The sequence below is a fragment of the Folsomia candida genome, unplaced genomic scaffold, assembly GCF_002217175.1.
Source record: "Folsomia candida strain VU population unplaced genomic scaffold, ASM221717v1 Fcan01_Sc005, whole genome shotgun sequence".
In the NCBI taxonomy this organism is placed as follows: Eukaryota; Metazoa; Arthropoda; class Collembola; order Entomobryomorpha; family Isotomidae; genus Folsomia; species Folsomia candida.
In genome coordinates this window covers 5,974,499-6,103,675 of record NW_019091197.1, presented here as the reverse complement: position 1 = coordinate 6,103,675, position 129,177 = coordinate 5,974,499, and the positions used below count along the sequence as shown (strand labels likewise).

Sequence of the window (129,177 nt, the reverse complement as noted above, 5' to 3'; positions counted from 1 at the left end):
CGCGATATCTCAAATTCGAATTTTAATGTGTAATATAACATATATATTGTTAAAAAATAGTATTTTCCTCGGTTTTACCGCATAATTTCAAATATGTTTAGTTTCACGAACTTGTTGGCGAAACTGAGTATCGAAATAACGGTAGAATTTTGCAGTATTGTTGAAGTATTGGGGATCGACGGATTGAAGAAAAAAGTGAGAACATATTTGCACTATTGGCAACGTGCCACGGAAAAAACTTTAACCAAAGAAAGTTTTATTGATTTCTCGTAATTTCAGATCCATCTGTGAAATACTTATGAAGGTATTCCCAATAATCGAGAAGTAACTTAATCTTCCAGGTAATTCTCACCCACAAGACGAAAATAATAACGAGTGGTGAAATCTATGTAAATTTCGTCCATTTTAGAAATTGGGACGATTCAACGTTATGTAGAATGGCGCTGATCGTTTAGCTTATTTGTACGAATTATGATGTATTTTTCACGAAACTCTGCGAACACAATTCTATACTATGTAGACCCAATAGAAGTAATCGATATAAAATGTATACTTTGACCGTAGGAGAAACATTATTCAAACCGCTGGGAATTAGGCTTGCGGTAATTTAACAAAATTCTTTTGTGAAGACTAACTCTGTATTTATTGCAGAGAAACTTTCCGCCTTTTCTGCAGGGATTAATCACATATAAATTATATGATATAATTCTGTAGTTTGAAATTCTTTTGTCCTAATATGTTAAAGAGTTTTGGAATTGTGTAAAATTTGAGGTGGAAATTGTCGGTATTTTGTTAATTTCACCTAGAAGGAAGTTTTCCATAAAGAGTAGGATATTGGAAAACAATGATGGTTTAAGGTGTTAAAATTTTCTTTATAAAAAATATGTACATACTACGAAGTTAAGGAGAACTGGTAAGGCTTATTTTCTATTTAAACAGAAAATGATACGGAGAAATAAATGGGAGAAGTTTGTGGGGAATTATAATGACATACTTACATGTGGAGGCGTCATTTCTAGAAAATTATAGATGTATAAGTATGTCTTTTTTTGTGTTTAAGCACTCGATCCTTTGCGAATTTGGATTAAAGAAGAAAGTTGATAATTCAGATACTTAAGTTTGGATAGAATATTTATGAAAAATGATACGAAACAAAAGAAACAGGATTAATTTCCGTGAACTTGATACACAAAATGATTAGGTACGTATTCGCGAAAAACGTTCAAACATAAATTTGTAATGAAAAAATTTGGAAATTTTAATATTGAATATTACATTTTAAGTTGATTGAGGGCATAAATCTCCTGTGCGTTATTGTTCACATCATAGTAATGCGTATCATTAACTGATATATTAGCCCAGTTCTGTCTTTCTGTTTGTCTATACCAAACACATCCCTTCGATGTATCACAGCATGGAAGAGATAGGATGCGAGCCAGTTGCAACTACTATGTTCCTTGATTTGGTTTTGATGTGGGCTCGACTAAATCAAACCAAGCAAACTATGTGGTGGACCATACTGATGGAGGTATTGGGTTTTGTTTGTTTGCGACCAAACCAAATCAAATCAGTTATGTGGCCGGATATCAAAATATCAAAAACTCACAGAATATCACAAAATATCAGGACATCCTGAAATTTTGTAAACCGGTATTCAGCATTCAGTATTTTTGTACTAGGCGATTTTGATGCCCCTTGCTGCACAATAATTTCTACTATGAAATTTAATTATGAATACCGAATACTGAATTTCAGTAACTGAAATACTAAATATTGATTCACAATGCTATATTCCAGCATTTGAAGGGCGTGTTTTGGAAAAAAAACTCATAATCTGGCATTTGGTGAAGTAAAACAAAGAAAAACACACCGATTGATTTCGATCAATTCGATCACTAAATTTGACAATTTATTTATTTAAAATCATGCACACGTGACAACTCTAACTAAATTGTAATTTGAATAATCATTAACATTAGTATGGAAATACTTAAATTTTATGTATGGTAAGGTACTATTGTGAGCTTTTGTTAAGTTTAGGATTTTTTTTAAACCTACTCTATTTATGGGTAATAATGCCAAGGATGGTTTTAAAAAATCCATGCTCAAGTTTATGATTTCGTATGGAATTAATGACTCCTTTGCATGCCTTTTTGTAGGAGTTTCCTTCAATGCATGTTGAGTAAGCTTTACACACTAAAAAGTAATAACATGAGATAGGGTAAAAAATAACTTAGTTTGGGATAGTAAATGCTTTGCCCCTACATTTAGTAAACCATGGAAAAACGAGTACGGGGTAGCGTGGTTTGCTAGATATGATCCCACGCTTTCCCACATGTGGGGTGATCATCACTACTTCATATGAAGTGTCTATATCCTATATATGATGTATTTTAGTACCCCACCGTATGGCACTAGTAACTATATATGATGCTCGTTTATGAGTAATATGTAGTACACAAATTTAGTTCATATAAAGTATTTTGATGTTTTGTTTTATTTTTTGAAGCTAAACAAATTACAATTAACATTATATATATCACAACAATTACGAGATCGGAATTTAACAATTAGCATAATCATTACAAGGCTTCCCTAATTTACAATCTAGGCATAATTTGACCAATTAATGCCTTAACTACAGGAGAAAGATGCCCAGCCTCATATGGCATTCCACAAATTCCATTTATAATAAATTTCCAGTGATCAAACGATTCAACAGGAGGAGGAATGTTTAAAACAGTAAAACACTTAAAACATGTATCGAAAGCCTTCAAGAATTTAGTTCCGCAAGGAATGGCATAATCAGAAATTATGACGAAAAATTCTGAGAACTGAAGATTAACAGTCGATCCAAATGCTAGAATGAAGGGAGCTATTCGGCGATTTGTTTTCAACACCTCGCCGATATGTGTCTGCTTCTGAAATTAAATAAGGCGTAATTAAACATATGTAAAAACAACTATTTATGTATATATAACTCTGTACCGATCGAAATTGAATCATGCTCTTATGACAATCCAAATCCGACGCTTTAACTACAGTCATAGGTTTACGACCACCAGCCTTTGGTTTACCAGTTCCTCGAAGAGTAACATCGTCGTCAAAGTCATCTTTCGAATTCTTTTTGCGTCTTTTGTTTGACCTTTTGACTAAACTCGTTTCATCAAAATCCTCGTCAGTTTGCAGTTTTTTTCCACACGATGGCAAAATGTACGGCAAAAGGGCAAAAGCCAGCAGCTGAATATCATCTGGACAAGATTAATTACATGAGAGGATTTACGGCAGTTATGATTTTCAATATTGATTATAGTAGCTACCTTCGGAAAGTTGATATCTTGATTTTTCTACGCTCATCTTCTCACAATAATCAACGCCTGCTTCTTCAGAGTATTCCATTAAAAGTTTCGACACTTTTGGCCAACGATCGTACAGAATTAGTGCAAGACTTGGATGTCTTATATCAAAGTCTTGAATAATCTAAATGGAAATAAAAAAGTAATCAAGAATTATTCAATAATCAGTTTGATTATTAAATCTAATCTTGGATTTATACCATTTCCTCGGTATCAAATAATCTCGGAGAATGTTGAATAATATTATTCAGCCCATCCACCCCTTTCTGCTGACGGATGAAAGTTCTTCGCTGGAACACAGTTTCCAACATTTTGTCCTTTACAACCCCTCCAAAATTTTGGCGCAAAAACTCAAAGATCTTTTCATCAGGCTCAGGGTTATCTAGTTCAATAAAAAGGACAATATAAATAAGCAACAAAATAGGATATGGCTACGAACACAACCTACCATCTTCGTCTTCAGAAACCCAGTTGAGGAATGTACTGTCCTCGGGAGGATTGATTGCCCTCTGTTTAGCAACTCGAAGTTTTCTCTGGTTCTTGAGCCTGTCTTCGAGTAGACCGGAAGCGCCGAGCCCGTGAACAGAGTGAAAAAACCAGATGTCCCATCCATTTCCTTCTCGACGTGGATCACCGAGTGTAGGGTACTGCTTGACTAGATCCTTTGCCAATTCTTCCATCGCCTACTTACTCGGGCTATATTAAAAATAAAAATTATCATTAGCTCATTTTGTAATGTGACCATTTTTTTCAATGGAAAAAATAGTGACAGGCATACCATGTCCCCAACGCAACGATTAATGAGTCGATAAGTGCGGCAGCTACACACTGACGATCAGGCTTCAAGATGAACTTATTGCGGGCAACTTTATTAATAAGAACTTTGTTCGCAGCAGCACTCTTGAACAGACTGTCTTTCAGGCACTATAATATGAGACATAATTATTAGTTTCCATTAGCTAAATATAAATTGTGCAAAAAAAAATGTGGAGCCCTTACAAAACCATAAATGTTTTTCTTATTAACTGAATCCAGTCCACTAGATTGATTCACCTCCGGAGAGTAATTATTCTTATCAATATCAAATAGGTAAGTAATATTGAATTCTGTATTTGATGGTGCTTCCGGCGGAGTAAGATTTGACTCATCTTGATAACTTGGAAGAATTGCTGATGGTGATCTCGAGAATGACGACGAATTAACTTTTGGGGTGGTCACTCGTGTAGAATGTTCGGTGTTTTCGACACTTGTTATCTGCAAGATATTTGTAAAATTTAGCTAAATTTGAAATTGTTAAACGAGTGAATGCCAAGTTTGTACCGGTATACTGAAGGCACAGCTGGAGTTTGAGTGTGGATTTGGCAGGGTAGCATGCCGTGATAGTAATCTGACCGGAAGTTGAAGACCCCGATCGTGTGCTTCCCTGGAACTTATTACTGAACCATCAAAAAGCGATGCTGATTCAGACTGACTGTCAGACAATGACTGAGCAGAATTCTATATAACAAAATTATGGATTATAATACAATAAAATTGAGTTATTTAATTTGATGTTCTTAATGCTTAAAGTTATTACGACAAAATATAAACACCTATTGACTTCCTAAATTAATCGTTACATAAATTTTATAGGTAATATAATATACTTATTTAGGTCATTAAATTTAAATGATTCATAGCTATATAGTGGCTGGTAATAAACTAGTTGACTTAACTCCAGTATTTTTACCGTATTTAATGAACAAATTTTATAACAGTGAAAATTTTCTAAAAATTCAGACTCGAATTTTGTTATGACAAAATTGCACTCCTCATTTTCCAAAACAATATGCTCTATTAAGCCAAATTCTGGGTACAAGTTACAATATTTAAGAAGAATAAAACATCCCACTCTATATTCGCAACCATTTGAAATAATCTTACTAGAAATTTTTAGTTTTGATGATGGGTCCAGCAGAAATCTATGCCCAATCTCATCGGAATACTTTAATTTCGAGATCTTAACAAATTCATAATTTGGTACGTCAAAAGTCCATTCTGTGAAGACGTCCTTAGACAAAAGTTTGAAGCATTTTAAAACTTGATGTCGATAAGTGACAGTTTTTGGTAGGTTTTGATAATTGCAAGTAGTATGAGATGTAATCTTAAAAAACTTATGTCTTGATTCGAATGCCATACTCCAATACTGCTTCAGGGGGCCAATTTGCATAATTGAATCAGCATAGTGCAAAAGATGGTGATGTTTTGGTTTGAGTTTACGTTTAAAAATCTCTTGATATTTAGTGCAATATTCTGCTATGACCATTCTTAAAGAATTTAATCCCCCTCTAGAGATGCTGGGCGATAAAACTAGATCAATTATCTCCCTAAGCAGGCCAAGCATGGGCCACACGAGGTCACTTTCTAAAACTAAATCGTTAATAAGTAACGGTAGAAAAAAAATTAACGACATATTTTGTGACGCATTTTGACCGGATTTAGTGTCACCTTTTAGAAATGAAGGTTTAAATTGTGATGGTTTACTCGAAGCAAAGTGTTTTCCATAATTGAAAGATTCGACACGATAATTAAATGTATCCAAATTAAAATAACCCTTTCCTATACAATGATTTACAAGTAAAAATACGAAATCAGGAACCACTCCTTCAAACAGGTCATGCATAATGTCAAACACAAACATCTTCGTCACATGATGATAAGGTAATTTATTAATTACTGTTTCAAAATTAATACCAGTCGTAGAAAGATTTGAAACCCTAACATCAACATCATAATTTTCCAGTGACCTGTTATTTTCCTCCAACGAGAACACTTCAGTCTGACATTGCAATTTATGCATTTTGCATCGGCGACAAGGATAATTGGCTGTGAAGCCTTCAGAAAATCCTAGGATACTATGAAGTCCTAAATTGTCTCCAGATATTTGTGCTAGAGCAATTTTCACGTTCCTCTGAACGCCATTCTGACAAAAGTCGATACCATTTACCCACAAATCTTGAAGTTCGTTAACAACGACTTGTAGCACGGAATTCGCAGATGACAATTTCAAGTCTTGCTGCTTCAAACTGCAGAGCAGAATGATATTGTCTACAGAAGAAAGATAATGGGCAGGCATATCGAGCAAAGTGTAATAGAAATTTGCAAGCTTGTGCTTTCCACTTTTCGAGTGGATTTGCCATTTCTGCATCGTCGTAGTACATATTTATGAATAAAGTCTCCTCAGGAAAATTGGAATTATGATAAAACAAGCTGTCACGAAAACTACTAAAAACATCCCCATTGAACCCTTTCTTTTTCTGAAGAATTTCATAAAACCCTGGCTTTTCTAATAGCTGTTTAATTGACTCCTTAATTGATACATAGAACATTGTTATTGGTCGGTAAATTTGCTTTTGTGAACTATCTTGACGAGCACGAAAACAAATATCCGAGTCCAAGACAATCTCTTTGCCAGGGATCATTAAGTTATTTTTAATTAGAAAGTTGTCTATCTTATATTTTGAGTCGAATTTTTCAAAGGAAGAACTCAAATTCTTAATTTCAAGAAGTTTGTCAATTTTCATATCGTGTAAAAAATCTTCATTGAAAACTGATTTAGCAATTTCAAATGCCTGGGAAAGAAACTCACAACTTAGTTGCTTGACTTTACGAAAAATTTTATCACTTGTACTTAATGGTACCTTTCCTGATTCTAAAATAGTCCCTAATAATTCAACAATGAGTCGATCCAACGTAGAAATATGTATAGTATTGGAATTTTCTGAACTATTACTATGATTATTGAAAATGCCTGTTTCAAGTTCGTTCTCCTCCTCCTTTGCTATGCTTCTTAAATTTTTATGAAATTTGAACACGTTTCTAAAATGCTGTAAGTAAGCCTTCCTCTCAAAATATCTTCCACAATGAAAGCACTTGTATTGATCTGATCCCTTCAAACCGTGGAATTTCGATAAATGACTAGATAAGTAAGACAATCTAGAGTGACTAATTTTACATAAAAAACATACGTATACACTCCCTGTTTTTAATTTCTGAATAACGTTCCAAAACTTGAGCTGGTCTCCTAGGGCTGGGATTAATTCCTTGACGTGGTCCATTTCCAAAAGCAAAAGTGCATCATCGTTGATTTTACTTTCTGCAATAATTAATGGTCAATTTCAATTTCTGATGCCTATATAACGAATGTATTTGATCACTTACCCTCAAATTTATGAAACAATTGTTCCAATCCCAATTGTCCAAGAATATTTTTTACTTCCGAGTTATCCATGACGCAAATTTCCAAAGATTTTCTTCGGAGGAAATTGTTCTGTCTTGGTGGGAGAAAATCGACTGACTACAAAAAATAATGGGTAACAAAGAAGGTGAGCTCACTTGCCGCCCAAACTATATTTCACTCTATGTGAAGTGATTGTTGCCGTGCGAGGTAAAATTTTTACCCCACATTTGCACTATCACACTATGTAGCGTACAATGCTGCCAATATGAAATAAATCTTACCCCACATTACTGTAATATTATTTTTTTGCTATTTATGGAGTATAATATTTTAAATAATGATATGGAGTAGTCAAAAATAATCTATATGACCCATGTTTCACATCACATAAAGTTGTGTTGATTTTTACTCTTCGAAAAAGTAAGCACATTTCTCTGTGTGTAGGACCGAGTCCAATAAATTCGGTAACAATTTTACCGTTTGCCTCCTCAGTAAACGTGCCTAACTTTTTCTTATTTTCTAGGCTGAACAAAAAATGATCAGGAGGATAGTCTGCAAAGTCGAAATATTTTTTATGCTTCCTTAGATCCTTGTAAAGGGTGTTAATAAAGTCCGATCCCATGCATTTTTTGGAGCGTGGTTGTTACAAATTCAGCTGGAACTTTTGAACCAGTGAAGTTATTTATTTCAAATTTTTACCATGGGAGGAACAACTAAACGTGTAAGTCATGAGCATCTTAGAGTTGAGATACAAACATTGCATCAGCAGGGGCTTAAACCTACAGAAATTGTGCAAAAATTGGGCTGCAGCCGCAGAACGGTTTGGAAATGGAAGAATAAAAATTTTGTCCACGACAAAAAGCGACCAGGGCGACCCAGAAAGGTGTCACCTACCACAAAAAGAATGATTAAAAACAGACTTTGCAAGAAAACCGGTAGTTCATTACATAATTGAGCAAGGGAGTTAAATGACTCAAAACGCTATAAAGAGAAGAAGAAGCAAATTAACTGTGTGACCGTGCAAAAATTTGTGAAAACTACGAAGTGGGGTCACACAGCTTACAAACTAACCAAAAAAACCTCTCATGTCACAAAAATATATCGATGACCGTCTGAAATTTGAAGAACTCCTTCAGAAAAGTGCCCATTTGAGTGAAAAAAGACTTGGTGAAGAATTGCGCAGTCACATCCTTTGGACTGACGAATCTATTATTGAACTATATCCAAAATTGAACCAACAAAATGTTCGTTACAGGACAGAAAACAAATCGGATGTACCATCAAGAGCGATCCCAAAATTCGGGCTTAAAGTTATGGTAGCGGGTGGATTTTGTGCACGTTGCGTGACCCCTCTACATATCATACCAAAAGGCCAATCAGTCAATGCAAAGCATTATATGGAAAAAATATTACCTATTTCGATAGCATGGGGAACAAGGAAATATTTCCGAATGAAAGAAAAATAGTTTTCATGCAGGATGGTGCTATAGCCCATACAGCAAAAGCGAGTTTGAGTCTCATCAAGACGCAAGTTTCAACGGTCTGGAGCAAGGGGGTGTGGGCCGCTAACGGCCCTGATTTGAATCCCCTGAAGAACCAGTGGTCCATACTTAAGGAAAATGTATACAAAGAGCCACAACCCCGGATGAGGGAAGAGCTAGTAAAAAAAAGTTCAAGATGTATGGAATTCGATTTCCAGAGGCACATTGGAAAAATTAGCACAGAGCCTTAAACAAAGAGGTGAGGGCATGGTTAAAGTAAATGGTAACAAGACCAAATACTAAGGTAAATATGTCGAACATTTTTTGTAAGTATCACGGGTAGTTTTTTTTTATACTAGCCTTCACTTTTTTACAGGAAAAATGGGATCGGACTTTATTAACACCCTGTACATATCAATTGTTTTAATCTCATAATAGAGACTATCAGTATCCGTCATTAGCAATTCTGCATCGGGATACAACTTTTTAATAAAATCGTAATGGAATTTATACATGTGCAATTTGGATAAATCCAGGATTGCACCTCCTACATAAATAGGTTTATCTAATTTAACTACAGTTTTATTAGAATGAAAAATGTACAAATCCGGAGCACTAATATCCTCTATATTATCAGTCAGTAGTTTAAAGTAGTTCATATTTGGCTTTGCCAATAATTTTTGGACTTTCTTTAAATTTTCCTGACAGTCTTTCATAATATGCACATCAACCCTACCTCGTTTATTTTCGCACGTTTTTCCGAAAACTGAGTTTATCATCAATTTCCAGAATTGTTTTTCAAATTCAGTTTTAGCTAATTTCCGCTGTTCAGTGCAAAAATCAACGTAGACTTTTAACCAGTATGATTGGTTGAATTCCAATACTCTGTGAATTTCTAAAATTTCAAGTTTTTTACTCACATAATACTGCAGGTTTCTAATATGGCATACATATCGGTGATGTGTGAAAAAATGCGGAATCAGTTTTCTCTGATTCCTTAAGAAATTAATTCCTAATTGATTTAATAGTTCATTTTGGTAGAAGCCTAACCATTCCTTTTTAACTACCAAGTGGTCAACTGCAATAGGTAGATCGTTATGATCATTATGTAAAACCTCTGGATATCTAATTGTACATTCTACATAACACGATTTATTTCCCTCATCATTGTAATTATTTATATTAAATTTTTTCATTTCAGCACGAGATAAAAATCGGAAGTTATTAAGTGGGAGCTTACACTGTGACATAATCGTCCCGTATAAATTTACAGCATCAAACATCCCAATGTAAGATCCACTTTTATCTTAGATTTAGTTATAAATATAATGATTCTTGGCTGATGCAAATCTTTTTGAGATTAAACTTGTTCCACCTCTTAATAATTTTTCTAGGAATAAATATATTTCATGATCCCTAATTTTTTCTAGGGTAACCCTCGTTTTCAGTAGTGCTGCCTCAAATGCTAACCCTGGAGCACTATAAAAATATGCAGGATCTAGTTGGAAGAAGTTCATTGACATATCCCTGAAATTTTCAAATACACAAGCCAGAAGAAGACAGTCTGTTAAAAGATATAAATCATGGTAATCACCAAAATTTGTCATATTAAAATGATTATAGATTTCGAGTGCATAATTATAATCATCTTCACTAATATTTTCATTTCTTAGTTGGCTATAGAAAACTTCTCTTGGAGGAATTCCTTTAAATTCAAACTTCTTAAACGAGTCAACCCATTCGTATGGGTACACCCCCTTTCTTGTTACTTTCTTTGAATCTTCACCGAAAACTTCGGTCAGTATTTTAAAATTATTTTTACTGGAGCCTAGTAAGTTGCTAACTAAATTTGACAGACTAGCATTTAAAAACTGCAATGAATCTAAAAATTTTATAGCACCGAATTGAATACTTATGTACTGTTCACTATTAATAGGAATAATTTGGATTTCTTCTGGGATTTGGTTAAATCCTTGAATTATTATGTGATTATCATACTTTTTTAAATTATGGATGATGATTGGTAATACTTTTTTAACCTTTAGGTTCAAATTACAATTTCGGTGGCAGCTGCCTCTGTATTTACCTGTCACATGAGAATGATCCCGAACTCTGATATCAGATTTACTATATACCTGTCCACAAAGGTAACACTCTTTTGACTCAGCGAACTGCTTCTCTTGCTCAATGCTAATAGTCATTGGAATTTCAATTCCATATATTGTCATAATTTCAGTAGCAAGGTTCCTCATTGTTTTAAGGAACTTTCCCACACAATCTTTACCCCTGTACGGAATACCACGTCTAAATATTTTCCCTTCTTCATTAATGACTACATAGCAGAATCCGCACGGAATATGATTATGAGTTATCTCAGTTTTTGAAGCAACACTTTCACCTGACGTGAATGCCTCATTAGCATCAATTTGGACATTATTTTGTTTGCTAACGAGACATTCAAAGTCTGCGTACACAACGAATGAGCACCTCTGTTGGGCTTCAATTTTTGAAAATTGTATATCTGGATCTTTTTCACTGGGCATTCTAATTTTTTGGAATTTGTTTTGTAAACAATCAAGCAAGTGTGCTTTAATGTGACTTGATGAAAATTGCAGCATGCATTTATAACACAGTACTTTCTTATGGTGATTAGACTCTTTGAGGACAGAATTAATGTCTTTACAAGCTAGATAATGTGATTTCTTTCCTGATGAAATTACAATAAGATTACTCTCTTTCTTGTAATCCTCTTTATAATTATGAGAGGATGTATATGAGGGTATGAACCCCTCGTCCGGTACCCATTTAAAAATATTGACGGGAATTTTATTCAACCTCTCCCATTTTCCGATTTGCTTGTCAGCAACCGGAAATTTTAAGCAATTGAAATTGTATAGATGAAAATAATCTTTGTATGCGTATGGTTGACTTGTTGCACCTCTATGTACTGGTTTATGCCTACTAGCTAGAATAGCATATTGAAAGCATTAATCATCTAAATTAATAATTGATTTTTTCATTGATAGATATGTAGGACACGGAATGTAGCAGGCACCGACGAATGGCCGGTAGATACCCACCCTAATATCTATCCGTTCTATTCTGTCTAGGATCCACCCAGATCCTTCCACTTCAAATATTGTAACCTGATTCTCTAAAGATGCTACGCACTGATTAAAGAACTTATTAAAATAGTTTTTGTTTAATATAATTCGCTGCTTACTATTCATTACAGCGTCCCACTCCTCTCGAGTCTCATTTTTAATGCGTCGGAAAACAACGAACAGGTTTATTTGACATTTTATGAAGCTCAATTCATTAATTGAATGTATTATGATCTTTTTTATGATTGGTTTTAGGGTGGTAAAAAATGGTAGTAACGAGTGATATGGAGCACTCTTACAATTAAATTTAAAAGTTTTCACATACCCCTTGAATGCATCTACTTGGGTAAATGGGTGAAAAGATATTTCTGGGTCTGATTCATGGTTTGTCAATCCAGTTCCTTCTTGAAATGAACAGTGTTTCCTGTGATCAGCAACGAGTGAAACGGGGCCATAAAATGCACATAGCCTGGATCTATGAAATCCCACATCATGTTCTTCTAATTCAACGTTGGACTTGAAGTTAATTTTGCAAAATTCACAAGTATGCTGGCGACAATCTCTTAGCAATTTAAGGAGGAGTTCCTTGTTTGCACTACAATTACAAAGAAATAAAATTTTATTGTCATATTTAATACTTGCCAATCATTGTTTTATTCAATTTTTTTTTAAAGTAACAAGATTTGTCAAATTTTTATGTTCAAGTAAGATTTACAGCCAATTATTAATTTTAAATCAAAAAGTAATTTCATAAAATTTGTGCTTAAAATTTAGTCCCAACGTGAGACTTAACATGTTCCTCGGCGCTTTCAAGTCCAGCTGTTACTAATGGTAACATATCCAAATTTAAAGACGCACCTTTACCTGGTCGACCTTCTGCGTCGAAAACTCTAAGCACGAGCCACTTTTTATTGTTTTAGTGCTGGATCCTCACGTACCAGTTGTCACCTAAGTGACAACTGAACGGAGGAATCGGCTGTAAATCTTTTCCTGGACTAATATCGATCGAAACTGCGCCTTGAGAATTTGTTGGTGCTTTAACTTGCCTTTGTTTCCTTTTAGTGGGTGGACCATCATCACACATCTCCACATCTTGTTCGCTAGTCTCCTCCTTTGCCGGTTTTCCTGGCTGGCGTGCACAAGCTTTCTTTCGTGGTTTTGGGTTATCATCCTCCTCTTCTACATCCGATTCTGGATCGTCCACTTTAGTAGATGACTTTCCTTGCCTGGGCAGAGCTTTCTTATTTCGCTTTGATGAACTCGATCAGACTCATCCACTGTTGTGGACGACTTTCCTCTCTTCAGTGCAGCTTTCTTACATGGTTTCAATATCATTTTTAGGAAGTATAAATAGTGGAAGCTCAACATCTTCAGTTATGCAGTTTCAAAATGAACACGCTTAAATATTGCAAATTATCTCCAGATGCAGGCGATTTGACCAGAGGCACTCCAGGCTCTGCTGGCATTGATATAAGGAGGTAAAATAGTAATATTTATTTATTTCTAGAAGTAAAATAATATAATTCATTATTTTATTTTAGCAACAATGACTACCTAATTTTACCACATCAAACTAAAAAGATTGCTACTGGAATTCAAGTCCACTTTCCCAGAGGTACTTATGGTCGTCTTGCTGCAAGGAGCTCCGTTGTGATGATGGGGTTAGATATCAGGGGTACGTTAAATTCAAAAATAAAATTCAATATCCAGTTCATGTTTTTAGTGTATTTAAAAAAAAAACTTCCCTAGGAGGTATCATTGACCCAGATTATGAGGGGGAAATATTTATTTGCCTACACAACGCCACCCCCCAAATGCAAAGTGTGAGAAAAAATGACCGGATAGCTCAATTAATTTGCGAGCGGTTCACAAAACCAAGAATTGTTAAGGTATCTATCCTCCCCTCTCGAACAATGCGTGGAGATCAAAATTTCGGATCGACTGGGACAGATTAAAATTAGTGGTGCATTTTATAAAGAAAAATTAAATTGAACTAAATATATAAAATTTATGAAATATGTAAAATTTACGAAATGAAATGAAATGAAATATTGAACTGTATTGCAATTACGATAATAAATTTGATTGATTTCTTGATATACTTTATTGATAATTTTAACACCACAATAATAACAACAAACGGTATCATTCGCACCAGTAAAAAAAAATTTACCCTGAGCAAAAGCAGCTATATTCTTGTTTTTAGGAAATTTTGATTTCAAAAATGATTATTTCTGTCGCTCTAATGTATTAAAGTCAGGATAGACAATTTGAAAATTTCGTATATTTACAACAAGCATTTTATTCTTCTATGGTGTAGCACTTTCTGATAGCGTACCAAATTCTTCTGCGTCTTCATGATCACTGACAAACGACTGCCATCCAAACGTATTCATGTTGGCGTTTTTCATCATCTCAGCACTAAGACGACTCCCTCGTGGTTCTATGTTCCCTCGTATAAATTCATGCTTAAGCTTTGAATTAACAACGGACGAAGGAATATTCATATCTTTACATATTCGTAGAAATCTGTTTATACCTACAGGGACTCGATTCCACTTGGTTGATGTAATTGTATAATTTATAAGATCAATTATGTTAGAATCAGGTTCTTCTTTCCCATAAATTGTACATTTACCTAATGCATTCCAACTAATTAAATCAGACCGTCTTCTTAATGCAGATAATATATGTTCTGCTTTTTCACGGTAAGTATGTGGAATTGCTTTGAGTAATAATTTATCCGAAGCTGTAACTTTTTCAACCTTCTGTCTTGTAAACCTCGGTAATTCAATGTCATTTGTCTTTGACTTATCTTTTGTATTCTTTGGTAAATGTATGTCTAATTTATTTACCAAATTTCGCAATAATTGACTGTACATAACAGTTTTTATGTCATCAGGGATATCACCATCGCTTAGCAGATTTTCTGCGTTTATCTGTTTATCGGAAAATGATCGCTTTTCAACATCTACGGGTGGCTTATGCAACTGTTCCTTTAATCGATGATATTCTTCATCACTAATCAACCTCATTTTTTTAAACATTATTTAAAGAATTGAAAATTGCTTGTCCTACTATTGGAGCAAGTGTCGCTAAAAATGGAGATGCAAGTAACGGAAGAACACCACCGTTCTGAAGGAGAATTTGCTTCTTCTTATTCACTGAAAACTTTTTATTTGCAACTTTTAGCACTGAATTTCTAAACTTTTTTAATTTCTGGCGAAATTTAGGATGAACTGGTAAGTTTCCGTTCTTTAAATTTAGTGCAATTTCAGAAATTGCGTTTAAGTTGGACGTTTTCGCAGTTTTTATCAGTTTTTTACGTTGTCGTAAATTTGACTGTACTAGTTTTCTTAAAAATTCAATGTTTTGTGTTTTATAAGCACTCATTTTATTTGATTACTCGAAAATGAAGAGTAAGCGTTAGAGGACCATTGTAAAAATTAACTAACTCACCAAACTCGTTGCACACTCACATTAATGGTATCAAACTCTGTTCGGCACACTGTTTTATAGAATGGTCTGAAATTAACTAGCACAGTTTCATCTTTTTTTCCGGAAATATTTACAGTACGTAATAATGGAGCAAAACTATCACCAACAAATTGACTTTCCACGATATCTAAATAGACGTATAAATGATTCATGTTGTTGTCAATGTTGGCTGAGGCATGTTTCTTGCTAAAATGATCACCATTCTTGAATTCAGTAATTTCACTAAGTGGCACAGTTTTGTCATTAGTTGTGAATTTTAAAACTCGTGATATTGCTGTACTTAGCGTTACAAGTGTAGTATCAGTTGAATTTACTATTCAACTGACTCAATTTACTAAAACGAACAAAACTATTTGTAAACTCAAAAGTAGTACCATAAAACCAATTCATATTATTCATCTGGAAACGGCCCAACACTATTGACGTACGATATCTCCGCTAAAGCTACCTCATATCTACCGTGTTCTAAACTAATTTTCTTCGGAAGTTTCGTATGATAATCACTTATTTTATTCTCTGGGGAAAACGTTGAAGAGCTGTTTGATGGAAGATACATATAAAATGCCATTTTATATAACTGCTTCTGTTAATTCTTCTTTATAAAATGCACCACTAATTTGCGATCCGTCAGATTTAAGTAGTTTATACGTCAATGGCTTACTCGGTACTAACTCTGCAATTTTATAAACATCCGTAGAAAAAGTTGGGGTGTACCCCTTTTCAAATTTATCTTTACTTATCTTAATATGAACGAACTGTCCAACTTTAAATCTTGGAACTAAACTCCAACTCTTACTATATAAAGTTCTATAAAGATTCGCAAAGACTTCCATCTCGTTCTCTTTTGTTACTTCAGCTGGTTTAAATTTTGTACTACTATGCACAGTGTGATTATATGAATGTATAACATTTTGAATAACATCCACGTACCTTTTTTTATTATAAGCGTGCATGTATTTACTTAATTTTGTCATAATTGTACGATTGAAGCGTTCTACAATACAACTTTTAAATGGGCTTTGATTGTTGTATAATACAACATTATGCTTTTTTAGCACCGCTGCTACATCTTTGTTAAAAAATTCTTTTCCTTCATCACTTTCCAAGTACCGAGGAGGATTGCCTGAGTTTTTAAAAATATTTTCAAAACTTTGTGCCACTGTAGGACCTGATTTATCTTTTAGGGCAACAGCATATCCAACCTTGGAAAAAACGTCAATAACTGTGTGTATCACAGTAAATTTTGAATTATAATTCTTTAATTTGTTTAGTATTATAAGATCAGATTGCCATAAGAAATTAGCACCTGGAACTACCACCTTACGTCGAGTGAATTTATGCCTAACTCTTTTATGTCGAACATATGTTGGATCAGAATTTAAAGAATGCTTAACAGTTTTGAGGCTGGCATTTTTAGGAAGCTTCAATGTAAAAAATAATCTTTCTGGACTAGAGAAACTACCAGGATGTTTAGGATCCAGATAAGTCTGTTTTATTACACTACTGATACTAGGCTTTACCATCCTGCTTTTTTGACATTAGTCAGACGACTGGTTGGCATTTTTTTACATTCTCTTACTATATAGAATGTTGAGCTTGTCCCAAAAGCTTCAGTCATCATCGTCATGGTCTATGACTATCATCTATCTGAATTAATATTACCAGTTGAAGCAAAAGTTATTAAAAACCTGATATCTGTAGCAATGGCTGTTTTTGGTGCAATTTGTTTGTTACTTTTTTTGTACACTCCAGACTCAGTCTTGAGTAATCAAGAGATTGAAAAAAGCATAGAGGACATTTGCTACGAATGTCTGGAGAAAGACATGTTTTTCTATCGTGGATTGTTTCCAAATGAAAATTATACAACTACTTGCGTTCCATCGCACGAGCACCTTATGGATGGAGTATATCTTATGAAAAAAGCATGTGTCCCCCAAGACTGTAGAGATATTGGATCTATCATGGTGCAGAAAGAATGCTTACCTCCTCATCCATATTCTAATATTTTTTAACAGATTTAAATTGATTACTTTGAATAAAATTATGAATTTTTAAAGAATATACGTTTATTTTACTTTTTTATTTGCATATAAATTATACAATTCTCGGGAAATATTCCTTGTCTTATTCTACAACTATTTTGTAACTGTTCGTTACTTAAATCAATAAAAAGATATCCATACTGATCCGACAAACATTCGTTATACGCAGCTTCCAGTACTGTAAACTTTCTACCACTATTTAATTGCTTTCCTAAATTATTAATCCAAGATGAGTCTCTTAAATTTTTCATGCACACTAAATATTTTGACATTAGAGTAAGATCTCTGATTGATTTGTGGAAAAAATTTTGTGTTATAAATATAACGCTAGTATTAAAATGATGTGAACCTCTACAAAATAAATTGAATATTTCATCAGATTTAGAAGATTCATTTAACAAATCATCTAACACTACTAATTTATGATGAGTTCATTCTCTAACTCAGTAGGTAAACCTTTAACAAATTGTATTGTATTGTCAATATTCTTTATTTCATCATATTTTGGTTGCCAGACAGAGTAGTGATATCTGACCTCCAGCGGTGGTGGATTTATTATTTCATTTCGACGTTGAATTATTTGAGACACTAGCGTTGTTTTACCTGCCTATAAGAAAGAACCTAAATTAATATACATATGAGGTCTGGTAAATAATTATACATACCTGTGTTGCACCAGAAATGCATAAAATAAATGGTGCGTGTAACCTAAAATCAAACTTATTATCTTCTCTCGCACACATGATGATAGAATCTGGCATCATTTATTCAAGCGAGCTGCATATAAATGATGTAACACACCACAATCAAGCAGTTACGATCGCTTCGCCTTACAGATATCATCAGTCAACATGAAAACCGCTTACATATTTGATCATAAAGATTACTTCCATGCACTGCAACCGCAGATTGGGGGTGGATTTGCAGTTTATGCAGGAACTAGACAGCGGGGTGGGGGACTAGGTGGGGTCTTGGGTGCTTTAGTAAAATATGGTATACCAATTGCAAAGAAGTACATATTACCGCACGCCAAAGATGCTTTTCTCAGAACAGTCGCAGACATCACCTCTGACAGATCATCAGCAAAGGAATCAGTAAAAAATAATTCAAAGAGACTTATAAAAGATATTGGTAGTTCAATCGTTTCTAAACTTGTACAAGATGGATCAGGATTAAGTAGAAAAAGAAAATATAAAACTGAAGACACTAAATTTACTCCAATACTAAAGAAGAAACAGAAATTAGTTAAAAACAATAAGTCTAAAAAGGCCAAAAAATCACCAAGCAAGAAAACTGATTTTATTTCAACATGTCTTTAGTTCATAACTATTCTAACCCTGTGATTAGAAGTCAGGTAGATTTATTTAGTGTACCACCCACCGATACAACTATTGAGAATTCCTTTTATGCTGAATATAAACCAATTGTAAACGTCTCAGACTCCAATGCTAAAATAGAGTTTAGAATTGTTGGAAATAGTTGCCATTATTTAGATTTTTCAGATCATTTTCTCTATGTGAAGTTTCAAGTCCTTGATGAAAAGAATGCAAATTTGGCAGATGATGATGAGATCAGCATCGCAAATCTAACCTTACATTCATTATTTAAGTAGATGTACTTATTTCAAATCAACCTGTGACTGATGGGAACACTTGTTATGGATATAAAGCTATTATGGAATCACTCTTGAGTTATGGACCTGATTATAACGACACGCAGGGTACTGCAGCTTTGTTCTTTAAAGACGACTCTCTTAGTCAAGATGAAACAAATAATAGTGGCTTTTCATCACGGAAGGACTATGTCAAGAAGTCTAAGGTGACCATATAATATAATAAATAAAAATAGTAAAACTTATATAATGTTTTGGTACACAGATTGATGAAGTTTGTGATAAGCTTCGGATTGACATTGCTAATCAATCTCGATACATTTTAAACGACACTGATGTACTGATTAGCCTAACGAGAGCAACGGATCAATTTGTGCTTTTCCACACAGTTGGAACTGGAAAAACAAATAAAAAGCCTAAAATTAAAATAATTGAAACAAGCTTTTTTATCAGAAAACAAGTACTTTTCCCAAGCATAGTTCTGGCTCATCAAAAGATCTTGAGTCAAGGAGAAACAGCGAAATACCCACTGAAGAAAACTGGCGTGAAGTATTTTACAATAAGTAAAAATAATCAAACCTTCATTGAAGAAAATGCTTTTCAGTCCTTGATTCCAGATCGAATTGTCCTAGCTATGGTTAGCAATGAATCCTTCAATGGGAGCTATTCAACTTCACCATACTTATTTAAAGACTTTGGTATTTCATATCTGAGTGTAGCTGTTAACAATTTTTCAGTCCCAGTGAGACCTTTAACTTTAGACTTTAGTAATTCAGATTACTTACTTCCATATTATCTACTTTTCACTAGCTTAGGGATAGCTGGGAAAGATAATGGTTTAGTATTCGATAGAAATGATTTCAAGTCAAACGGATACGCATTATTTCCATTTGATCTTCGACCTATTGTTGACAGTGATCAATTGTTACAACTAGAGAAAACCGGTTCAGTAAAAATTGATTTAAAATTTAAAACGGGTTTAACTGAAGCTATAACTTTGTTAGTTTATTACGAGACAAATTCAATGATTGAAATTGATCAATTTAGACAAGTTAGTAAGCAATGAATTCATTTCAAATAAGGTATTACTTGGAAACGCTTAGGTTAAACGTTCACACTGGTGTGTATGCAATTAATCAGTTACAATTTATTTCAGCAAAAAGTTTTGCAATTGTCGTAAATGAACAGTAATTCAACTGGAATGCATTGGTTTTGTTTGATTAAGCGACAAAAAACTGCAGATATTGATTTTTTTGATAGCCTAGGTATGCCTTCTTCATTTTACGGTAAGGAGTTAGAACTTTTTTTAAAGCAAAATGGTGCACGAATAAATTATCATGATAAAAATGTCCAAAATTTTAAGAGCACAACTTGTGGTCAACACTGCTGCTTTTTTATCAGTAAAAGATTCAAAGGTTTTAGTTTTAAACATATTTTAAACTTGTACAGCAATAATACAAACAAAAATGATGCAATGGTAAGAAAAGTTATTAATCTTAAAAAATTTCCTAAGTTTACATGTAAAAGTCGGTGTTATAATAATATATTTACAAATATATGCTTTCAGAAAAGCAGACGATGTTATAATTTTAAATAATAAAAGTTAAACTTAGAAAAGTCGCAAACTTGTTTGTTTTTTTATCATACAAACCACTACTATCACTTTTGGAATATATTAAAGTAAGGATTTAACTGTATTTTTATATTACAGAAATAAAGTTGTGCAGATATTAATTTAAACCTTCGTAAAATTGCTTTTAAAACCAACACTACGTAGTTTACAAGTGATAACAATTGTCGGCAATGTTGCACATCTGCCTGTTCCACAGTTTCCAGGTTTTAATTAATATTAAGAGAAATCGTGATAAAGGAGAGTACAATACAAGGGCTGTTTTTTGGCCTAAAGCCACTTTTTATTTTTTTATTAATTTTTAGCCCGAACCAAGAGTTATGTGCCCATGTGTCTGTCCGTGTGTTGCGATAACTTTAGAACAAATAAATCGATTCGTACACAATTTGGCAGAAATGTGTATCTGGACAATGCGACGAATCAGTTCGAAGATGAGGTCAACCTCATCTTCGAACTGATTCGTACAACTTCAAACAAGATTTGGACCGGTGGGGGTTATATTAGTGGTGTGGGTCAATGGTTTGGCATATTTGAAATAGTAGAAGGCTTAAATTCGGTATGATGTTCCCAATGGAGGTATAAACTCAGAAAATGAAGTTAAAATTTAACATTTTTGCAAGATAAGGACCCTGTTGGGTGATCCCTACCGATTTCGAAATGTTGCCGTAGAATGGTGAAATTTAGCAGAGAGGTCCGTATTTAGTTCAAATGAAAGGATATGACGTTACATGTAATTAAAATGTAATCAAAGGGACCCCACTGAGGGACTCATATTGGTTTTTAAATATTGTCTTAGAAGGCTGAATTGGTTATTGAAACGACTATGACGTGTAAATATGAGATTGGATATATTTTGAAACCTATGACAGTGACCCCAATTGGAGTTAGTGTAAGCTTCCTAACATAAATATTTTTACAAAAAAACACTCTTAGGTTCGGCAATTGATATCGCACATAAAATAAGAAAACAAGTAATCTTACGGGTACATTTTATTAAATATCACATTCCAGAATTAATTTCTCGCATTCACCATAACTGTAGTGCAATATTATCATTATATTGCCTCGCCGTGGGCCTATTAGTGTTAATGTTTATTTCATTATGCAAGAAGCAATAAATAAATAAACAATTAATTGATGCGATCTATACATGACTACACAAAATACCATTCGCTTCCTAAATCAAAAATATAAATATATATAAGAATGGAGTTTTGAGTATCAAGTGTGTTTGCTGAAATAATAGTTAGCAACAAATATTTATAATTATTTATTATTTAAATTTATTATTTAAATGATTACTAGGATATATTTGATAAAAAATTAAAGACGTGACTGACAAATTAAAATTATCAAATTAGACAAATTAAAAATGTTGAACTAACTCACTGCAATTTCAGACACATTACTTGTTTGATTAATTTCGGGATTACCCAGGTTATGGCTTAACATTAGTTTTCATTTCTATTTGTCTGACATCTAGGAGTGGCAGAGATCTTGCAGCCATCAGTAAATTTTAATATAAATCGTAGTCATCTGTAACAAATTGAATTGGAGTTGTGTGTAAGATCATATTGGGAAAGAGAAGACAAAACAAAATGTTCTTAAATTTTTATACAGGCCCACGGCGAGGCAATATAATGATAATATTGCACTACAGTTATGGTGAATGCGAGAAATTAATTCTGGAGTGTGATATTTAATAAAATGTACCCGTAAGATTACTTGTTTTCTTATTTTATGTGCGATATCAATTGCCGAACCTAAGAGTGTTTTTTTGTAAAAATATTTATTTTCTAGTTTTAATATGATTTATTATTTCAATTCAAGTAAAATAAAATAATTCTCTAATTTATTCCTTAATAATTTTAAAATTAATTTTCCCAAGTCCTAGAGTGTAATAATTAACAAATAAGTATGGAAAGTTAAAGGTTACAGTCAAATAAATGAATGAATCGCAATCGTCTGGCTCCGTGGCAATGGTGTCGCATAACTATTGTCGCTGTTGTGCAGAAATAATTGTGCATTTTAAACTTTTCTCCGTCTCACTGGCACACCTGCTTTGTGTTTTGCCATAGTTTTCCTGTTGAATTTCATTTCCCACACAATCTGGCTGTGGTTGCTTGGGGAAGCACCCACGAATTAAGTTAAATTTGTTATTTCAATATTTGGCGCCGTTTTATGACAGAATCTCATCATGCCCCAAGAGGGGGTGTGACTGGGCACACCCCATTAATTGGTTACATCATTATCTAGTTAAATATTGACGCTCTAAGCTCATTGTATACCAACCTCGGTTAGAAATGAGCGAAATATTAAGACTACCACAATTTTCAATATACGGAACTCCTCCCCAATGGGTGTGGTCAACGACCATTGGTCACATAAAATTATTCGTTGTTAATGTGTTTACTTTCATTTTCATGAGTCAAATTTTCAGGGAATCCTGGCCCAAGAATTCGACAAAAAATAATTATAAATGTATCAGGTAATTCCCATCCGTGGCCACACCCCTCCAGTGGGTGTAACATGATTATTTGATGCATCCAAAACGTATCACGTGTAAATAGAATGACATTAAAATTTGCAAAAAGGAGCAAAAAAAATTCGAAGCCGACGAGGATCGAACCCACGACCTATTGGGCCATAATCTGGAGGCATTACCCCAGAGCCACACTATCTCCTGTTGTTGATCCCGGACCAGGATTCCTGGTGTTATTGTAATACATATTTCATGCAATGTATTTAGTTATGGAGGTGGTTCAAACACCAATTTCTCATGAAAAAAATTCGAAATTTCGAAATTTGAAAAAAAACGGCACTGGAAAATTTAATTCTCTAATTATTATGCCTCTTATCATTTCTCGATAAGACGCTTGGTTTTGGCTGAAACTTGAGGGGACCTTCTCAGCCACCTTGTTTGTGCGACCAACTCTTTCTGTGAGACAAGTTGCAAGCAACCACTGCACAGAAATAGTTGGTGGAAAGGTCGTTGTGTAGGAACTTTCTGTTCAGCCTGCCTGGCAGGCTGGGAGGGCCGTTCACAAGTAACATGGAAAAAATTTAAAAAACTGAAAATTGGAATTTTAACATAATAACTTGTATCTTACTCATGAATCATATTATGGCGGTGGTGGTGGGGGCGTAAAATGAAAATGTGCAAATTTTCTCCATTTTTTTCGTTGACTTTTCTTTATTTATAAAATTTTTGCATAATAAAGTAAATAATTCGATAACCCCCTTGAATAATGTATATTTTCTTTCAAATTACAAATAAAAATTATTAAATATCACATCAAATATGTAAAAAAAATTATTTGTCAGAGGGAATTTGAGATTGAATCTAATTTACGATTAGATTAATCTGTGAATAAAATATTTATATTTACAGTGTAAAACTTGACCTTCCTTAATTACAAGGTTTATGAAGAAATAAAATACAGTCATAGACTTAGCAAAGATCATGATTATTAAAGTGATTACAATTAACCTTCCTGCATTAGTTCATCATCAGAGTAATCTTCATCGTCACATTCCATGTCTTCACAGGGTACCACACATTTGCATGATTTCCTGCATACGCTACAGCATCGACATTTATTGCATTGGCATACTTTTGCAAGACATCCGCACTCAGTGTTGGAAGCTTTATATCCTACTATGTCTTGAAGGAGACATTTCCGGATACAAATCCCTTTTTTAAATATTTTATTACGCATATTCTGAGTTGTAAAAGTTATTGCTTCTCCACTCCTGCCTTGAACTTCCCTAACTCGTCCTATTTTTTGCAAAATGGAAGCTACATTTTCATCGCAGTCATATAAGACTGCTCTTTCAATCGTAGGGTTGTCCATTCCTACAAATTTTTTGCAGGCTCAAATTGGAGTGCAAAACCAACGTTATCAACATCAAATTTGGTAATATGTAAAATATCTGCGTACCCATGCCGTAGAAAATTGTTGAGAGAAGAATTTGGGTACATTTAATATCCGATGAAAATAGTTCCAAAATCCTTTCTTGAGTCTTTGGCCCAGTCCCAGATGTGATATGCTCCACTAGGTAATCAAATAGCTCCCCGTCACGAAAAACTTTCCCTTCCTCAGGTAATAAATTACTGATGTAGTAATTTGCATCGGAGGTCTCGTTACAAGTTTTAAAGAACACTATAGTTCTCTTCGTATCAGTACTATACGTCTTCCCCTCTATAATTAGGAAATCCAGATCCTTTTTAATGTTGGTCTTTCTCCTACAGTCCAAAAATATTTCCGGCCTACCAGAGCATAAGATACAATATATCTGTGGTTATTGAATTATTTTTGTAATTGTTTCAATTCCTGTAAATATTCTACCTATCCGGGTTCTTCGCAATAACATTGAGTTCATCTTCACCTAATTTGCAAGCCTCGAGGATACCAGGCATCATATTTTTGGTGAAAGTAGCTGTAAACAGCCCGACAGTACATTCAAGAAAAGTTCTCAATTTCCCCACCCGTCCAAATGCAGGACGAAACGTTTTTGACCTTACAAAATTTTTAATATTTTAGATTCGTCGTCTTTTAAAATTTTACTTAATTCCTTTACCAATCATAAAGTGTATGAACTTCGTCGATCATAACAAATGAGATGAACTTTGACCACTTAACAAGTAGTTTTCTAACGTAACTTTGTTCTAAATTATCCGGATTGCATAATAAGTAGTAAGCATCTCCATTCTGCATACACTCTACAAAGGAAGTATGCAATTTTGTTTATGTATCTAAACTAAGGAGGTATAATGGTAGTGGAAACTCTCACCTAGTTCGTGTGAGATTGTTCCTGCACAGGTATCATCCTTTGTTAAAATTGAAGCTTTTAAGTTTTGGGTTTCTAATTTACTCAACTGGTCGTTTATTATTGCATTCATTGGATAGACAATTATAGCAATTTGTTTTGTTCCCGTTATCTAGAGAAATATTTTATTCAGTAATTACAAACATTTCATTACTACCTTTCATTACTACCTTGGCTTTCATTAGAGGTGCCAACACAAAGATTGCAGACTTTCCACTTCCGGTTGGGTGGACGCAAAGTGTGTCCTTTCCAACTAGTAACGAATGTATTGCTTCAGCTTGACTTGGCTTAAGTGATGGGTACATTTCATGAGAGTGATTATGTACGGTGTACTTGTACAACTCGCGGACATTTTCGTTTGCGGATCGCAACGTACAGTTTGATCTTCTATATAATGTTCGGTGAACCTTTCTGGTGAGAAGAGATATTCACAACTTTACTAATTATTATACTGATCAAAATTATTCTTTCTACTTACAAAGAGATTTTTTATTTATAACAGGAAAGAGCAATTCTAATATCGACTGCGACTTATTTCAGGAGTTTATAAACAGGTCGCCTTGGTTTTCATTATACACATTCAAAATATTTTTAACATTTTTTATTCTAGATTATTGAAATCCATGGTCCTCATGAAATACGGAAATAAAAACAAGAAAGCAGTTATTCGCAGAAGTAAATCCATTCAAATTCTCAAAGAGCTCATGGCGTCCTGGCAAGACATGATAGGAACAGTGGCGGATTGTGCTCCAGAACATCACGCTCATTACCATAAATGGCGTGGTGATGTTAAAGAAGCAGTGCAGCTTATCCACAAGTTTGATGTCAAAATTAAAGGAAAAAGATCACATAAAGGATTTCCCAATTTTGAGTACAACCATTGTGTAGTGGATGACATTGTAGAATATAAAAAAGTCATAGTTGACTTATTAGACAAACTCGATTTTGCACAGCGTCGCCGAGATGAAACCAGACAGTCTACTAAAAGACCGACTTAAGTCTTGTTAATTCCCAGTAAACGTCTTTAATTCAATTCTTTAATTAAAAAAAATTGTGTAATTTTTGAAAATTATTATGTGTACTGAATAAGTAAATATAATTATTGCAATATTTTAATTCCTCGTATGAAAATGAATTTATTTATACATGATTAGTTAAGATTTTGCGACTCGTTTACAATGAGTAATTTTAGTAGCTTGGGGTAATATGAGATTTATGAGACACCAATTACGATATCCACCCATAAATTTACCACACCCCCCTGACCTGATGGTTAACATAGAACCCTTTAATTATACATTTCCAATGCAACTAAATTTGTATGTCACAGGCCAGTTTTTTAACTTCTGACCACCCCCGGAGGTGGTGTGCCGTAATTGATTAATTTCGTTAACTAATTTGGATGCAGAAATGAAATGAATTTTTTAAAAAATTATTCGTTGTTTGTGAACGGCCCTCAATAACTCATTATAACATGGTGAGATACACCAGCTGACATTCGTCATAACTTTTCCACCAACCTTCTTTTCACAGAAAAGAATTGGTCGTGCCAACAATCAGCCACCCATCTGAATGCATATCTTATGCTTGGCAGGGCCCCACTTGAGCATATTCACATATGCTTTTTGAGACGGGGCCCAGCTTTCCGGCTTTGCCTCACCTAAGAAATAAAATACCAAATAATTGGAAGAATTGATGGGGAGAGTATATTTATTATGATTTCCACTTTTCTTACAATCTAAGGCCTGAGGTTTATATGTATGACATCCCAAGTATAATTGAAAAGTGTCGTTGGAATATAGCCCAAGTGATGTGATCACATGAATATAAACTGACTTGTTATGTCCGGCCATCGTCGAAGTCATTTCGAACCAATAATTTTAAGATATTTAAAAACCGGTATGAGTCGCCAAATGGTCGCTTTTGATTGCATTTTAACGTCATATCCTTTCATTTGAACTAAATACGGACCTCTCTGCTAAATTTCACAATTCTACGGCAACATTTCGAAATCGGTAGGGATCACCCAACAGGGTCCTTTTGTTGCAAAAATGTTAAATTTTAACTTCATTTTCTGAGTTTATACCTCCATTGGGAACATCATACCGAATTTAAGCCTTCTACTATTTCAAATATGCCAAACCATTGACCCACACCACTAATATAACCCCCACCGGTCCAAATCTTGTTTGATCAACCTCATCTTCGAACTGATTCGTCGCATTGTCCAGATACACATTTCTGCCAAATTTTGTACGAATTTATACGAATTTGTACCTTTTCAAAATTTATCGAAATACAGACAGACAGACATTTTAATGTCGCACAACTTTCATGGTTCGGGAATCGGGCTATGCAAAGCTATACTGACAGGTTATGACTTAAAATCGTGATCATAACAACAAGTCGTTAAATTGAAAAAAATTCCATGAAAATTATTTAAAAATCACCAAAATCCCCACCACTTTGGACCTCGTGGCGTTCGATCCCAAGTTCCCGGTTCTTAGATTTTTCTTACATGAATTGATTATGACCTACAAAAGAAGTATGCGAAAAATCTAAGTACCGGAAACTTGGGATCGACCGCCAGGACGGTCCAAAGTAGGCCACTAAACAGCATTTGGACCGTACTCATCTTTTAGCGTATTTGTCGCTATTTGTAACTAGGTTATTTTATGGTCAGGACTAAACGGGTCACGTACCAAATTTATAATTTCGCATTACCCCCCACCACATTTTAGTTTATTTTTTTCGAGCAGTTGACTTGGTTTTGTTTGGTCGCGAACAAACGAAAACCAAATCAAGAAACATTTAGAATAAACAACAGTATTCTATGAATTTTGGCAGAAGTTGATTATTTCTATTCACACAGCTACTAATTTTACGAGAATTGCTGGCGGTTCATTTAGCTAGCAAAATTTGAATTCGAATCTGCTCACCATATTTTATAAATTGCTAATACTTATCAGTAAGACTCTGCTGTGTTGTGTTTATTTGTAAAGTTTGCGCTTATAGTAGGAATAGTATTTTAGTATTTGTTAGTAAATGTGTAAGGAATTCCAAAGTATTTTGCATGAATAGTATAGAGAAGCTGCTACATACATGGAATAAGTGGATAATGACCTAAAAATAAAGTAGTAATGTTGAGGCAAAGTAAATATGCATTTAATTCCCAAAACAGAATTTCTAAACTCCTTCACAATTAAGAACGAAATATTCATGGGAGGATTTTTTACCATTGCAGTTTATTTATGTATTTATCTCTTTTGCAGCAGTGATATACACAAAATAATTGGAATCACATGCACGCAAATACTAACTAGTAATAAAATGTCGTATAATAGCATTATTTCGTAAATTGAAAGAGACAATAATTAGGATGGGTGATTTCCACCTTGAAAGAAATTGTCGAATTGCTTAAAATACTCGAATAAACTTCCTGTTCATCAAAACACATCCATCATTGATTGTGGTAACAGTCTGCATCAAAAAATGAAGTGTTATTATATGACATTCCAATAATTTAGTGTTTTGTATTTACCATTCCCATTGCAAAGAGGTACGCCGCCTTGTAAACCTTGGAGTAGTCATTCCCATCATAAACACCGTCTAAACATTCCTTGTTCAAATTGCCAGACTCAGCTTGCGATAAACTCCAATCAAATAAATCAGAGTGATACTTCCATTGTACCACGTAGAACCCAATGTATGACGTGTAACACATCAATGGGGCAATGTCAGTACGTCTAAATCCTTCAAAGTATATCTGTGAGGACACGAAATTATAGTTATTAAAATCGAATTAAGTAAATTAAATTATAATTATCGCATTAAAACGGGATACAATTCTTATGTTTTCTTCCAAGAGCCTAATAGCCACTCGTGTGGTCAATTTTAATCCATAACAATAGATTCTAAATTCGGACCTTAAAATTAAAATTTAAGCTGTACTCATAATGTGCGTACTCACGTCAATGTCAAATCGTAACATAATTCGCGAAGCTTGCGAATCTTTGCAAAGTTTCAGTATTGAAAATGAATTGGCTAAGTTTAGCAAAGTTTGATACGCATATCAAGGCCCTTGATTATAGAGCTGGTTTTTATTTCGCGAAACAACTTCACAATACTAAATATTTTCCAAAAATTAAAGAAAACCCGTACCGAAACGATAGCATTTTAACAGAAGTAAGCAAAATTAACTAACCATTTGCCACGATATTTTTGAGCTAACATTTTTGATATATTTTTGAGCTAACATCAAACATCGCAAGTACGGAAAATTGTGTTGCGATGCGACATGAAATTTTAATGTGAGCACATACGCACATTGTTTAAATTGAATTTCTATCAATGCCAAAATTTATCTACAAGCGAGATTCAAGTCATTACCATAAATTTGATGACCTCGTTTCACAATATACAACAACAATAAAAACAGGAAATTATCCTACCTTCTTAAAAAAATGGATCGCCAGCCCAATCATGATATTGATGTGTAGCATATCAATCAACATATCCACGTATTCTGGGGGACTCACTGGATCAGCGCCATTCCAACCATAGGTAATAACCCGCATACTTCTTACAAACAAAGTAAAAAGCAGACTCACATTCCCGACCGCTATGATAATGGAAGGAACCACGTCCCGCCAATCAGCAAGAGAGGTTAATTCGGAAACGACTTCCTTTACGGTCAACAAATTAGTGTTTGTATCTTGTAAATCTGAGTAAATGTGATCCACGAAGCATCCATAAATACCGTGGAGAGCGTACATCAAAATCAAAATGAATGTGAGTGGCATTGGGAACAATAAGTAAGGTCCAAATCCATCATCAGGAGAATATTTCTGAATTGTTTCGTACAGTTCGAGTAGCGATAAAATGAGCGCTATAACGCTGGTGAATAGCCTGTAAAGAATAATGAAAATATTGTGCGTGCTCAGGTCGGAAACATAAATTGCGATACTAGTATGTAAAATTTGGCAAAGTTTCAGAATTAAAATATATTTGCGAAGCTTTTAAAAGTTCCGAACTTCTAGGGCTTATTTCGCAACATAACTTGGCAAACACTTTTCCCAAAAATTATGAAAAATGCGATGGAAACGATAGATACGCCAAACATCGCAAAATTGTGTTTCGAATGCGACATAAAATTTTGACCCGCAAATTAATCAATTGTGAAGCTTATTAATTTTATAAACTTTAAGATACACTTACACACTAATGTAGGAGCGATGTCTTAAGCGTTGAAGTTTAATCCATCCCAAGAGGGCAATCATGTCGAGAAAGGGAGCCTCTAAAAATGCATAAAAGGTTTTAGATTTTAGTCTTCTTTGAAACTATAAGTTAGTAAAATGGGAACTACTGATACCTACCGATTTGGTAACTTCCAAGATTTGGGCAGATGTGATACATCGCTGAAACGAAGCCTTCCATGATCAGCAGCATTGCCAAACCTTTATCCAACCCGGACTTGATTGGAATTCCGTATTCCTGATTTTCCAAAATTCCTTCACCTTGGTGTCCCTTTGCAGTATTCGAATCGTTGTTATTTACTTCTTCGCTTGATGAATTATTTTCCGCAATATTAGAGACATCCCCTCGACATGAGTTTGTATCTCGGACGGAATTTTGGCCACAATCAGGCAACTGATTCTCTTCTTGGGGCTCGGAAATTACAGATATTTGATCAAGAACGGGTAATCTTTTTTTTAATTTTTTCGCAATTTTTGTCTGCAGCTTGTCATGAATTATGACGAAAATAAAATACACCGCCCCTACTAATGTAAAGGCTGAACTGGATACAACGGAATTCCACAAGAAGAATTTAAAGCGCAAATTATGCCATATCCACATATTCAATTCAATCTGATAAGTGCACAATCTGTTGTAGTAGCAGTCGGACATATCGGACGTTGCTGTTATTGTCTGGTAAAGATGATGAAAAAGTTAAAGTAGAATCACAGGATTAAAAGTAATTCTTCATTACCAAAATTCGATAGAGGGCACTGCTGCAAAAAACTGCCATTAAGTATTCAATCGCGCTGCCACTGATGTCCTTGAAAAAATCTGTTCCATTGATATTTGACGATCGAGGTTTACTTGATGTGTAGTCCGACAAGAAGATGATTTTCTTATAATAGTATGGAACTCCTCTGAAGATTCCAAGGCTAGTAATTAGTTTGGAAAATATTTTTAAAAAATGTGGCGGAAGTCGTGATGAATACCGCTGTTGATATTAATTGAAACTAACCTCTTAGAAGGTTCTTCTTGATCATATTTCAAAGTTATTTCGCTCCCTTCCCTGATGATATTCAGGAAGAAACTCTGAAATTATTTTGGAGGGCTGAATTGTCCTATTTTCCTTACCTGATCCAAGAATACCAGGATAGTGATGCCACCAAAATAAGGAAGATCACGTTAGACACCATAAGCACAATGGGAGTAGAGAATAACCACGTTGTAATTTGTTTCTTTGCCCCGTGATCCCATGGAGATTGGGAAACAGTAACTTCAAACTTTGTGGTTCTATTCAGTCTGTAGTCACTAATATTTCCATATAGATTAGTGCGACATCTTTCATCCGTCAGTAGGACGACGATCGCTAATGCGAAACCGTCCTGTAACAAAGGCTCCCCCCAAATGAGGTCATCCCTCTGTAGAAATAAATACGTATTTAAAAGTCTTTATGGATTTAAGAATGTTTAATTTCTTACATTAATATGAATCACAGATAAGTTAAGTACGCTGTGTGATACTTTGGCAAAATCGATGGAATCCCTTGTATCGAAAATGGGGCACTGTAGATAGTATTGAAAAAAACGTTATAAAAATTTGAATGAAAGTCTCAAAAATACTGAATAATCCATTTAAATCTTACCATAACAAATGGGAAATGCCATAATAATTTTATCTCAAAAGTTAAGTGACATAAAATATTGAAATTATGTACCAGTTAAAATTGTCTAATCTTAAGTAAAAGCGACTTATTTCTTCATAATTCGGGATTAACTAAACATAAAAATATTAATTTGATGCAATTGAATAGCAAACATGGTTGTCCTTAACTCTGTGTTCTTCCTTGTTCTGTTTGGTAGGGTTACCAATATTTAAGAGAAGGATGGTAAATACAGGATTCTCTTAGAAAGTACCACCTATATTTATTTTGTGTCCAATCAATATTCAGAAACTTGATTTGACTCGGAATTAAAATAAACAAATTGGACGGTGGTTCAAATTTGTATGAAGTTTTCACGTACTTTTCAAGAGATTTCTTAATTATTACGTATAGTAGTTATTCCCTCTTCTTACGAGGGCGAATGAATTATTTCCTATAAAAATATGAATGGCGAATTTGTGGGGCGATAACACTTTTCCACAATATCCTGGTCAGTAATTGGTATTTATCGTAAGAAAACCTTAAAACAATCTTACATAGGGACTCTGTACGGAAATTACTGCGCAAGGTACCGTATCGATCCTCTTGGTAACAACAGTTACCGATTTAACCGCATTGTTTTCCGGATCAGAAAAATTGTAGATGAAATACGAGGAGATTGTCCCGGACAAGGTATCAGTCGTGATTCCTTTGTTTAATCTAGGTTACATTTTCAATAATAAAATTTCTTAAGCAAGCAAGTTATTTTGGAAATTGAAGACTCACACAAGTTTAAGGTCCTGCGATACTTGGACATTTAATTGAAACCAATTATCTCCAACCCCTACCCCCTCCGTTTCCACGGTTACAATTAATTTGCCTACTTCCTCAATAGAAGAAGGGGTAAAACATAACGATCCTCCAGACTCATAGATCCATCTGAATATAAAAAAAAGATAATTTAAACTTTATATTTGAAACTGTAGTGTTGGTACTAAAAAACAAGATCAAATTCTTGCTAAAGATAAATATACGAAGGTATTCATCACAACTTGGCATGGCAAATATATTTCTGAAAATATTTTTGCTAACTAAATACCTGCCTTAGAGCCTTCGCAAATCATTTTTCGAATCTCTACGAATTTATTTGTTTATATTTTTTTGCTAACTTGGAAACTTTCGGTCGTATTCCTAATGCACTTTTCTCCACTCATGTTTCGAATAGTTACCACCAAAAATATCAAAAAAAGTCATTAGGAATACCACCGTTTGTTTTTTTGCCAACGATGTGATGAACACCCTTAGTGGGAATTTAAATAATATATTCATTGGTCTTGATTGGATGGTAGCTCCGTGCGCTGTATAAATAGCAGTGTACAAAATTTGATCTTGTTTTATTGCACAAAACCAAACTTTACGTTTCGTTAATTCCATAAGTATAATTTCCCAATAGCCAAGGTAGTTTGATCAATTTGAATTGATCCTGCTGTCTGAGAGTAAAGATGATGGGGTAGCGTGTACAATTCGTGCACCGTTTTACGAGAACTTTGACTTTGACTCGAATATTTGATATGTCACCTGCCTCAGTTATTTTGTCGGTTAAACTTTTCGTGTAATCAAATATACATTCCGGGCTTTGACTCTGCTCTCTTGGGATGTTGTGGATTGATTCGCCTAAATCCATGTGAACGGGTCCTGGTCTACATTTGTTGGAAGCTGTGATTATTGGAGCCATGAGTAGAAGTAATTGATAAAGCGGGAATATTTGCATTTTGGAAATTGAATTGGGGACAAGGACGAAAATAAAATGATTTCTCTATGACTAGATGAATATTACTGACAGAATGATTGTCGAATATTCATTTTGTGGCAGTGATAGATTTTATTAATTTTGCCTCACTTATCTTACAATATTGTTTTTTGGTAGATTATTATTAATGCGACAGTCGGATTTCGACTCATGTGTGTGACATTGATACTCAAGCTCGGCCAGGTGGTCAGCCTGTGCAAATATAATCCTGTTATGTAGAGTTTATTATTTGATTTATGAAAACTTATGTAACTTATTTATTTAGTTTATGGTTCACGGTCAACATTGCTAATGGGAAGGTAGATAAAGTACTTGTGTCGGCTTGATGTGTGTTTTTGTGGTTATTAATTTTGATACGAAATTGCTCATGGTTTACTAAGGTATGAGTTATATGTGTGGATTGATCAAGTACAATTGTAAAGGGGAAATCTGTTTGCTGAGATGTGTAAAAAATTGACAAATTTATTTATAGATTTAGTGAGATGTCTTCCGTATATACTATTATAGTGCTGCTTATTGGTTCCCAACTTGATAGAATGATGGAGAAATGGAGAATGAAGAAGAAAGAGTGTGAAAAACTCTAAAATTTAAATAGAAGCGATATCTAAAGGCATTAAAATCACAGGAAAATAAGTTTGGAAATAATTTCGTGGTAGTTTTAGCTCTAGTGGTTCATTAGTTTTGCGTCAGTTAAGCCATCTCTTTACGGATGGTGATGAAGTGAACCATAAGTCGGGGTTGGTTTCTGTAGACTATTTCGTAGTGTCATAATTGCCCTCGTGGTAAAATCTATGACATATTGCGTCAATCCCAGGATTCGTTCGTATTTACTTTATGAGTATCGGATTAATTGTGCACATGTAAGTATATAAGATTTATTAGAAATTTATTACCCTGTGGGGGACTTACGCACAGGTACCTTAAATATGCAAATATGTATACGGCTTCGTAAATTAACAGATAAAGTATTTAAAAGTATCCGTGTTAGATATAAGTATTAAATAAGTATTTATTAAGTTACTAAATAATTAAAATTCTAAGCAGAGCTTAATAAAATATTTGTAGTGAAGAAGATAAAAAGTATTTATTTTTCACATGATGAATAATGGGGGTTGTAAAAAATGTGCAAAACTGTAAAATAAATTCATAATAATCACCATTCCAATTTGTATACATCCTGCCGTACTGAGGTATAAACAGTGTCTTTAAAGCACAAGATGTATAAACCAGTTTGTCATAATTGATGACAAACTCTCTACGAAACCTGTTTACCTAGATATTTATATGCATATTTATGTATCTTGTAAATTGGGATCTACTAAATCTTGAAACCGACCGACTAAAATCGTTACACATTTCAACATCGAAACCTGCCTTATGCACAGTGTAATAAATAAGTGGAGTCTTTGTGAATCGTATTTTTTTAAATTATGAAGTTGACTTTAGCTTTACACAGTTTCTTCTCAACTTGGTTCCTTTGCTCGAGTTTCCTTCTCCCACTTGAAATAGGTTTTGACCCGAATAAAATAAAATTCATTCTAAGCAAGGGTCCAGGGTGGGTTGGTAAATAAATTTATATGCTAAATTAACATAAACGCTATAATTAAGTAATTTAATTTAGTGTTCTACAAGAAATAAAGCACAATGATAAAGCATCTCTACAAAATAGTTCATTCATACCGGGTGGATTAACTGTATTTTACGTTCACGGATATTCAGAACGGATTATTATGTTCGCAAGTAAGATTGAATATTTTCCACATTTATTTTATTTCAAATCTCAAATTAGCGATCAAATTACTGAAAAAATATTACAGATGATGTGGTCCCTACTTTCACAACGGGATCTGGATTTATCGATAATTTTATAATTGTTGATTGGTCAGCATTGTCAGGAAATATTATCTTTCCACCGGATTTCTTCCTCGCGTATCCCATTGCGGTGAGCAACGTGGCCAAAGCGGGGAAGCGGATTGCAAATTTTATAGCGTGGCTGTATTATCTTGGAAGCATAAATTTGGACAGGACTCATCTCATTGGAGTATCCCTTGGGGCACATCTTGTCGGAAGGGTTGGGGCAGAAGTTCAGTTGTTAATGGGAGGGAGACAGCTGGCTAGGCTGACAGGTTGGGCAAATTTTTTGTAAAGATCTGGACAAATATTGTGAATTTAAAAAAATCCTGTAGGACTCGACCCTGCAGGACCGCTGTATTATCCGTCCCACCCAGATTGGAACCTGGACAAGAGTGATGCCTATTTTGTCGATATCTACCATTCAAATGCAGGCTTATACGGAGAGAAAACGCTAGGTGGACATGTCGATTTTATCAGTAAGTTAAAAAAATTGGAAAGATTTTTGCTAAAAATGATTTATGGAATTGTCACTTATAATTTCGCTATGTCAATTATGCCTCCAGTAAATAATGGACATTCTCAACCAGGCTGTAATTTGATCAGCAACCTTCTCTTCTGCAGCCACGGCTTTGCAGTATACCTGTTCCTCGACTCCTTCAAGAGGGCGTATGTTGCTTGCCAATGCTCAAGCAGGGAACTGGATCCCGGGAATTTTAAATTGTGTCGGGAACAATGCCCGAATCCGGTCCTGGCAGGGATTTATACGCCACATACGTAACTATTTAGAATTTTTTTAGGATAAAGTAAAGTTTTGTATTAATATTAATTTTATGTAAATAGGGCCCGTGGAGAGTATCATATAACTGCGGGGAAACTAAACACCTAATTAAATATTGTAGGATGATAATGCCATGCCATTAAGATTATTATGGGAAAGTTTATAGGAAAGATATTCCTAATTGGTTAGTGATAAAATTTAAGTGCAGGGTGTGACTTGGGATAGAGTATTCGTGAAAAGTACTGTGCATGGGTGCTGAAAAAATTGGCATACAATGGGAATATGAATAGAATATTTTGGTAAAATGTAGTTGTGCTACGTAATAATATGCTTTAGTAGAGAAACTATCAATTTCAGTCCATTGTGATGGTCCATTTCGTATTACATTTTTTTTATTCCCGTCTGCTATAAGTGATTTTTGGCTTCATATTCCTTATTTTTGGAAAAATTAACATCTTAGATAAATTGTTTAGTCAGTAATTGGCCAAAGAATTTAAGTAATTAATAATAAAACAATAAAACATGTCGAAGTAAATAAATAAATAATTATAATCCCTGGTTATTATATCGCCACACTAATTCTAGAATGACTTAAGTATGGTTTATAGTTTATCAACACGATTGCGTCATGTCACCATAGCGTTCACCTTGTTTACTTGTCGCGGATATATAGTTTCGCCATGTGTTGTCATCATCACGACATCTTTCTCTTCGCTACCACTTTCGCTGCGCGTCATCATAGAGAAAGTAGAAACCCGTAATTGAAATTTTTAATTTCAATATTTTTTCTCTATACTCCAAACTCCGTTGTCATCACATTTTTTCCCCAAAATTTATGAGCTTCCGCCGTCCATCCTCCGTCCAAAAGTAGAAACTTTTCTACTTTCATAGAGATCGTGAAGAGATCGCAAAATTGGAGCGATCGTAAACTAAGAACCCGCATGACAACAAACAACGAATTTTGGGGAGGACGCTATGATGACATGTCGATGGCATGACGATAAGCAAAAATCCATAAACTTTCAATTCTCTTAGCGATCGCTAACATTATTCGTAAACCATAAACCGACCTTTATGTGCTCACTAAAATAATGCATTTTGTTTCACATAAGTCACGTAGACTTGGCGTTAAATAACAGTAGCATATTATTATTGGGATTACGAGTTGCTTATTATTCTAACGAATTGCACCTAATAGTCTCAATTTTGACATTTGCCTTACAATACTGGCAATACGACGTATTAAGGGAGTGACTACTTTTTCCTTACAAAATGTTGCTAGATATTTCAATTTTTTGCCAAAATAAAGCAATCCTAGCTGCAGCCACTGAACTAGACGTACCCCCCAAAATACAGCAATCTTCTTATTTTCCCCCAGGAATGCCATCACCCCGAGTTTCATGAGAATTCCACATATGACAAAGACCGGCCTTATCAGATCGGTGGAGACGGGCGTCGCCTCAGTAAATGTGACCGGGTCTTTCAAATTGCCAAAAGAGCGCTGCACCGCTTCAAAGTATTTCTGTTTGTCGTAGCCAGAACTAAATTTTTTCAACACCTCGCCAACTCTTTTTACGTGAAGCCACACTTTGTCCAAGCCAGCTTCGCGCATGCGCACGTAATCCCGGGAGAAATAAGGGGTTAGCAAGTTGGTATCGCCGATTCGTAATTCTAAATTCCTGAATGGAGATTCTCCCCTGTTAAGGACCACGCGACGATTTCCGACAAACTTATAAACTTTTAAAACAAAGTCAAAGTCCATCTCGTAGAGAAATATGGCGATGCTGGGGTATTTTTTGGTAGTGTTTTCGGTTATAATCTTGTTTAGCATGGTCCCGGCAGAATTGTCATTTATGTCGACGACCTTTTGTTGGAATCCGGTCAAAAATTTGGTAAATTTTGGAGTCTGGGCGCCACTAGAGAGTAGGTTTGGGATAATGTAATCCAGTAAAGAGGATTTGGTGGATCCAGATACGAAGTTGTAGAAGGGATCTCTAGCTACGATGAGGATGTCCCAGTCTATTAGGTCGTGAACCCCGTGGGGGGTAGGTGGTGGGATGAGGACGGTTAGGCAGGAATAGATCGAACCCTGATATATATTTGCCATTAGGACGAGGTATCCAAAAAGCCAAAGGGTGAGGATCACCAAGGTCACTTTGCCTCGACGATATGCCTTTCCAGCAGTGTCGCCGACCTGACCGAGAAGAATGGACGTCACGGTGATTAGCTTTTCCAGCGCGGTTACCAGCCAGTAGTTACGGGATACTTTAATAAATTCCAGATATGTTAGAAATCCTGCTAGGCCAATTATGGTTAGCAGAAGGCATATCCAAGTTTCCCGGTCGAACGGGGTGACAAACGTTGCAACCCCGCTGGCAGGAGATGGCGGGTTTGTGATAGTTAGAAAATTGACGTATGACAGACTAACTTTGTAAATGTGGTAGAATGTTTCAATGTAGTTAATCCTGTAACTTAAAACTCCGCCGAAGTTTCTGTGCGGGTGGAAATCGGCGATTGAATCAGTACCGTATTTTCTGATCAAGGTCAAATTATACTTTTGCACGATAGCCAACACGAGACAGAAGTCTGGGTCGAGTGAATTAGTAGAGTTGACGTATGGGATGGAACAGGCAGAGTTTACTAAGGATTCGGCAAGAGTAGAGTAGGATACGGAATATTTGTGCATATTTTTGTTTAAGAGGTTCCAGCGTTTGTAAATTTCTGTCGGCGAGAAGGTCAATAGTTGTAGAAAGCTGAGGGGCTCACATGTCAAGCAAGGGATGAGTAGGGGTGAAGTCAGATTGTCATCGAAGATGGCTAATTTGGCGGTACCTATAAGTACAGCTGCACGCTTGATGCAGTCTATATCTCGAGATAGATCCACCTTGCCGAAGACGTGGTCTGGTCGAAATTCCTTGGTGACGAGATGTAGCAATATTTCGCAGGTGAGATATCCCGAGACTAACAGGCGTGGTTGGTTTAGTGGTATAAAAAGGGTGTGGTGTCGTGCTGATTTTCCTGTTTCGCGATGGGAAAAATCGTGTAAAGATTCGATTTCTGTGGGTAGGTGGAAATCGATGGGGGATTCGCAAAGGGTAATTTGACGTAGTGGGGTGTACGAATTTAAAATGCGAACAGAATGAAAATACGGAAAATTAGAGTCAATATCTAGTAGTTTGGAACATTCAGATACGAATATGAAAGTGATGTCGGCATCAAGAAAAAATTTGTCCGAGATACCCCAAGATTTTGAGATCAGTAATGTGGAGATCATCGCTAATAGGGAGAACTGCCAGTGAGGAAACCGCATGGTCGAAATGTGTATGGATAAAACAATTGACAAAACAAATCAGGTATGTGTTAGAGTTCTTATCTGAATAGTTGAAACCTAAATAAAAGTGCGAAAATTTTGCAGACAATATATCTGTTCTTGTCAGGAGGATGTATCAACCCACTTATTATTGGGTGCAAAACGGTTGGTAGAGTAAATATTGGCAGTATTGGTAGAGTAAATATTTCATTGTAGCATTTATGGTTTAAAAATTCTGGCGTAGGTTGGTGCAAATTCCATTCGTGTTTTTCTACTACACTAAAAGAATCCTGTTACAATTGTTGACTAGATATTTGTATATGACTAACTGTACAGTAGTAATAATATTACCGATTGATAACAAATTTGTTATCACATTGATAATAGATACCAGGCGCGGTAATAAATTCATTACCGCTCTGTTGTAATTTTGTTATGTTGGTTTTAGAATCATATGCAGTCACCGTTGTTACCACTTTTATTACCGGATTATTTCAAGGGTAACAGGAGACAATGTTTGGCAAATAGGTGTAAAGTTGTAGTTGTATGTGTGTGTGGAGGCGTTCCTACATACAATAGAATTCTCAGTTATAATAACTGAGTTATTGTTTAAGTGGAAATATGTAGATATTATATTTTACTTATAATGTAGGTAAAATAAAAAGTTGGATACTAAATATAATTTGTATGTATGTACAATAAAACTTTCATATTGTCGCGTTAAGTATTTTTCCTTATAATTAATCTGTATTTATGTACTTGGAATGCTTTTCTTTTTCACATGGTTCAAGCGATATCAACTTGATATTATCAAGTAAATTTCCTTTGTGCAAAATATTTCCTACAACGGGCAGAATTGAGCAATAAGTTTTTCTTGTATGTTTTGAAACGACTATTTATGCAAATAAGTAATGTTTATTGGAAATGTTTTTTTCTGCAGGTTCCAAAACGTTGGTATAGTTATTATGCAAATAAATAATTTCTGTTAAGGATTTGACAAACTTAAATAGTCTTTAAAATTATTTGTACAGCTGCTGTAAATTTATCTATTCTGTATAAATATTTAAGGACAACTGCAGGGATTATAAAAATTCTAAGAATGTTTTTATTCTTGATATGTTTCTTTATGGAATTAAGAAACGGTGGAATATCTTGGACTTTAATTACATAGATTAATCAGTAATTTCTCACGGTTGTTACGAAACGTATAACTATAGACATGTAAGCTGTATGTGTGGTTTTATTTTGTGTTATCGTAAACGGACGTAAACGGATGTTATCGTAAACGGATGTCACTAGATTACCATCTAGTGACATCCCACCGGACAACGTATTCCTTCTGAAGGGTGCTGTAGATTGTTATATCTGAAGCTAAATGGAAGAAATATTCACGTAGAATATTATAGCTTGTAACTGATAACAAGTGCTGATAGATAAAGATGTACTTGTTAAGGGTGGTTTATGATTGAACAGAGCAGCAAGGCCAGGGCGGGATTGTGGGCTTGGAAGCTAATAAATTTTAAAATTGTAGGAATATTTAATCTCTTGAATAGCAATTATTCTGTCACTTGATCCAGAGAGGTTAGATTGATTTTTGGTTGCAAGAGGTCCAAATTTTGATACAGTTTACCTATAGTGTGTTTGGCGGTTGAGTTGACGGAAATAAAATGTTTGGAATCACATTTTGTAGATATTTTAAATTAAACCTGGCTCTCTGTGGTTGGTTGGGGTGCATTCCGTTCAGATGGAGTGAACCCAGAGGGAAAATACAAGTGATTCGGAAGAAGCGACAGTTTTTAATGTATCGTTTGGAAGTCTGTCTGAATCTTTTGTACGTGGTTGCCATGTCAATTAAACTGGGGAGCGGGAAGAGAATCGTTTGTGGAGAAGTGTCAAGGATCAGTATTCTTTATCATGTATACGGCATCGCTATTACTTCGGTGGGAATGGAAAGTGGACTCTGACACTGGTAGGTTTGTCAATTGTTTGGTTCAATTTGAGGATAAACTGCTGGGAGGTTAGAAAAAATGAAGAACAAATGAAGAAAAGAGTTATTTACTTTTATAATTTACAATTATTTTAATCTCGAAATTAATTTAAATGTTAGGAGGGACTTATGAGAAGACATCGGTGGATAAATTTCTGCTCCGCTTCCTCCTTCCCGTGTTTCAAGTATCGTTCTGTACGATTCCTCTCATTAATGCGGCCATTCTGCTGGTTATGCCGTGTCTCCCGCCATATTTGTTATCTATGACGGACTATTGTCAAAGTTTGCCGGAAGGAGGGTGACCATTTGGAAGCCGAATTCAACCACCGCTTATTGTTTGGATACCAGTGCTTGTATTTGAAACTTTGAATTTTCTTCAGACCCTGATGGCTGGGTGTTTCTATGCATTCTATATTTTCTTCATGGGGGTTACGTGTCTCCTGAATTATTTAAAAGTTGTAAAAACGTTTGTGAAAGGGATATCTGCTGATGTCTGATTAATAATATATTATTGTACAGGAAATTGGGAGGTGGTGATCAATGGGATGGTGGGACCTTAAAGGTGAAGGAAAATACGAAGGAAATAAATGGCAACCAACCGACAAAGACAAAACTGAGGGGATTATGGAAGTTAAAATGGTTGGGTTTCTTAAAAAGGAATCCGAAGAGAGGAAATGTAGTGTCATCTATGGGGGTGGAGCGGTCTTGCTACAAACTTTATCGACAATTGCAACTAATTGTGAACCAGTTAAATTGTTGCGTGCGGTACAAAGTCCTCCCCGCTCTGGTTGTGATGCTTCCTAACCTGCAGATATTCGCAACCTTTATAGTTCTGAGTATGAAGGGTAGGGTTCCTACGTATGCCTACATCGGGATAGGCATGCTGGCCTTGGAGACCTTCTTGTTTAACATGATTGGGTTCACGGTGGCGTCGTTCGTTAATTCGAAGTCTATTAGGGTTCTGGGAGTTCTAAGGAATACGTGTTTGACTAGAGGTGGGTCGTTTTGTAAGAAGAAGGAATTGGTGAAGACGCTGAAAAGTTGTAGAGAATTGCGATTGTATGTCGGGAATAATTTTGTCGATCGAGGAACGCCTCTTGTAATGCAGAGCTATTGTTTCTCTCAGCTTGCCTCGTTGTTGCTGATTAGTCACAGCTAAATCATATGTACAGGATGAAAATGGTTAATTTATAATGCATGTTTAAATGGTTTAGTTAATTTATTGTGCATTTGGTGGATATGATTTGGTTGAAATTAACAACGGCATCACTAAGCCGACCTCTCTTAGGTTGTGCATGTTTTGTTTTCTTGCCATTTCAGTTGTTACGTGTAAATTGCATTCTGAAGTTGACATTTAAATCATTTCACGAGAGGGAACATGTAAGTGAAATGTCGTACAGTTGGGGGAGTGAATGGAGAAGATTGGCAGTATCGATAACCTTATAGGTTGAGTAAATAGTTAATAGTGCTGGTGACATGCTCTTCATGATCACACCCAATGCCTATTGTTGGACAGTGATAAATAAATGTATGCAAGAAGTCCGGGAAAAAGAATCTCCATTTGCTAGCTTTTATTTCCACAAACTCGTAACCTAAGGGAAGGAAGCTACTTACTTATTCTAATGCTAACTACACACTAAACTCTGAGTCGACCCAAAATCTCTGTCTCTGCTCCCTTATCGATACGTATTTGTCTTATTCTAAATTTAGCAGATTTGGAAGGGGCCGATGAGAGCTTTGTTATGTTTTCAATAATGTGTTTTTTTTATATGATCAGCCTCAAATTGTGACAATTTTATATTATTTTTAGCCAGAGACTAAAAAGACACTCCTTGCGACTCTAGAAACAAGTTGCGAGCATGATGAGCAAAGTGGTCTTTCCAAAATCTTTTCACGAAATTAAATCCATGATCAAGTCCTGCACGGTAGAAGGAGTAATTAATATGACTCTTAATTTTAGTGATGGAAATGGCATACCTGGATGCATCCGCATGTTCACTGTGACTTTGGGATTTGCAGCGGCAACTTCAACGAGACGTTCGGGGTTTAAGGTTTTAGTCGTGTGGTAAAAATAGTCGTCCGTTCCCTGTAACAAAATATGGTGTCAGGTAGAAACTGATTTATTGATCGGTTCTAGATATTCAAGGAAATATTTAAAAATTTGATGTAATTTGCAAATACCTGATCTGCCAGTATTTCTCTTCGTGGTCCATCGTAACGTTTGATAACCTCAGAACCGTCGTAATTATTCCATGTCTCCCTATCTGCTCCTAATAGCTTAGGGAAGACCGTTTTGTGTCCCCAGGATATAGGATTGCAATTGGCTGTTAACAGTTATTATATTTTGTATTCCAATAGTAATAATAAATTCTTATGTGTAGAAAGAACATAAGGAAAAGTTTAAAAGACCTGCAAATTAGGAAATGGATGGAAATTTGTCTGGGTTCCTCAGCCCGATGCATATAGCGCCTGCGCCTCCCATGCTGCAAGGCAAGCCTTAATTTATTACTAATATTTATGCATTATCCATTCACCATAAATATGAAAAGGAAAATTTATTTATAAGGAAATATTTTGGCTGAATGCATAAGTTACACGGTCTAAATTTTGTATAATTCATGAATACCTGTGACCGCAGATTGCAAACTTTGGTAGGGCAGGGAAATGTTTCATCACAATTTCGTAGAGCTCTTTTGATACGTAGGTGTACATTTGGTAATTTTCGGCGTATGGTTCTTCAGTTGCATCTTTATTTGGCGTTTTTATTTATTTATTATTTATTGTAAGTATATGTTAATAATAATACTTACCGACATACCAAGAAGCACCCTGTCCCACCCATTCTCCTTTTACAGAAATGATCGTGGAGATCTTGTGGTGAGAATGTAGTAGTGGTGGGTATTCTATGTATGCGTTAATACATTCAGTAATGGAGAATATTATCTGGAAAATTCTTATACGGTATGCACGTGGTGGATGGGCAAGAATTATTATTGCGGTGTGAAATGGATTTATTAAGAGTAAAACTTTTATTCTGTGTTTTATATTTTTTCACGTCGTAAACATGTGCACATTTGACGGTCGCGTTATTAAATATTTATATGCAGTTATTTCTATATTAAAATTATAGGAGGGTAGAGGAAGAAATGGGGAATGCATCCTTATGTATATTTATCACTAGAATTGAGTTTATGTATTAAATTAGTCGTGATGAATAGAAGTAAATACAAGACTACTTGGTAGAGATGTAACTTTGGGGAATCGAATTAATTACTGCACTTCACACACATCTTGAAGTTATAAACTATGAAAAGTATTTTGAAGAGTGAACTTCAGTGCATGAACTTCAGGCCCTGATGGGTAAGAATTATTTTCGGTCATGTATTTTGCTATGGAGAATGCTAATTTCTTTAAAGCTCATATTTCCGGAATCTGAGTTCATAAAATTATTATCAATTTGATATGCAATATCCTCAATTTGCACGTTTTAACTAGAAGTTAAGATTTTTCTTTATACATCCAAGGATTATCATAATTCGTCGTATAGATTATTCGAATTGGGCAGGATTACCAATTAGGTTTCTTAGAATATCATCGAGAACACGTTAGATTTTCAAAATATCAATTAAAAAAAGTGAGAAGAAATGAGCTGGGATTGCATTTAAAAATTGAAGATTGAATTTAGTTTTTGCTTATCGAACCAATTAACGTGACGACACGGGGCCAATCTCATCTTCTCTCGTAGATAATTGGCAACCATACATATTTAGTAGACGATCATAAGTATGTACGTGTAAGCATTTATACTTTGCTCCCGTTATTTTAGCATGATAGTGGCATACGTATGCATATAAATTTGGTCTGAGGCTTATCTTATCAAAGCAAAGCATACAATTTCAGCCTGACAACGACTATCTGCAACTGATTGGAATAGTGTGAAGTATTTTTTTTTGCTCTGCGGCAGCAGCTGGATCGTCTACACTTTTCTGGATTCTTCGTCTGCAGAAAGTTATTGAGTTTCTGTACCCGTATTTTTTTAAATTTGCGTCATGGCTTCCATTACTAAAGGTACAAATAATCAGTTAGTTCTAAACAAATGAAAATAATTGCGAGGACAGGATTTGTAGGAGGATATCGGTTATTTTGTAAAATTTTGCAGGTATATTTATCGTGGCGGCGAAGCGAACCCCATTTGGTGCCTTTGGTGGTAAGTTGTACGGAAAAACGACGGTGGATTTGGCCGAGGTGGCAGCAAAGGCGGCGTTAACTGCGGGAAAGGTGGATCCGAAGATGGTTGATTCTGTCGTCGTGGGGAATGTATTTAGTGTGAGTGGCTAATTGATTAATTTGGATTTAGCGACAAATTAAAAAAAATAAATACTGTTCACAGTCCACGTCACAAGATGGTCCGTTCATCTCACGCCACCTGCTCCTCCGGTGTTGCGTCCCGTTGGATCGACCTGCGCTGAATGTCAATCGGATGTGCGGTTCTGGATTCCAGGCGATCGTAAATGGAGCGCATGTTCGTAGTCCTTATTTACGTGTATGATTTATTCAATTGGGTAGAGTTTGATTATGGTTGGCGCATGCGCAGGATATGGTGGGGGATTCTAAAGTGGTGCTGACGGCGGGAAGTGAGTGCATGAGTGGGGCGCCGTTCTACATGAGAAATATCCGCTTTGGGACGAGGCTAGGGGTGGATTACAAGGTTGAAGATCCCTTGTTGAGTGCGGGCTTTGATTTGTATTGCAACACGAATATGGGAGGAACTGCAGGTTATTTATGCAGTAAATTTTATTGGGTGTATTGGTGGTGTGATTTTATTTTATTAAAAATTTAATTAATTAAATTAATTTTTGTTTCTGAATAGAGAACTTGGCAGAAAAATACGGAATCAGTCGGCAGGATGCGGATGAATATTCCTTCCGCTCCCAGCAGCGATGGAAGTCGGGTTTGTGGTTAAATAAATGGTCACAAATCCGGTATTAATGGTCCACTTATTTTTATGCAGCAAACGATCAAGGATTTTTTGAAAAGGAAATGGCGCCAGTAATGATAAAGGTGAAAGGTGGCGAGGAGACGGCGATGGTAATGGATGAACACCCGCGGCCAAGCACTACCCTGGAGGCGATGTCTAAGTTGCCCGCTGTTTTCAAAAAGAACGGCACAGTGACGGCTGGGACGGCATCGGTGGGAGAGTAATTTTGATATAAGGTATTTTATAAAATTTGATCTGTATTGGTTTCCAGGGAGTAAATGATGGGGCGGGTGCGGTCATAATTGCGAGTGAGGCTGCCCTGACGGAATACAAGTTGACACCATTAGCTCGCCTAGTGGGGTATGGGATAGCGGGTGTGGAGCCGCACATCATGGGGATTGGGCCGGTCCCAGCGATACAGAAATTGTTGAAGATTTGTGGGAAATCGTTGGCGGATATGGACCTTGTGGAGGTATTTATGTAGATGGAATTGAGAGCGATCTTGTAGGTGGATTTGTTAATTTTCTATTTATTTAGATTAACGAAGCCTTTGCGCCACAAACGCTGGCCTGTCAGAAGGAGCTGGGCATCGATCCGGCAAAATTGAACGTTAATGGTGGCGCTGTTGCGGTTGGGCACCCCGTGGGAGCGTCGTGATCAAGAATCACGGCTCATCTTGTGTACGAGTTGAAGTAAGTGATACGGAAGTAATGGTATGATGGTACTAATTTTAAAATGAGTAAAGTGTTCTTAATTAACAAGTGGGCCCTCTATTCTCTAAAATTAACTAAAAAGTGTACTTTGCGCTTTTAAGAAATGTACGGTGATGTAATCATTACATCATAAAACATTACATTGTAATGTTTTATTTGCAGGCGACGTGGGGCGAAATATGGAATTGGGTCGGCTTGTATTGGTGGTGGACAGGGAATTGCACTCTTGTTGGAAAGCTTGTAATGCTCAGGGTATTTATAAGATACGTTTTATTGGAATTAATTATACCTTAAATAAATAATGTTTTGAACCAAGATATATGTGTTAACTAATAATACTTCCGGTACATATTATAACGCAAACCCTTCTACTTTTACTTATGCGTAATGACCTGGATCGCATATCCAGTAGATATGCCCCTTCTCTTTAACGTTTAGTGCAGGTGCAAATAAAGAAGAGCTGATGAAATATTTTAAACAAAATATTGATTATTATTTAAAGCCGAAATTTATATTTACAGAAGCATATTGAATCACTATGCTTAGGAAATTACCTATTCTACGAAATAACTATAAACTAAATTGCTGGGAGAGCTATTTTATAAATCTTATGGAATTATTCTATTTATTTCTACGAGCTAAAGAGAACCTGATGTTCACTAGTTGAATCCCCAAACCGAACTCTCTTCTTCTTCTTTACCTCCCTTCTCTTATACCCATATACTAGTATACTCCTATGTAATCTCTCTTTCTGAGAGGTTACATCTCGTATACTATCAATACAAGGAGTTCCTTTGCAGCTTCCACCAGAGTCAGACGTGTCATCTCTCGCTCCAGGATCGCCGCAACTGGTGTAGGGTGCACCCAGGGAAAGTTAAGTGTGTAACAGAGAGTGTCGCCAAGTGAGCCTCGTCCACTCACCCCCACCACCAGCTACCCTGGTTACACCTCCTGGTGCACCCACCCCAGCAACGACAAGCTGAGCCATCCGGCGAAGAGGACTCTCTGGACCTCGGCTCTGGTGTATCTACGCTGTGAAGGGCTCCCCCCAGGTAGGTTTATGTTTGGTACGTCGGAGTGGTGACCGTGGGGAGTGGTCGGTAAGTAAGTAGTGGCATAAGTGAGGTCCCCAACGACTTTAGAAATGACTCCAACGCCTGGCCTGTACAGAGGGCAAAGTCCTGCAGTGATTCCTTTGTCCTTGTCCGATAAAGTGGTATCTCGAATTACTACATAGTCCCCCACTTGGAATTGGTCATCACGGTGGTGGAGGTCATAGTACCACTTTTGCTTTTCCTTGGCTCTGGTCAAATTCTGCGAAACTAAAGAAAGCACTTTTTGATATTGCCTATGCCTATCGAATATTATTTCTTGGAAAGATTTAGAAATAGATTTTTTAATAGTTTTTAATTCTTCGTCAGTGAGGCCGACATTTATATCAAAAGGTAATTTTGGATCATTATTTAAAAGAATTGAAGCAGGAGTGAAACCAGTTGACTCTTTGTCGCGAATTTGTTTGGATCGTTTATTATGAGCCTGATCATCGAGATAAGCTCGGATCATGGTTTTAAGTGTCCTATTGGCTCTTTCTGTCAAATTAGATTGAGGATGATAAATTGAAGTAAATTTTTGACTAACTTTCCATTGATTACATAAGAATTTAAGGACTTGAGAAGTAAAATTCGTACCATTATCACTTACTATTGTGCAAGGCATACCAAACCTGCGAAATACCTGTGCTTCTAAGATTTTACCAATTACTGGAGCGGAAGTTTTCCTTACTGGAAACAACTCTACCCATTTACTGAATCCATCAATGACAACGAGAAGATGTGTGAATCCCCCAGGAGAAGATGTGTGAATCCCCCAGGAGAAGATTTAGTGTAAGGGCCCATCAAGTCCATGTAGAGTGTTTTCCAAGGTTCCTCTACTGGTGATGATTGCATGAGTTCTGGTGGTTTCCTGTTGTCAAATTTGACTCTCTGACAGATGTCACAAGTCGCAATGTAATCCACAAGGTGTTTTCGCATGTTGCGGAAGAAAGCTCTCTTCTTGACGCGAACGAGCGTCTTGTCCACTCCAAGGTGACCACTGTAAGCAGTCTCATGGAAGGTTATGAGCAATTCTGGGACGAGACTGGCTGGAATGACTGGGATGACAGGGTCCTCCTTTTCGTAATAAACTACCCCGTTTATTTTAACAAAGTCGGATGATGTATAGTGTGCCTTCATCTCTTCAGCACTCTGGCTTTGGTGGCGTTGAATGACTTCGCGGGTCATCTTGCAGGCGAGTTGTAAAGAGCAAGCCTGAATTGGTGGATACATATACTCCTCATCCCTGTCAACCTCAGTATCATCATTACCTGGATTACGGGACAAAAAATCTGCCACACAGTTATCACGACCTTTAATATGTTGAATAAATGGCGACCACTCTTGCAATTTCCTTGAGGGGTTATGTAAAGTTATTGTAAGAAATTTGTAGCCAAAACGCCTATTCTTCTTATTAGAAATTTATTCGCACAATTAAGCAACCGGTTTCGAATAAATCTTCATCAGGCTACATTAAACAATTAAATTGAGAATGATAATCAGAAATCATAAATTGAGAATGATAATCAGCAAGTTTCAATTTTATAAATTCTCACCTTATTGTTACTGTACAATTTTTGTTAAATTAAAAATTATATTTTACTTGAAACTGAGAATAACCTATTAAAAAATTAAACATTAAAGTTATGAATCACTTATCACACCGACTGAGCATTATGTTAATTATACAAGTTTAGTAAATATCTTACATTACTTTTGGTAAGTTCAAAATAATTGTCAAGTTGTTTAATTAAAAATCTATAGTAAAAATAGAAAGGTGAAACTAACGAGTTTCTAGCTTGTAAAGCAATGGGTACATTGTAAACAAAGAACTTGAGCCAAAAATTACAATGAATCTCAAATCTATCTAATAGGTGGCTCCCATAATTCGCGGGTCATCTTGCAGGCGAGTTGTAAAGAGCAAGCCTGAATTGGTGGATACATATACTTTTCATCCCTGTCAACCTCAGTATCATCATTACCTGGATTACGGGACAAAAAATCTGCCACACAGTTATCACGACCTTTAATATGTTGAATAAATGGCGACCACTCTTGCAATTTCCATGACCATTTCATTAACCTTCTGCTCGTACTTTTCATACTTTCTACATACGTGAGAGCTTGATTGTCAGTTTGTAAAATGAACTCATGACCATCAAGATACTCTCTAAATTTTTCTAGTCCAAAAAGTATACCATAAAATTCTTGTTCATGCGTATCATAATTTCTTTGAGCAGGAGTGAAAGTTTTGCTGCCGAAAGCAATAACTTTCTCGTCTCCAAATTCGTCTAACTATGAAATATACGCTCCTACACCCACTATACTTGCGTCAGTCCGTAAAATAAACGGTTTACCAAATATAGGGTGAGCAAGGACTATTTTCTTTAAAAATGCAGCTTTAAGAGCTTGAAATGCCTTTTTGGCAGCTGGAGTCTCATGATATTTGGTCTTAATGGACGTTAATTTATAAAGAGGCTCAGCAGTAATGGCCATGTCGTCAATAAACCCATGGTACCATTGCATCATCCCCAAGAAACCTTTCAATTGCTTTCTCGTGGAAGGAAATGGAAACTCTTGAATGGCCCGTACTTTTTCTGGGTCCATTTCAATGCCTTTCTCCGAAACTATGTGACCAAGGAAAACCAACAACACACTAATCAATGACACAATTATAAATTCAGTTAATTACTATGATTAATGGCCAATACTGAATGAATATTCCCAACATTTTCAAAATTGATACCGAATTTGGAAACTTAAAAATTTTCCTAAGTTTATTCCGTATTCTTTCATAAATGCCACGTTTTCAAACAAGCATGCATATGCACACCAATAATGCGTCAACTGGCCTAAAAAACAATCAGTGAATATACTTGGTGTCAACTATGGATATTACTTTGAGCCTAAAATGAAACTGACCTATCACGTATGTATGTCAGTTTATTATCCATATATTAACCATCAGTTCTTACAGACATTTAGATTGTGAGATTTTTAAATTAACATTTGAATTATAGATTAGGATTTCTGCAAACAGAAAAAAAAATATGTAGATATATGAAAACCTACAGTGCAGACTTGAGATAGCCCTATCCTAAAATTTTCAGTTTCAAATTGCAGCTTTATTTTCACAAAAACTTATTCACAAAAATTACAGTGAAAACCTATTCAATATCATCTAGGACAATATTTTAAAATCGGTGGGCGTCACCCCATAAGCTGCCTCCGGATAAAAATTTTCCTAAGTTTATTCCGTATTCTTTCATAAATGCCATGATCTGGAGAAGGGACCACGTATCCAATAATTTAGTATGTGTGAATGATAAGGATTTACAAACCTGCCTTAAGCATAGGTGGGAATGTTAAGAAATTCCACTGGTGTATTGACGCAAATATGACTCGTAAAAATTACTTAAAGACTTATTTATAAACAAATTTTACAGTGTGATAATTTAGGTAGACCTTATACACAGAATGAGCTGAATAATGAAATTTATCCGTCTGTGAATAAATTTAAATGTTAAATTTTACCCTAGTTTTTTATATCACGACTAATCACGAGTCTCATATTTCTTTGCATCGAGAGCAATATAAAAATGCATTGATATTATTTGAACCCTGAACAAATCAACTTCAAATTACTATTTATAAACTAGGTAATTGAGTGGTGCCCGTGGCACCACAACATGTGCAGCGATCATGTCAGCCTCATATGAGGCTCACGCGAACGCAGCACCATCGTGTTCGTGTTCGCGTTCGCCTTGTAGGAACTGTCAACCGAAAATGGGGCAAGTGCTCATATACATGCATTACCCGCAAACAGACCCTATATTCGGCAGGCTGTTCCTATAAGGCGAACGCGAACACCATAGTGTTCGCGTATTGTGCAGCGTTCGCGTCAGCCTCATAGGTTTGAAAGTCCTATCCCTGCAATGCTGGGAAAAATACGTTGCAGGACCCGTTCCCGACTTACAAAGCTGGGTGAATATGTAAGTTAATCCTGGCTCTACTCACACCCATATTGTATATGTAAAATCAAACATATATATTTTCTTTTAATTAAGGAACGTTCATAAAATAGTTAACGCAAATCCTTAATTGAATGGAACCCTACCTCCTCCTGTTTCGGGATTTTAGCATAGCAGAGAGATACGAGACATCAGACCCCTCCACCCGTCCCCTTTGTTGCGTTACTAATTTTATGGACATTCCCTCATTGAGAATGTATGTCCCTTATGCACTTTGTCAGTGCACTGACAAAGTGCATAAGGGACATACATTCTTTGACATACATTCGACTGAAAATATAGTCACGCAAACATGGGTCTTGAAAACAATGGAAATATCCGTTCACTTCTAAATTTAGAGGACGCCTGTTTTCTAAAAACTAAGAGCCTTGATCCACTTCTTCCTTTCCCTCGACAGCCCAGTATATTCGGTACTTTCATAAGACATGTTTGCAGTAAAAAAAACTGGACGTTTTTCTATCACGTTAAAATAAGCTTGGTTTACTTGTGAATATTATAAAGAATTCCTCAAATAGGTGACTTTTCCACCGATACCTTACACTATTTCAACTGTACATATTTTCTGATATCATTTCTGATTGTTCATAACCCCACCTGGACGGAATGGACGGGGTGTTATTTCTCGGAAAATTTCGATGGGGTTCAATTCCATGCATTTGTTGCGAATATAGTGACAAATGCCCGTATGGTTTCGAGGTTACCATGTCAACCCCTGTCATAGTGACAGAAAGAATAATGGATAAGAACTGGATATATTTTTCACCCCTGCCTTACATCGAAGGTCAAAAGGTTAAAATTAGCAAACACTCATACCTCATAGACACTTATTATTTACATATTTAAATACGTTTTAAATTCTCAGTTCACAATTGGTAGTAAATTTCTCAGGGTAAACTGCAGGGTGAATTTATACCGTGTAATCTTCACGGAGTTGAGGATTCTCATTGCGTAATAGAATGCCAGGATGGGTCCTTCATCGTGAGTGATTTACAGGTATGGAATACAAATAAATAAAAAAGATATAAAATTCAAATTATGAAATTGTCGTAATAATTAACGTAACGTAACGCAGACGGAAAACGGGACATTTATCAATTCAATGAGAATTGGAGATACTGCGAAAATCGAGTTAACAGACAGAAGTTTTTTACTCTTAGAAAAAAATATGTAATACACTCTTAAAAATTTTGGTTACTTTTCAAAAAGCAGAAGCACTTTTTACTCGATTCCAAGTAACATTAACTCGATTTAGTGTACCAGTTACTCCCAAGTAAGTCAATGTTACTTTGGATCGAGTTAACGTTACTTGGAATCGAGTAAAAAGTGCTTCTGCTTTTTGAAAAGTAACCAAAATTTTTAAGAGTGTACATACATCGTCATATAAGAAAGTCGGGTGTGTCCGCATCGTATTTAGTTACGCGATATGTGACCTATTACTACATATGTAAAATAATTTGATAAGATTTAATTAAGCAGAAAGTAATACACTACAAATTAACAAAAGTCGTCTATAGTGTCCGGGTATATCAGTGCTATCACTAATCAAGATTTACAAACCATGAGGGATAATACACAACTAAAAACCAAATTAATGTTAAAAATGCTAGAAAACGTTCCATATTACGATCATGTATTACTAAGGGCGAATTTGCAACATTCTTCTAAAAGTCGCATATTTTAAAAATTTACTACTAAATTAGTACCAGAGATCAAAATTAAGGTCAAAATAATTACCTAAAATTTGCAAAAAATTCGCATATTTTGCCATCTAGCGCTAAAACTGGCCGAGTACCCCCAATATTATTACTGATTCTTACTCTACGCAAAATTACGCGAATTTTAAGGTATTATTCATCCAAATCGGTGGACATTAAAAAATAATATATTGATTGTATAAGTATGTACTAAATAGTGGTAATTAATAGTATACAGTCTTCATTTCTCTTCCCAATTATTCTCTTAATAACATCCTCCTTAAAACTAGAGTATGAAGTCTTGTCAGTAACCCAATTTCTGGGTAGGTCATTCCATAAAGTTTTAGCTCTTCAGAGATTTATTATTAGTAAGTTTGCTGATTATGATAGGCCTTTTAGCTGGTCAGTATTATACAGTAATTAAATAATAAGTATTATAAAATGTAATGCTTTTTCCAATATTTTCCATTTTACTTGTTTTTAATTAGTGGAGTTTGTCGTCGGGATTTTGGCTGAGAAACAGATTGGGAATATTGGGACCAAAATACAGTTTGGTATTGCCTGAAATGGCTTCGATTCTTTTGAGCTCGAGATATTCTGGAGTTAACATGAGCGAATTTCCTTCAGCCAATTTCTCTTTCTCGTAACGCTGAGCATCCGCACGCATTTTTCCTCTGTTGAAAGACATTCCATCTTCAATAGCTCCCATGGTCTTTAAGGACTCCTTTTCTAGGACTCGTTGCTCCAGTTGAATCCGTGCGACTTGTGCATGCCTTTCTGCATCGATGATGGCTTTTTTTCGCTCAGTTTCAGCATCCTTCTCAACGACCTTTTGTTTCTGAATTGATATCAGGAGTCTGCACAGGAAAAATAGAAATAGTTTGATTTATTAATGTGAGTCGCGTAAAAAAGCATAATTTTTTAGTTTTATTTACGGTGTATGTACAGTGTCGGACAGATGTCTACGTCCACATAGTCGCGTCAATTTCATTTTCAAATTGTCACTGAACTACTGAACCAATTTTCATCATTGATATATCAAATTCTCACAAATTTAACGTAATTTCATAGCACATTATTAGTTTTCCGCTAAAAAATTTATTTTAGGCCAGAGATGTATTTTAATTCAAAATGAAAACAATTGGATGGACAAAAGTCAACGTCCAGTAAGAGAAAACATACAAAAAAACTGTAATTTATAAGGAATGTTATAACAATTAATTTTTAATATTTGGTTGGGCCTCCGTTCGCTTTAAGGACGGCTTCAAGGCGTCGAGTCATAGAGTTTACCAAATTCTTGGTCACATCTTCAGAAATGGTTTCCCAAACTTCAAGAATTCTGGATTTAAGGCCCGGAATTCCTGAAAAAGATTGTTTTCTTATTTCTCTTTCAATGTGGTCCCACAGATGCTCAATGGGATTCAAGTCTGGAGATTGGGGAGGCCATTCTAGCTTCGAAATTTTTTTTTCTTGAAGTATTCCATGGTGTACGTGGCAGAGTGTTTCGGATCGTTGTCTTGTTGGAAGACAAATCGTCGTCCAAGTCCAAGTTTTCGAACAGATTCCTGGATATTACGGTCAAGTATTCCCTGGTACCTGTATTGGTCCATAATTCCGTCAACAAATTCCATTTTTCCTGCCCCACTTGAAGCCATGCATCCCCACACCATTACCGACCCGCCGCCGTGCTTAACTGTGGGGTTGAGATTTTTTGGATTCAAAGCTTCTTTTGGATACCTCCACACTCTACGACGCCCATCTGACCCACAGACATTGAACTTTGACTCGTCAGTCCATAGAATATGTCCCAGAATGTTTGTGGCTTGGAAATGTGGTCTCTGGCAAACTTCACTCGTTTGGTTGCATTCCTCGGTACAATAAGAGGCTTCCGGACTGCTCTGTGGGATTTCAAATTTCCCTTATTCAGTGTTCTTTGGATGGTCATAGGACTAACCTGTTTGCCGAACATCTCCTTGATCTCGGTAGATAGCTTTGGAGCACTAAGTGAGGGTGTAACGTTGACTTTGTTGAGCACGTGGCGTACTTCTCGGTGAGCCAAAATCGGTTTTCGACCACTTCTGACCTTGTTTTGGACTGAACCATTAGCTCTAAAGTTCTTAATGATTGTCTGGATGGTTGTCCTTGCTAATTTATACTTGGTCCATATTTGTCTCTGCGACAGCCCCCTTTTTGTCCACCCTTCCAGTCCTGAATGACAAGATCTCGAATAGCGATAGGAATTTCCTTGCGTGTCGACGCCATCATATTTTTCTGGAAGAAAATTATTTAAAAATTAATGCGGCATATGTTATTGATAGATTTATTAAGTTACCTGATTTTATAAATTGGAGAGATTTTTGTTGTTGACAATTAAAGTGAAGTGGACGTAGACTTTTGTCCGCTCAAATTTCATCCTCTCTCGCTCTGCACTATGATTCTCAGTTTTCCCAGAATTTTCAGAAATAACTCATGTTTTATGAAATTACGTTAAATTTGTGAGAATTTGATATATCAATGATGAAAATTGGTTCAGTAGTTCAGTGACAATTTGAAAATGAAATTGACGCGACTATGTGGACGTAGACATCTGTCCGACACTGTATGTATTTACTTTGTTTTTTCGCCTTCCATCAATTGATAGTTTGTTTGGATGTTGGATGGGATTGTGGGCTTCATATTGACAAAATTTAGAAAAAAATTTAGACAAAATAAACTATGTAATGGGGGTACTCACGTCAACGCTTCGTAACCTTTGTAACTCATTCATAATAAAAAAAAATATTAGTGAGCTATGAAGTTTACAAAATTACGAAGGTTACGGAGCGTTGACGTGAATACTCACGGAAATTTGTGTGATTACATAATTCTTCCAAAACTGAACAACTTTTAAATGCACTCAAAATAATTTTGGAACGAATCGTTACCGGAGTTGCTATGGTGCTCTACGGTGCTGGTTAGAAATTGTTACACAGAATTGTAACAAGTACATAAATATTTCCACGAAATTCAAATTTATCAATCCCCGCTGGGTAAATTTATACAGAACGGTGAGAAATTTGAATTTTCTAGAAATGCTTGTTACCATTTGACAATAATTTCTAAAAAGCAAGGTAGAGCATCATAGTAACCCCGCCCGGTAACGGTTCGCTACAAAATTATTTTGAGGGTACTTTTTAAACTCAAAAATAAATTGTCCAAAAGTTTTCGTAGCAAGATTTGAAAATGTAGTAACATGCTCCAGGGTATTTTTGGGTTAAAAAAGTATACAACTCTATTGAAAAAATTTATGTTCCGGGGATTACGAGAGTAATACCAGGTTACGGATAAAAAATGCATTTGTCTTGCCTTTGAATTATGTGGGGTTGATTTCATGTCATATTGACCCACAACAGATTGACCCAATTAGCCAATGAAGCATGGGGTCTATGTATCGCTGGTTCAATATGGCTGCGTCAATCTGTCGGGGTTTAATCTGACGGGGTTAGTATGACATGGATTCGATTTTAGGAACAGTTGTAAGCAAATTGAACCAAGAATTCTTAATAAAATTGTTCAGCAACCGGTCCAACTCCTTGCTTGGGCCATGTAGGTAACACAGTACTGCGAAATCTTACCTTTGTGACACGAACGGACTGTATATACAACCCAGGCGCCATTACGTTCAAGTCATTTTGCAAGGCTTGTTTAAGATTTTCATCAATTTGATCGAAAAGATCAATGTAAACTTCTTGAAGTGTGTGAATCGAGCAGAATTGATTGAGTTCATGGTGAACTTTATTGTATATGAGGGTCGTGTCGTAATCAGGAGTATAATTCTTGACAATGTTCCAAGCAGCTTCCGCCGACAAAATGTTGACAACTTCAATTAGTTCAAAGTAAATCATCACACCGCCGGATGTACCACAGGGGACATTTCTCACTTCATCGGTATGCAGGGTTATTTGGATTGAACGAGTCCGTGTGAATATAGGCAGCATCATGTGGAAACCTGGGTCGGAGACGGTCGGTAGTAATGCTCCTCCACGGTAATAAACTCCAATGTGACCTGCAGATGGAAATATGTATAGGAAAAAGGATAGATTTTCAGATAAACATTACTAATTTTATATAGGTGTTAATTTACCTTCCTCAATTTCGTGAACACCGGCAGCGGCAAAGCCGATTAGAAGAGTGAGTATCCCTATTCCAATTCCTACGGATAGGGATAATACAATGTCAGGATGGAATTTTAGAAGACAAATTTTAAAAACATTTATATGCGATCGTGGATGGTTTGTAAATCATTGCCGTTTTGACACGCCTTTTCATAGGGGTGTCAAAAATCTGATTTCATCAAATACAGATCTAGCCTGAAGTTGGAACGTCCCACTTTAAGGGGGATCAATTTATGGAAATTTGTAATTAAAAAAAAAAAGAAATTTTCATCTACGGGTAAAACTCCTGCCTCTAAATATGCAAGATGTACTGAAAGGTTTTCTAAAATGTTTACGAATCGCCCTCGTATGTAGCCGTTGGCATTAAGTCAGGTTACTTTTCTCTCAACAGTCAACGTAACCCGTGTTGAAGACTGTTCTAATGATCACTAAATTTGGCGGATTTTGTCCTAACTTTTTTTTACATCTACGGTTCTGATTTTTGTTGATTTTTGTTTTTGTTGACGATGTGTCCCACACCACTCAGATAAGAAATTAAAAGAGTTAGGGGGTGGGGTGGGGGTGTAAAAAAGAATCTCCAAAATCGACATGTTTTTTAGAAAAGGTAATGGTGTGGTAAAATATATTTCAAATCAAATCAAGCTGACCCACCCACGACATCGTATCAAAGATTTTTCAGTATAGTTCAAATTTTTACGTATGTATGTATAGGTAAGCTCCTGGGATACATATTTATTGCTATCGATTTAAATATAGAAATTACACTCAAAATAATTTTTCGACGATATTTTATGTTTCCTGCGGAAGTAATATTCTTGTCTCCGAATTATTTTGAGCGTATGTTTATGTATTTACCCGGCACAACGAAGGAGGACAGTTCGCCGTTGCGTGCTGCTTCCGTGTCATTTGTGCCACCACCAACGGTCGGAATGGCGGAGATAACTTGAAATGACGTGAGGATGACACAGAGAAAAAAAATTTTCACCCATTTTGCTGATCTGGAAGGGTGAAACCACATTATCAATCTGTCTGTCTATATGTATTTTGTGAAAGTCGGAGCAAATAAAAATTTAGTTCCTTGGAATAAAGTTTTGTAACAAAATTCTGGACGAGAATGAGATAAATGTGTTGAAGGCAGGCAGGTATGGTGTGTATTGTGACCTTGGACGAAATCACATTATGCACCTTTTTAGCAGTCACCACCATACCTTCCAGTAAGGATGCAGAAAGAAGAAAGGAAATAATGACCTGTCCAGTAAAAGGTTTGGTAGGGTAAGGTAAATGGATTGTCCTGTTATGCAATGGGAGATGACTAGCTTTTATTTATTTTTCTCTAAAAAAAGTCTCACTTGCTTCATATTATTTCCATTCACATACCCTTCTCACGGCTACGTCTTACTTTATTTGGTGATTTTTGTGCATATCGTCCTTGGCAACCAGCTCCCAGGACCTGCTCCGTTGTTTGAAAGAAGGACAATCTTTGCACCGGTTTTGGAAGAACGTATGCATTTCTGGGACTCTGTCTGGGATGACGAACTTTGCTACAGTGGGAAATGCGTGTCGAGTAATATCGCTAGGGTAGTATTTCGGAGCAAAATTAGCATCATGAAGCGATGATAATTAAATTATACAGTATCAAACCATAATTAATGATACGGTTTTATATATATACAAGTGTTCGGTGTAATATATGCAAATTTCGCGCCGATATATAACTCCGTCGTAATTCTATGCTAATTTGAAATCCTCTAATGTTTAACAAATACTCCTGTAGTTCAGCACGACTGGAATGATTATATCGAATTCAAGCTTCATCCATGCACTTTATGTAGAGCACACGACAATCTAATTGGGGTTGAAATTCAAGGTTTTTTGTGCAAATTTTTGCTAAACTTGTCTTTTTTATCAGCATGCATCATGTAATTACGTTTGGTAGACAGTTCTGCAAAATATAGATTAGTGGCGTAACATTTAAGGAAACGAGAGCGAGTGAAACGGGAAATGTGGGGATTCTGCTCCGTAACTGTGGAGAGTAAAATGAAAATGTGGAAAATGCATAAGCTTTGTGAACAAAGTGCTGGGTCCCCCTGCCCGGAGCTGACACTTTCCATGGGCAGAGGGTCTACTTTCTCCGATGGACAGTCTTACATAGTTGCAACAAGTGAGCTATAGGTATTACGGATATGAAAGTTATTTTACTCGGGTTTATGATCTGACTCATACGAACCGATCCTACGGTTGGTTTTTCTTGTTTTTGGGTAAATTCTGTGTGTTGCTTTGAATGGGAGAAAAAAATTGAATTAAATAAGGTAGGAGAAATTAGACAGAATAATTAATCGTGTGGTAAGTAAAAAAATAAAATAAGTTTGTTAACTTAAATGCGTTTATTGATTATAGAGTTTAAGTAAATAATATTTTTATTTTTAGAATGTAATTTGTGCCAAAGATGGGATAAGGTTTGACAAAATTTACGACTGTAAGGATACATAAGACAGTAGAAGAGTAAAAAATAGTGAGTAAAGCTAAGTATTCACCTATTTTTTTTCGGGCGAAAAAATTCCGGTCGAAATTTTTACCCCGAAATTTTTTGATGGGGAAATCGAGATGGGCGAAAAACAAAATATTTTTCCGAATAATTTCAGCCTGAAAAAGTGGCGGTATTCACCTCTAGAAATATTTTATGTACACACGACCTCAGCTCAAAATCCACTAAGATATTTGAATTGTGAATCCACAAATTAAACATTTAATTTAAACAATGGAGTCTGACTCGGACATTGAATTAGTTACTGTGATAACTTGTACAACCCTGGCACTACAGTTGCAACGACGTAAGCGCAAGCAACGTAAAAATTATCATGTGAACCCGTACCTTCAGCTTCGGAGCACTAAAGGACGGTTTTTCAAAGACGTGAGTAATTTGATTTTTGTTATTTGTGATTTAAAATTCAATTTAAAGTTGAATTAAATTGTTTTAATAGTTTGACGACATGAGATCTACTCCACACATTTTTCAAGAGAACTATCACATGTCGCCACAAGATTTCGATCAATTGCTGAATATTATTCAACACAGGCTGGAACCTAAAGTTTCAACCCGTCCACATGATGCTATAAGTCCACAAGAGAAACTATCAGTAACACTTGAGTAAGCTTATTGAAAATGAATAGGTAACTTATCATAATTTGTATATCTTTCATCGCTTGTTATTTAGATTTTTGGCATCTGGGTCTCTACAGCGTCACGTGGCATCAACATATAGAATCAGTAAACAACGTCTTGGTCCAATCATTGAACAAACTAGTCGTGCCATATTTGAAGAGTTGAAGGCGTCATTTATGAAGGTATTTAGCTTCTACTGTAAATTAAGTGTTGTGAAAAGAAAACCAAACTAGGATTAAAGCTGTTGCTGAACATAATTTTTATATATACAGCCGCCGACCAAACAAGAATGGGTAGAAATTTCAAATGAATACAATGGATTATGGAATTTTCCTAATACAATTGGTGCTATTGATGGAAAGCACGTGGCAATCAAATGTCCAATTAGTGCGGGCAGTGTGTTTTATAATTATAAAGTACATATACTAATTCATAACTCTACAATTTTTTTTCACCTTATTAAACATATTTTCTGGATTTCGCAGGGTTATCATAGTATTGTGTTGATGGGGAAAATTGTAATGATTAATGATTGTAAGGAAAATTTAAATTTTAAAATGGAGTAATAATGTATAAATAATTACGTGCGAATAGATAGGGCGTATTTCTCCTGCAACCGGAGTCGATTTCCCGCACGGTGGGTCATCCTCATTATTAGAAGTAGACAGGTTTAAATTCTCGGTCAACTCGACTTCGTCTGATCCTGAATCTGCTTGAGGAGCTTTGTCGTCGTTATTTTCAGTAGCAGTTGATGAAAAGATCATGTTGGACAGCGTGCTAATTATATAAATATTATTACATTTATTTAGCTTCCGACTTCACTTATTTGGATTGATATATTTGTTCTGCTCTGCTTACGTCCGACTTGGTTTGGAAAGCACATAGAATTTCATGGATTCCCACAAGTTCCACCCTTCTAGTAATTTTATTTCATCAAAATTAAATTCTGTCTGAGAGGGGTCCTCCTCACTGCCTTTGCCAGATGGGCCCTTTTTTCCTGTTCTTTGATATCGCAGAGCGTCCTGAAGGGAACCCCAGGCGGCTTTGCAACGTTCAGCTGTTAAAGTTATTTAAACCAGTTCAATTAAACAAATTCATTTTGAGCACATAAATAGAGATCAAAGATTCTACCTGATAGATTCATTTCTGCCGCAATCTTCGTCCAAGAAGCTTCTCGAGCATCTCGATTTTTGTAATTGACGTGGGTCAAATCCCAAACTTCTGGAAACTTTTCCACCAGAGCTGCCAATGCCCGTTTTACATCCAATGTAAGTCTTGTAGACTCCGGTCGATCAGCAGTTTTCTTACGCGTAGCTGTCTTACCTGTCATTCTTAATGATTTTATATTCTAACTTCACTAAAGTGTAAAATTTTGCGAAACTAGTAGAAGAAATAGAAATTGCAAAATGCGTAATCTGAATATCCAAGAGAGAAATGATAACAAAATTTGGAATTGGCGCTCCAAATTTCGACCGAAAAAGTTTTTCAGACGAAAACTTTTTCGGCTCACTTCAGCCGAAAAAATCAAATAAATTTCGGTCGAGCGAAAAACCGTCCCAAGTTTTCACCCGAAATATTTTCCAAGGTGAATACCGTGAGGCGAAATGGGGGCGAAATTTTTTCACTTTTCACCCGAAAAGTGTGTTTTCACGCGAAAAACATGAGGTGAATACTTAGCTTAAGGAGGTAAAAGTAAGCATTAAATTTTTTAGGACGGAGCTAATAATTTGAGAGGGGAGAACATTTTCGTAATTCTGATCCTGAATTTTTCCAGCTTCAATTAGGAATAAGAGATTTTTTTAAATTTAAGAGAATACTTGTTTTCTTAAATTAACTTCAAGATGCCGGATGATCCACGGATTGTGTTTCCAATTACGTAAGTAGAAATGTAGTTTAGGCTGAAGAATAAATTAAATGTTTTTTGTCAGGAGTATTCAAGTTACATACTATCGTAAATAGCGTAAATTGGCACGTAAGGGGAATGTCGCCTTACGATATTTACGATGGTAACGACGAGAATACTCACAATTTGATAACTTCCGTGTTTATGTAAATAGTGTACGACAGGGACTTGGGATAGGTATTTTTATCTTGGGAGTAGCCGTCTTCGTCGCATTGATGGTTGACAGTTATCACGAAATTGAAGAAGGTTGATACAAATTGATTATTAAAAATAGCAAAGAATTATTTAATTTTTACTTAAAATTCTAACGGATGTCGTAAATATCTTGGGATTCAGGTCATATCGGAGTGTATTACCGTGCAGGGGCGCTGTTGGAGGAAACGTCCACCCCAGGGTTCCATATGATGATCCCGATCCTCACGACGTACCGCTCAATTCAAATCACGATTCAAACCGATCAAGTGAAGAATGTTCCTTGTGGTACTTCCGGCGGTGCGATGATATATTTTGACCGGATTGAAGTAGTGAATCTCCTGTCAGCTGGGTTTGCTTGGAATGTGGTGAAGAATTACACGGCTGATTACGATAAGACACTTATCTTCAACAAAGTTCATCACGAGCTGAACCAGTTTTGTTCGATTCATACCTTGCAAAAGGTTTACATCGATCTTTTTGACACGATTGATGAAAATTTGAAAAATACGTTGCAAAGGGATTTGAATATAATGGCGCCAGGGTTGCATATCCAGGCAGTTCGTGTGACGAAGGTAAAATACTAATGAGATACATAAGTAAGAGCGTCATTAATATGTTAGTATTTCACAACTTTCTTAAAAATTTAGCCCAGGATTCCGCACGACATACAGAGGAATTATGAGTTGATGGAGGCTGAAAAGACAAAGTAAGAGCGGTGATACTTAAATATTTATCAAATTTCCTGCATCCTTAAATATGCTTTGGTAAATATTTCAATTACGCAAAGAGCAAATTTGAAAACTTAGTTTGGTTTTGAAGATAATTTTAACCAGGAGTAGAATTGATCTGGTTGGATTTGATGTTATAATTTGGTTTTCTCGGGCTATGCGAAGGTTACCTGACGGTTTTATTTCATATAATTTCTTAGGCTCCTGATATCCACTCAGAAACAAAAAGTGGTCGAGAAGGATGCCGAAACGGACCGGAAGAAGGCCGTCATTGAGGCTGAGCGGAACGCACAAGTGGCCAGAATCCAACTGGAACAGCGCGTCCTGGAGAAGGAATCCTTGAAAACCATGGCCGCCATAGAAGATCAAATGTATTTCAACAGAGAAAAAATGCAGGCGGATGCGGAGCGGTACAGGAAGGAGAAGTTGGGGGAAGGAAACGCCATAATTCTGACGCCGGAGTATCTCGAACTGAAAAGAATTGAAGCCATTACGACAAATACGAAAATGTATTTTGGAAATAATATTCCGAGCATGTTTCTTGGGGAGAGTTTCAAAGCGGATGTGACACCGGTTTTGACAAAGCCAACTAATGTAAAAGGGTGATTCAGTTAAGGATTACTGGTAAAGGGGTAAAATCTAATTAAATCTTAAATATTAATCAGTTAATGGAATTTAATTATTAATTTATAGAGTTTTATTGTGTTGAACATGAGCGGGGTTATATAAATTTAAAAATGAGTGTCAATTAAGTTATTTAAAATGGATTTGTGGTATTTAGTCGCTGTCGATTAACTGTGTGCAAATGGTTGCTGGATGTAAATGTTTGAGTATGTATAAACTCTACTCGGACTTGTTAAGCTTAATTAGTAATATTACTAGTTTGAAAAATGAAGTTTGGCTTTTGCAAATTTTGATTGAAATATTTGGAATTAATAATTAGTAATTGTTAATTAAGAAAATTTAATCTAAATATTTGATAATCTGAATGGGTTAATCATAATTTATAGAATTGGAGGCTGATTATCGATTTAAAACTTCTAGTAATGAGTTATTTTTGCGGGAGGTATTAAGTCCGCAAATTTTGCAACAAAAATTATTTGCAAAAAGATTTGTGAGCTTTTCCAAGTTTTAGTTTGCAAAATATGTTTTAAAATAAATTTGTTGTGATGCAAACTCATAAATACACTACATTCTCCGCTTAGCAAAGACTTACTGTACAAATTACTATACAAAATTAACTTGTACAATAAAAATTTCGTAATATTATGTAATACAATACCACCACAATTTATATGTAAATTCTACACATGAAAAAAATTTAAAGATATTTATAAATATTTAAAAGTACATTGTTAAATACGTAACGACTTTAATCTTTTTATGGAATGATTTCAATTTTTAAATAAATATTATAAAACCACAAACTTTTCTGATTATCTGAATAAAATAAAATGTGATTCTGTGCAATTGCTTTATGAGGTCGTGCCGAGAAGAAAGTTAGTGTATTCCAATGTACATATTTCTGACACTTATATTTATGAAATAGCTGATTCCAGTTTGCAGAATTTTAATAGGATGGATGGCACTAAGCGTTATACAAATTCAGAATGGATAGTGGGAAGAACAAGAATGTAATTCTGATTTGAAATTGATATGGTAAATATAATTAGTAGAATATTGCTGAAGTAGTTTTCACCAGACCAAGTAATACATAATAGAACTTGCAATGTAATGAAGCACTAATACCTATTCGACTATACAAATTGTTAATTATGGGTTAATTTAAAATAATTTCTTGGCCTATATGAGAGCCACAGTGATATGTATAAATATATCCAAGAAAACAGGACCATACGTTGCATCGACATCGTTACCCACTGTTAAATGTGCCACGGTGGAAAATAATAAGTGACCAGAAATTACAGACAGCGGTCGATACTGAATTTATTAATGAATATTAAGCAAAATTGATAGTTGATTGTAATAGGTGGGCTAATTAATATTGGTATGGCTAATATTTATTCGCACCTTTTCCATAAATAAGGAAATATGACTCTTGCAAACATTGGAGTTGTCTTGTGAAAATCGTTTTTCGCAATTTTCGTGGAAATATGAGAAGTTAGTTAATGTCAAGAAAAATCGACCCAGAATGTATCTGCTGTGCGAGTAAATAGAAAAACAATGCTAACATATTCTGGATTTGAAGACGAAGAGAGTCTCTAGGATCATGTTTTTGAGCATAGGGGGGATTAAACGCCATTAAACTAAGAGGGGATTTGTTCAAAGTTAAGTTTGTGGTGGCTCTGCAGATTATTTTGAGTTGTGAATAATCGTTTCGAAATTGGAGTTTTGACACATATTTAAAATTCCGGCATTTTACGAGGGTTGATAAGTAGAGGTTGGAAGCGTGTTGCAGAGGTTGGAAGCGTGTTGTTTGTTTTGCTTAATTAAAATTTTGTTACATTTACATGGAAAGAAAGTGAAGCCATTTCTTCGTGGGTGTTGATTGTTCTTACTGATTTGTAAAAATGGGAAGCATTATAAAACTACATGAATATATTAAATGGAATATGTTTGGATCTGAACCTCTATATTAAAATTTCAGACGAGGCTGATATTTCTTTTGGGGCTCATAAAAAAGTATTTATGTGAAGTTTTTAATTTCATTATTTTTCATTATGCTTGATTCCAGACCGATATTAAAAATTTTAATTACTGCATTTTAATTAAAAATGCAGTATGTTTTTCAATTTAAGCTACAAATCTACAGGACATATTCACTACCACAAGTACTATACCAGTAACGATAGAAATTTAAATACGTAAATCTACACTATAATTAAATGTAACATTTATGAGACATGGGATTTGGGTTTTACCAATACGTACTTTGTGCCAATAGTGGAAATAAAAACAATGAGAGTTTGTTAATAAAATATTGCAGAAATTGTCCATGAAGAAAATTTCTTCTTATTTTTGTCGACTCAATGAACAATGGAGGCTACTTTTAGACTTGAAAACGTGTCTGATAAGGGTGACTTATGCGATTGGAGTCCGAATGCCTAAAGATGTCACGGAGGAGGGTTTAGTTGAGAGTATGTAGGTAATATTTAGAAGCTGTTTAATTACAGGGTTTAACCATCATTTAATATAAAGTTTAGAATTACAGTGCACACAAACAGTGAGATGGACAAAAATTCAATGACCAGGCATCATGTGTCAACGTGATTAACACATGATGTAGAATTCCATTACATATTGACTTAATATAAGGTGGCGCAAGATAAATTCCATTGTGATGTTGTAATTGAATGAAGTAATTTGTTTTGCAGTGTGCAAAATTGACCACGGCTTGTGGTTAACTGCATGTGATATTTAAGCTGTATACTTAAGTTTTAACTTGTGGCACGTCTCGTTTTCGTGTTCAATTAATATACTGATTTAATTCTGAATCATACATTTTACTACTGATTATTTTGATATTGATTGATTGATGATGGGAGAAGTGATGGGTTAAATTATTTATAGTATTGTCCATCCAGACCCGGAAAGTATTTAAACTCCAACTTCAGACTCCACATCACCCATTAGTCGGTTTTTTTCCATAATCAACAAGGTTTTGCTTGCAGAGATTTACCAATTAATTTTACGTAATGTTTATCGTGGGCTTGTTGGCTCTAGCGGCATTTGGCAATGTCGCTAATGCCCACACCGCCGCTTTTGCACCCGGCATGTACTGCCACGGGGGACCAGATCCCAGTCAAGATAATCCCCACACGAGCGATGCTGTAGTTCCCCTCTACAATCTACCGAGATCACAATTGTGGTTCCAGGCTGATAGAGGGTGCGACAGGGCGCCCCCTGCACCGGGCGTTTTCCTGGAGTTGCCCGCTGGAGGCAGTTTCACTGTCGAGCTGGCACACAATCGTGCCCAGACGACGTTGTCGTTCAATGGAGAGTTCGCCTCTGACTGGCCAGACGGTCAGCAACATCCAGAACACTGGAAGGGACCAGGGAATCCGCCAGATTGCATCCAGGATGATGGGGCGATGCACACGAATAACCAGAGCATGGCTGCTGGGACGGCGTTTGCGATTAGTTATGCGTCAGATATATCTGCTGTGACGATGGAGAATTTGGTGGTTTTCACGGTTCTTCCAAAGTAAGGAAAATAAATGTGGAAGTAATGGGATGAATGGTAATTATTATAAATTTTATTGGTTTCCAGTACCCCATAACGTATTGCCACCTACCAAGTTCCTAGGGACCTTCCAGCTTGTCCGGCTGATGGGTGTACTTGTGCCTGGCTGTGGGTGCCAAAGGGATGTGGGGAGCGGAACATGTGAGTTAGTAGTAGGAACATTAAAATGCATAATTACTGGTGGAGTAATTAAAATCAAATGTGGGTTGTTACTACAGGTACATGCAAGGATTTAAATGCAAGGTGACAGGGTCAACGTCTACGAGACGACTTGCCCCCGCCCACCCCCTAGGTACTGTCCAAACTTCAACGAATGTACCCGTGGAGCAAAGCAAATGATTGTGACGAGGCGTAAGTTGAGGACTAAAATATTTGTAAATAGTTTAGCAGGATGATAATTGATCCGTAAATATTTAATGTGTAGAGGCTGAGGGAAATAATATCGAGCTACCTTCAAATGGTGACTTTGTGTCGTACAGCCCAGATTGGGGATTCTCTCCTGGTTAGTTGGAAGTGGTGCTGGAAATTAAGTATGATTGTAATGTTGGTGAAATATTTGTTTCAGGTGCCCAGAACGATATATTTGTGTAAGGACGTAAGGAGGATTAACATTGTGATTTTTATAAATTCTAAACCTTGCATCGATTGTAAATTAATTATCCTGGATTGAGAATAAATAAAAATACATTCTGCATTATTTAACTATTTATGGTTAGGCTTAGATGGTTAATAATGATTTTAGTTTATAAAAATTTTATAGCCAACTTTTTTACGAATTCGTGTTTGCTTAAAATAAATTTCAGTGCATTGCGTCTTTTTATGGTATCATTATGGTCATGCCATACATCTATCTTTGTATGTGTCTATCTTTGTCTTCGTAATATAGCGTGAATAAATATTTGCTAAAGTTGCGAGAGAGCTTTGAAATAATTAAGAAAAGTATGAAATAAAATTTACATAGTGAAATCAACTTAAATTTGCGTCTTGGCATATCGAATTATTTTAAAGATATATTTATTTAGAAGCACATTCATAAGGTTAGGCTTTGATTCTTAATAATGATTGTAGTCAATAATAATATAATCTATTAACTTATATATGTATTTATCCAGGTCTGTCTATCTGTAACGCAGCCCTGTAATGCTTTATTTTGCATTGAAGTGGGGCATTCACGTAATACGTCTTTTCCTCATATGCAGTATGTGCCTGCATTTTTGGTTCCCCAAGGCCAGATAAGCAGCCGGAGCCATGGATGGAGGATCTGGCCGTGCAGGCTCACATCAGAGGCCAGATCGTCGGCTACAGAAAGAGTCTGGACAGATTCAAACCAATCAAATATATAGAACAATATATTTTGCACTTAAAGTGGGGTGCTCACATACGCTATAAGCTTATGCATAGGATACGTTTTGCTGGACAGGAATGCGCGTATATAAAGCTACGAGGGTAATTAAAATTTCTAGCAGGAGGGGAATTCTGAAATTATATAATTTATGAATCCCTATGAGTATTTAAGTTTTGACAACTTGATTCCGGGATCAGGTTTGGTGCTACGGGCACCACGGAATAACCTAGTAATATAAATATTTTATAAACTCCAACTTTCCAACGTGTTCGTGTTTGCTTAAAATAAATTTCAGTTCATTCCCTATTTCTATTTAATGTATTACGGTGTTCTGGCTTTCTTTAACTTTATGTTCATATTATAGCGTGAACAAATATTTGATGAAGTTGCTAGTTTCGAGAGCTTGAGGCTAATTAAGAAGAGTGGATTCATTTATAGAAAAGAGGGCTGTTAAATTATTAATACTATGTATGCAGCTATTTTGTACCTCTATTGTCTTTTTTCTTCTTAGGTGAAGCAAAATAAACCAAAGTGATAACATTTGAAGGAAGCAACACTGACTATAATTTTTAGTATGTTGACAATATTCATAAACTGCCTTAGGTGTGATACTGAGATCTGCCCGTGTATATAGGTACTTAGTAAGTACCTATATATGTAATTATGTAAGTACTACTTACATACAATTTGGGTACCCAAAATGAGATATTCACCAATTCTTTAATGACTACAAAATTTTCCCTTCATTGAACTAAATTCAAAACTAGGGAAATGATTCATTCTTAATGTATTGTTTGAATTAGTCTCATATCCACTTTTCATTTTGTGCTGGAGATCGGCTTGAGACACGGAGTAGAGTGGTTGGGCTCTCTCACGCTTAGAATTTCAGTCAACTCCACACACAATCCAACTAGCAAAACATACAAACTTTTATGAGCACAATTATGAACTTACAAATATGAAAATGGAACTTGATAACTGATGTAAAAACATGGAACGTTTATCAATAGATCTCCAAAAGATAATTAAGGAATTTGTTGATCACGTCTTAAAGTTTTATTTTCCAAGTTGCAACCTATGTAAATACGGGATTACTATCTCATAAATATGTGGGGAGCAGAAAGTTGAATGCACTTCCTGTTAAAACCAAGTTGCAGCATCGTCATTATCGCTATAATCGGGGAGGAGGGGATGCCTAAGCGTAATCTCCACACCCTAAAGCGTGTTATCATAAAGATGGGGCCGGTAGAGGGGACGCTCTTCCAACCACCATCATTATTATTATTTTCAAGCCAAGGTACGCCTTGAGGGAACAACTGCTGGAGATGACAATCGGGATGACGTTTAGACTGCTGCGACCCATTTTACGTGGGTTTTTGGCAAATTGGACCCTCGATGGCAGACGAGTATTTCTCCGTACATTCAGCTTGGTAGGAAGGAATTAGCCCTTCTTCCCACGGTTGAAGCATTCTCTTCCTCGTCTGCCTATCTGCACTCATGCATCATCGCCCCAACCCGGGCCGGATGTTGTAATCTGAACCACATTCTTTTTCCCCGTGCCAATTTTCTCCTCAATACTGCTTCATTCCTCGTTCAACAAGGAAATCTGGTGACTCGTGAAAATTGGACTATATTTACCTACATGCCTATACTGTACATTTTGGTGATTGACTTATTTCAACCTTGTCAAAGTTTATTGCATGTTAGATTAATGCCAAACTTTTTGTTACTGCCGAATGTTTCACATTCAGAACTACCACCACTTACATTGTTAGTCTCGTATGTAACATGCAACCATAATTTTGCCGAACTCTTATTTTAAACTTTCATCAGTTATGTAAAATCTGTACCTTCATGGGACCAAAGTGATCTGAATAAGGATAGAAATAAAGTCATACTCATACGCATACGTTTCGTTTTATGTTTAATGAATTGTGAAAATGGACACAAATTATAATTTTAAGACATTAAGCGCTATTTTCAATAAACCGTCACACCTCTCACCTAAGAATCCTTATTTTGCAGCTGTTGAAAGTCGACTTAGAGATTAGTATCCACCCATTCCTTTCAGAAGTGAAATTCCTAAAGGCACAGGTATTTCTTAAGTCAACCTCTTTGTTTATAAATACAACGTTAAATATAAAGTATTTAAGGTGCTAAATTATTCACTTGGCATGCCAGTTTATGTAAAAGGTCATCATAAATTATTCCTAAGTGAAAGGCAAACATTCGATTCGACATTCGGGGTCAATCATATTCTTCTAGAAGGCAGATTCAGTACTTGTTTATTCTCATATATCCCTGTTCGAAATTATGAAATTTTATCCCAGTCTTGAAATGGGTTCTTCTATTCGGTTGCTTTTATCGTTACTCGTCACGCTCTCGATTTTGTCAGACTTTTCAGAATGCTCTAACCTATCCCAGGGTCTATTTGTTGAGTCCGATTTGACCTTCATATTTATCACAGATAATTTCCCGTTGGTCGACATGGACGCAGATTTCCCTTATTTCAATGTTCTCAGGGTTAAGAATTCCAACACCCCACTCCGTCTACTAGTCATGGGATCAGAATATGAATCCAGATATGACAACTCTGTAACTTCGTTTCCATATCGCGATACGGAAAAGTGTACACGACCAAAAGTTATTTTCTTACCCGCAACACCAAGCGGGCATCTTGAATCGTCAGGTATGTGGACATGTGAGTCCTTGCCGGTACTTGCAGATACCGATTTTCGACAAGATTACGTGTTTTTGGAATCCCAGGATACGGAATGTTTCGCATATTTACCCGGATTAATGGGAAGCGCGAAGTTTGTCACGTTTGAGAAGAGTGTCACCTTAGCCATGTCAATTCCTTGTTTGACGTGTAATCCGATCATACTTTTGAAATTGGAAAGTACCACATTGCAAGGCATCTTGAAGGATTGGGATGCCCAAAATAGCGACATGCACGGACATACGGTCTCCGTCCGGCAACGAAAGAGCGTATCGTGTGGCCTGTTATACAGTGGATTTAGACATTTGGAGTATCCATTCTTCTGTTACACGGCAACACTTGCGGAAAAATATAATTTGAGCTTAGGAATTCGAAATCTGGGAATGTACCATTCTCTAAGGAACAGGAATTTCGACCTAACACTATACCAACGGACACACTTGCCATTAGATTACGTTTCACAATGGTACATTTACCGCGTGCAGATCGACAGATTCAATTTTATAACGGTTACCAACCCAGCGATTTCTGAGAGCGGTTTGGCAAGCTTCGCGACGCCTTTCGACAAGGAGACGTGGACGTGTCTGGCAGTTAGCGGCGTTTTAGTGGCGGCCTATTTAGCATGGGTTGGGGCAAGGAAGGAAAACTCGTGTCTTGGCTACGTGAAGGCGATGAAGGATAAGGTAATCGCCGTCATATATATTCTTCTAGGGCAACCTGGGGGGAGTTCTGGGAAATTGGACATCGTCACCATGACTCTCTTGCTATTTGGGAATATTTTCCTCATGATGAATTTGTATCAGGGGTCGATCTATTCGTGCATGACGGTTCTCATCCCGAACCAAACTCCGCGCGGGTTGGATGAACTCCTTAGCTGGAAAATTCCCATAATTGCGATGGAAGTAGGGGTTCATTTGGTAGGCTGGTACTACACATACCTCTCGGAATTCGCCATTAAGCCGCTAAGATCAAGTGAGGGTTGGAATTCAAAATTTATTCAAACTTTGGACACACTTGAGAAAAGAATTTTATTCTTCAGTAATACGTCGGTGTACGCAATGGTGCACAAGACTTTGCTAGAAAACACGACCAGAAGGCATCCAATGATCGCGTTATTTGTTGCTAATTCCGGTGTGGACAATTTCATGACGGTTGTAAAAATATTGGGGAATCGACACGTTGTAAGAAATAAGGAAGAGATGCCGTTCAAGTCGGTGCATTACGTTATTGGTAACCGGAATTTGCTTGTCCGCTACTTCTCGAGGGGATTGGGGCAAATTGAGCAGGCTGGGTTAGGTAAAGTGTGGGAAAATGCGGAATTGGTTAGCTCCTGGGTACGACGGAAGGACGGTCTTGTATCTATGAATAAATATTCGGATGCGGTACGAAAACTGCTTGGAAATCCGAGGGAGCCCGTAACATTTCACGAGTCGGTCGCTGTCTCTATGGAACTAATTGTTCCGGCCTTCTCCCTCTGTGCGGTTGTTATGGCGTTTGGCGTTATTGAATTCCTGATGGAGAATAAGGGGTTTGTGACACCTTTGGGAACATATGTTGTCCGCGGTTTCACTCAAGGAGGGCGTTGTTTTGTTTGGAAAAAGGTCATAATTCATGCCAATTCGGGGATATTTGCAAGGAGACGGAAGTCGCGTTTTTACAAGTGAGAACTGAGAAGATTGAAGATTCAGAGAGTATAAGGGAATATGGGGGGTTTTTGCGTGTGCGTGTGAGTGTGTGACCCGGAACGGGAGGAGAGGTCAAGGTCGCGTGGACGGTGAATGTGATGATGATGATGATGATGCAGAGATTGCATAACAAATTTATTGTAGATTTGACCGAGTCACGATTGGTTGGCTCGTGAAAGAGAGAGAGAGAGAGATGAGGAGGAGGAGTGATCATGTGGTGCCACCCATACCTCGTTTTTTACTCGTAGTGTCTCCATTAGTTTATGTTGCGGATGCTTTACAATGCATTTTATGGAGGAGAATAATAAAATGAGAATGAACAGGAATTTGCTTTAAAAAAGTTGTTTATTGTATTAACCGGTTTTTTTGGAGGATTCATTGCGTATATCGTGCACTGGGTCCAATCACAATCTAATTCATGGCATCGATTTATTATTCCATTTCATTAAGTGACTGAAGAATCGTGAGGGGACAACTGCAAAATTTTTTTTATGTTCGTAAACTAGCTACTTTCGTAGAATTACACGCACCATCAATCTGACTTTTGTCCCCATAATTTCGTTACGAGGGCATTGAGAGATTCATGAAAACCAGTTTACAAATAAGCTGAATTATTTACTTGAATGTTGGAGATGTTGAAATTCAAGAAGCATCCTAAAGGATAGGAGCAGAAATACGTAAGGCTTTCTACTTTTTTTATATTTTTTAATTTTCAAAATCGAGCTCACGGAATCCGAACCAAAACCCCGCAGTGAGAGACATCCTGCGTGCGCGTTTTAGGTTGCACCCGGATAGGTACAAATTGTAGGCAGTTACATATTAGGGTCATGGTGATTGGAAACAAGTCGGAAATAAATAATTTGTTTTTTGTTCCATTATAGTAAAATTTATTTAATCATGAGGGTTATGCATGGTTATCATTTGGGGTGGAGTAGCTTCCCCCCGGAGGCTGAGATCGCCGGGCGGCGGTCGAGGGGGGGATCCTCCGGGGGGGGGGCGTGACCGCGTAGCGGTCACCATGGCATTAGAATAATGATATGTTTCCTAAAATATGTATATATTTATGTTTTTTGTCATGAAAATAAATTGCACACAAACAAATAGGTACTGTGGCAACAATATTTATTGAGTAAGTTTAGTCCATATAAATTTTTGACACCGTAATAATCCCTTTATTTTCCTTATCTATATATTCTGGTAGGGTAGTTGCAGATTTGGCTTGTATAATCGCTACTTTATAAATTAAACATTTTTTAATAAATTTAAATTTTGATTTCTCAGCTTTTTCCAAAATCGTATTCCAGTAATGCAGACCACATAGGACGTAGTAATCCTTTTTAACAATTACTTTATCGTTGCTATCCATCACGATTCCACTTGGAATATCCACTTCAAAGTGATTTACTTCATTTCCTGTCACTACTGACATTACATTGTTAAGTGGATTTCGTATCGCATATTCGTCCCACATTTTCCGCTGCTTTTCTCTAAAAACACATAAAATTGGTAAAAATTGCATTAAAAAAATCGCATTTTCTTACATATTCGTTTTGTTTCCATTTTATTTGTATTTTATTTGTATTTTATTTGTATTTTATTTTTATTTTATTTCTGGGGAGATTGAGACTGTTTAAGGTTTGGAAGATGAAATGCTTCTGAATATTTTTTTAGTGTGCCAGGTGCAATAAGCCCTTGGTTCAGGCTAAAAAAGTGCAAGTTTTACCCTATAAATAATGCTCAACTGCATCATATGTAAATTATGCAATGGTGCAGCTGCTGTCAAGTTCAAGTCAAGAAACTGCAGCATGCAGCAGAGGATGATTTTTAGCATTTATGATTATTCCAAACCAGTTCTAGCCAGCCTCAATTTAATATACCAACATTCTTCAGTGAGGATGGAAGTGAATTTTGAGAAATAATTCTAACACATGAATGAAAGTAGGATGAAAAATTATTGCAAGACTACAATTTTTATCTAATTTTGCCCGTAACCAAATTTGTTTATTTTCATATTAAAATGCAGTTAACAAATTCAAAGAAAATAAATGTTTATAAACTATCCATTAGTGGTGGGAAGTTGGAAGGCGAGGGTCGGGGGCAAATTGAGAAGAGTTTCTGAAACCAACCAAACTTAAGTTAGAAAAATTATTATTATGGTTAAGATTACACACTTACCCAGATAAGGCTTGGACCTTGTTGTTCAATTCTCTAATATGAGCAAGCAAGGCTAAAATGTCGGCAGCCGCGTAACCCATCTTTTGCAGAACAAAATTGAGTGTGCAAGTCCTCTCGTCGCTTATAGAATTTGTGAGCCTGTTTATTTCATTATTAAGCAGGTTTATTTGATGTTGCAAAACCACTCTCTGTTCTTCCTTGGTATGTTGGGCTTGCTTTATTTCATCGCGGAGACAAATGACATTGCCTTCTAAAAATCTTATAGATACTTCATTTTCTTCCAGTGTCTTTTCCATGGTTCGTATCTTGATCTCCTGCGAGTTGGTCTTGTTCCTTAAAGACGAAATAAAATCTTTTTCTGCCCCAAGAACTGCATCAGAATTCTTGATGGCTTCAGTTTTTGCTAAGGAAGAATCTGCTTCTTTTGCAATAGCTATCTTTAGCTGAGTGTTCTCTTCTTCAAGGCACAGAACTTTTTTGTTGAGCTCTGTGATCCGCTCGTTTACGAATTCTATTTTATATTCTTGCAATTTTGAAATGCTTGAGAATGCGTTGGGGTCTTCTAGAAGAAACTCAATTTCTTCATCTCCTATTTTCTTTTGAATTTGGTGAACGACAACGGCTTGTTTTGCAGTATCCCCCACTGGAGACAAGTCGCCGAAGCTGCCTCCCACCAAAACGGCACCTGCAGGGGCTGGAGGTCCCACTTCGTCCAGTTCAAGGATGTCTTCCAATATTCCCTCCATAATTTCTCCTTCAGGCGTCGATGGGGTTGATCGGAAAATTAGTTTCCGAGCAACATCCTTGCCTCTTGGGTTGGGTGGTACGTGTGGGGTTTGTAGAGAATTGAAAGGTGTTTCTCTTTCTAAGTCATTCATTGTGTAAAAGGAAAGGTCCATTTATAAAATTTACGAGGATTTGAATTTGAGAATGAAACCAAATGAGAATTGTGATGCTTTATATATGCAAAAATTTTATGCAAAATAATCAACGACCAATTTTAACAGGAAATACTGTTGGTTTTATTTCAGTTTTTTTTTGTACCTATGTCTAACAAACCGTGTCACACCCTTTCTCTGCCTTACGATGTGCATAATTTTTATTTCTCCTAACTATTTCTCGAATCTGAGTAATCTGAATATCCATTCTTGAAACAGTCGCGGCATAAAAAAGTGAGGTTAATATCATAAATAGCAGAGCTAAGGAGAAAATAATTGCGTAGTTGTTATTATTATATGTATTAAAATGCAGCGTTGAATTAGATTTAATATAGAGAGGGGGAATTTTATCAATATCCATCTGCAAACGATTCCCACAGTGTAGTTCGTCCGGCTGATAAATGCGTTTGGCCGGCTCACCAATAACCAGTTCTGAGCATTCATCTTGATTACACCAGCGTCCCACTATCCAACTTAAGTTCGATGTGGGTGGATTTCTCATACAAGAATATCGTGGCTGGCTTGCTGCATAATAAACGTGTTTGAAAAATGCCGATTCACCGTCCGAAGTACATTTAACGCAGTCCTGCACAATGGACGTTGAATTTTCACCTTGAACTTGTAATGCGAAAATTATTGCGAAAGCCAGTACTGAGATTGCCTGGTGATGCATCATGCTCTTCAACCTATGCCAAAATTAATGCGTCAAATAAATTATGCAAGCGATAAAATCTCCCCCATTCACTTACAGATTGCTTGAAATTTTTGTAAAACAAGTTTACTATGTCGTCGTTGGCTCTCTTGTTTCTAACGTTGAAAAGCTTTTCAATTTTTCGAAATCCTACACCCTGCAGTTTTTTATGACTGAAGAATAGGGCTGCCAAATAAAGACTGATGTAAGTTTTAAAAATTCCCAACTTTATATACAAATTTTTGTACCATGTTTTCCACAAGTACTAGAGTTATGTGACTGAATTGCATAACGATTTCTTTTGCAAATTTTTACTGGCCAACTTAATTTATATTTTGATTGTGGCTTGCCGAGGGGATCCCAAAATTCAGACACCAGTTTACCATTCACACAGTGTGAATAGTATGTAACAAAGTACTTGCCTGGTAAACCTGTTCGCTAGATTAGATTAGTAATTTTTTTGTGCGAGTTTTTTTAATTTTTCACCTGAACGACAACAATTTCTTATTGCGAGACTGGGAAGGCTTTTAAATATATCAGAAGTGCAGAAAATAGGATCGCCAGTAATAACGAACACACTGGTCTCATTTTTTGAAGAATATAATTGCTGTAACTTTTTCAAGTCCTTAAAAAGTGTTACAGAATCCATTTCAAATTATTACTGCGTCGGAATAGACACGTCGTTCCTTGTCAATCTATTTAAAAAAATTATATTAAATCACGAAATAAAAAAATATTTAGTACAATTAATACCTGAAGCAGTGAAGGGAATTCTGCCATGCAAACGAGAACTAGTGGTTCTGTAGTTGGTTGGCTAAATTTCAGTAATAATTTTGTCTGATTATGCCCCTGGGTTTGAAATTGATCTCCAGCTGAAGGCAAAAGTTCTACTGCCATCAGGAAACGATTTCGACCTTCATATTCTTCCCTTCCTATCCCATTACCAAGTTGTTTTGTGCAAAGCGAATTTAAGCTTTTGTAACCCAAAAGCGATCCATCTTGAAAATTTAGAGTGCGGAGAAAGTCGTTACTTTCACCTTCAACTTGCACCGTCACCATATCCAAATTATGCTTAGAAAATGCGAATGGCGACAGTCCGTACGAGCCTATATATTGTTTAGCGGTAAGTAAACCTAGAATTAAAAATGTTGGGGTAGGCCCAGAAAATAGGACGTTTGATGCAGTGTAGCTTCCAGTCGGGATGTTGAAGCTTTTCATCTCTTTGCTTTTCATCAAGAAATTAAGTCGATTTTTACTTAGCATTGCGTGCACATGAGTAAGTACTTTTTCTGTCAGCTGCACCCGATGGCAATAAAATATTGCGGACTCGACTTTTATTTTGTAGGACTTTTGGGAAGCAGTTTCTCCTGAAGTTTGCACACCAGTTGGGTTGCCAAATAATGCTAGTGTATTTTTGCTTCTTTTCACAGCCAACGTCATATGCACTCCATCCGGAATTAAACGTGATTGGGATTGCAATGAATGTTTTAATATCCCCGTCACCTCAAACTGCTTCGAACCATTGGTGTAAGCCTTTCGCACGGCATAGTTAGCGTTAGTTGTGTCGTATTTCTCATTCTCGTCCAAATAAAAGAGTTCGGTTGACAATGTAGATTTTTTTACGCCCTCAGACTCGAAAAGATAATTTTCCATGAAATGACGCCATAAATAGAGCGAATTTTGATTCCGTGAGACGGGCGTAGAATTCAATTCTAAATTCACACTTTCAATGTATGATGCAAAAAAATTCTCATTTGGTGCAATGTCATCTTCCGTATCTAGATCACTGCCATTTTCCTTCTGAATCCTTAAGCGCAGATACAAGTAAGACGAAGCGAGATCTGTGAAGTGATTTGTTAACGCCGGAATGTGAAAAATAAATGGATTGCCTTCTGATTCACTGTAGCCAGGCTGCGGCCAAATAGGCGAAAAATCTGTATGTAATGTTTGTATCTGGCATTGAATAATCCAAGTGCGAGGAGTAGACGAGCTTTGAGTTTGCATAGGTTTCCATGGCTACTTCTTCCTTTTATTAACTTTACGGGTCTTCCTTTTCGGAGTTGATTTTTTGTGAGATGCTTTCTTTGGAGTTGATTTTTTAGGAGATGCTTTTCGTTTCCGTCCTCTCTTCTTGGGTGATGAATTTACTCTGGGAGAGGAAGTGCCACTGCCTGTTTGTTTTGTCTTTTTTGCAACCTTCTTTGGCGATCTTCTCGGTGACTTTGGGAGTGGCATGTAAGTTTCTCCATTAATGGATAGTCTACCCCCTCCTATTTGAGCCATGGCGTTTGACTCAAGCTGGCATTTACCGTTCACACAATTTATTTTTCTCATGATGCTCGAAATTTAAGGACCACGACTGTCGCAAATTCAGACGAGAAAAGTGGTTTAAAATTTTCAGTTGTTAATTTAATATCGAAATTGCAGAGTTCTGCACAGTTCAAAGGATGAAAGTATAATGAGGAGAAAGCAATGTGCTGCACATCTTTTGAAGGTTTTCTTGGAAAAATTCTTAGCGATTGGACTGACCTAGATCCGAACACCTGTCCAGCAATCTTGGATGAATGGACAACAATCTGCTGGCCAGGGTGATACTTTATTCGTGACTCATTCAGCTTTTCCAAATTATCACTGACTTTGAATATGGTAATGTTCTTCTGAAATTTGTACGATTCTGGCAACCCCAGCGCTTCATTCACAGCAGCAGGAAATTTAATTGATAGACGTGGGTAGTCTGGATATAAAACTTGTAGTGTAGTTGTTTCAATATCATATGACATATGGATATCATAATCTGATAGTGCTAAAGCTGTTGCACAATTAAGTATAAGCATTTCAACATTGTGACTTGATGGCTCTGTCACTTTTATTTTGTCTTGTATTTCTTTTTGAATTGAAAATACTACTAGAGTATTCATCTCAATTTCTTCCCCCAAGTCACGGTCTACTGGTCGGTTTGTTACGTGGACTCCAGCAGAAAATCTATTCGTATCAAACCCCAACATTTCACAAAAGATTGGTGGTCCAATTACGCAAGTAAGTTCATTTTTCGGATCTAGAATTTCTAGAATGACTTTTTGGATAACGTTATCATCATAGAAATATTTAATAGAAACTGATTCATTGACTGGTGATGGCGTCAGGCCTTCTACATTTGTCTGTAATACTGCAAGGAAGGTATCCAGAGATTTAACGATCTTGGGAATCTGTGTGTGGCGTGCGGACGTTCTAGTCAATGTAATCACGTTATCGTCAATTGATTGTCCAAAGTAGGTTTTTTTCTCATTTTGAACTGGTAAAATTTCACTATCCTTTTCCTTGTAAAATATTTCAGATAAAGCAACTTCATAATTCTGTGAGACATCAATAGGCTTGTAAAATTCATTGCAAAAATTGAAAGCGCTGTTATTGGGATAATAATCTGCACTATGATTTGAAAGCAAAGTTACGCTAAACTCTGAATCGTCCCGTGCAATATTCATTTTTTTGATTGACGAGTAGATTGACGAGTCACGATTTTGTTTGGTTCAAGGAGTTTAACTGGTTTTGATTGTCTAGTTATTCGCTGTGTTGTGGGTGATTTCGTTTTTGAATGTCGACTGGTGTTAGGTATGGTGTTTGGGTTAACTCTGTTTAATTGAGAATCGTAAAAGGCCCCTTGGATTGGAATATTACCCTCATCTGCCAAATAGTGGACGATAACTGCTCCCTTATTTCTGTTTTCACTGCGTATTATTTGAAAAATTTCATCAGTCCAATTTTGCAAATAATTTTTCTGGCCAAGACTGATTTTTTCTCTTGAAATCCGGACCCAATCTCGAACCTTAAATTTTGTAGTGGGGTAGGTGCAACAATGATACGATGAAATTTATGGTGAAAAATTTTATCATGATTCTCTGGTTTTCTTGCTTGAATGGGCGTCAGGCCAGCTAGTGCAGGAAGTCGTGTGTTATTTAGACCTTTAGCTACTTGGTCGAGAATATTAACCCAATTTTTATTCCCAGTGCTCGTCATGTGCATATACAATTTTGATTTTACTTTTCTAATGCCAATTTCTGCGTAAACAGACTTGGTCTGAGCGGATGTTGTAGAATAAAATTTGCAACCATATTCCTTGAACAAGGCTTTTGCTTCATGGCTGAGAAACGCACTTTCCCTGTCTCCCCATAAATAAGTGGGAGAAGGATGCATTGACTTTAGCATTGTGCGTAGAGCAGGAATAACATGCTTGTTCCCCTTAGAAACCAGTTTCTGCAGCCAGATGTACTGGCTAAATACATCGCATGCCAACAAAAAATAAATAGCTCGTGTTCCTCCTTGAGACCATTTGAAGTTCATCATTACTCCAATGTCAATAGCTATTGTATGCATTGATGACATTACCATGATAGGTCGCCTTGGAAACCGTTTGCGTATAGGACCCTTATGTAAAGAGTAAGAAGGAATCTCATTCAAAGCTTCTTTGACCAATCCTTTATTATGCAAACGGGAATTGTATAGAAAACGAGACAGACTGCTGTAGCCCGAGGCGGAACCAGGTTTCAGCCACTTTTTTTGATGGCCTGTTTTTCCTTTTCGTCTGCTTCCATTTGAACTTGGTATCAAATTCTATCCACTTGCACTTTTCTGTTGACCCACTGCCAGACTGTCCGTCCAAGGATATCTTCCTCTCTTTATTATGATCGTCCCACACTCCAAGTTCTTTGGCCTTTAGATATTTTTCATTCGATATTACCCTCAGAGTTAACATAGTCAAATGCACATAATAATGCTTCCTCCTCAAGGCAACTTAAACAGGTTTCGATGGTTGAAACAATTACAGCTCGTCGACTGCTAAATAACTCCCTTATGCTCTTTTCTTGTAGAACTCGTTCATGCAAAAGTAAACTTTACTTTTGCTTTTATTATTACCCAAAAACTTATCCCGGTTACATAATATTTCAACAATAGTTTCAACCTGTCTTAAAGAACAGTTTGAAATTAACTGTTTGTATTTTTTCGCATCCAAAGTGATACAATCTTGCAGAAATTTAAGATTTTCTGAAATTCTACTCGTCGGGTACATAGTATAATTTTAGATTATCACTATCAGGATCAGGATATAGGAAATTTCGGGTTCGCATAATTTCCGGAGTATTTGGGTGGAGATCCAGGATGATGTAACCGTATGGAGTTCGCGATGCGTCTGAGAGTGAATCATAGAGAAACCTACATTTTATAGAAAATTATATTATTTTGCAGGTGTAATATTATTTCACGAATTACCTTGGTGTCTCAGGAGCATACTGCTTATTGACATAATTTATGTATGATTTGTCTCGTCTGCGAAATAAAAGTATCATTTTTATTTTATTTGCAAATGCTACTACTGACAATTTACCTATTCGGAAAAAAACACAGCATATTTGAGTTCAAACTTATCGCTCTGAAATTTTTTGGGAAGGCAATCTGGATTGTGGTCAGAACGGTGATGGACTTATGATGTGATCCTTTTGTATATAGATCTCGGAGCCATCTCATTGCCTCACCATCATCCTCAAACACACCTGCCACACCAAAGAGTAAAATAATAATTGGATTTCGTGTACGTAACAACTTCATGTACTTACCAACCAAGTCGTCCAAAATAAGTAAACTTCCAATTGTAGAGTCGATGTGAGAGTCCACCTCTCTCCAGTCACTTACAAATATTACCTGAATTTTTAGTTAGTAAAATTTATTTCCTTCTTTAATAATAAAAAAATGCATGTTCCTACCTCTGGGTTGGATTGTTGAAATTCCATCAATTTCTGCTGCATTTGGCCGTAACAATAAATAGTTTTTAACTTGATTCCAAATATTTTTTCACGGTTTGAAATCCATTTGCAAATTTCAAACGTTTTTCCCACATTTTGATTTCCTGAAATAAAATATTTATATTCCTAGCCATCACCAAAGACTATAGTTGTACCTGTAACAAGTCCTGTAAATGGGTGAGGCACCTTATAATGAAGCATTTCTTCATTTAATCCAACTTTAAAGGGATCCATTTTCTATTCCAATTAGCTCAGGAATAGGCTGCATCCAATGAGCCCCAAATGGAAGGGTATTTATTCCGTCGGGAAGGATTATTCGACTGGTGTTTATTCCTCCTAAAGCTGTGAAGCGTTTTTTAACTATTTTCAATTTATGATTATTGGTCTGGAGAACATTCATATCGACATGCTGAGGTTGAGAGTTAAACAAGGACTGTTTGTACATTTCATGAGTCAATCTATTTTTGGCATCAGGAAACCCTGACCAAGTTTTGCGTCTTGAGCACGTACAACTCGGATCAGCAGTGTTGTGACATTTAATGCAAAACTCCTTTACTGAATAAGATTTTCCTCGTAATGACTGTATAGAAAAAAAAGTTAAATATGCCTACAATAAAGTGTAACTAAGCTTACAATTATCTCAATCGCATCCATAGTCTGAACCTTCCAATACCCTCCCTCACCAGCATGAGAGCTGTCATACAGAAAGTGAAAAGGGTTTAATTCGGAGTAATCAAGGTTTGGAATTCTCTTTAATCTTTCGAAAAAGTTATTATGTGGATCAGCCACTTGGCAAGCAATTGAGTCCGTATCATAAAAGCCAACTTTTAGGCCAGGGCCGAGATTGCGCTCTAATACTTCCAGAAATGAATATAAGGATCGCTTCGCCCTATGGACCAAATTCAAATAATTATATTTTCATTGCATAAAGTAACAAAAAAATGCATACCTAGGCAAAATGAAACAGGCTGCAGCTGGATTTTTGTTGTAATGTATTGTATTCTTCCTCATAAGAAACATTACAATTCCATCTTGCCTATTTAAAATCTTGTAAGACATAAAATTATGCTTTGACAGGAATTTTATTGCTTCGTCCGAGGTGCTTGCAATGTGCACATCTAGATAATTTTGGGATGACAACATCAGGTAACCAAAAATCCGATTTTGTATATTCTTAAGAAACATGTATCCAATATCATCTCTCGTCATTTTTGCCTGCTGTCGTAGCATTGAAACTAACTCATAAAATTCTCCAAGCCAGTTGGTCTGCTTGTATTTAATTGCTTTGTTAAGTTTACGAATGATAATTCCACGTGACTTGTAATATTTTAATGTAGCAATTTCACAGGTGTAATTTGGTTTATCGTTTACATCAAGGATTATTCGAGATTCCATCCCTCGTGTATTTCCTGCACCATGCAACTCAGCCCATGCCTTCTTTTCTTTTGCTGACAATTCGGAAAGGTTTACACTGCGGCGATACGGAAGTAATGGCAAATTTATTGATTTTAAAGCTAGATCACGGGGATACTCTAAATCTGCTGAGATTATGTAACCGAAATCAGAAGTTTCGTCATAATTGTCGATGTCAATGGTTGACAAGTCCTCCACCCATTCGTACTCTGAGTGACAAATCTTGCTTTTGCAAATTATATTGCCGTACATTGCATTCTCATCAACTACTAGGATCTGTGATCGCTCAGAGGGAGTAGTGAATGTATGCAGTCTCTCATTCTTTGCTTCCAAAAGCCTGCAAACACTGCCACATGGCCCACCAATCTGTTCACAAAATTCAATCATCTCCTTGTCTTTGATAAATTGAAACCCGTGGTGCATTTTACGGGTGCAAATATCCCATGCATAAGAAGAGAGTGAGACGTAATGAAGGAAACATAGTTCAAACTTATTCATGGTGAAGTTATTAAAGTTGATTACGATGTCCGCAAGTAATAAAACTTGAGAAGTGCCACATAATGTGGCATAGTCACGAAAAGTTTTACATTCAAATAAATTGTAGGCATGCTTAGACTTGAGATATTTATCTTGTCCTTCTTCCAAACCGGTTAATTCAACAAAGTAGTCTGGATGGGGGAACTCATCATATTCTAAACTGGCAGGCCCAGTGTAAAACGTGGTTGGATAAGTTAGCGATTGAATTAATGTAGGCACATGCTCTGTTTTTTCTTTGTAGCAGTCGTATAATAATGGACATCTGTCTGGCCAGTTTTCTACTGGATTTGCACCTAAATGTCTTGTAATAATTTGATCCATATGTGCATCCAGAAAAAACTGAAAGTCGACGAATCTAATCCCCATGATTTGCAGAAGGAGAATTTCATGCTCACTTTTCATTATGATTTTTGCTTTTGACACCCACTCGCTTTTCAAACTAGTTAGTATACTATGCAATTCTTTTTTTGCAATCCCATGACCAATAACTATAGGTGTTGGCTTGAGTCTTATGAGATAATTGCAAGTCCTGCACAATGTTTGTCTAAATGCCCCAGTAATTTTATCGTGGTCAGCGGCTTTAGGGAATGATTCTGAGAATTCTACGGAGCACAAAGGACATCGGGTGGCTAATTTGTGCTCAAGTTGTTGTAAGGGTGAAATAATCATAGGGCATTTCATTTCCAAAACTCGTTCTCTGATTTCCTCCGTTAATGCAAATACTTGCTTCAAAAAATACTCTATAGCATTATTTCCAAAATATGAATCCGTGAATAGAAATTGGTTTTTCACTTTATTCAAAGCCCCAACTACACATAGACTGTATCCAAAAACTTCCAAATTATTATGGATGCTGGTAAAAGTAAGGTCGCCTGGATAAATATCACTAATGTAATCAGCAGGAATATTTGCATAGTGAAACTTGAAAAAAATTTTGAAGGGAATCTCTTCATAACTTTTAAAATGCTTGAATGAAAAAAAGTCTTCCTTCGGGAAAGTAACTTTGCGAATTCCCCCTTTCTGCATGCAAATCTCTTCATGCCGTGCAAGATTTGCATAGGTCCCAAAGCAAAATTGGCATAACTAATTAATAAAATTGTGAGATAATATTTAAATCAATATCAATCATATATGTAGTATCAATCATATATGTAGTTACTTCTTTTCTGTGATGTCCGCCAGCAGAGGCATTCGAGATAGGTATGGACATAATTAAGCAATAGTGGTAGCGATACTTTATGTCGCGAAAATTTGTTGGCATGGGGTGACCAGGTTCTATAACGGGCTCTTTCAAAAAAAGTAGGTCGCAGTGACGGGAGTGAATTTCGGAAGCTGGGCGGATAGGGAAAATGGATTTCTTATCATGGCTAAAAATAGTGACTGAAATTGATGGATTTTTATCCAAGAAAGTGGAAACTAAATCCAAGCTGACCCCATTATAACAATCTGAAAAATCTATTTCTTTTGTTTCACTGAATTTTCGAATCATGTGTTCGTACGAGGATGAATTTTGGCATAGTCTCTTGAGTCGTACTTTTTGATTTTTATCTAAATCATCCCATTGTTTTCCTGGCGCGTCTGGTAGGCAGATTTGTGATCGGTAAAGCCCAGCTAGTATACAGCGTACAAAACATAGAGCGTCTTGTGGATCTGAAGACTTAATGTTCAGGAAATGTCTTGCGGAAAGTTCTTTCGGCAAGGGAATAAATCCTTTGGCAATTCCCGTCTTGTACTTTCCAATTTTGATTTCAAGGAAATTGATAGATACTAGGGAATAACCACTTTCGCCATCACAATAGAGTTCCAAACTTGTCCCTGCCATTTTTTATATATTTTATACAAACTATGAATGTTGATAAACATAAAAAATATTACCCAGATAGTCCGCACATGCGCGCATAGTTTCCAGAATGTAATGTTGGTTAAATATGCGATTAAATGGGGTGAATAAAGAAACAGTTCGCTCCATTTTTTTAATGATGTGTTCGAGCGTCACGTTAAGGGAAATCGAAATCCTTATATTTTTGTGACGGAACAATGCGTGGGTTAAAATATTTTGCACCTCATCATATACATATTCAAATGTGTCTGAGACTGATCCGAGTACTACATCATCAAATTGACATTTGTAGGTGAGAATTATTCCTCTGAATGCACTGTCAATTAAATGAAAACGATGAAGAGCAAGCTCGTTTGGTTGTTGTTGTCCAAAACCGGTTTGGACTGGGGCACAAAGATGTAAGTTTATGTCACCCACATAACTGAAACATAAGTCGGTAAACTTTACTTCGTGTTGTATTTATTTTTTTCAACATACCTTGCACAACAATTGCATTCATGCTTAATTTGAAGATGGTAAGAAAAGTGCTTATATTGTGTGAACGAAACATCAGGGCAGATTGGACAGCAGAGCCGACGCTGGATTACTTTCCGCCCCCATTTATTATCGTATCGTTCCACATAAATTATTGGTTTAATGGGACAGGTGGTCTCTTCTTCCATTATTGGAGCAGCGAGCTGTGGTAAAGAACTTGAACTTTGCATTTTCGACACCTGACACGAACCTCACAAAGAACTAGATAATCCAGATTTGTGTTTGTCTTTTCAATTTTTAAGTGCTTCTGCTTCTTGCATACAAAACACTTTCGCTGAAACCCTTGTGATTCTGTTGTAACTTTTCGCACAAAAAATTTGCGCAGCTTTTTAGTCAATACGTCCATTCCAATTTTAAGTGTCCGTCTGTTCTTCAGTTTGTGTATGGCATAGCATATCTTGATAAATATTTAGCCTTTTATATTCTGCTACCAGTTCGTTAAACCCTGAGAAAAATCTAGATTGAGTAAATCTAGAGTCAGAAATTGTCCCTTTAATATATAATGAATCAAGAGACGTGACTCGCGATAGCTGTACGTAAGACTGAGATGGAAATAATTCTTCGTCAATCAAATCAACGACAGCTGTATCAAATTGGGATTCCTTGGGATTTGTGTATTGAAATCGCATATGCCAATTTAATTGGGAAAAATGAGACGCTGAATGAAATATCATAATCTGGATGCTTAATTGTCTCCACTATAGGGACGATAGGAACTAGGCCCTGGAGTTGTGGCAAATCTATGCCCTCAAACTCTACCATTAAAACTGCTGGGAGATTTGTCAAATTTTCTGGATTAAATAAAATTCCCTTAATTTTTCCAACCGTATTAGTGGAAATGCCAAGACCCAAATGGTAATTGCGTTGGACCAGAATTGAAGCATTTAAACAAATTGGAAAGCAGAGTTCCTCCTCCGTCATTATGGGGGTTGGAGGGGTTTGATGCGGCTTAAGATGTACTAACGGATAGCCAAGAGAGCTACATTTCATAATATTTACCTTCCTAATCTGAGAATTTAAAGGGAGTATGTGAATGGATGAAGAAAATCTCTCTCTGTCCTCTTTTGATAAATTGCAGCGACTTTTTAGTAATAACATATCCATCTCTGTAACTTTCTTTCTTCTAATGTTAAATAAAAGCTTTTGAAAAACTAGATCCTTTGCTTGTCTCATGACAGTTTTAAGTACGAAAATTTTTGTAAATTTTTGCCTATACAGCTCCTGCCCTTGCTTTGCAAAAGAACTCAACCTTTCTGTAGGCGTCCAAAGATTATGAGATGCCACTGGTTCCATTTGTGAAAGATCACAGACCAAAAGACAACTGAGTCCGGCAAAAGGGAGAGGGTTATCAAGTTTAATTGAGAGAGCAAGAGATATATAATTAAAAAATGATGGGCTGAGCACACTAGATTCATCAATAAGCAAGAGTTTAACATTATCAAATTCTTTAATTAATTTGGGGGATTTTTTTAGTCGAAGAGCAAGTGACTCAAAATTTGTAGATTTGAAAAAAGGTATGTGAAGAACACTCCATATTGTTCTGCCGTTAATTAATTGTTTGCTACTACTCCCATAACTGCTACATGCTACTACCCCTAAGCCTTTCTCTTCAAACTTTTCATGAATCTCACGCGAAACTTGACTCTTTCCCGTTCCTAAAATCCAACCAGTTTACTAAACTGCAATGCGAATATAAATACTTATGCATACCTGCTTGGCCAGTGAGAATGAAATAAATTGGCTGAGAATCACTTGAAGAGAGGAAGTTGTCTACGTGATCCAGCACTTTTTTTTGACAGGTGGTCCAATTTATGCAGACTCGAGGTTCTCGCTTCCTTTTAAATTTTTTATTTTTCTTCAAATAATTTTGCAACTCGGAAACTTTAAATTTTTTAAGAATTTCAAAATATTTTTTGTCAGAAAAGTATGCAAATGGGAACTCTTTCGAGTTGAACTTCTCCATTGCAAGTGAAAGAAGTACCGTTAACTTCTGCTTTTATACACCCACCAGCTTTGGGGTGGAAAATTCTAGAATTATTCGTTAAAATTGGAAAACGACAAGAAGGTTCTCGTCGTATACGAAAATAGTACCTATCAAACGAAGGGGAGAGAGAGAGTGGTTTCTGTGTTAAGAATAGGGATAACTGTCAAAAAGAGGGGGAAAGGAGACCGGTTTTTCTTTCAGTCGTTGAGAAAGAAATACGTTTCATACGTTATGAACTCGTATGAAATGCATTACATTGTTGCATCATGCATTGCATCATGCTTCCACTCTCAACGACGAAACTTTCCGGATGTAAAGGAGAGGGGTGGAAAATTCTAGAATTATTCGTTAAATTTGGAATACCACACTAAGGTTCTCGTCGTATAGGAAATTAGCAACTGTCAAAAGAAGGGGAGAGAGAAAGTGGTTTCTCTCCCTAAACTTGGTATAACTGCCAAAAAGAGGGGGAAAGGAGACCGGTTTTTCTTTCTGTCGTTGAGAAAGAAATACGTTTTGAAAATACGTTTCATACGTTATGTACTCGTATGAAATGTATTACATTATTGCATCATGAATTGCATCATGCTTCCATTTTCAACGACGAAATTTTCTGGATATAAAAGAGAGAAATTTCTTTCACTTGCTTCAATTCAAATCTTGAGTTCATCCTCTTCATAGCTCCTGAACAAATCCAAGCAGACTTCATGAGAAATAAATCTGCCCCTTCTAAAAAATTTTCAAAGCCTTATCGAATCGTAATTTCCAACCGACTCCTCAATAAACTTATTACGAGTAAAGAAGCGATGGAGTCATCTCAAACTACCCACCTTCGTAAACTAGACGTAGATGAGGTGTATAACGATAACTTTCCCACCCTTCAGGAAAGCATGAAACAGAATGACGATGAAAATTTGCAAGACTCCCAAAAATTTTTTAGCCAAGAAGACGTCCACCTTCTGCCTACTGAATGGGAGGAAAAAAGAGCAAGCAAACGAGATCATCTTCTCAAGCTTGCTAAAGAGAGTGAAGACCAGGACATCTGCCCCGAAAGGAATGATCCATTTTCTTGGGAAGACCAGATAACCAAAAGAACTGGTGCGAAGGCTTCATTATATTTTAGCAATTAACATATTTACAATTTGAATCATTGTAGGTCTGGTTTTCGTCCGTCCTTATTTTAATAAGTTGAAGGATGACTGGTTTATTCATTGGGTGAAGGTTTCATTCCCTCGGAATGGCGAAACTGGAGGTGACTGTTCGTACTTCAAGATTTCTCAGCACGAACTGCCAGAGCTGATTGAACTACTTTCTCAATTGGAAAAAGAAATATCCAGCCAGCCAAGAGGGAAACTAATACCAAGACTTGCAAATAGCAAGTATTCTACTTTTGAAGACAGAAATGATGTTGCCAGATTTTGGGCAAAAGACCATTGCGTTTACTTAAAAAGTGGAAAATTGGCTCTCAGGCAGCACCGAAATTCAGAAAATACCTACACGATTAGAATGTGGTCCCCACGAGAGGAGAAATTTGGCTGGCATGGTATGCATTTTATTATAATAAAAGAAATAATAAATGATGAACCCTCTTTTTAGGTCCGCAAATTTCGTTACATATTGGGCAGACCAAACAGTTCATCAGTATTCTACACGCGTTCAAGAAATACATCGACAATCCACAGGATTTGGATACCACTGCATCCGCTTAATTATTATTATTTGTGAAACATTATTAAAACATTTTTTAACTTTTTTTGTTACCTTGGTGTTAAAGAAAATAAACTCGTGAGAAATCACAAAATTGCAAATCTTATAATCTAAATTTATGCACCCTTCATTTTGGCGACCGGCCCTTCTTAAATAAATTTGCAAATAATAGTCTCAGTCCAGTCTCATTTCACTCGTTGTTCAGTTGCATTCATCGAAAGTGTTCAAGATTTTCATCTAAGTGTTCACGATTTTGTTTTCGTCATGTCCCATTCTAAGTTGTCAAGCGTTCGGGTAAGCCTTACTAATCTGAAAACGTATTAGTTTAGTTGGTTAGCTTAAACTATTGTTTGATAACTAATATGTATCGAACAGGATGCTGCCAAGCCTGCCAATATATTTGGTAGAATAAATCTACGTGACAGAGTCGTGGCTCCGTTTGCTACGCCTGTTTTAGTCCTTCGAAAACTATTTTGGGGGGTAAATGGGACAACCAAGATAGCGATGGTACGAGTTTCCCCAGGGGAAATGAAATTTCTTCAAAACTTTGGCATTGAAGAAGTAAAGGATGGAATTAAGGAAGGGACATTCAGTGTAATCGTCTGCCTGGACGATTACACATTTACTCAAGTCAACGGTCTAGCGAAAATCACGATTCATGTGAATCGGACCGACGTTCTATCCAAGATCCTGAAACAAGCTTTGGATCAGAACTTCCAATTAGATGTTCGTGAATATCTGTGGATGTTTGGCCGAGCACTGGCCGACCCTTGTGATAAATTCAGGGTGAGAAAAATGATGGAAGCCTGGATTAGAGAAGAGGCACACCGCCCAATCCACAATTACTATAGGATGGTGGATGGTCACCTGCCTGAACGGGATCACGCTGAAGATTGCGACGGAGTATCGTCATATGAATGTCCATACTGTGACAAAAGCACCAACAACTTCATTCATTTATATTTACACCTTCAAAACAGACATTTTCCAGAAATGTATTTTATAGACCGGATCACACTTGATCCGGTAACTCAAAGGTAAGTAAATTATTATTATTAACTTGCACAAGGTTTACATGTTTACCCTAACGTCAACTTTTAATTATTTATGTAGACGTTGTGATTGCCCTTGTACAACACACGAGGGGTATCCAACCTTTATCCCTTGGACTCCAGGCCGGTATACTACACCGACGCCCCCTCCTCCTCCTCCTCCCCCCCTCCAGCACCAGCCCCATCCTCTACTTTGACTACACCGGAATCAACCAGACGAGCATTTGGATACACTCGTCGCTGAGTAGTTCAAGCATTATAACAAAATTTTTAAACAAATTTACCAAAATTAGGTTTATTTGAATTAATTTTAAAATTAATTTTTAGCTTAATAATAATTGTTTATTACAAATCATTTTTTCATTTTATTGATTAAATTTTTATTAAGATAGCAGTTTTAATGCTTTTGTGACGATACATATTTTTTCGGTTACCGGAGTAAGCGTATTCCATCCTGCCCAATATTCATATTTTATTAATAGAGGAAGGTTAAAAAATGATTTCATAGTTTTCTTTATCAAACACATCAACCTAGTAATTTGCATTGTAGTTTGAACTGAAGTCCTAGATTTATATGAATTGCTTCTTCGATAATTTGCACAAGTCTTTGTCGCATCGAAAAGAGGATTTAGCAAATGCCAGCCATACCAAACTCTATTTATGCTAGTGGGATCATTTTTAAAGTATGACTGCATGGCGAAGAATATGCGACACATCTGCTTTTCCACCTTAAACTTAATTTTCATAATGCGCACGTTTTTTGACTTATATTTTTGTTTGATGTATGATAATATGTGCGGCTGGAATAGATGTATTTGGTTGTGGCAAAATTATTCTAGGGATTATAATAAGAGCAGGTAAAGGTTTAACAAACTCTTGATGAAATGCATTCAGTTTTGATGCATTTGTCGCACTAGGGGGATGCCCCCACGATGGTTCGAAAGACTTTTCATAGGTTTCCATCACGTGTTTATTGAGTGGGAGGGGTTTGGGAGTGGTTGTGGTAGACTTTTCATACGTTTCCATCACGTGTTTGTTGAGTAGGAGGGGTTTGGGAGTGGTTGTGGTAGACTTTTCATACGTTTCCATCACGTGTTTGTTGAGTAGGAGGGGTTTGGGGGTGGCTGTGGTGGGCTTTTCATACGTTTCCATCACTTGTTTGTTGAGTGGGAGGGGTTTTGGAGTGGTTGTGGTAGACTTTTCATACGTTTCCATCACGTGTTTGTTGAGTGGGAGGGGTTTGGGAGTGGTTGTGGTAGACTTTTCATACGTTTCCATCACGTGTTTGTTGAGTGGGAGGGGTTTGGGAGTGGTTGTGGTAGACTTTTCATACGTTTCCATCACGTGTTTGTTGAGTGGGAGGGGTTTGGGAGTGGTTGTGGTGGGCTTTTCATACGTTTCCATCACGTGTTTGTTGAGTGGGAGGGGTTTGGGAGTGGTTGTGGTAGACTTTTCATACGTTTCCATCACGTGTTTGTTGAGTGGGAGGGGTTTTGGAGTGGTTGTGGTGGGCTTTTCATACGTTTCCATCACGTGTTTGTTGAGTGGGAGGGGTTTGGGAGTGGTTGTGGTAGACTTTTCATACGTTTCCATCACGTGTTTGTTGAGTGGGAGGGGTTTTGGAGTGGTTGTGGTGGGCTTTTCATACGTTTCCATCACGTGTTTGTTGAGTGGGAGGGGTTTGGGAGTGGTTGTGGTGGACTTTTCATACGTTCCCATTACTTGTTTGTTGAGTGGGAGGGGTTTGGGGGTGGCTGTGGTGGGCTTTTCATACGTTTCCATCACTTGTTTCTTGGGTGGGAGGGGCTTGTGAGTGGTTGTGGCAGACTTTTCATACGTTTCCATCACGTGTTTGTTGAGTGGGAGGGGTTTGGGAGTGGTTGTGGTGGACTTTTCATACGTTCCCATTACTTGTTTGTTGAGTGGGAAGGGTTTGGGAGTGGTTATGACAAGAGGAATTATTAACTGGGTGGCTGGTTTAGTGGTGGTGTTTGAAAATTGGCCACCTACGAAATAAATAATTAGTTTGCAACATGATTTTGCAAATGTACATAATGATTATCGTGGTATATTACGTAATCCGACATTATTCACCGGTGGTTCGTAGTTGAGGTTGCTTCTTAACAATTGTTCTAAGATTTAAATTGCAAAAAAATATTACTAAATTTTACATACATACATAAATATTCTCGTTTACCTTTCGTTTCTTCAAATTTGGCACATGCACTCTGCGACATGTATTTTATGGACGATCTGATGTTTTCCGTCTTTTTTTCACAAGTGGCACTTAAATGTTGGGTTTGGAATATCCATGAACATCTTTTATTATTTATGCACACAGCACAAGTATTAATCACATTACACTGTGATTGTACTTTGTATATAATCAATAATATTATACATATTAAACCCTTCATTTTCAAAAAATATATTATAACAATTGGGTTTTTCGTTGCATGGGTGGATTTGTAAACTTGGAATGAAATTTTGCATACAAATCACATTCCATGAACTTTTATGAATCCCGTACTCGAAAAACAGCACTAGGCCCTCCATCTATTATTTTTCCATGTAACGGTGAACAAAGTAAAGTGTATACGTATACATGTATTTTGCATAACATAATATCATCATCATCATCAGTCACATCTGTCATTTCTATTAATCATAAAATGCAGTGCTCCGAAATTTTGAATTGTTTAATGTGCCTGGCACAATTTTGCTATTACTTTGAGACCAGTGGGGGCGGTCAAGGGTGTGTGACAAACCCGCTCTTGGTGAGTCGCAATGCGATTATGCGTCTCGACCCAGGTCAAAATTGCCCTCTCCCTACCTACTTCCCTTCATCAACATCTCCATCCGTCCAAAGTTTTTTTTCCACCACCTTTTCAACCACACCCACCATAACAGTTGTTCCTCCTACATATGATGGCACATTTAATGGTATGTAATATTTAATGGTTATATCTATATAATTATTTACACACACTTTGCATTACAGGATGGCTCATTCTTTCGATCTGCTTATCAGTCTTGCCAACCCTGATCATCATTTTTTTTAAAAGAAAGCCAATTATGGGAAAGATTCGGTTGATTTGTAGAAGGAAGGTGACCCCGCGGAACGATGTCGAATCAGGCCCACGACCTCCTCATCCCACAAAAAATAAGAAATCCACCACCACCGCCACTGATATAAATAAAGTTATGACAGAGAAAGTTGAGCTTGACCAACTTCATTACGAGGCAACAAATCGTCCCTCCACGTCCAAATAAGCTTATTATTATTATCATTATTACCATAATGTCCTTTGAGTAAGGCGACAAGCTATTATTATTACTATTATGATTATGATTCGGCTAGAGCAGAAATAAATTTGTTACACTCTCTCTCTCTCTCTCTCTCTCTCGCATCATCATCATCATCACACTCACAGTCCACGCGACCTTGACCTCTCCTCCAGTTCCGGGTCACACACACACACGCACACGCGAAAACCCCCCATATTCCCTTATACTCAGAGAGTAACGCAAATAAGAGAAGGCATACATGAGTGGCGCGACGTATTGCCAGTACTTGTCGAAAAAGTTGTTATTATCACCGCTTACGCTTTCTAGTTTAATTACAGCTGAGGCTTTGGAATTCCTCTGCAAGATGTAGGTACTTATTAGAAAAATTTTATGTAAAAGGAAAATATATGTTGTTGTTGGATAATCACTCCCCACACCGTGGGTGAGCTTATCCTGATTTGGTGGGGTTTGTGGTGTCGGGTGACTCCTACTTTAAACAGGAAGTTTGATGCCAATTAAGTGCTCAACAAATGGTGATCTCTATTTAGCAACACAATTTATTAGCACACAAAAACTATTGAATTTATTGAACACCAAACTGCCAGATCCTCTCTGGCCAACGTCCTAATAGTGAGTACACAAAATAACGATTTACTCCCACTTTTGCCAACTAAAACCTACACGTCATCGTGCCACGTATCACTTGTTCACCCGAACCGGGCTGACTTTCACTTTGGGCTGAAATGAGAATAAACTACACACACAATATCTAAAATCCTCCCACCTTCTGGAAGTGGAACGGACAGAAGAACATACATACATTTTGAATTCGAATTACATTGAATAAATGAACATAAAATACATAAAATCATTGTCTGTCTATTTGTTGTTGTTGTTGTTATTTGTTGACTTGTCACGATACCTCGGCTTGCTTCTCCTCCATTCCATCCCCTCCCACCAACGCACGTTGGGCCGCTCCATTTTCCAACGACTTTCTATTAATTCTCTCTGCGGATGCCCTCTGTATGGTAGGTCGGCTGGATTGAAATGGCTTCGTGGGTGTGGAAAGTAACGCCGTTTTCTCCTCCTCTTAATCGGCCGCTCCTCCACCTCCTCCGATGTTGCCGTAGGTCGCACCCTCCAAGGAAGACAAACTGCATGACGAGAAGCCTTGTTGTCCTCACTCTGACTTTCCCTCTTCACCGCCACTGGACTTTGACACGCGAGAAGTGACACTGCTGTTGACCTTAAACTAGTTGGTCTTCTCCCAGACAGCGCCCACCCCCACACATATTGAACTGCGGTGACCCCACACTTTAATGATGCAATCTGACCCGTCAACAGCATCCCCTCATAATCATTTCCCACTAAAACTTCTATTTCTGGGCTGCTGGACGTGTAGTCGGTCAACTGAATTTTCTTTTGGGTGAGCTCTCGTACCCACTCCCCTTTTGGAATTCTCGGAATGAATCCCACAATCTCCTCTTCGTCATGGGCGAGTAATGTACGAATATTTTCTCCCCTCAAGTCTCCAATGCGCAATTGATAATTGTGGTGGAGTCGTTCCTCTGCCACTCCACCTCTATACACCATTTTTGATTGCCTAAAGGCACCGACTGACTTCAAGTTTAAGGAATGCACGGTGTCCTTCCTCACGACAGTTCGATGAGCTCCACCGTCGAATAGCAGTCTCGCCACCCGATGACCTCCCTTGTTGTCGTAAAGTCGGAGGAGGGTTGTCGCGACAGCACTTCTCCGGAGCACTCTTGACTTGCCATGGCACTGGCAGAATGACTTAAAACTATGGGACTGCTCTCCTCTCTCTGCAAATGTATACTGGAAAGCAGTCCAGCAGCTGTTGTCAACTCTTCCTCTTCGTACTCTTCGTCGTATTCTTCTTTTAGAGGATGATGATGTGCAACTTTCTCTTCTTTTTCTCCATATGCCAACTCAATCTTCCATTCACTTTCCACTTCTTCTTTGAGGAACATGAGGAGGCAATCCAATCTTGACTTGGGTGGGACGAAACGTTCCACATCCACTTTGGAGAGAGTTGACCTGTACCATGCTGTCAACGTCTCTCTGGGCAGACTCTTCAAAACCATGGGCAGTAAATATTGTGACGACTGTTCTGATTTGACTCCCAATGATTCCAAATTTTGTAGCTGAGTCTGGAGATTCACGTAGAATTTTGATAGTGAACCCTTCTCCTTATTGAATAACAACTCGGCGAGGTCGGTCATATAGAGTGACACCAACATGTCCTTCTTCCCATACTTCTCGGTGAGCATGTCGATGGCCTTTTGATAATTTTCAGGGGATTTCGGAAAGCTGGCGACGATATCTGATGCTTCACCACCACTTTCCATGGATTGCACAAGGTAACGAAACTTATCGGAGGTAGAAAGCGACGTATCCTCATGTATTTGAGCGAAATACGCCCACCACTCTAACCACTCTCGTATTTTCCCACTGAACTTCAACAACTCAAACTTTGGCAATTTCACTCGCCTTGACCCCCCACTCGATGTTGCACTATTCGCACTTCCAGCAGGAGACACTGGTCGACTTGAAGGAGATGTAGCACTTTTTATTGACGTTGTCAACTCTATCACATCCTCGCTCATCTCCTTCCAACTCTTCCGATCTTGACGAAACTTTTCCCCCATGTTCTTTTGGACGTAGTAGTCCAGAACTTCACTCACTTGTTGTTCCGCCTCTTCTGTGAGCTGCTGAATGGTCCTTGATTTCCTTTGGAGGAGGGCGTGGTCCGGCTGCGGTTTGGCCAATTCAGCCCGGACGACGGCCATATCCTCCACCAACAATTCAATTGCGACGTTCCTCTTCAACTTGAGTTTCCTGATGTGAGGGACGACTGATACAGGTGATGACGGACGAGATGGTGGTGGCGACACTGTTCGTGACGACGGTCGGATGACTGACTCCTCGGTCTGATCACCTCCTCCCGACGCCTCGTTGAACAAACTCCACATCTCGATCTCAAGAACAACAAATCCAACAAAAAACAACAATTAGATTTGACACGAATGATTTTTAGGACGATACCGACCTGGGTAGGCTGCCCTCAGGGCGGCAGCAAACCACTTATTCTTTTTCTTATGGTCTGATGACCTGTCCTCTCGCCTCCCACCGTCTGCACTGGGCCACAATGGGATGACACGTCCTCCTCGAAATTGACGACACACACAAAGGCCCACCCGGGGGCGCCAGATGTTGGATAATCACTCCCCACACCGTGGGTGAGCTTATCCTGATTTGGTGGGGTTTGTGGTGTCGGGTGACTCCTACTTTACACAGGAAGTTTGATGCCAATTAAGTGCTCAACAAATGGTGATCTCTATTTAGCAACACAATTTATTAGCACACAAAAACTATTGAATTTATTGAACACCAAACTGCCAGATCCTCTCTGGCCAACGTCCTAATAGTGAGTACACAAAATAACGATTTACTCCCACTTTTGCCAACTAAAACCTACACGTCATCGTGCCACGTATCACTTGTTCACCCGAACCGGGCTGACTTTCACTTTGGGCTGAAATGAGAATAAACTACACACACAATATCTAAAAGTTGTTAACTAAATAGTAAAGAGGCTTCAAAAAGTTATTGTCGCGCATTGTTGTTGAAGCATGAGCATATTTTAAAGCCTACATTACGATATCTATGTAATTTACTTATATATTTGTCTAGTTAAGTATTGTAATACGTTTAAGGTACCGGACTACATAAGAGGTCATAGATACTGTAGTGACTTTGACCATAGATTGCATGGTGTATGAATTTTATACATTTTGATCTTGAGGGTTGGTTGTGCAAAAATTTATTACTGTTTTTTTCATGCCCTTCACATCCCAATCAGTCCATCGGTACTTTATAAATTTACTTGTCTAAGGGGTCATGATTTTTTTCACTTGTGCAATGTTCCAGACTGTTATAATAATTACACGGGTATGGTTAATATCTCAGATTGAAGCTGATAAAATTCTGGAGGTATCGCCAGAGCTCTTTTACCCTCAATAATTGCCACTGAATTATAATTAAACGAATAAGCGAAGAAATCAAAGAAATATGTCATAAATTTGACTTTGACACCATTTTATTAATAAAGGGTGAGCCTTAAAATTTTTTGGGCTCTGGCGATACCTCCAGAATTTTATCAGCTTCAATTTGAGATATTAACCATACCCGTGTAATTATTATAACAGTCTGGAACGTTGCACAAGTGAAAAAAACCATGACCCCTTAGACAAGTAAATTTCGAAAGTACCGATGGACTGATTGGGATGTGAATGGCACGAAAAAAATCACTAATAAATTTTTGCACAACCAACCCTCAAGATCAAAATGTATAAAATTCATACACCATGCAATCTATGGTCAAAGTCACTACAGTATCTATGACCTCCTATGTAGTCCGGTACCTTAAATATATGGTTTCAATTTTATTTTTATTTTATTGAACGGGTCAATTTATATAATTCAACGGAATAATTCAAACGAAATGTAATATCGTGGAAAAACTTTAAATGCCATTGATGGTTGGTTTGAAGATGTCAGACCTCCAGTTGGATATCATTAGTGACTTCATAAAACCTTTGTTAGCAAATATTTGTGCATAGTATTGAATAAATGAGAAAATTATTAGTGAATTAAACCCATTTTTGTATTCGTGTCAAACTACTTGAAGCATATTTAGATATTTCAATTCAATATTTATTCAAGTGACAGAAATACATAATATGTTATGATACGCATTGTTTCCAGTACTAGGTGACATTAACTACACATACATTTGAAACTCAATAAATTACTTAGAGTGTACGTATTTAAATACAGTGTGAAATGACGGCACATTGGCATTTTTAAAATAAAGCAGAGAATGTAAGTACTTTGGTCTTTTTAGAATTAAGCCGAGGCCGAGACTAGGGCGATATGCGAGCATACAAATTTCGTGACCAATCGATAATTAGTTACAGGTAAGTCATTTGGATAATTTGTAAGTTTGAGGGGATTAGCAAAACATTTAATTGTTGGAAAAGTGTATGCGATACAAATTTAATTTAATTTTACTGTGGTAAGTTTTATTTTAGACTTTTTATTGCATTGAGGAAGTTTTTAGATTTTTCGGGTATTGTTAATGTGAATTTGATGGGGATATTTGTGCTACAAGTAAGGATAAAATCTAGTATGAGGAAAATATTTAGTAAATAAATTGGATATATTACTTATTAGCTCGCCCTGCGAAGCATGGGAGCTATTGAACTTGCTTTGTCCGTCTGTCCGTCCGTCCGTCTGTCTGTCTGTTCCTATGTTTTCTCCGCCAATTGGCGCTTTACAATCTCCCCCGTTTTGATTTTAGACAGCTATTTAGCCTCAATGAATAAAAAAAATTGGAAAGAAATTGATGCAAAATAATTGAGAAAATCAATGGACAAATCATCAATAGTGCAAAATAATTGGAAAAACTAGGTATAAAATTCTGACAAAATTTTGTCATTTGAATCAATACCCATAATACAAAATAGTAAAATTATGCATCTATTTTGTGTGGTTCATTGGCACTGTTGGTGCGAAAGAGCCCAAACTATAAGACAAAATAGTTTGAAATTGATGTAAAATAATTGAGAAAATCAATGGACAAATCATCAATAGTAAAGAACAATTGAAAAAACTGGACATCAAATTCTGATAAAATTTTGTAATCTAAATCAATACAAAATAGATTGGACTCTTTCGCACAAACAGTGCAGAAGAACCACACAAAATAGATACATAATTTTGACTCGGTACACAATTTTGCGTCAATTATACATAACTGGACTGGACCAGCGATTTACATAATTTTAGTTCATTTGCACCAACAGTGCAGCACAATAGCACCATAACAACATAGCTAAACAATATTGACCCTCATGCACCAATAGTGCACAAAAATTGAATTTTGTTATAAGAGAGTATAGGGCGAGCTATTTCTAACGCATGCTACGGTTTATTTGTGCACACAGGAGTCAGTAGCAACCTCAAGTTTCCGTTGGAATTTTAGGTTGAGGTTCAAATTCCGTTTAAGGAATGGGAGTATTTAGTTATTGGATTTAGATTTTCTTTTCTTAATATTTACCATGTTTACCATGCCTGAGAAATGTATAATCTAAAAACTGTTTACTTTACAACAAGTGGTCATGTGTAGAATAAGTTCACCAGTGGTGAATCGCCACACTACAAAATGTCACAATTATTAAACTAACCCCAAAATTAAGTCTTACTTCGGGGGATACGCGACTGTGTTTTTGAGGAAAAATAAAATTTTATTGGATATTATGTATAAAGTACGATGTAATTCGTGAGTTGGCTTTAGTTTGACTAGTGGTTAATACGAGGATTGTAAGTACCAAAAATGACGGGAATAATGAACAGTCCCTGGAAACGGAATGCCACCTTAGATTTAGAATGTCTCCACCTAATCGGGACTGGTAGTTTTGGCAGAGTTTACAAAGCGAGACAAATTCTTCTAGGAAATATTGAGTTTTACTATGCAGTAAAACAAATCTTTGTCTACAAGACGTTACAACATTTTGAGTGGGACCCTGTGAAAATGTTACGGGAGGTGATACTTTTGCAGGAAATTAACCATACGAATGTCGTCCGGTATTATTCCTTCTGGTTGAACGGCTTAAGTTGGGAGGGAGATTCAAATCTGTACAGTTCTACGCGTGCGGACAGCGAGTTTCTCTATATTGTGATGGAGCTGTGTGATTTTTCGTTGAAAAAGTGGTTAGCGGATAATTTGGAGTTTAAATTCCGGGAAGGGTTTATTCCAGGGATTATGCTGAATACGTTAAGTGGATTGGGTTATCTGCACGAGAGGTCGATCATCCATAGAGATCTGAAAAAGGATAACATCCTGGGGAGAGAAGTTAATGGGAGGCACACTGGTACGGATTAATTAATTTTCTTTCCAAAACCCATAATTCAAACAGAAATTTAATTTTTCACATTCTATTTTCGAAAATTTCCACAGTAGACAGAAAGCTAGCATATGCGCTTCAATTGTTCATCTGGACCACACCCCTCAAGGGGGTGTGGTCATTAGTTAAATTTATTTTACCACCTACCCTGCTCAAATTAGTGTGGTTCGAGAGCTCTGGTGAAGCTACATAACTTCCCCGAAGGTTATGACCGTGTAGCCACTCCCCTTACCAGGGGGTGTGGCCAAAGGTCAAAATATTTATGACGACAAACCATCTCATGTGGGGTGTCGCTGGAAAGGTCTCATCAAAGACTTCATTATTGCTCATAGAACCATATTGATATTTTTATTCTGTAAGCCAGGGCATGTGGGGAACGATAAATAAATAATTTGAAAATTTCGACTTGCAAATAATTATGTCGCATTTTACGCAAATTCCAAGATATCAATACGAAATTTTCCACAGTTATTCAAGATCGAATTATTGATCATGTAGAATTTTTTTGGAATTTTTGTTCATGGCAATTTAAAACTACGGACAATCATTCACACCTTAATGATAATGAAGATTCACATTTTCAAATACATATTTCTCCTAGAGTATTCGGTTCGGGCAGCTAGGGGCAGCTGTTTTGATTACTGACATATAGGAGAATAAAACTATGTATACGGGTCCTCAGAGTGACACGCGATTTGACAGTATTTCCAACTTGAAGATTTTCTAATATGACTTAATGGTAAAACCAAAGTTTAAGCCTGCATAACTTTTTTCATCTGCGCGCAATCGAGCTGAAACTTTCCACATTTCTCCATCATTGTCGGAGCTACTAATTATAGTACTTGGTTTTGGAATTAGCGTGAATAGGTTTTGGCCAAGAATTTCATGCATTCGTACCAGTGTGGAAGGGTAGAATGGAAGATTGGGGATCTTGGTCTCGCCAAGAAGCATGGGCAGGGAGACGAGCAAAGTGAGATGGTGGGCTGTTTCGAGTATAGAAATCCGGAGAATGAGAATTCGAAAATGGCGGATGTTTACTCGTTGGGGAAAACGTTTTTAAATTTGTTTCCGAAGGATGTACTGAAGATGGGGAGCACGGCAGAATATGCGTTTTCATGTCAGATTAATAAAGGTGGATTCCGATATGATAAAGTTGTAGGACTTATTAAGAAAATGTGTGATCATGATAAAGATTTAAGGCCTGTGGCACACGAGGTGAAGTTGGAGATGAAATTAATTGTTAACTCGGAGAATGCGGTTAGAGTGACGAAGTGTTCAGAAGTCGATCAAGAAGGTACTGGTTTTGATAAAGGTGGGATAGTAATTAACAAATTTTTAAAACTGCAGGTAAACACAGACGATGCCAGAGTTATCCCATTACAATTTGTTTATCGTACATTGTTCTCATACCGGCGACGATTTTGTCAGTGTGGGTTTTCCAAACCTATTGGTGGCGTATTCCTCCATGTCAGCTCGAGAATAAATCTGAGCGCGGTGTACGAAACTATTCAATCAATTCGACCACTGGGGATGTACTCGTTGCTGGGTCAGGAAGCATATATTTTGTATCGAATTATACGTATGCCACATCACACACTTGGACAATTAGGGCAAATACTTTTGAGTTTGTGTGGATTAAATTGATTAAAAAGGAGTTACCAAGAGTTATCAAGACTATTTGAAAACGGCTGTACGAATAATTATGGTTGGTAGATTTAAAATGTTGGGAAGTGAAGCTGCATATTTGTAATTTGTATTAGTAATAAAATTAGAAGACTTACTTCAGAAAATTCTTAATTTCTTTATCGACTATTAATAAATAAATAAAACCCTCCTCACCTATTGCCAAAACAATTTATTTTTCTACAATGGATTTGGTGGAGAGGATCAGTGGTCTTTACATGGCTACGTGGAGACTCCAAGAAAAAGAAAAAAAGTTGTAGACTCCAAGACTTGATCCCAAATAATTCGTACGGTAAAATGTTGCTTGTTGAAAAAAACACAAATTCTTTTGACAATGTGACTGGAGGGAGTGGTTAAATTTTTTGGCTGCTGTAACTGGAAATTGGAGAGAGTGACCTAGTTATTTGTATATTTATACTTAAGCCGGCTGCATAGTCTCGTATTTTCATGCCAGGTTCCCTATCTTGTAATAGAAAGTTTTACATTGGAGGATAGGGAACATGACATGAAGATACGAAATTATGGAGCCGGTTTTAATATTTTTTTTCTTCCGGGAAATTTTGAAGAGTTATTATTCTGCACTAAAATTCTATGGTTTTTATGACGTCTCCAATTAGAAACAGGATAAACTATGTATGTATTACTAGATGCAATTAAATATGATTTGGTAAGTATTAAATTGTTCGAAAATATGAGTATAGATTACTTATTCGAATTGAGAATTATTGCCATTGACAAATTTATTGATCACATTTTAATAATCAGTTAACTTAGTTTTGAAAATAATTAACCTTCAACATCTATGTACTCAGCAGCTGCTGCACCTGAGCAATCAATATTAAAATAAATTTATGGAATTTCAGAGGAAAGGTAGTAAAAAAGGGGCAATAATTTATTTATTAAGCTATATTTATTGATAATTTAGTGTATTCTGCGAAAAAGTAGTTTGCGGTGAGATGTTTTAAAGTTTTGATATAAATGGGAAGCTATTAGCCGATTAATTTTACACTTATATCTAAAACCTTGGTCTGACTGATGGAAATATTGGGATGGGTTTGTTAAATATGACGAAATCGAAAATAATTATTTGTTTGCTATTTGTAGTGTTCGTGACTACCGTAAAATTGCAAGGTATGAAAAATTAACAATTATGATTATAAAAATCATTTGAAAGCTAAATTCCTTTTTTCATGTATGTAGAAGTTAATCTCTGGGAACATTCAAATTTTGATGGTATGGGTGAACCGATTTCTGGAAAAATTTGTCGTATTATTTTTGTGCACAATTAAAAATATTTTAGGACGCATGGTGACCTTCAGACTGGACGGGGGACGATGCCGGAACGTTCTGGACCTTGACTTTAACGACAAGACATCCTCCGTAAGGACCAGTGCCTGTATCCGCCTCTGGGAAGATGCAGACTGCAAGGGGGACCGGTATCAACTTGACAGAGCCGGGGCGGCTAATTTAGGCGGATTTAATGACAAGTTGACCTCTGTGAGCGATTGTAGACTTGGCGGTTAGGTGTCAGGTTGGGAGATTTTTTGAAGGTTTATCGCGGTTTCTATTTTTTCGAATTATTTTTGATTACCGGAAACCGTTGAAATTGACATGGATACTAATTCGGCAGATTTAAATAATTTTTGGCGGGTAGAATAAGTAAATTTGATTTTCAGGATGACCGATTTCCTTGGAGACGGCGGTAAATATTGAAATTTTGGTTACAATGTAGTTGCAGTGGGTATGAGGATTGCATGAATAAAAAAAATTGCGTGAGAACAAAAATTATTTATTGGTAACCATAGTTTTTTATTTGAACATAAAATTCGTAAGTATTTAGTTTGAAAAATAGCGTTTAAAGTTTTATTATTTTCCGAAAACATATTCTCATGTTGTGAAGTTAAATATTATGCGGTTTTATGCAAAGCAGTCCAACAGGTTGAGATATACGTTTGTCTGATTTTTAAATATATACAGCGGTAATGTCAGTTTGCGTTCAACACGAATATGGGTGGACGCATGTTAATCAATTGAAAAACCTTTGTCTGCAATTTTGATAATCCTGACAAGTAGATACGTTTATAATTATGCTATGAATGCGTTGAACCTGGAAATTGATATTCTAAAATTTGCTAAAACAAATTTTTGGCATGGATTCAACCTCTTTTATTTTAGGAATATAAAAATTTGAACAGAAATTGGTGGGATTGTCGGTAATCTAAAATATTCCTGGGTTTGAGCCGAAGTGAATATTATGTTAGCATTAATATGCGTCTTGTATTTATTCCAATTTATCGGAGATATGAGTTTATTACATAGAAATAAATATAAAATTTCAGAGTTCTCAAAGTTGTTTTCGTATTTACTTCTCGACCAGGGCTGCCCAGAGTTTAAACGATTACCAAATATTCTTTCTCAACTGGAATTGAACTGATTGATTTAGGTAAATCTTTCCTGATAATATTTACGAGTAAAGATGTTTTCAACGAACTCTTAGAAATCTCCCTCTCCATTCATCATACGCTACGTAGCTCTCCTCTCACGAGTTTGTCTTGTGGTGCAAAAATTGATCGTATTCTCAGAAAATTGTTAATACGTAAGCATCTTGTTTAATGTTGACAGTATCGCTCCACTTGTGTAACAGAAAGGATAATAGCAATCGTGAACTTTGAACAGTTGAGATTGTCCACGTAAACAAGATGTTTACATGTTAATAATTTTCTGAGAATCGATTAACTTTGCAAGACAAGTCAGAGACTGGAAAGAACTGTCCAGATTGCTGTCATTTCAGTTACAGAATTGAGGAGATATTGTCAACATCTTCCTCATAGTTTTTGATCAATTGGAACAATGGGATCTGAAAAAATTAGACCGTTCCACCCCTTAATGAGGACAATGTTAGCAATAGTTTTGGTGCTAGGGAGCGGATTGCCGATTACGAGGTGTGATTATTTCGAAGATTTTTGGTCAAGTGAAGAAGTGACGACGACGACAGAAGGTAAAAATTGGCATGTCATGTTATACCAGTGTTGGCGGTGAATAAATAAATGTATGAATGTATGATATATAGCTGGAAGGACTTTACTCCGGTGGAGAGGATCAATGGTGCGTTTAAACAAAGGTAATTACGACTCGTAATTACCTTTGTACATTAGTACATTAGTACCTTAGTACATTACATCGCTCGTAATTTACGAGCGAAGGTTTCAATTAATTGTTTTTTTTTCGGATTAATTGCGTTTTTTAAAGTTTTGTTTCAAAAATTTAAACAAAATTTGTTTTAGCTGTTGGAAATTTAAATTTTTGAGCAAATATTTTTTTTTAACTATCTAAATACCATTTTATGGTCGGTAGTACCCAGTCGGTACATTAAAATGAGGGCGATATTTGTAAATTTTGGAGTTGCGCCATTTCTCACCAGATTTTATAAGTTAAAATCTTGTTCCATGCTACAGATCGATTCGGTGTTGGAGTTAAATATTTAAGAAACGGCGGAGGTTTTCAAAGTGGTGAATCTAAGATTCTATAGGAGCCCCTCTTTTCTTATATTTTGGGATACATTTTGTAAATATCTCATTAAGTTTGATGTCTTATTTTGGTATAGAGTTGGACCTTCTTTTGAAGACTACTTCTCGACCTTCATACTACTACTACCTTCCTCGAACTACAACTCATCCCCCTGTCCGCAAGCCGTACAGGTTGACTTCTGAACGGCTCGGAACGATAAGGTCCGACTTGCTGTATCCAATCCCAACTACAGAAGAATTCTATCTGAGCAGTGATAGTTTTCTGGGGAAGCTAGACAATAATCGGAGAGATTTGGTCCTCGGAATATTAATTTTGGACTTGCCGTTTTTTGGAAAGAAATACAATCGGATTTTTGAAGTAAGATTTGGCGTAAAATTGGTATGGTTAAATATTTAAATAAGCAGGTATTAGAGCGGGTAATGGCTCGTAAGGGACATGCCGATGTGCGCAGCGCCTAAACCTTTATTTTAGGCCGTCTTTTTGGTAAAATTACGTAAGAATTTTGTCAAGACCTGAATTTTTGACATTTTTTGATATAGAGAAAACTCTAAAATTTGTAAATATTTTACGATTTTTAAAAAGTAAAAAAGAACATTAAAAATATTTTGATAAAAGTTGGCAGGGTAAAAAGTAAATTAACAAAACCTAAATTTTGCAACTTTCGGGTGAATTTTTGCAAGAAAAGATTTACAACTGGAGTGAATTTACGAGTTTTAGGGGGTTAGGAAGAGTAGTTACGAGAATATAATATGCGAATATTTAGGTGTCGCTTCATGGCCATGTAGCATTGCGTCCTGGCAAATATTCAGCAACTCATCCGTTCGTATTTCCAAATCCTGCATATCCAAAAGAATTCGATCCATCGATTATTGCCCCGCTGTATTCGGAATTCAAAATTAGAGCGGAGCCTTCAGATGGGGATAAGACAGCTGGCGTATATTTGCAGTAGGTTCAGTCTTTAATTTAGCAAATTAAATTAAGAATGAAGGATAAATCAGTAAATACAGGTTGGGTCCGTTTTTGACAGGGTGGAAAGGCACTTAGGAAGTAGGACTGATGAGATAGGCGTGGAATTGCGGGAGCGTTCAAAATGGGACGTGCGGGAAGGCATCGTAGGGGCAGAATCGTTCCAACCGGAACATGTGATCGTGGCAACGTGGAGAAATGTTTCTTTTTTTGCGGGAGATTCCAATTCAGGAAATGAAACCGTTAGTGAGATACAAATAATGAACTAGGTCGATAATTAATCATTGGGGGGAATTAATATTAAAGAAAATTGAAGCGTATCCAAATACTTTTAGACGGCGACATTCCAAGCAGTGATAGTGACGGATGAAACGAGGACTTATGTGATCTACAATTATGAACATATCGGGACGACGCCACCTGAGACGATGAACGGCGGGAAGATAGCTTTTGTAGCGGCTAGTTCAAATAATTATTTTTTTAAATGTGAAATATCATAGGTTTAATTTAATTCAGGTCGGATTCAATGCGGGAAATGGATCTGCGGCGTTCGAGTATGCAAAATCAGAGAACGTCCGGAACCTTTTGACCTCCGGGAATGTTAATGGGTTTCCGGGTCGTCATATTTTTAGGGTGGATGAAGCCATTTTGCCAGGCCAATGTGGTATATTATTAGTAATGAGATACTAATAGATAATAATTTGGTATTTGAAGGGTGATTTTTTTAGCGGGAAATGACTCCGACAAAGGAAGACTAATTGTTGCCCCAGAGAGCGGGAATATGCTGGGGGGAACAATTGTGAACGTGACAGGGCCGTGTTTCAACTCATCGCGAGAGTATTACTGCAGGTAAGTTCTTATCAAAGTATGGAATAGGAAGGTGTGGAATAAATAGTGAGGAAAATGAACCAGGTTCCAGAACACGAAAGTAAAAGCTGTCGTCATAAATGGGAACCGGGCAAGCTGTCTGATGCCACAAATTTTCGGTTCTGGCTATATCCAAATTTCGGTTGGCGTGGAAGGGAACGGAACCGCCGGCGCGGAATGGCTGGCAAAGTTTTTTGTGGAGTCGCCAACACGGTCGCCTGAGTTGGTGCGGTTTCCCAATATTGATATCAGAAAGAGGAAACTGTCCACCATTTCTTGGGACTATAAGAACCTGACTGTAAATAGGGATACGCTGGTAACCTTGGAAGTCTGGGAATACAGGGAAAATTTGAATTTTAGCGGGTCTTCTATTGTTTTGGTAGGCACGTTAGCGGTGAGTTTGAAGTTATGTATGTTTGTTTTCGATGGGATTAATGGAATTGGGTGGTTTTTTTAAAGGAGGCGATTCCGAACAGTGGCAGACACGAAATAGGGAACAGTTCGAAATTAGAGAAATTGGGAGAAGAACTATTTGATAGTAACAGAGTAGCCTTGGTATCGGTTAGATTTGCAAATGTGTCTGCAGGAGAATTAAATCCGTGAGTTTTAAAAATAATTTGTGATGGAGGGTGGTCATTGTTATTGGGAATATTGGATACAGGATTTTATGGAGTCGTCCCGTCCCGTTGGTTCTATTTTATGTAAATACGGGAATTAATGATGCAACGTGCCAAGAATGGCTAGCGAGGGAGAGGCAACGTCCAAACTTTACTGCGCAGGTAGGAAGCTATGTCTTCTGATTTAGCGGAGGATTTGAATTTAACAAAAAAATGAATAAATTGTTAACCTAAATGGGAAATCACGTAATTGTTAATTTGCAGCTTACAAAATGTCCTTGTACATTGACCCAAGCGGTCAATGACGTTGGGCGATACCTCCCTGATCCTGAGTGCGATAAGGATGGGAGGTTTTCAAATTGTGGGCTTAACCAGAACGCGAAACATTGTGTGCAATTGGCAATTCCAAGGTAGGTCGAACACATTTTGTATAGTGCGATCGTTCTTATGAAATGAAGTAGTATTAACAATAAAGTTTTTTGTAGTGAGTCTGGTGCAAGCCAACAATGCTGTTACGACATATTCGGTGATCTTATGTTGAGCTATGACAATGTTTGGGGTGGGAAACCACGCCGGTCGCATGCTGCCGGGGCACAACCGTTCAATGAAATATATAAAGTTCTGTTTTGTAAATATTGAAAAATTTTTAATTTCGATTTAAACAATGTTTGAATTTAGGTCCCTACCTTGTCCCATTATTTGCACGATATCGCTCCATTTTATTCTTGTTGCGTTTGGAACTCGGAAACGAGTCCGGGTTGCTATGCTTTCCGCGAGGAAGTACGAGTTTCCGAAAATTGTGTGGGCTACGATCCACCAGGGTTGGGTAAGGAAAATAGAGTTTAAGACTGAATTGTTTCTTAAATTGATATTTGCGATAATTATTTAGCCACAGTTTTTGGTAGCCTTCACTTCTACACTTTTGACGGAGTTGCCTTCACATTTAATCCAAAGGGGGAGTTTGTTCTGCTTAAGAGTAACTTGAGCTCGAACCTATTAGAGATTCAGGGTCGATTTGAACAGCTCCCGCCTAGAGAGGATGGCTCAGCGGTGAATTCTACGCAACTAACAATAATTGCGGTTAGGGAAGGAAACTCCGCCACGGTGGAAGTCCGACTTCGCCCGGTAGAAGCGAGATGGCGCTACAAGTTGGATGTTCTGGTAGATGGGGAAAAAGTGTTTTTTGACAGACAAAAAGTGCAAAACTTTGCTGGTAAATTGGTCAATTTCTATGTAATAACCAGTTTTGAGGGGGAAAAATTGTTATACGTGCACAATTAAAGGTTTGACCGTGCATACGCCAACCTACGTGCTGAACCAGTCCGTAGTGATTGTCACGTTCAAATCCGGCGCTGGGGTGGAAGTTATTGAAAATAAGGGTAACACTGCGGCTAGAATCTACCTACCAACGAGTTTTAAAGTGAATTAAAATTATTTATATTTTATGCAAATTGAAATTGATTAACGCCCGACTTTGCAGAACACGACTACTGGTCTGTTCGGAAAATGGGATAACGTGTTGCAAGGCGAGTTTCCACTTCCTGACGGGACTGAGGTGGCCACGGAGATTACTTATGATTCAAAACGACTTTACCATAATTTTGGGAGATATTGTGAGTGGTTTTGGATTGTAACTTTGATTCTAGATAATTATGAAGGTGATGGACATATCTGTTTTATTCTTCAGGGAAAGTTCTGGAGAATGAGTCACTATTTTCTTATCCGCCAAGGAGATCAAGCTTGGATTACAGTGATCCAGACTTTGTCCCAGTTTCAAGTCTTGAAGTCCCCAAAATCCTCTCTGACCAGGGGTAGGTGGATTAATTTAGATTTTAGGTTTTTTGTAGTAAAATGTATTAATTTCTTGCTTCTACGTATAGGGGTCGCCCAAACTTGACGTATACGATGGTAGAGGATTTTTGTGGGCATTCTTACCAATGCAAGTTTGACTACGCGATCACGGGGGATAGATGGGCAGCCCATTTTACGAAGGTGTACCAATGGGAGTACAAAAATGTCAGGAATAACGCACTAAAACCAGGTAATGGAATACTTAGTTGTAATTGGGGATAATTTAGTAAATAATTTTTGTTGAAGTGGTGTCCTGCGGATGGTTACCGACACCGCGGAATGGGGACAAGAGCACGTTCCGCTTCACGCCTGGGACAATGGTGGAGTTTGAGTGTGACCGAGGCTATTATCTTTTGGGGGCTACGCGACGGTACTGTTCTTCCACGGGGGAGTGGACTTATCCGAAATCTGAGTTTTGGAGATATGGTAATGAGTGGGGGCATGCAGTCAACTACACGGAGGGAGTGACTAAATGCGTTAGTGAGTAAAGAATCGAGGGAAAATACAATAATATTTTGCATTTTGATCAAATTGAGAATAATAAAGTTTCAAGGATTAAATCCAGTTCTATATTAGATTTATTTTGATTATGTAATTAGTCATATGTTTAATTCATTGGGAAAGACGCATTAAAAATCCTAATAGTGGGATTTTTGTAAAAATTAGACTGCGAAATAATAAAAAAAAATTGTTTTTTATTGGTCGGACGAAATTAATTTTGTCGAAGATATTTTGGTGTAGCTACTTAAGATATTTAGAAATTAGTGTATGGAGATATTTATAGGATTTATGCGATCTGCAGGTCAGTATTTATATTTACATGATGACCGATACCGTTAGAAACGGAGATATATATTGAAATTCAGCGAACTTAATGTGGCTCTAGTTTAGTCTGAATAAAGAATTTGTAAAGAGGAAATAAGTTTTCGTAAATGATATTTTTGTAATTTCACATAATATATGTCGGCAGTTCAGAAACAGGTGTTAAAATTCTATTAATTTTTTGTGATTCTCATGTCGTTTAAATGATTATTTTGTTTTATGCAAAGCAGTGCGACAAGGTGAGATATAGATTAGCTAAAATTCAGCCGTGCTTGAAAAATTGGAGTTTGGGACATCAATCAATTTCACTGTGACGACTTACATATCTATGTAATTTGGCCGGAATTGGGGGATTAGTGATATCAACCTGAAATCCAGATGGATCCACTTCATTACAATGGAATGACGCAAGTTCTGGTTGGCGTCGCATAAATGGAATATGAGTGGATTTTATTAGAAGATTCGTATAATGGTGTACGACAAAAAATATTTATGTTCGTAAGGATGCGGTAAATATTGCCAAAGATGTTGTAAACACGACGAATGTGCAAATGGAAAACGTTTTTAATGATTGAAAATCTTTTATTAAATGTCAAAGACAATACGGATAATTGAGGTGATGCGCTAATTGGATTAACGGCAATCTTAAAAGATTAAAGAGTTATTTATTATGATATTATTTAGAAGTTTGTATTTTGTGAACCTTAAATGGCTACCGACCTTTATAAATTCCAGACCGATAGGGCGATGAGACTCGAAATAATCAAACCCTTAACGGCAGCATGAAGAGAGCCCGAGCCAGGGGAAGTGCGGATGCACGTCCCACCCTGGCAGGTGGCGCCGTTGATGCAACAATTCGATCCGCAGCATAGTGACCCCGTCTGGCAGCAGTAGTCATTGTGACAGTCGTAATACCCCGGCGGGCAGGATTCAGGGAGGCGGCAGGTAGACCCACCAAAGCATTGGGCACCATTTATGCAGCAATACAATCCACAGCAGATCGAACCGCGGACGCAGCAACCGGACAAATCGGCACAGAGGAAGTCGCCAGGAGGGCAAGATTGCCTAAGAGTGGATTTTGGGGAGGAGAATACCCCCCCCGCCAGGGTTTGGTTGAAATATAGTGCGGGAGTGTCACTCTGAGAAGCAGAGAGGTGTGGTAGGAGGAGGAGAAAGGAGGCGAAGTAAAGGGACGGATTCATATTTTACTTTTATTTAATCTTACGGTTACAGGGAAAGGAGACGTTGGAACGGTGGTGTAATTGAAAATGGTGAGTTGGTCGGATAATTTTCTGTATTTATGCGATAGGGAAAGGAATGGTGGACTGTGGAGTGCAATTTTTGCACACGGATGAAGTAGGAGAGACAAAGTGTTGAGTAAAAAAGTAATCTTTTAGACATGTCTGTAATTTACTGATTGGTTTGGGCATCCGGTGGTGATAAGCGAGGCAGACAAAGTTCAGGTGGAGTGATTACGGTGAGGAAAAAACCAAAGTGGGAATGCTTATCGGAATTATGTAAGTGCGAATAGGTATGTATGTAAAATGTGATGCAGTGATAAATCAGTCAGGATAATTAAGTTTGATAAAATAATCGGTGATGTGATAGTCGGGTCTTACATAAGATCTTGTTAATATGCATATGAGTTCTATTGCGGAGGGGAGATATCAGGTGATGTCTTGGGCGGCCTACTAAAATAAATCCAAAACACTTATCAGGATGTGTTATCTACTCAAAACAAATTTAGTTTAAGACGAATGTCGTTAATACTTTAAAGGCTAGGTTACTTTGTGGGGCCCGAGGCACCGAATCCGATCCCGTGACTAATTTGCAAAAACTTAAATACTCATAAAAGTTCATAAATATGGAATTTCATGTTTCCCATTGTCATAAATTTTACTTCTCCGCATACCATGCATTCCCGTCAGGTACTAATCTAACAATGCGAAGGTGTCAGCGGCTACGCTCAGATTTTAATGCAACCACGTAAATTTTGTAGTCCAAGTCAACACAACCAACTTTTAGTTTTGAACTTAGTTAAATGCGACGATTAAAATAAGTTGTGAGCGATCAAAGTTTGAAAAAATGCACGATTTTTAGCGTGCGGGAGGTCAGAAATACTTTTTATTCCCTCTCCACCCGCTTTCACGCATCTCCTCCTCTTCACCCACTTTGGAGGTCAATAGTGTAAATTCCCGTTCTTTCTTCATCACCGCTGCCCAAATGTAATAGAAATTGCATAGTTCAAATGATCAAGCAAACATATCAAATTACAATATGGTAATCGCATTTACATTGAAAGCTGGCAATGCATAGTGCAAATTTTTTAAAGCTGACCTTCCAAAACCTTCTTTTACTCAAATACCAAGGTCGAGTTTTTTGGAGTGTGGCGACCCTGACAATTGCATCGAAAAACGTCAACGATTTGGAAATCAAATATTTATGCTGGAAAAAAATTTGCAGTGAACTGTCTGACAAAACGGGAATGCGGGAATCCGTTTTGTGCGGTTTTGCCGTGGAAATTTTGACATTTCTTTTTGCCTGATTGCTAAAAATGAATTAATGAATAAGGGGAAATGAGACGCGGCTATTTAGGTAGTCCTTGATACCTTGTTCTAAAGATTTTACCAAATTATGTCCCTCACCAAGCATATTTTGATAGCCAAGCTTATTTTTTGGACATCGGGACTTCATAAATGTTCTTAATAAAATTTTATAAATGCAGGTTTGACAGTTGGAAATTTCCATTATGTTAAAGTTTTATTGCAATTTATTCCCAATATAATTAAAAGCATTATAAAACTAAAATATTTCAGGCTCCTGTTTACACTGTTTGGCAGTGTTTGGTAACCGACTTGAAATCGACTTTGGGTATATATAACTAGGTGATTTTGCGGTGCCCGTGGCACCATGTGAATTAACTTGCACGATTCTGTCCGTAGTATGTATATCCCTTCAATGTATTTCTGTGCTCAATCTTCAGTTCACAGCACGTAGTGGCACCTAATGTAGGGTAAAGAATTCCGTTCCCTCTCTGCTAAGAAATATGGCTCCAATTCGAATGCCAAGGGTACGGCATGTCACATGAGATTATGAGATGCAACAATATTTTTGTCTTGGTAGTAAGCAAATATCAAGGGTACGGCATTTTAGCGACGTAGTATGTGAGAGAACCCCGTTGCTATCCTTGTAATATGAAATAAAGCGTTGAAGCGATGCGTTCCGGACAGATTGACAGACAGAACTGGATAAATATATAAGTTATAATATAATTTACCACATTAATAAATTATTTAATGTCCAAATGAAAATTGCTGTTCTTTTATTCAATACTGTGTTCGAATAAAAGGCGGGTCCTGCTCAACCTCGTGGAGCTTTTAGCTTATCGCTTCATGGAACTGGAAAGTTTTGTCACGAACCGAATTATATTTGGTTCAGTCACCATGGAAACAAATCCAGAACCGTTGAGCATACGGTATCTTTCACGCGCACAGCCATCAGGAAATATAAATTTAGAATGATGGACTTCTAAAAAATGTACGACCTATCTGTTTAAGAATATGTACCTAGTTCCAAAGTTTAATTGGAAGCATACAAAGTTTAGAAAAATCAATAATAAGTGACTTTTGAAACTATAATAGGTATTGGGATAATACTGTATTTACATACGTACTTTAGAGAATGTATAGGGAAGATTCCACACCTCGGAGGTTGTGCCTATGGTTACATATCAGGAAAATACATGAACGATGGCAAGAAAATAAAAAAAATATAAGTCATGATACTTGTGGCCTCAGATTTGTGGCCTCAGATCTATAAAGCATCATTTTATATTTTTAACTTTCTGAATGCCTATTTCATTACCCCATTTATAGATAAGTCCTCGAGCCTTTCGCCTTGGAAAACTTTATTTCCAACGTAATAAAAACCTATATAAAAATTTTGCAGACCCCTATCTACACTGTTATGCATAATTAATATTTCTAAAATTTACTTGGGGTATATTGGATTTATCTCATTAATAAACCATTGAATGTTCACTTATGCAATACTTATTTTTTAAGACCCACCCTTGCCTCCTGTAGGTATTAGCTTATCGCTTAATGTAATTGTTAAAATATTGTCACGAAATACTTAACCAAATTTGCTTTGCTTCGCAGTCGCCATGGAAACAAATCCAAAACTTTAGCAACAGTATTTTTAAATACATAATCCTAGACACAGCGAACTCCAGAATGAACGATTTCTCAAAAATGTATCAACCTCAACTACTTTTCCTGGCTCTGACTGCTTCTTCTCTCACACTGGCAGACGACTCTGTAAAACGAAACGCTGAACCATCCTCTTCAACTGAAGCCAAATTTTGGTCAGAAATACAAAGCTTCTCCGAACTCCAAAACTGCCATTTTGACATTGTCACAGATTTGAATCCCAACCTATCTACTTTCCCACACTTCATCTCCTCCTACACAACGATAACCATCGATTTGATCAACAATTTTACTTCAGATGACTTACGAGAGGCAATCAGGTTGGACGTCTTCAAAACCCGTCTGCATCATGGCCAGATGTTCTGCATTTTTGCCTACATTCGCCTTCAAAAACAGCACCAGGAGTATAACTCTAGCCAGAGAGCAACCATGACAAATATACGAAATTTGGTCATATACAAAATCAGCGAAGATGTACGAAAAGACTATTTTCAGAGTAGAATTGCATACAATGAACGACTCATCGTTATTCAGGAGCTTGCATCGTTCTCAACTTCCCAAAACAGTTATTTAGACTCAACATATTTTACCTTTCATACAGCTTATAATCACGGGCGGAAAGGTACACACCCATGGTTCTACGAATTTATGTTCTACTTCGTTCACACAACTGACACGGATAAACTATTCTTCAACTGTCCTGTCTTTGAGATTAACAAATATGCGTACACTGGCACGGAGGTAGCACTATCGGCACAACGCAGCTGCACAATTTATCGGCACAATATCGGCACAATTTCTACAGCCAGGGGATTGTTGCATCACCAAGACTTGGCCATATTAAGAGCTTCTGTCGAGCCGGAGGATAAATATATCTGCCGCAATCAAATTACCCTAAAGCGAGAAGATGTTCTCGCTAAGGTTGCGTTCGATTTGTACTGCTTCAAAAATATAACTGTGGTATTAGTGAAAAGATATGTGCATGATGTGATAAACCCAGCCTTATTTACACCAAAATGGCTAAATTAAGTCTTGATGCATACAGAAATCTTGTCGTATTTAACTGAGGCCTGCACATAGTGCATTAAATTTCTTGTTGGTCCTGATTATCCCTATAGGGTATCAGCAATTATGCCAAAATTTAAAAGACATTTAAAATTGGAACAATGCCTTTCACTATATTTGTCTAAAAACTACATAAAATTTTCCAACTTTAGATATTTTAAATTTACCGGAAAACCTCTATTTCTTGCATCCCCCGTTAGAAATATCAGGGACAACAAAAAAGTTAATCCACCCAGCCGCAGGGACAAGATATTCAATAATAATTCCATTTCTATTTTGTGTTAGGTCACACAAACCAAATCCTGATGAGACTGTAATGCTCTCCTCATATCCTTATAGCTTTTTCACGTGCTGGGCTAAACAGCCATACACACGGGAAATGTACTACACCCCATTCACTCCAGCCTTGTGGGGATACCTGTTTGCAACTATTTTAACCTTGTCAGCATTCTACACTACTATTCCATATCTCAAAGACGTTTCAATCTACGACAATATTCCTATTAACATGATAAGCACTTTTTCATCAATGTTAGAGAAAAATATTGAAATCCGTCCCAAATATGAGGCCGAAATCTCAATCCGCCTAATAATTGGGGTTTGGGTTTTACAACCATTATCTTCACGCAAACTTATAATAACATCCTGATTGGGAAACTATTGGCACCACTACCGCTTGAGTCTGCTCGCGAATTTGAAGCACTAACCGAACCTTTTTGCATTTTTGCATGGTTGTTGGTGGTTTTTTTTTCAAGAAGCGACAAAATTGTACATCATTTTTAAAGGTCAGGATATCAACGCAGGATATTACCGTAAAAAATACTGTCATAGTACTTCGATACAATGGACACCGTGGATCATTTTCCCATCAAGACCAAAATTACATTTATGCAGGATGGTGCTCCAGCGCATACTTCAAACGCCAACATGAAGGTTTTGAAGGCGCAACCTTTCACAGTCTGGGGACCTGGCCAGGAAACATTTGTTGCATTTACTTGCAAAAAGTCTGGATTAAACTGGTCGGAAAGATGAAAAATGTTTGTATGGTATCTAGTGGTGGTGGACTTGCATATCTAGATATGAAATAGATATGCAAGTTATCCTTCAAATTTTCATTCAAATCCTACTCGGCTCTGTGTTAGTACGGGGTAGGTGCATACCAGTGTCCGACTTGTCGGCTAATAGAGGGTACGGAACCTTGCTCTGCTGGTATTGCCTCATAGAGTCCGTTCTCTATGTAGATGTGTCTGCTTTGTATTCTTCCCTTCTTTTCGTGTTACTTGATGGAAACCAGTCAGCGAATGTACTGATCAAGGAATAACATAAATAAACGCCTACAAACAAACAAACAAACAGTCCGGACTTGAATCCGATCGAGAACCTGTGGTCTTACCCATACCTGTTCAAAAAATTTTTATTCATTCAAAATTCATTCATTAAGAAATTCATTTTAAATTATTTATTCAAAATTCATTCATTTTATGAATTATTCATTCATTCTTTATTCGCCCCATGTATTTAATATAGGGCCAAAAATGAATGAATAAAAAATCCACTCATTCATTCCGAAATTGAGAATTATTCATTCATTATTTATTTATTGAATGAATAATTCACTCAATCATTATTTATTTAGTACTTTTTGAATGAATATGAACAGGTATGGTCTTACCTCAAGAGTGCAGCGTATGAAGGTCCAGTTGCACGTGACCATGCTTCACTATTGCGTTGCTTCCAAAAAAGTTGGGAAACAATCTCGCTCACCGGCTTGGAAGAACTGACCCACAGCTTCCCCAGAAGAATAAAATATAAGATGGATGCTAATGGGGGCAGCACTAACTATTAGGCTATTATGTACATACTACAAGGACTTGTGGAATAAAAAAATGTAACTTTAAAAATAAAGGCATTTTTAAACATGCTCTAAGGTGGCCTCGATAATTATTGTACACCATGTAGACAGATTTGTTTGTATATAAATAGTTTATTTCATGAGCACGTTTAGGCTATTAGGGATAGACGATAAGTCTCCAGGGATAGATTTCCTGAGGTATTTGGTATTCTATCAATAAATTGCGGTACAATCGGGTAGATTGGCCAGACAGGATGGGAAATATAAACGTATAGCGGGATACAAGAAAATGGCGATTATCTTGGGGAAAATGATCCTCCCGCACTTTGGGATGACAGAAGATGGTAGATATTTACCGAATGGGACGTTTTTGTGGAAAGGTAGTTCAAACGGGGTGCCGCTATTTTTTGATAAGAGGACATCCCGATACAGCAGGTTGATTATGACGAAACGGACAGTTATGAGATAGTAAAGGTTTTGTTGGGGTGTGGAAAGGTGGCGCTGATGGATTTGAGAAAGAATATAGCGGGAATGACGAGTTTTTTAATGATTATGGAAACAGGATTACATACGTGAGTGGGGACGGGGATGGATTTTTTCCCGCAGTGAGGAGGTGGATGATCCGCCCGCAGGGTTCGAAAAAACCCAGGGTTTTATTCAAAAAATTACGACCCACGGGTTTTAATGGGTTTTAATGGGTTTTTGGTTTTTTTTTGGTTTTTTTTGGGTTTTAATGGGTTTTAATGGGTTTTATAGACAATTTCAGCAGAAAATATTTTGCATCTATTGCAAAATTAAATTCAAGCATATCTAATTCCTTATTCATCACATACGAAGTTTATTTAGTCTAAAAATTTAATTTTTTAAATATAAATTTTAAGTATTATATTCTTATATTATAAGTATTATCGTCCATCGTTGATTTTCATCAGATTTACATCCGAACAAAATCAATGAAATAAGTTGTTTAATTGCATTGTAATCACTTTGTCTAAATAATTGGCAGAGGTGGACAAAATACTTGGTTTTGAAAATACAAATTACAAAATACAAAATACTTTCTAATAATGATCAATTACAAAATACAAAATACAAATACATTTTTTTGCAAATAGGCGAAAATACAAAATAAAATACAAAATACTTTAGGGATTTCTTGAAAATACAAAATACGTAATTGAATTACATTCAAAATACAAAATACATGTTAATTTTAAAATTAGTTCTAAACACTGTTCAAAGTGGTAAAAACCATATTGTGCAGGAAAAAATGCACTTTTTACCATTCAATTTATGAATGAGAAATGGGAAAATAAATACTTACGGACATTTTTGGGACAACTTCTCAAAAAGTTAATATTTTTGAAAATGTAAAAACATATTCGCTTAAGCCATATAAATTTCTGAGAAACATATCGACAGCTTCGTATGTATTTAGGTTATATGCATTAACATGGGATGAAGGGAAATATTTCAAAAAATTTGCAGATGTCCACTTTTTCAAACTAAATGAACAAACTCAAGTTGTTTATTATTTGAGAATACGGATGCCAATATATCAGTATGAATTATGGAAAAAACTACAAATATGTATTTTTTGTAGCTAAATATATACGTAGGTAGGATTTTTTATGTAATTATAATTTTTTCATTCAATTTTTTTATGTAAAAATTGAACGCAATAGTTGAAATCGAGGAAAACTCTAGTATTTTAGCGAAAAAATGTATTTTGTATTTTGAATGTATTTAAATACAATAACTTAACCTTGTTTTAGTTCAATTACAAAATACAAAATACAAATACAATTATGCTTAAATAGATGAAAATACAAAATAAAATACAAAATACATTTTATAAGAATTGTAATTGAATTACAAAATACAAAATAGTATTTTGTAATTTGTATTTTCAATTAGTATTTTGTCCACCTCTGGTAATTGCCAATCTAAAAATGCATTTTTCTAATAAATCTATGCAAAATTCGAATAAACCCCATTAAAACCCTAATAAAACCCAATAAAACCCAAATAAAACCCATTTAACATGGTAAAACCCATTGGGTTTTATTAATTTGTAACCCATTAAAACCCATTAAAACCCAAACCCAATAAAACCCAGGGTCGGAATACCCTGTCCGCCCGGTTAGAGGAAGTTATGCGGAGAAACGCCTCAAAGTGATGGAGTCGGAATTATGAAATATTGGGAGTTTTTGTACAAATTGTGGAAACCTGAGAAATTGCTGGGTCACTATGTCAATTGGACACATCCGAAGATAGAGGGGGTGGCGAGATTGGATTTTAATTCTAAGATTGCGCCAGGGTTTTATGTGGGTGGGATTTGTTTGGTGGTTTGTGGGTTTGATTGTTTGGGGAGATTGTGAGAGATAAATTTAGTTTGAAATTGTATTATGGCGTGGATAAGTTTTGTGAAAGGTTAGGAAGAATTGGAGATGCTATAGGGAATATTGATATTTTTTCAAAAATAGGCACTTTGTGGGGGAAATTGTATTAATTGATTAATGATCGAACATGTTTGCGGTGACAATAAGAATTTTCTAGTAACGGGTGGCCGCCGTAAAAGAATGTTTCGTAATTGGTTTTTGCAGAAGTTTTAAAGGATGTTTAAGAGTCCGTTATTTATTTTAGAAATGCAATTATTTATATTTATATATTTACCCATTTCTGTCTGTCTGTCCGGAACGCATCCCTGCCATGTTATAGAATAAAAGCATGGAAGAGATACGACGTGAGCCAGTTGCAATTACTCAACCCACAATGATATTATTGATTGTTGTTAGAGGCAATGATGGTTGATAGTAGTTTTGAGTTCGTTTTGAGTTGAGCTGGTAAACTTGACTATGAGTAAAATAGATTCGAATCAAAACAGAACTGAATAAAATCAACTTTGCTCGACATGGAGAAAAAAAGATGGACGACAAACTAACCTATGTATAACAATAGTAATCTTATGTATATTAACGTGGGGCCACGGGCACCTACAAATCGCCTAGTAAATATTACTAGAATAATTATAAACCACGTAGAGTAGATCTCAGATTTCACGAAGAAAGTAATAAATGCCTGAAAAAAATCAATATTCACTACAGTATGTATAACGACGTTTATTCCTCACAAAAGTTAATAGCCTGGCCTTCATCGCGATGTCAAGTACTAATTCTTAGGATTAGTTTATGGCTAAATAAAATATAGATTCTAAAACCGATAAACTAATGAAGTATGGGTTGACAGTTTGGGCTAGCTATCAAAACAAGTTTTATTACTTCTAATAAAACTTGGAATATATTGCTAACCTTGTTGTGAGAAACAAATTAAAATTAACTCTGAATTATTAAAGGCAAGGTAATCAACGAAGGTAAATTTTATGGATGTCAATACTCATCGTGGAGCCGAATACCCGTATTCTGGAAGCTTATTAGTAAAGAACAAAATGCGGATATTTGAGGGCATGAAAATCTTATTTGAAGCTGTTCAAGTAGAACTACGGCACTTTAGAAAGTGGGAGGAGTGGATTTCAATATTTTTTAAGACTGGGGAATACATATGGCTCCTCCCACTACGTTGGGATGACTTATCAAAGTCACTTAAGATTTCAAGGAAGGTGTCGCAAATTTTAATCTGCGCGCTAGGAATCCTGTATAACATTGCGAGAGGCGTTTACTCGATCTATGTCATGGCGACGGTTAATTTTGCGGAAGTTGGACGGGACGAATTGGTGGCGCTTTTGATTGATGGAATATCGAGAGGTTTTGGAATATTGGTGTTTGTTTGGCAGTTGAAGAATATGGGTGGATCAGTGAATATGTTGAATGAAGTGTATGGATTGCATAAGAAATACAAAGGTGCATAAATATATATTTCTTTGAGGATACGGTGAAATATGTCGCAAATATTTAAAAAAAACTAATTATAAATAAATATTTATGATCCATTACTGTTTTTAGAAAAGCAGTATAGGGATGGCACTCGTGACGGGAATGATGGACTCTCCTTCCTGATATTTGCCATTGTGGGGTTTCACATTCTACCGTTTTGTTCGTTGGTTGACCATGTAAGACACAGGGATGCATCGAGGCATTTTGGAAGCGTTCTACTTCCGGATGCTGTCTATAATTCAATGGCTGGTAATGATTTATAAAATTTATTGCAAATTTTGAAATATTGTCTTATATTTCTTAATCTTAGGAATAATTGGATTTGCCTTACTAGAGCTATTATTCGGCATCAGTAATGGGTGGTTTATGGCCTTCTTTGGAATGATCCAAGCAATCCTGTACACCACAACTACGCGCTATTTCCTGAATTCGAATATAAAGTGGGTAGAACTATAAATTACAACAATGTGTAGAAATTAAAGGCGTCTGATCAAAATATTTTTATAGACAGCCATCTAGTAAGCTTTGGGAAATACATCTAATAAGGACACACGGAGTACTGAACTCTGCTTACAATGATCTCTATTCGAAGGCTGCGTGGCCAATGCAACAGTACATGCTGGGTGCCTTTCATACCTTAGCCATCGTAGGGACGATAAAGTCGTCAGATATTTTGGAAAAGATTGGATTAATTTTGTTTATTGTGTTACTGACGTGTTTTGAGGCGGCTTGTTTTAACGCGGCGGCAAGTGTTTATCAAGCATCTGGAGTTCTTCAGTCAGAAATGGTTAGGAGTTCTAAGAAAATGGAGAAACGGGTGGGAAGGTCGGTGAGAAGGATGAGGATTATGGTGGGGTCGTTGTATTATTTTAAGACGTCGACGATTAACACGTTTATAATGGAGGTTGTGAATTATGTGATTTTGATTTTGTTGACATTTCGTTCATTTTGATGAAATTAAAATAATGTGTGAAACCCGATTAAGTCTTTTACAACTATTTGCATTTGTATATCCGGAAATCGCGAACATGAACATTTCTAATATACTAAAAATTTAACAATTCCATGCCCCCACTAGTCACCAGTGCAATATTTTTTAATTTAAAAACTCCTACAAAATAGGCAAATCAGGATTTAGTATACATACTGTTGGGTTAGCATGTTTTGTTGCATCGTTCTTCCCCAAAACTCAATTTCTTACCAGTTAACAACAGAATAATTACTCCTCCATGAATACGGTCATCACTTAAGACTCATTTTATTGCACTAATCAATCGGTACATTTTAACAGCCATACATGTCAATGGATAAAGTCATAAATCTATAATACGAAACATTGTGGGAGTCACTTCCTCTTCATTCCTCTCTTTGCGGTAGGTTTAAAACGGATAAGAAGCAGAATTTCTTTACAACGCGACCTCATATTAATCACTCTTCTCACAATATTATTCAACATGCCCACAATATTACGCCAATTGAGAAACACTTGGTAATTTTCCACAACAAATACCCCTATCGATAAGATGAGAGCAATAGCACAAAGAGAAAAAGCATATTTCATCGCAGCAATGGATACGTTGTCTGCTTCCTCAAAATGGACTGGATTCTTCCAGGGATAAAATGATCGAATAAAAAACATCCTGCTTTCTCTCTTGTCTACAGTCCTCTTAATCTCCAGCATCCTCCGTATTATTGTCTCGGTCTTCTCCCACCTTCCCAATAAACCAGATTCCTCTAGTTGACCAAGAATTTTGGAGAAGAAAGGATAGAAAAAGTTTACATCCTCGGAGAAAAATGACCGTTGTTGAAACAAATCCACCTCTCCATGTCTCCTAATAAATGATCTATTAAGAAACACGTTGACACCTTGCAGAAAGGGTTCTAGCCGCTCAGTAACATCCAAGATGGCAAACAATGAGGAATCTAGGGCTACAGGGGGTGCCCCTGTGTCAGACTGGATCCTTAATCCTTCCGACAACTTATGAGCAATTGCAGCCCCTTCCCCATACAGAAAAGTGATTCGTTGTTCCAAATTTATTAGGAACTTATATAAAGAATCAAACTCATTCAGCCCCTTTTTGAAATCTGGAATGGTAACCCGCTTCAGGAAAGAAGTCACCAAAGAGTCAAACATCACAGGAGTAGTTGTGAAAATGGGAAACTTGGCGTCCACGAAGCCCTTTAAATCTTGTGGAACTTGTGGCGGAACAGGAGTCGTTAACGAGGCAAATAATCCCCCAGAGTATACCAATCCTATTATAAAACAGAAAAAGTACCACGTCCCAAAGCAAGCTGCGAGTTTGTACCCCTTCTTAAATTGTTTGAGCGTAAAAGTTTCGTCCATTTGTACCAACAAGACGGAAGTGGACCAAAATAATTTGTCCCGTATATTCTTCAAAGCTTCCTTTTTGGTTGTGTATGTTAGTCCGACAAACGCTACGACACAGGTGAGAAAAGCCACAAAGCTAAGAATCCACGTTTCTTGGTCCATTGGCACCAAAAGGGCTGCAAAGCTTGCTACTCGCTTGGTGGAAACGACAGTAGCTAAGGCAAACGGGCTGTGCAGCACGCCATGTATATATATTGTGTGTCTCCCTAACCCTATTGTGGGTTCCCGCATCTCAATGTAGTTTTCGAAAAACCAATCGCTGAACAAAAACCTCCTATCGGGCACGAGCATTTGAATTCCATTAGTGTCAAGAGAAAAGTTTTAGCAGCAGTGTGCACGACGCATTGCTGATGACCATTATTTCTAGAGAAGTAATCAGAAGTCCCGGTACAAATCTCTGTTCCTCTAAAGTAGTGTAGGTTATACATTCCGTGTTGTGTGTTAGCGTAATGTAGGTGCCAAATATTATCTAGGTCTGATATATATTTAGGAGGAATGTATCTAGCTGAATTTGTGCCATTTTCCCAGATAGGTATAGATCTGGGCGTATAAGTTTCGTAAGAATAGCAGTAGAAGCAAATTATTGACATTGACCTAATGCCCTCGCTAAATATGAAGAATTTCGAGGTCAGTGGTAAGTTTGGGGAAATCTGACGTAAGACCTTAGACCAGTTTGGAAACGGTGTCTCCAGAAGGATGTAGTATGGGTCTTCTTGAGCCATTGAAAATTGTTGGAGCACTTTCTTCAACTTAAGTACCATATTCTCCAATTTACCGTAAAGTTGGATTACGTAAAGTTGGATTACAAAGACATTTGGAGATTTAGTACGGACAGTTTGTATGGGTGTCTTTGGCCTACGGAACAACAGCTCCGACTTGGATTTCGCGTACCATTTCCTATATTTGGAATCCCGTTCATACGGATTTTCTAGAGGGGCATAACGATTGGAAATAACAACTTCGCAAAGGAAACGGTTTTCAATGACTGTGTTCTTGGAGAAATCAGTTATAACGTTAAGAGTTGTATGGGAAAAAAAGTTTTCCGGGAATGATAAATTTTTTGAGCTTGAACGGGAAATGATCACTAATATGAAAATACTCATGTTTTTAGTATGCATGACTCTTTATTTATTTGATTAGGGATTTGAAGAAAACGAAGACAGAAAGAATGAATAGCAATATTTTAAGTTTACAAATAGGAAAACATTTATGTGGAAAGTGAAGCTTGGAATAAGCGACTAAATGTGTTTTCAAATATTTTTAGTGAGCACTTCTATAATTACTTAAAGAATGTTCTAGAAAGACATTAATGCTCCTTTGTGAAAATATGTTCACACAGTTGGACCCATGGAGGGGGCCATTTGTTTAATTAAATTTTTATTTAACTAGGCCATTTTGTGATGCCTGTGGCACCGCGGTAATTTGAAATTTACTTGTATAAACCACATACGCAAAACAAACAATCAATATGTCTGCAACTAAACCGTAAACTTTATTAACAA

At 36.7% G+C, this 129,177-nt stretch overlaps 12 protein-coding genes and 1 long non-coding RNA gene across 18 annotated transcripts; 6 read left to right on the top strand and 7 right to left on the bottom strand.

Annotated features, from left to right (window-relative positions):
- Window positions 1-29,016: 29,016 nt before the first annotated feature.
- On the bottom strand, window positions 29,017-34,425 carry LOC118435530 (SID1 transmembrane family member 1-like). Its single transcript, XM_035851707.1, has 11 exons — window positions 34,068-34,425; window positions 33,436-33,588; window positions 32,489-33,369; window positions 32,142-32,428; window positions 32,026-32,076; window positions 31,762-31,942; window positions 31,148-31,700; window positions 30,990-31,068; window positions 30,224-30,680; window positions 29,314-29,538; window positions 29,017-29,252 (listed from the first exon to the last, which is right to left on the bottom strand). The coding sequence occupies exons 4-11, from the start codon at window positions 32,201-32,203 to the stop codon at window positions 29,190-29,192; spliced, it is 1,671 nt and encodes a 556-aa protein (XP_035707600.1). The 5' UTR covers window positions 32,204-32,428; window positions 32,489-33,369; window positions 33,436-33,588; window positions 34,068-34,425; the 3' UTR covers window positions 29,017-29,189.
- Window positions 34,426-36,189: 1,764 nt separating this feature from the next.
- Window positions 36,190-37,641, top strand: LOC118435907 (putative endothelial lipase). Its single transcript, XM_035852425.1, has 5 exons — window positions 36,190-36,199; window positions 36,277-36,585; window positions 36,646-36,789; window positions 36,877-37,087; window positions 37,154-37,641. Exons 1-5 carry the CDS (start codon window positions 36,190-36,192, stop codon window positions 37,197-37,199), a joined length of 720 nt encoding a protein of 239 aa, XP_035708318.1. The 3' UTR covers window positions 37,200-37,641.
- A 6,564-nt stretch (window positions 37,642-44,205) lies between these two features.
- LOC110850446 (S-formylglutathione hydrolase-like) lies at window positions 44,206-45,135 on the bottom strand. Its single transcript, XM_035852424.1, has 4 exons — window positions 45,099-45,135; window positions 44,570-44,712; window positions 44,366-44,474; window positions 44,206-44,306 (listed from the first exon to the last, which is right to left on the bottom strand). The coding sequence occupies exons 1-4, from the start codon at window positions 45,133-45,135 to the stop codon at window positions 44,206-44,208; spliced, it is 390 nt and encodes a 129-aa protein (XP_035708317.1).
- Window positions 45,136-46,437: 1,302 nt separating this feature from the next.
- Window positions 46,438-48,536, top strand: LOC110850445 (3-ketoacyl-CoA thiolase, mitochondrial-like). Its single transcript, XM_035852504.1, has 9 exons — window positions 46,438-46,456; window positions 46,548-46,714; window positions 46,779-46,910; window positions 46,983-47,163; window positions 47,259-47,339; window positions 47,400-47,578; window positions 47,638-47,838; window positions 47,904-48,058; window positions 48,242-48,536. The coding sequence occupies exons 1-8, from the start codon at window positions 46,438-46,440 to the stop codon at window positions 48,021-48,023; spliced, it is 1,080 nt and encodes a 359-aa protein (XP_035708397.1). The 3' UTR covers window positions 48,024-48,058; window positions 48,242-48,536.
- A 12,744-nt stretch (window positions 48,537-61,280) lies between these two features.
- On the top strand, window positions 61,281-66,453 carry LOC110850442 (erlin-1). Its single transcript, XM_022097873.2, has 7 exons — window positions 61,281-61,392; window positions 61,477-61,525; window positions 63,925-64,088; window positions 64,270-64,361; window positions 64,452-64,882; window positions 64,958-65,016; window positions 65,239-66,453. Exons 3-7 carry the CDS (start codon window positions 64,054-64,056, stop codon window positions 65,642-65,644), a joined length of 1,023 nt encoding a protein of 340 aa, XP_021953565.1. The 5' UTR covers window positions 61,281-61,392; window positions 61,477-61,525; window positions 63,925-64,053; the 3' UTR covers window positions 65,645-66,453.
- LOC110850020 lies at window positions 61,566-63,648 on the bottom strand. Its single transcript, XM_022097509.2, has 3 exons — window positions 63,344-63,648; window positions 63,071-63,269; window positions 61,566-62,989 (listed from the first exon to the last, which is right to left on the bottom strand). The coding sequence occupies exons 1-3, from the start codon at window positions 63,540-63,542 to the stop codon at window positions 62,758-62,760; spliced, it is 630 nt and encodes a 209-aa protein (XP_021953201.1). The 5' UTR covers window positions 63,543-63,648; the 3' UTR covers window positions 61,566-62,757.
- A 10,525-nt stretch (window positions 66,454-76,978) lies between the features above and the next one.
- Window positions 76,979-78,044, bottom strand: LOC118435906. The gene is made up of 2 exons (XM_035852423.1): window positions 77,167-78,044; window positions 76,979-77,106 (listed from the first exon to the last, which is right to left on the bottom strand). The coding sequence occupies exons 1-2, from the start codon at window positions 78,042-78,044 to the stop codon at window positions 77,055-77,057; spliced, it is 930 nt and encodes a 309-aa protein (XP_035708316.1). The 3' UTR covers window positions 76,979-77,054.
- A 78-nt stretch (window positions 78,045-78,122) lies between these two features.
- LOC110850440 (uncharacterized protein F54H12.2) lies at window positions 78,123-81,182 on the bottom strand. The gene is made up of 2 exons (XM_035852120.1): window positions 79,044-81,182; window positions 78,123-78,981 (listed from the first exon to the last, which is right to left on the bottom strand). The coding sequence occupies exon 1, from the start codon at window positions 80,797-80,799 to the stop codon at window positions 79,504-79,506; it is 1,296 nt and encodes a 431-aa protein (XP_035708013.1). The 5' UTR covers window positions 80,800-81,182; the 3' UTR covers window positions 78,123-78,981; window positions 79,044-79,503.
- Window positions 81,183-83,389: 2,207 nt separating this feature from the next.
- On the bottom strand, window positions 83,390-90,884 carry LOC110850439. 5 transcript variants are annotated; one of them, XM_035852382.1, is made up of 12 exons: window positions 90,625-90,884; window positions 88,858-89,385; window positions 88,416-88,801; window positions 87,700-88,355; window positions 85,540-87,623; window positions 85,224-85,479; window positions 84,746-85,170; window positions 84,552-84,694; window positions 84,405-84,489; window positions 84,176-84,341; window positions 84,061-84,117; window positions 83,392-84,003 (listed from the first exon to the last, which is right to left on the bottom strand). In XM_035852382.1, the coding sequence occupies exons 2-7, from the start codon at window positions 89,082-89,084 to the stop codon at window positions 84,811-84,813; spliced, it is 3,969 nt and encodes a 1,322-aa protein (XP_035708275.1). In that variant the 5' UTR covers window positions 89,085-89,385; window positions 90,625-90,884; the 3' UTR covers window positions 83,392-84,003; window positions 84,061-84,117; window positions 84,176-84,341; window positions 84,405-84,489; window positions 84,552-84,694; window positions 84,746-84,810. The 5 variants fall into 5 exon arrangements, with proteins under 5 accessions (XP_035708278.1, XP_035708277.1, XP_035708275.1 ...); XM_035852383.1 differs by having other exon boundaries at window positions 88,858-89,370; XM_035852385.1 differs by having other exon boundaries at window positions 83,390-83,980; window positions 88,858-90,884.
- Window positions 90,885-91,551: 667 nt separating this feature from the next.
- On the top strand, window positions 91,552-92,722 carry LOC118435649. The gene is made up of 3 exons (XM_035852005.1): window positions 91,552-91,993; window positions 92,052-92,438; window positions 92,492-92,722. Exons 1-3 carry the CDS (start codon window positions 91,603-91,605, stop codon window positions 92,602-92,604), a joined length of 891 nt encoding a protein of 296 aa, XP_035707898.1. The 5' UTR covers window positions 91,552-91,602; the 3' UTR covers window positions 92,605-92,722.
- A 10,638-nt stretch (window positions 92,723-103,360) lies between these two features.
- LOC110850438 (interferon-induced, double-stranded RNA-activated protein kinase) lies at window positions 103,361-103,909 on the top strand. The gene has a single exon (XM_022097870.1). The coding sequence runs from the start codon at window positions 103,361-103,363 to the stop codon at window positions 103,907-103,909; it is 549 nt and encodes a 182-aa protein (XP_021953562.1).
- Window positions 103,910-106,546: 2,637 nt separating this feature from the next.
- Window positions 106,547-114,141, top strand: LOC110850205 (protein mesh). Of its 2 annotated transcripts, none has more exons than XM_035852231.1 (24): window positions 106,547-106,745; window positions 106,815-106,847; window positions 106,915-107,164; window positions 107,291-108,057; window positions 108,406-108,612; window positions 108,685-108,735; window positions 109,219-109,499; window positions 109,906-110,087; window positions 110,170-110,350; window positions 110,444-110,560; window positions 110,625-110,772; window positions 110,837-110,957; window positions 111,021-111,369; window positions 111,435-111,574; window positions 111,637-111,754; window positions 111,857-112,002; window positions 112,078-112,210; window positions 112,271-112,418; window positions 112,482-112,805; window positions 112,876-113,012; window positions 113,073-113,205; window positions 113,280-113,403; window positions 113,473-113,633; window positions 113,690-114,141. In XM_035852231.1, the coding sequence occupies exons 5-24, from the start codon at window positions 108,465-108,467 to the stop codon at window positions 113,929-113,931; spliced, it is 3,384 nt and encodes a 1,127-aa protein (XP_035708124.1). In that variant the 5' UTR covers window positions 106,547-106,745; window positions 106,815-106,847; window positions 106,915-107,164; window positions 107,291-108,057; window positions 108,406-108,464; the 3' UTR covers window positions 113,932-114,141. The 2 variants fall into 2 exon arrangements, with proteins under 2 accessions (XP_035708124.1, XP_021953364.2); XM_022097672.2 differs by having other exon boundaries at window positions 106,548-106,745; window positions 106,915-107,145.
- Window positions 114,142-114,811: 670 nt separating this feature from the next.
- LOC110850167 lies at window positions 114,812-115,584 on the bottom strand. The gene is made up of 2 exons (XR_002547941.2): window positions 114,986-115,584; window positions 114,812-114,909 (listed from the first exon to the last, which is right to left on the bottom strand). It is a non-coding gene; the product is annotated as an uncharacterized LOC110850167 (long non-coding RNA).
- Between the last annotated feature and the right edge of the window lie 13,593 nt (window positions 115,585-129,177).

Bases quoted from the DNA above. Each gene is read 5' to 3' on its own strand.
- LOC118435530 (XM_035851707.1), bottom strand. From the start codon at position 32,203: ATGGTGTCTAACGTGATCTTCCTTATTTTGGTGGCATCACTATCCTGG. The intron at 32,077-32,141 runs GTAAGGAAAATA...GAATATCATCAG, and splicing joins TCCTGGTATTCTTGGATCAG to GGAAGGGAGCGAAATAACTT. The intron at 31,069-31,147 runs GTAGGTATCAGT...ATGCATTTTTAG, and splicing joins TCTTGGAAGTTACCAAATCG to AGGCTCCCTTTCTCGACATG.
- LOC118435907 (XM_035852425.1), top strand. The intron at 36,790-36,876 runs GTAAGTTAAAAA...TTATGCCTCCAG, and splicing joins TGGACATGTCGATTTTATCA to TAAATAATGGACATTCTCAA. The intron at 37,088-37,153 runs GTAACTATTTAG...TTATGTAAATAG, and splicing joins GGGATTTATACGCCACATAC to GGCCCGTGGAGAGTATCATA.
- LOC110850446 (XM_035852424.1), bottom strand. From the start codon at position 45,135: ATGCAACTGAAGAACCATACGCCGAAAATTACCAAAT. The intron at 44,713-45,098 runs GTACACCTACGT...AACTGTTAACAG, and splicing joins TACGCCGAAAATTACCAAAT to CCAATTGCAATCCTATATCC. The intron at 44,475-44,569 runs GTATTTGCAAAT...ATTTTGTTACAG, and splicing joins GAGAAATACTGGCAGATCAG to GGAACGGACGACTATTTTTA.
- LOC110850445 (XM_035852504.1), top strand. The intron at 47,164-47,258 runs GTTATTTATGCA...GTTTCTGAATAG, and splicing joins GAATATGGGAGGAACTGCAG to AGAACTTGGCAGAAAAATAC. The intron at 47,340-47,399 runs GTTTGTGGTTAA...ATTTTTATGCAG, and splicing joins CCAGCAGCGATGGAAGTCGG to CAAACGATCAAGGATTTTTT.
- LOC110850020 (XM_022097509.2), bottom strand. From the start codon at position 63,542: ATGACAGGTAAGACAGCTACGCGTAAGAAAACTGCTGATCGACCGGAG. The intron at 63,270-63,343 runs GTAGAATCTTTG...TAACTTTAACAG, and splicing joins GGCAGAAATGAATCTATCAG to CTGAACGTTGCAAAGCCGCC. The intron at 62,990-63,070 runs GTAAGCAGAGCA...TTATATAATTAG, and splicing joins CTTTCCAAACCAAGTCGGAC to CACGCTGTCCAACATGATCT.
- LOC110850442 (XM_022097873.2), top strand. From the start codon at position 64,054: ATGCCGGATGATCCACGGATTGTGTTTCCAATTAC. The intron at 64,362-64,451 runs GTTGATACAAAT...CTTGGGATTCAG, and splicing joins TTATCACGAAATTGAAGAAG to GTCATATCGGAGTGTATTAC. The intron at 64,883-64,957 runs GTAAAATACTAA...TTAAAAATTTAG, and splicing joins AGGCAGTTCGTGTGACGAAG to CCCAGGATTCCGCACGACAT.
- LOC118435906 (XM_035852423.1), bottom strand. From the start codon at position 78,044: ATGAATGACTTAGAAAGAGAAACACCTTTCAATTCTCTACAAACCCCA. The intron at 77,107-77,166 runs GTAAGTGTGTAA...GGTTGGTTTCAG, and splicing joins AAGGTCCAAGCCTTATCTGG to AAACTCTTCTCAATTTGCCC.
- LOC110850440 (XM_035852120.1), bottom strand. From the start codon at position 80,799: ATGCAAACTCAAAGCTCGTCTACTCCTCGCACTTGGATTATTCAATGC.
- LOC110850439 (XM_035852385.1), bottom strand. From the start codon at position 89,084: ATGCAAAGTTCAAGTTCTTTACCACAGCTCGCTGCTCCAATAATGGAA. The intron at 88,802-88,857 runs GTATGTTGAAAA...CTTATGTTTCAG, and splicing joins GAATGCAATTGTTGTGCAAG to TTATGTGGGTGACATAAACT. The intron at 85,480-85,539 runs GTATGCATTTTT...TTTGGTCCATAG, and splicing joins GCCTGTTTCATTTTGCCTAG to GGCGAAGCGATCCTTATATT.
- LOC118435649 (XM_035852005.1), top strand. From the start codon at position 91,603: ATGAGAAATAAATCTGCCCCTTCTAAAAAATTTTCAAAGCCTTATCGA. The intron at 91,994-92,051 runs GTGCGAAGGCTT...GAATCATTGTAG, and splicing joins CCAGATAACCAAAAGAACTG to GTCTGGTTTTCGTCCGTCCT. The intron at 92,439-92,491 runs GTATGCATTTTA...CCCTCTTTTTAG, and splicing joins GGAGAAATTTGGCTGGCATG to GTCCGCAAATTTCGTTACAT.
- LOC110850438 (XM_022097870.1), top strand. From the start codon at position 103,361: ATGACGGGAATAATGAACAGTCCCTGGAAACGGAATGCCACCTTAGAT.
- LOC110850205 (XM_035852231.1), top strand. From the start codon at position 108,465: ATGGGATCTGAAAAAATTAGACCGTTCCACCCCTTAATGAGGACAATG. The intron at 110,088-110,169 runs GTAGGTTCAGTC...CGTTTTTGACAG, and splicing joins ACAGCTGGCGTATATTTGCA to GGTGGAAAGGCACTTAGGAA. The intron at 113,013-113,072 runs GTGAATTAAAAT...CCGACTTTGCAG, and splicing joins ACCTACCAACGAGTTTTAAA to AACACGACTACTGGTCTGTT.